This window comes from Rhinoderma darwinii, chromosome 9, assembly GCF_050947455.1.
Source record: "Rhinoderma darwinii isolate aRhiDar2 chromosome 9, aRhiDar2.hap1, whole genome shotgun sequence".
NCBI lineage: Eukaryota > Metazoa > Chordata > Amphibia > Anura > Rhinodermatidae > Rhinoderma > Rhinoderma darwinii.
This window is the reverse complement of record NC_134695.1, coordinates 1,366,652-1,510,830: the sequence shown is the minus strand read 5'-3', so window position 1 is coordinate 1,510,830 and position 144,179 is coordinate 1,366,652.

Sequence of the window (144,179 nt, the reverse complement as noted above, 5' to 3'; positions counted from 1 at the left end):
GTTACTGCCGATCGCTTAACTCTTTCAGAACCCTGGACAGTGACTATTTACTGACGTCTCCCAGCAACGCTCCCGTAATTATGGGAGCCCCATTGACATCCTCAGTCTGGCTGTAGACCTAGAAATACATAGGTCCAGCCAGAATGAAGAAATGTCATGTCAAAAAAGCAAGACGCATCCGCAGCACACATCACATGTGCATGACAGCTGCGGACTTCATTGCGGAATTTAGAATCTCCATTGAAGTCAATGGAGAAATTCCGCCATGAGTCCGCAACCAGTCCGCCACTGCTCCGCAACAGACAGAGCATGCTGCGGACACCAAATTCCGCTCCGCAGCCTATGCTCCGCAGCGGAATTTTACGCATCGTCTAAACTAACACTTCTAAATTTAAGTGGAAGTCAATGGAGAAACGGCTCCGTTGCGGAGTAACGCTGCGGAGTGTCCGCAGCGGAATTCAAGTGAAATTCCGCCACGTGTGAACCCAGCCTAACTTTTCTGTCGTTCGCCGGGTGCTGATGCAGAACCGGTGCGGCGACTAAACATATTACATGGGGGGGGGGGGTGCAGCTTAGCTGGAGAGGGAGAAGTGTCTTGCCAAAACGGGGTGAATAGAGTGTTGTATGGAAGGGTTGCGTGTTGTTGAACTTCACGGTGTGTTCGTCTCAACCAGGCTTACCATGTCTGGTTGAGACGAACATTCTCCCGATGCTGCTAGAACTACAGTATCTAGCAACGTCGGGAGCGCACACACTGCAGAGCGGCTTGATTGACATCGAGCCGCTCATGCCCCTTTTTTAGAAAAGATAACCAGCACTAGCTGAGTTATCAAGTTTAAAAAAAAGGTATTTAGGGAATTATTTTTTTTATTTTTTTCACAGCAAATGTTTTATTATTTAATTCCAGCTTAGAATTTCTAAAAAAAAATTTGACTCAACTTTGCAATAACCCTTTAAGTATACCTCCACCCTCTTATACATAGGGTTCCTCAGTGAACCCCAATCTTCAAATGGCAAAGAAGCTTTTTTTAAAATTGTTGCCACCGGGGAATCAATTCTAGGGACCCTTTCCCAAGCAGTAGACTTTTCTTCCTAAAAAGGGATACTTTATTTTAACTGGCTGTGAAATAAAAAAATCCTATCAGGTGTTTTCCATTCTCCGGAAACGAAGGCTCTTATATTTTTATGGGCAGGAAAAACCTTCAGTCTTCTGGGTCTTAGAACCTCAAACATCATATCTTGGACTGACCTAACCTCCTTAGAGTCGCCTACATCCATGGGGCCCTCACTGCTTTGACCAATAAATCTATGTTTTCTGCTGGAAAATTAGGTTTACCCAAGTGCTCTACTTCTGAAGAGGAGTTCGTATTCTGAATCCAAAAGACTCGCTTCTTCCTCTGCTCCTGACTTAACTTTATCATCACTGGAAGAAGACACTGCCATAGATTTACCGGATGAAGTACAGAGGCATTCTTTACTTAAAGCCCTAATAGTATTTTTAATTCCTTCTTGACCAAGGCTTCAATATTCTTTATGAGATAGGTCTTCATTCTCTAAAATCTTCCCCAAAGAAGCTGAACATGGGCTGTAGGGAGTTTTTCTTAGAAATCCCAAATTCTCTGTTCTTAAGCTTAGTTGATCTTTTCCCCCAGGTCCAAAGAGTCCTAGAAACAACGATACTGTAACGGCCGCGGTCGTGGTCCGACTGCCGTCCCTAACCTCCGGATGGCCGCGACCACAGACCTCTGGCTTCTTGCCAGTGTCTCCCTCCACGGAGACGCGAGCACACGCGGCCATTCTTCTCTGTAGTGTCCTCTAGGGTGTGCGCGCTCGCCTCGGCCTTAAAGGGCCAGCGCGCGAACATGCAAAGAGCTATGTAATTATCCCTAGATCACCCTGGACTATAAAAAGGGCTCCGCCCTTCCACTCCATACCTGAGCGTTGTTGTTGTCTACCCATGTTCGTATTACAAAGGGTCTCTTAGTTGTCCTGTCCCTGTATCCTGCTTCCCGTATTCTGTATCCTGTCACTGTGTTTGTTCCTGAGCCTAAACCTATAGTTGGAGTCGTGTGTGCCTCATCTGCCACATCTTGTATCATCTGCCACGTCTGGTATCATGTGCCACATCTGATGTCATCTGCCACATCTGGTGTCACCTGCCACATCTGGTGCCACCTGCCATGTCAAGCTTCATCTGTGCCACGTACCATCTGTGCCAAAGCGCCTGCTACACCTCGTGTCTGCCTGGACTCTTACAGGTACTCTTGTGCTATAAGACTTTTGCATAGACTGTTGTTTGGCCAGCTGCCACTCCGCTATGGAGGAGCGGCCTAGTGGGTCCACATACCCTAGGACCGTGACAGATATTACAGTCAAAATTAGTACGAGGAAAAATTAGGGGTAAAACTCCTCTTACCCCACCAGCAACAGCCTGTCCAGCATCTGTGCCAGTGTCATTAAGATCTGCTCACTGAGAAGCTTCCATCAATCAAAAATCTGGAAGCGGGAGAGCTGCAGGAGATCCTGGAGACACAGGTCCCATAAGACCGGCTGGGCCCCTTTTAAAGAGTGCGTGCTAGAAAGACTCCCGCCCCTTTCTGGCCTACACGACGGACGTAATTTCCCAGCAAGCCATCGAACCGCAAGTAATGCTACACCGCTGTTGGCTGCAACATTATCCTGGCTCGTTCACCAAAAGGACTAAAGCGCCGGCATATATGAAAGCCTGTATAGGTTTTCAGCCGTGCGTGAGACCTCCAGGGATGCCTCTACAAGACGCCAAGGCCACTACAATGGTATGCAGCCTCTGCCTATCCTTGGAAATGAAGCCTCCCCATCAGCCTTCTATCCACCTGTCAAACAGACAGGTGGATAGAAGAGGGGAGCCAGACTATCCTCAGCAGCTCTTAGTGGAGACTTATGCCGACAGGTCACCCATAAGCCCCTTAGATACAGGCTGGGCTCGTGTAGTCTGCCTTTTTAGAATCCTAGCCATCCCTACCACTTGTTTATAGGACAATAGAAGTATAGGAAATAGAACTGGGGAGGATGGGAGTGTTCCCTCCTTTAAATGAATCCTAGCTCCTGTTTCCTGTCCAGTAGAGGAGGCGGTATCTCCAGGGGTGCTGTCATAGGGTGATAGGGAATAATACGGCCATGTGGAGTAAAATCTGGGAAAGTTACTTCTTTCTTATCACTTCCAAATCAATTATGCATAGCTGACTGCGGAAGGTGTATAGTATTTAAAGGCTATAGACACTTTTGAGGCATTTTTGCACCTGAGGCGGCTATTCGGATCAGTCAACATGTCACAGGATATATGATTCTATATTTCTCCCTCTACAATACATGTTTTTTTTTCTCTTTGCGTATTGATGTATATAGACTGTATGCAGTTTACTGGTTTATTATTCCAGCCTGCGTCCATCAGTCCATCATAGAAGATATTTATCTTAGTTTTACAGTCTCTATATTTATTTTTTGGCAGCACATGTTATATTGCAGCACATGCCCGCTGTCTATTGGCCATTACAACTACCCTCACGGTGAAGATATTGACGTCACAGTTATATTCAGATAACTGGTATTACCTGTGTATTTATCTTTCATATCTGAGGGGTGTACTGATTTACTAGATGGTGTATATCGTATGGTGCTATATGGTGTTACTTCTTGTTCGCTGGCTTATGCCATCTTGCCTCTGTTTTTTTTTCTCTTCCCCTTTTAACAGTATAAATATTTATTGTACTTATGTAATGATGCTAGGGTATAGTTCATATGTACCATGATGTAATTTATTAATAAAGTGATTTTTCACTTTTGCTATAAGACTGTTTTGGGCATTATAGTCTTAAATTGCTTGATCGGTCATTTGTGCTGGTTTTCTGGAGGGCCCTCATATGTCAGTCTTTTGTGTGGTGTGTATATATAGGTTTTTGTATTTATAGACACTTTTGCACTGAATTTTTGTTTATTGTTCATTTGCTTCCTAAATTCTAAATTCAGCAACTTTCTAAAAAGTCTTCATTAAAAATATCCTACCATTTTGCTGCTATGAGTATAAGTGGCTGTACTGCCGCTTTTTACTCAAATCCATCAGTCCACTACTCCTGAGCTCTCCCTGCTCTCCCCCACACTTTTCTCAGTATTAGAGATATCAGCGGGGATGGGAGGAGGTTTTACAGGCAGGAAAGCGAGTGGAGAGGGAGGAAAAGATCCAAATGTTCAGGGAAGGCAGATCACACAAGCTATCAGTATCAGTGTAGAGATTGGTAAGGCAGTTTAGCAAAAATCACACAGACTAGTGTAGAGAGAAACCTGTGCTGGTACATGAGAGCTAGTGAAGGCAGCAGGATTTTGGAGTGTACAGTATTACTGGGAGTACATGTCCACTTGAGAAATGTTTGTTACGAGAAGCAGCTTGCAAACAATTTACTGTTTGTTTGTTTTTTTTTTAACTCCAGGTAGCACCTGAAAATAACATATATAAACAATGTTTTTCCATGTCAAAGGTTTCCATAGCCGAAAAGCACAATCTCAAATGTGGAACCAGCCAAAGGTTGTGCAGAACTTTACCTTTTTTTCACCAACAAGAGAGAACAAGAAATGGTCCACGCATACATTTTTTATAGTAATCTATTGCTTCTAAGCAAAATATAGAAAACAATCAGGAGGTTCTTAATACATTTTAATGTATTTTGCAAAAACTGTAAAAGCCCACTTGCCACTTTATCGTGACCTCTTTTAAGTGGGTCCCTACTCTATTAGGTGCAGTACTGCATGGCAACCAATTTTACCACAATATAACACCTGCAGGGTGAACTCTTTTACCCATCATTTGTTTGTTTTCTCTGTATTTGTGTGTTTTGTTGTATTTATAACATGAAAGGCTTTCCGGATTCGGTTACAATGCCATTTTTGTTGCTCTTCTGTTTTTGGCATAGCTGAATTTCCACGCTTCTCTTGTAGTGATATAAATTTTTATTTCCTGTCTTAGGAAGATGTTTTTTTTTATTACATTGTAAACATTATGCAGAGTAAAAGTTTTTTGTCACGTCATGTGCCAGATTTAAGTCAGAGATTAAATTTTTCCCTGCCTTCCTATTTACATCTTTTTCTTCGTGTCATGCTATAAGTTGTTTTTAACCCCTTAACGACATCCGACGTACTATTACGTCACTGTCATTAAGTACTTAACGCAACACAACGTATAGGTACATTCTACAACCAGAATGTCTCACAGGTATGGTAATTGGCTAGGTGTCACCCACTCAGTGGTATCAAAACACATCACTACAAAGTAGCGAAACTCCAAAACAACATTGAAAACCATGAGAAAAAAGGAATCATTGAGCTATAAGTACACAGAAAAATATATAATTTTATTATTACATCCAAAATTAAAGACAAAAAATATAAAAACACAACGAGGTATTAAAACTGAAAGGTCAGTAGGTGGATCAATTATCTAGACCCTACACACAAGTATAGTGTAAATACTGAATGTTGACAGTTCTATTGACTATTGGTTTGTTGTAAGAAAAAGTAAATGCTGTCTCATAACAATTGGTGCTAATACACTGAAACAGCATTTATATCATCCCACTATTAAATAGCACATGCATGTCAAGTAGAGATAAACGACATATATGAAATAATATATGGAAAGTTACGTCTAACTCCTCTTATTGCATTATCCAGGGCATAAGACAGGAGAAAAAGTGACCTGAATTGACCTAGTATGCAGGGAAAAACCAATATCCACCTGGCAAATACCAGGAGAATGAATCAATCAGAACTTACCCATGGAGGTTTTAGGGATAGAGTGGTCCACCTGGTGCCTCAATGATCCGTGATCGCCGCTATGTTGTAAGCTATCAAATTTGGAACCCTCAAACCACCTATTTTGTGCTATCGCCAACGTTTATACCTGTTATCACTGTGGAATTAGGTGTCAAATCATCAAAAGGCTCCATAGATAGTGCAAAAATAAAGGGAGAGAATGGGTACCCTTGACGTGTGCCGTTCGAAATATGGAGGAATTTGGAGAAAAAACTTGAGGTGAACACTGTAGTAGTTGGCGTGGAATATAAGGAGAGGATTGCTTTTTTACTAAAATATTTAAAGCTAAATTTATCCAAAACCGCTTCTAAAAAGTTCCAATTTACCCTGTCGAAGGCTTTTTCAGCATCCAAAGAGAGGAGCATAGTTGGGACTTCTGATACATGCGCAACTTGAACTAGATCTAAAAACCTTCTAGTGCCATCTCCCCTTAACGAAACCCACTTGATCAGGTGCTATCAGAGAGGATAAACATTCATTAAATCTGGAGTCTAATAATTTAGAATACAATTTTATATCACTATTTAATAATGAGATTGGGCAAAAATTTGTATGTGAATCAGGTGCTTTGCCCGGTTTTGGAATTGTTACTATAATTGCTTGCAATAATTCTGCAGGGGGCGCTCCGCTATCCGCAATACTCATGAGCATTTCCCTCAAGTGAGAGATTAGGATATTTGCAAAAGATCTGTAATACTCGTTAGGGAGTCTGTCAGGGCCTGGAGTTTTATTTTGTTTAGAACTAATAATACATTTTCTGAGTTCTTCTGCAGTAATAGGATCATTCAGGCGTTCTAATTGTTGTTCAGATAAAGCCGGTAATTTCATAGATGACAAAAAGGATTGGGCCACATAAAGGGAAACCGGTGGAAGTGAGGGATCATCTCTAAGATTATATAACTGACTATAGTAATCTGCGAAGGAATCTGCTATTTTTTGCAGATCTTAGATTAAAGAGCCATCTGGGGATTTAATATAGTGTATTTTAGCTTTCGCAGATTAATGCTTTACTCTGTTCGCCAATAGTTTACTGGGCCTATCTCCCAAGCATGTAAAAGTTCCATTTCATACGTTTCAGATTTTTGTCAAATTTAGACTTATTTAATGATCTTAATTTGTCTCTAATACCTTTTAATCTATCATTAAGGGCAGCTGAAATAGTCGTTTTCATTATCCATTCACATAAGGAAATGTCCATGAGAAGAGTCTATCTCCTTACATCTTTCCTTCTTGGCTCTGGCCGCCAATTGAATAAAAATACCGCTAATGTAGGCTTTATGTGCACACCCTAAAAGGTGAGAGGAGGATGCAGAAGGAGTATTAATTTCAAAGAAATACTTTAAATGCTGTGAAATAGCGAATTGGTTCTGAGAAATTTTAAAAAGTATGTATTAAGTCTCCACGGGGACCTAGGAGGAGATCATAATTGTCAGAAACGGTTATGTAAAGGATCTGCCAGACACAACTTCTGTGTCGACGCCCATAGGTAATCAGTTTGCACCTGCTTCTATGTCTGTGAGACTGACTCCATCTTCCACCACCCAGGATGGCAGGCTTAGGAGTGGGAGAGCCTATCACAGCCTGGCCAGATGGAGCTAGCTCCCACCCTCTGTCTATTTATACCTGCCTTTCCTGTTCCTCCTTTGCTTGTGATTCTTCTCTGTTTGTTTCCTGGCCCTGCTGCAGCTTCTTGAACTACTGATCCTCTGCTTGTGATTGACCTTGGCTTTTCTGACCACTCTTCTGCTCTGCGTTTTTGTACCTCGCTCTTCTCCTGGTTTTACTCGGCTCGTTCACCTCGCTTGTTGCTCACGGTGTTCCCGTGGGCAACTTCCCCATTTCCCTGGCTTCTTTGTACCCTTGTCTGTTTGTCTGTCGTGCACCTATTGAGTGTAGGGACCGTCGCCCAGTTGCACCCCGTCGCCTAGGGCGGGTCGTTGCAAGTAGGCAGGGACTGAGTGGCGGGTAGATTAGGGCTCACTTGTCTGTTTCCCTACCCCGACATTACATAATCACAAGCCATATACCTAGTCTACCCTGGTCCCTGACACTACTATGGACCCCCTTGAGACCCTGGCTCAGCAAATGCAGGGCCTCTCCCTACAGGTCCAGGCCCTGGCTCAGAGGGACCACCAGCCTGATGCTACCCTGGTAGTGCCCCTCACCTCACATCTTGAACCCCACCTCAAGTTGCCTGACCGGTTCTCAGGGGACCGGAAGACTTTTCTCCTTTCGGGAGAGTTGTAGGCTCTATTTTTGCTAAAAGCCCCACTCCTCTGGTTCTGAGAGCCAGCGGGTGGGTATAATTATGTCCCGACTCCAGGACGGGCCCCAAGAATGGGCCTTCTCCTTGGCTCCTGACGCCCCTGAACTTTCCTCCGTTGATCTTTTCTTTTCTGCTCTCGGGCTCATTTATGACGAGACTGACAAGACTGCCTTTGCCGAGAGTCAGCTGGTGACCTTACGTCAGGGTAAGAGACCTGTTGAGGAGTATTGTTCTGACTTTAGGAAGTGGTGCGTAGCTTCTCGGTGGAATGACCCTGCCTTAAGGTGCCAGTTTAGATTGGGTCTGTCGAACGCCCTGAAAGACCTGCTAGTTAGCTATCCCTCTTCTGACTCCCTAGATCAGGTTATGGCTTTAGCGGTACGACTTGACCGACGTCTCAGGGAACGACGACTTGAACGTGTTTGTGTTTTCTCCTCTGACTCCCTCATGATGCCTCCCGAGGTTCCGTTGCTTCGTTCTTCCACGGAAGACTCGGAGGTACCTATGCAACTCGGGGCTTCCGTGTCCCCCCAACAATGTAGAGAGTTCCGCAGGAAGAATGGTCTCTGCTTCTACTGTGGGGATGACAAGCATCAAGTGAACAACTGTCCTAGGCATAAGAATAAGCAGCCGGAAGAACTTCCGCGCCTAAATGACCATCGGGGAGGTCACTTGGGCGCACAGGTATTTCCCGTAAATATGAAACGTAATAAAATCTTGCTTCCCTTTCAGGTCTCTTTTGGTGGTAGGTCTGCTACCGGCAGTGCCTTCGTGGATTCAGGGTCTTCTGCTAATATTATGTCTGTGGAATTTGCTATGTCTCTAGCTATGCCATTGATTGATTTGCCTAAACCTGTCCCGGTAGTGGGTATCGACTCCACTCCTCTTGCTAATGGTTATTTTACACAGCATACCCCTGTTTTTGAACTCCTTGTGGGCTCCATGCATTTGGAGCAGTGCTCTGTACTGGTGATGCAGGGATTATCGTCCGATGTGGTTTTAGGCCTTCCCTGGTTGCAGTTGCATAATCCCACTTTTGACTGGAATACTGGGGATCTTACCAAATGGGGTAATGAATGCATGACGTCATGTTTTCCTGTTAATTCTATTTCTCTCCCTGAGAAGGTGAACACTCTACCTGAGTTTGTTCAGGACTTCGCTGATGTTTTCTCTAAAGAGGCCTCCGAAGTGTTACCACCTCATAGAGAATACGATTGCGCAATTGATTTGGTACCAGGAGCTAAGCTCCCTAAGGGTAGGATATGTAATCTCTCTTGTCCCGAACGTGAAGCCATGAGAGAGTATATCCAGGAATGCCTGGCCAAGGGTTACATTCGCCCCTCTACTTCTCCGGTAGGTGCTGGCTTCTTCTTCGTAGGGAAGAAGGATGGTGGTCTTAGGCCATGCATTGACTACCGAAACTTGAATAAGGTCACTGTAAGGAACCAGTATCCCCTTCCTTTGATTCCTGATCTCTTCAATTAGGTTCAGGGGGCCCAATGGTTCTCTAAGTTTGATCTACGGGGGGCTTATAACCTTATCCGCATCAAAGAGGGGGATGAGTGGAAGACTGCGTTTAACACGCCCGAAGGTCATTTCGAATACCTCGTCATGCCCTTTGGGTTGTGTAATGCTCCCGCGGTCTTCCAGAATTACATAAATGAGGTTTTAAGAGACTACCTGGGGGTATTTCTTGTAGTGTACCTTGATGACATACTTGTGTTTTCCAATGACTGGTCCTCCCACATTGAGCATGTCAGGAAGGTGCTCCAGGCCCTTCGGGAAAACAAACTGTTTGCTAAGACCGAAAAATGTGTGTTTGGGGTGCAGGAGATACCGTTTTTGGGTCAAATCCTCGCTCCTCATGAATTCTGCATGGACCCCGCCAAGGTCCATGCTGTAGCGGAATGGGTCCAACCTGCCTCCCTGAAGGCGTTACAGTGCTTCCTGGGGTTCGCTAATTATTACAGGAGATTTATTGTTAACTTCTCGGTCATCGCTAAGCCTCTTACGGATCTCACTCGCAAAGGTGCTGATCTCCTCCACTGTCCTCATGAGGCTGTCCAGGCTTTTGACGTCCTTAAGAAGTGCTTTATCTCGGCCCCGGTGCTGGTTCAGCCCAACCAAATGGAGCCATTTATCGTGGAGGTTGACGCGTCCGAGGTGGGAGTGGGGGCTGTCTTGTCCTAGGGTACCAGGTCCCTCACCCATCTCCGCCTCTGTGCCTACTTCTCCAGGAAGTTTTCGCCCACTATGAGTAACTATGATATTGGCAACCGCAAACTCTTAGCCATTAAATGGGCATTTGAAGAGTGGCGCCACTTCCTGGAGGGGGCTAGGCACCAGGTAACGGTCCTTACCGACCACAAGAATCTGGTTTTCCTAGAATCTGCCCAGAGGCTAAACCCGAGACAAGCTCGATGGGCGTTATTTTTTACCAGATTCAAATTTTTGGTCACCTATAGGGCTGGGTCTAAAAATATTAAGGCTGATGCACTGTCGCGTAGCTTCATGGCCAGCCCTCCTTCGGAGGAAGCTCCTGCTTGTGTTTTGCCTCCAGGTATAATCATTTCCTCTATTGATTCTGATTTAGTCTCTGAAATTGCGACTGATCAAGGTTCAGCTCCCGGGAACCTTCCGGAGAACAAGCTGTTTGTTCCCCTGCAATTCCGGCTAAGGGTACTTAGGGAAAATCATGACTCTGCACTATCTGGCCATCCAGGCATCCTGGGTACCAAGCACATCATTGCCAGAGACTATTGATGGCCTGGGTTGCTAAAAGACGTTAAGGCCTACGTCGCCGCTTGTGAAGTTTGTGCTAGGTCCAAGACTCCCAGGTCCCGACCAGCGGGCTTACTATGTTCTTTGCCCATTCCCCAGAGATCTTGGACCCATATCTCCATGGATTTCATCACCGATTTGCCTCCATCTCAAGGCAAGTCGGTGGTTTGTGTTATAGTAGACCGCTTCAGTAAGATGTGCCACTTTGTGCCCCTCAAGAAACTACCCAATGCCAAGACGTTAGCTACCTTGTTTGTCAAACACATCCTGCGTCTCCATGGGGTCCCTGTCAATATTGTTTCTGACAGAGGGGTACAATTTGTTTCATTGTTTTGGAGAGCCTTCTGTAAAAAGTTGGAGATTGATCTGTCCTTCTCCTCTGCCTTCCTTCCTGAAACTAATGGCCAAACTGAGAGGACTAATCAGTCTCTAGAACAATATTTAAGGTGTTTTATCTCTGACTGTCAATATGATTGGGTCTCATTCATTCCCCTCGCCGAATTTTCCCTTAATAACCGGGTCAGTAACTCGTCAGGGGTCTCCCCATTTTTCTGTAATTTTGGGTTTAATCCACGGTTCTCCTCCGTTTTACCTGGTAGTTCCAACAATTCCGAGGTAGATGTCGTTCATCGGGAACTGTGCACAGTCTGGGCCGAGGTTCAGAAGAACCTAGAGGCGTCCCAGAGCATACAAAAGACTCAGGCAGATAGAAGACGTTCTGTTAACCCCTTGTTTGTGGTCGGGGATCTGGTGTGGCTATCGTCAAAAAATTTGCGCCTTAAAGTCCCGTCCAAGAAGTTTGCTCCCCGGTTTATAGGGCCATACAAGGTAATTGAAGTCCCTAACCCTGTCTCCTTCCGACTGGATTTGCCCCCGTCTTTTCGAGTACACGACGTGTTTCATGCCTCCCTCCTTAAACGCTGCTGCCCGTCCTTGGCTCCATCGAGGAAACCTCCGGTCTCTGTTCTCACCCCTGAGGGGGTAGAATTCGAGGTGGCCAAAATTATGGACAGCAGGATGGTCCAAGGCTCCCTCCAGTACCTGGTTCATTGGAGGGGATACGGGCCTGAGGAGAGGACTTGGGTACCCGCCCGGGATGTTCACACTGGGGTATTGCTCAGGAGGTTCCACCTTAGTTTCCCCAATAAACCAGGTCCACCTAGAAAGGGTCCGGTGGTCCTTCATAAAAGGGGGGGGGGGGTACTGTAAAGGATCTGCCAGACACAACGTCTGTGTCGACGCCCATAGGTAATCAGTCTGCACCTGCTTCTATGTCTGTGAGACTAACTCCATCTTCCACCACCCAGGAGTGGGAGAGCCTATGACAGCCTGGCCAGACGGAGCTAGCTCCCGCCCTCTGTCTATTTATACCTGCCTTTCCTGTTCCTCCTTTGCTTGTGATTCTTCTCTGTTTGTTTCCTGGCCCTGCTGCAGCTTCTTGAACTACCGATCCTCTGCTTGTGATTGACCTTGGCTTTTCTGACCACTCTTCTGCTCTGCGTTTTTGTACCTCGCTCTTCTCCTGGTTTTACTCGGCTCGTTCACCTCGCTTGTTGCTCACGGTGTTCCCGTGGGCAACTTCCCCATTTCCTTGGCTTCTTTGTACCCTTGTCTGTTTGTCTGTCGTGCACCTATTGAGTCTAGGGACCGTCGCCCAGTTGTACCCCGTCGCCTAGGGCGGGTCGTTGCAAGTAGGCAGGGACTGAGTGGCGGGTAGATTATGGCTCACTTGTCTGTTTCCCTACCCTGACATTACAGGTTAACTCAATAGGAGCGTGATCCGACCAAGTTTTCAAACCTATATGAGATGATAATTAATTCAAAAGAATTCCTCTATCCACCAAAAACAGAGCTATTCTTGAATGTACCTGATGAGGGGAGGAACAAAAAGTATAATCCCTTTACAAAGCGCATTGATACCGCCAGATGTCATGTAGATATTCCTCTAATAGTATAAGATTTAATTCAGGAGATAGTCTATGGCCGATTGCTGAACGGTCAATTACAGAATGAGAGACTACATTAAAGTCACCTCCTATAATGAGACCTCCTTGTTGCACCTCCTTGACTTTTTTTGTTTTTTTCTGAAAAATGGGATCTGACGTGAATTGGGGGCGTACATAGAAACAATAGTTTATATAATAGCTCTGAGTTCACAGACTAATATTACACATCTACCTTTCGGATCAGATATAGTTTTAATAGCTTTAAATGCAACCGTATTTTTAATTGCTATAGCCAGGGGTGAACCTAGCCCCCCTGCTGCCTGAGTCAAACTATAAAAAGGCGCCCCCCCCCAATCTATCAGAGTTTTCTCATTACTGGCTTTACACATCAAACACGCAATATATACATTTCTTTTAAATAGGAAAACATTTGTTGTTTATTTGTAAAGTGCTGTTTAATGTATCGAAAAGATTGAAAGAACTCTTTTTACTGTATTACTTTAGTATCATAGATCAGTAACGCAGCATTAACACTGAAAATGGTTTAACATCTTCTATGCCCCCTTTTTATTACCTAATTGACTTATGATTTTTAACCGAGTTCAGTGGCCCGGCGTGGACGGCATGATGCAGTGACGTCATCGTGCCGGGCAGTTGATGTCATCAGCGTGCTCCCGATCTCTTGTAGGCCTTAGGCCTAAACCAGGCTGTGGCCTACAAGAGCAAACGGCGGAGCAGGGGTTTCTATTGTGGCAAATTAATTCTTTTTTTAAATTTTATACTGCTAACTTTTTTTTGGTAGGTTCCGCTGGACCGTTTGGACTACGTCGTAGATTCATTGGACTACTTCAATGATCTACTTTAAAAAAAAATACTTTTTTATGGCCTTAGTAATGGCAGCTGTCTGATTTACAGCGTTCAATTACTAAGGCTGGGTCTTACCATTAGCCAGTAAAAAGGATATACAGAACCGATAAAAACAAGGGGACATATCCGAAAACACAGAAAAAGTTCATACTTACAAATGGACACAGCCAGGTCAGAAACGCTGATGGAGTGAGCAGGTGCTTTAAATAATAATAGCCACTCCCACTGGTCTTGAGGGGAGTGGTGTGTGTGGTGCATGGGATGTGTAGTAAGAAATAATAAATGAATAGTGGGTGTGCAAGTGTAATACTATAAGTGAAATATAGGGGGCAGTAATGAGTGAAGTGCCTCAATAGAAATAAAAGGGATAATGGGGTGCAAGTGTGTGAAACATGGAGGGATAGTGTGTACGTCATGAGGCACAACGTGTATAGCCAGGTAGAAGCCTATTTGTGACGCCTTGATAGTTCATAGAGCAGGCTACCCTGCGTTTCTGACCTGGCTGTGTCCATTTGTAAGTATGGCCTTTTTCTGTGTTTTAGTAAAAAGGATATCACTAACCCCTACTATTACCCCGGTTCAAACTGCCGCCAGAGATACCGGGAAGAGTCGAGTACGATTCAGTACCTGGCCATCTGAAACGTTGGTTTGGCCGCAGACTGGTATTATCAGGCTGGGAAGGGCCAAAAAAGTGGTCCTTCCCACCCTGGGGATGCTAGGCTGCAGCTGCTTTATTGTATCTGGCTGGTTATGAATAATTGGGGAAACCCCTCGTAATTTTTTAAAAATAAATTGAAAAAAAAATTACGTGAGATCCCCTCCATTTTTCATAACCAGCCAGATACAATAAAGAAGCAGCAGCAGCCTAGAATCACCAGGGTGGGAAGGGCCATGGTTTTTGTCCCTTCCTAGCCTGATAGTATCAGCCTGCAGCCACCCCAGTACCCTTCACTTCAGATGGTCGGGTGCTGGATCGTACCCAGCTCTTCCCGATACTCCTGGTGGCGGTGGGTACCGGGGTAATAATAGGGGTTAGTGATAGCCTTATTACTGGCTAACACTAAGCCCCTTCTTAGTAATGGACACTTTCAATCAGACAGCAGCCATTACTAAGGCGGTAATGAAGTATTAAAAAACAGAGACATAAAGAAATTAATTTTATTGAAATGACAACTCTTCCACACAATCCACTTTAACCATTTTATTAAAAAAAAAAGAAAAAAAGCTTACATCAGCGAAGTAGTCCAACGAATCTACGACGTAGTCCAAATGGTCCAGCGGAACCTGCAAAACAAAAATTAGCAGTATGAAAAATAAAAATAAAGTTGGCTGCCCCCACAGACATATGAATAAATAGCTACCTTCGGGAACATATTAAAATAATTAGAAAAATTAGGCCCATAAAATAAAACATCAAATAAAAAAAATAAAAAATTATAACACCTTTCTTTTAAAGAGAACCTTTCACCTCCCCATACATGTACAGCTGAGTGCAGAATGTAATGGGGAGGGCCGCACAAACTCTGGGGCACTTTACATTTTTTTCCTAGCCTCCTTCTTTATTTAGATAACGGTGCTGTAATATTTGGCGCCCGATATTTAAATAACCCCCTGAACTGTCAATGGGGAGGTAATTGGCAAGGGGGCGTGTAACATCGCTGTGACACTGTGCAATCAGCTACGGACAGCGTTACAGCAAGAGCTGGAGAGAGAGCGCGTGCGCGCAGCTCCGCCACCACTAAGGAACAGAAGAAGAGTGTGAATTCTTCTTCTTCTGTTTCATGGCATCGGAGCTGTGCGCGCACGCACGCTCTCACTCTTTAGCTCTCGGCAGACAAGGACGACAAGACTGATCTCTCACCTGAGATCACAGTCTTGTACTTGCCTGCCGAGAGCTGAAGAGTGAGAGCATGTGCACACGCACATGCTCTCCTCTCTCCAGCTCTTGCTGTTGACATTGTCCGTAGCTGATTGGACAGTGTCACAGCGATGTTACACGCCCCCTTGCCAATTACCGCCCCATTGGCAGTTCATGGGGTTATTTAAATATCGGCGCCAAACATTACGGCACCGATATCTAAGTAAGGAAAGAGGGTAGGAAAAGAAAATGTAAAGTGCCCCAGAGTTTGTGCAGCCCTGACCATTACATGCTGCACTCAAATGCAAATCTGTGGGCAGGTGAAAGATTCTCTTTAAAGTGTAACAACTTTTTAAAAAACTTTTGACATGTCAGAAGTTTTGATCAGTGGGGTCCAAACACTGAGACCCCCCACTAGTCGCTAAAACGAAGCAGCAGAAGTGCTCGGGTGAGCGGTGTGCCGCTTCAATTCTGTTTGGCTTTCCTTGGAGCAGTGTACGGGCTCAATAGAAAGTCTAGGAGTCCGTACACCGCTCACTCGGCTGAAAGTTGATCATAAATGAAGCGGCACAGCGCTCACCCGAGCACTTCTGCTGCTTAGTTTTAGCGATCGGTGGGGGCCTCAGTGCTCGGTCCCCCACCGATGAAAACTTTGGACATGTCACTATGATATACAGTATAAAGATATCTATTAATGTGATTGGTGCAAGTTTTAATTACTTTTTTATTGAAAATGATTTGTACTTTTTGAGATACAGCTGCTTTGTATCCTGTATGCAGAGCAGCTGTATATAGCGCTGAGACCTGAATCCATTAGGTCGCCTATTACCGATCACATCTAAGTTATGAACTGCAGGACTCGCTGACACTGAATCAGTCAGTCCCGCTGACCTGACGGATACAGGATACAGCGCTATATACATTATATAATATATTTATTTTAATTAGCGGGGGCAGGTTTATGGGGAAGGATTAGGGCCTGTTCACATCAGCGTTGGCTTTCCGTTCCGGGGTTCCGTGGGAGGTTTCTGTCGGGTGAACCCCGCAACGGAAAGTCAAACTGAAACCAGAGCTTCCGTTTCAGTCACCATTGAAATCAATGGTGACGGAAACATTGCTAATGGTTTCCGTTCGTCACCATTCCGGCAGGTTTCAGTTTTTGTGACGGAATGAATAGCGCAGTCGACTGCGCTAATGGTGACAGAAACGGAAGCTGTGGTTTCAGTTTGACTTTCCGTTGCGGGGTTACCTCCGACGGAACCCCAGAACGGAAAGCCAACGCTGATGTGAACAGGCCCTAAGGCTTCTTTCACACTAGCATTAATATACGTTTACCTCCTCTTCCGTCAGAGGAAGAGAGGATCAATACTTTAAACAGAAAGCAACGGATCCATTAGAATTACCATTGCTTTCAATGGTAATTCTTTTGTATCAGTTGCTTTCCGTTTGTCTCCGTTCGCTAAGTTTCCGTTTTTTTAAAAAGAAACAAAAGTGAAGTCTGCAAAACTTTTATTTCCGTTCAAAAGAACGGAAACCTAGCGAACGGAGACAAACGGAAAGCAACTGATACAAAAGAATTACCATTGAAAGCAATGGTAATTCTAATGGAGCCGTTGCTTTCGGTTTGACGTATTGATCCTCTCTTCCTCTGACGGAAGAGAGGTAAACGTATATTAATGCTAGTGTGAACAAAGCCCAATACAAGTAAGATATTAATTAAAAAAAAAAAAAAAAACCCAGCTGGGCTTTGAACCAGCAACCTTCATATGTAAGGCAGACAAGCTAACCACTACACTATAGAAAGCTTCATAGTCATTGCCTGTGAAACTGTAGTAGTTGAGGGTTCATTCAATGACAGGCACTATTAGTCTCTCCTGTCTGTCTGCTGCGTGTGGGTGGTGACTGGTCAGAGACTCACAGTCAGACTGAATGCCGCAGCTGCTGCATGCAGTGTGCACTGGGAGTGACTGAGACTCACCAGTCACAGCCCTGCTTGTAGCTTTCCCACGCTAATTAAGCACAGGAAGGCTACAAAGCCTAAAGCTACAAAGCCAGGAGTATACTGCAAGGGGGGGGGGGGTCTGGGCATTTTACTGACAGCAGAGGGCTCTATAGGGGGGAATTATCCCCCCACCATAGAGCCCTGACTAGTTACTATACTGAAAGGTTAGGGGGGTCTGAGCATCTGACTGACTGCTCTAAAGGGGGGGCAGAATCTCCTGCAGTAAGTCAGACAGTCAGATGCTCAGACCCTCCCCCACCCACACTAATCCTTCCATTATAGTGATGTGAGGGCTCTATGGGGTGGATTATTCCAGCCCCATAGAGCCCTCTGCTGTCGGTAAAGTGTCCAGACTCCCCCTTGCAGTATACTCACGTCACAGGTCCCGGTCCCAGCAAGGCAGAAACTTACCTCGTGCTGCTGGTGCTGCTCGTCGCTCCTCCTGCAGGCTTGCTCCTCTCTGGCTGCATACAGCGTCAGAGAGGAGGAGGAGTGTTTCAGACGTTCGGCACATCTGCTATCTATGTGCGTCTGCATGGCCCCTCCCCCCGGTCCAGTCCATCCCGGGCTGAAAATGCCGCCCCTCCCCCGTTTGGGTAGGTGGTGCCGCCTGAGGCCGTCGGCTCACCTGGTCTCATGGCAGGTGCGGCACTGGCTATAGCAACCCCAAACTTTTTTTGTCTAGTGTGGCAGAGAAATTGTGGGGAAATCTGTAATGCCTGATTAGGGGCGCATCTTTGCTACATAGATGAGATTCCTGAATGCAAAGTATACTTAGACTTAAGAGCATCCCTCCAAAGCAACAACGTTTTAAAGGGAGAGTTTAATCCATTAGCATTAATTTAAAGAATTTTGATACCAATTTTACATTCAAAAATATTCTATCAAAGCTGTACTGAACCATATATGTACTTGATTAGAACAAAACAGTCGGTTAAAGAAAACCACATAATTTGGAATCGGTAAGGTAAGAACTGTAAAAACAATATCCTTCTTTCAGGGAAAGGACGAAGGCAGAAGTCAGTGAGACTTCCAATCCTTTAAGAAAGAAAAAGGATTTCGAAGATGGAGTAAGGCCCCATGCCCACTTCCGTGTTTTTTTCCATCAGGGTGCTAGCTGTTTTTTTGGCTGCTAGCACCCTGACCCATTCATTTCAATGGGGCCATGCACACTTCAGTTTTTTTGACAATCCCGTTGTTCCGTTCCGACAAAAGTAGAGCATGTTCTACTTTGGTCCGAGATTCCGTGACCGTGCGGCCCATACAAGTCAATGGGTCCGTCAAAAAAACTGAAGGCACACGGAAGGCATCCGTGTGCCGTCCGTGTGTGATGGAGCCGTTGCCTAGCAACGGCCGGCCGGGCAGAAGCACACGTAGAGAGAGATATTGCATTGCACTAATCGGCAACCCCTTCTCTTTATCCAGCACTGCTAGCGAGAAAAGGCTGCTGATCAGTGCTGGATAGCTAGCGATAGAAAGAAAAATAAGTTATTTCGTACCCTGGTCGTTGTCTTGGTGACGCGTCCCTCTTTTGACATCCAGTCCGACCTCCCTGGATGACGCGGCAGTCCATGTGACCGCTGCAGCCTGTGATTGGCTGCAGTGGTCACATGGGATGAAACGTCATCCCAGGAGGCCTGATCTGGAGGAAGAAGCAGGGAGATTATGGGTAGGTATAAACTTATTTTTTTCAGAGTTAGGGATTTTTAAATAAAACATTAGAAATCTATATTGTGAGTGCTGTGGATGGTACTCACTGTCAAGCGGTAGTCACTGTCCAGGGTGCTGAAAGAGTTACTGCCGATCAGTGCAGCCTCTACTCTCTATCCAGCACTGATCGTAACTCTTTCAGCAGCCTGGACAGTGACTACCGCTGGACAGTGAGTACCATGCACGACGCTCGGAAACGGAAACACGGAAGTGTACACGGAGTACACATGGGAACCACACTGATCCAATCACGGACACACGGATCCATGAAAAACGGCAGTGAAAACGGTGATGGAAGTGTGCATGAGGCCTAAGGCATAGAGTCTCGTACTGAGCTGAAGCTTTTCGATTGGATTATCAATAGTATAGGTGTATTATTAGTCCCCGACTTTGGTATGTGAGTGGCTGACTTTTTTGGACCATAGCGGGGTTTTCCGGCCTTATATAATTTCATCGAGGTGGGCTCGCAGGGCAGGACGAGGTGATACTCCAGGATTGTAGTAAATCTCTCGCTGCTTCAGGAGATAGACAGACATGTTGGCCACCATTTCTTGTGATAATTAATTTGACTGGAAAGCCCCATTTATATAGAATATTTTTTTCCCTCAGGAGTTTAATCATAGGTAGATATTCTTTCGGGCGTAGCATTGTAGCCGTGGAAAGGTCAGGATATATCAAAATGTCCGTAAAATTTTCCGGTAAATCTGGGGACCCCTTTATGAGCTCTTAGGTATTCATCCCTCACATGAAAAAAATGTATGCGAGCTTTGGTGTCTCTGGTGAGATTCGGAGCTATATGTCGTGGCTTCGGGATACAGTGAATCCTGTCAATTGTTAGGTGCAGCGTAGTTTTCTGGGGTAGAACGTGGGCCATAAGGTCTGTCAGATATTGAAGTAATAACTCTGGGGGAACTGATTCTGGAATAGCACGTATCCTCACATCATTCCTCCTAGAACAATCTTCCAAATCTAGGACTTTTTGGCCTTTGTACTTCTCTTCTAATGATGAGTTAGCATCTATAAGAGAGTTATGGGATTTCGCAAAATCCTCCATTTTATGTTCAATGTGATCAGCTCGTGTTGCAATGGATTGGATGTCAGATCGTAGTTCTCCCACAGTTTAGCGAAAAGAGTCTCTCAAGGAGCTTAAGAGCTTCCTAATAACGGCTTCTGACACTGGGTGAGAATCTGGCGCATCCTGTGGATCGTTATCCAAAGACTCTGGCTTGGACGAAGGGGTGGGAGAAAATGGCGGCACTGATATGCGTCTGTTGACATCTAGTGGTTGAGATGGAGAATTATGAAAAAATTCTGTAAGCTTAGTAGGCTTTGCGTTAGTATTCCTTTTGGATGTGTCTCCCATAATGAGATAATGAGAATGGAGCTCTTTCCTTTTTTTTTTGGTTCTCAAAAAATAGAACATCTTAAACGATTGCAATTCACCATTGAGAGTTAGTAAGGAGAAATGTTATATAGTGGAACTGTTTGAAAAAGTATGTTATGTCTCTTCACATAGGTAGTCCAGAAGCCGTTATAGGTAACATCAGTATAAGCCCAAGAATTGGATGTTTCTCTGTCAGAGAACTGCTTCCCCGGAGCAGACAAGGAGCAGCTAGTTTGCTGTGACTCACTCACTCCTTGTGCCGACAGGTGTCCGGGCGATGTGTAGAGTAGCTGTGATGCAGGCCGGAATCAGAGAGGAATGACTAATACCGGGAGCGGTCTTCGCAGAAACTTAGGCCCCGATCTCCGCTGGCAGGGCGGCAGCAGCTCGGAGAAGCAGTGGAGGCGTCCGTAAACACCTGACCACATCACTTCTCGGGATCAGCAGGTATCCAGGGACCGACACACACCAGAAAGATTGCCAGTCGATCATTTGAGGGGGTTTATTTGAGCCGTTCAGGCACTTCAGTCACTCCGAGGATCCTTTCAAGCGTCCACTCGCATGCCAGTCCAGGCCACGCCCCCTTGCTACTCATTAATTCCTAATGAAAAAACACCTGTGGGGTCAAAATGCTCACTACACTACACCCCTTAAAATGCCCTAAGGGATGAAGGGGTGTTGTTTCCAAAATTGGGGTCACTACTTGGGGGTTTGTTTAACTATTTGACCTCAGAGCCCAGCAAATATGGGCCAATGCTGTGAAAATCACCAAAATAGGCCACAAATGCGCATGGCGCTCTTTACTTCTGAGCCCTGTCATTTCTCCAGGCAAATTATAAATTCCTTGAGGGATGTAGTTTCCCAAATGGGATCACTTTTGGGATGTCTCCACTGATTTGGTCCCGCAGGGATTTCGCAAATGCGACTTGACACCCGAAAACCAAACCAGCAAAATCTGCATGCCAAGTAGTTCTCCTTCCTTTCTGAGCCCTGCCGTGTGTGCAAACAGCATTTTCCCTTACGTCCTACAGCAGCACAATAATGGGGTATTTCTGGCCCTGTGTGCTAATAGGACAGATGTAATTTTTTATTTAATCAAACTAATTAACTAGTGTCCCCTCCCTACTTAAGGAAATCTAGCCCCTCCCGCAATGTGTTTTTTTTCTGTCCTGTGGACTTAGACAAGATGGGTTTGCACTGCTTGTTTGCTTTGCAATGTGTTAGGCCCCCTGCACACGGCCATAGCCGTTATCACTGTCTGCGATTAAGGACACGGCCAGCCACCTGCGACCGTGGACAACCACCCGCATTTTTGGCCTGTGCTCCCATACTATGTATGGGAGCACGGTCTGTAAAAAGCAAAATATAGGACATGTCCTATCTTTTGCGGAGGCTTTCTACGGCCCAGACACCTTCCTGCAAATATAAATTAAATCTGTGGTCAATAGAAGTTAATTGGTCCGTAATTGTGGACCGTAATTACGGACATATTCTACAATCGTGTGCATGGTGCCTTACTGTTTTCATTTGTTATGCTAGATATCCTAGATTCCTGGGAGATGTACAAGGGGTGTTTTAACCCTATGCAATCTGAAAGCGGCTGCAGCTCCTTCCTTTCTGAGACCTGCTGTGTGTCCAAACAGCATTTTCCCTTCCCTGCAGCAGGACAATAATGTGGTATTTCTGCCCCTGTGTACTAGTAGGACAGATGGAATTTTTATTTTAATCAATTAATCAACTATTTTATTTTAATAGTCCTCTCCCTATATAAGGACATCTAGCCCCTACCACCATGTGTTTTTTTCTGTCTTGTTGACTTGGACAAGATGGGTTTACACTGCTTGTTTGCTTTACATTGTGTTAGGCCCCCTACACAAGGCCGTAGCCATAATCACTGTCGCGATTACGGGCATGGCCGGCCGCTGGCGGCTGCGGACAGCCACCCGCATTTTCGGCCCGTGCTCCTATACGAAGTATGGGAGCACGGTCCGTAAAAAGCATAAGATAGGTCAAGTCTTATCTTTTGCGGAGGTTTTCTACGGCTCAGACACCTTCCCGCAAATATATGTGAAGGTGAATAATAGAAGAGAATTGGTCCGCAATTACGGACAAATTTTACACTCGTGTGCATGGGGCCTTACTGTTTTCAATTGTTATACTGGATGTCCTATATTCCTGGGAGGTATACAAGGGGTGTTTTAACCCTATTCAGTCTGGAGATTGCTGCTGCTGCAGCCTGCTATTTATGTATTAGCTGTTTGTTGCAGTAATGCACCTTAACCTTTTCCTCCCTCTAGAAAGCCTGAGTCAGCGTCCGTTGGGACTTTCCATATGTCATGGCGGAAGCGCCCTGAGTGTTCAGTGTTTCACAGGTAAGAGTTTTCCTGAGAAAATGTGTATTTCTATGAAAAGGAAGCCTTTTCTTTTGTTTCATGTCTGCATTTAATCTGCACATAGTGCTGCAATGGCTCATTGAGCGCAGCTATCACTTGGTTTTTTACTTTCTGTGAAACCAGATGTTTTTCCTTTCTTGGTATAAATTTCTAATTAATCTATTTCTTAGATGTCTTCAGCAGGTTCTAGTGACCAGAGGTTGGAAGGAAACTCCTCAGCAGAAGCAGTCGCCTGCTGGAGATTGGGCAATATACTCAGACATATTGGAGCATGTCTGCTGTTGTCTGCTGTATGTGTGCACCACAGCTGTGGGTTTTAAAAGAAAAACAACCTCCAATTGAAAGCCCGCGATTGTCTCCCTTGTGACTTTGCTGGTGAACCATCGCTACAAGATGAGGTCAATGGCCATTGTGAGCTAAATGTGCTTCCCCTTGTTAGATCATAGAGGCTATACAGTTTAGGGCCTGGCAAGTACCTGTATGAGAGACCGGTGATTTAAGGATTGCTTAAAAATCCATGCTGAGCTGAAAGAATCAGTCTTCCTTCTATCAGGATAGTCTGAGTGTTGCCATGGGCAACGCCTCCAGTCAATTTATTATTCTCATGGAAATTGTTGAAGTCCATCCGGTCAAGTAATCAGGGGAAGCAATAGTCTCCACCTCTAGGGGCTTAAAGAGGCTCTGTCATCACATTATAAGTGCCGTATCTCCTACATAAGGAGGTCGACACTATAATGTAGATGACAGCAGTGCTTTTTATTTAATAAAACGATCTGTTTTCACCACTTTATTAGCGATTTTAGATTTATGCTAATGAGTTGCTTAATGCCTAAGTGGGCGTATTTTTACTTTAGACCAAGTGGGCGTTGGACAGAGGAGTGTAAGACACTGACCAATCAGCGTCATGCACTCCTCTCCCTTCATTTAGGCAGCGCATAGGGATCCTTTTAGATCGCTACGTGCTGTCTTATACTAACACATTAACAATACTGAAGTTTTTAAACAGTGAATAGACATTCCACGGGATGTCAATTCACAATCTCTGCACTTCGTTACTCTCTCTGTGGTGGTTACAGCAGAGGACGCGTAATCTCGTTGTAACCTGTCATTTACCGCGTAATCTCGCGAGATTACGCTTCCTCTGCTGTAACTACCACAGACAGAGTAACAAAGTGCAGAGATTTGTGAATAGACACAAGATCGCGGATATAATCAGAGGGATATTAGACGTGGATATTTGAGAGCCAAACACTCGTCACATGAGGGATTATTGGTAAGTAAACCTAAATCAAAAGAGATTTTTGATCCAAACGTTAGATTCATCACAACCTTCAATTCTCAATGGGTTGAAATCCGTAAGATTATGCAAAAACACTGGAATGTGCTTCTTACGGATCAAGATTTATCCATCTGTTTGCCCAAAAATCCATCTATCACGTGGAGGAGATCTAAAAATTTGCGCGACCTTTTGACATCTACACCGCATTCCAAATTATTATGCAAATGTTATTTTTCGCTGATTTTCCTAAATAGTCGATGCAAATGACAGTCAGTGTAATCTTCAAGCCATCAACCGTTGGAGTATAATGCAAATTTTATTGAACAAGTCTCCTAATGATAACAGATTTTTTTTTAGAAGTAAAAAACTCAAAATGCACTGTTTCACATTATTATGCACAACAGAGATCAAAACATTTTAAAGGTTGTAAAGAGAACTAAAATGGTAATTTGTTGAATTTGCAGCATCAGGAGGTCATATTTACAGAAATCAAAAGCTCTTTCAATAAAAAAAACTTAGCAGGCCAAGTTACATGTTAACATAGGACCCCTTCTTTGATATCACCTTCACAATTCTTGCATCCATTGAATTTGTGTGTATTTGGACAGTTTCTGCTTGAATATCTTTGCAGGATGTCAGATTAGCCTCCCAGAGCTTCTGTTTTGATGTGAACTGCCGCCCACCCTCATAGATATTTTGCTTGAGGATGCTCCAAAGGTTCTCAATAGGGTTGATGTCAGGGGAACATGGGGGCCACACCATGAGTTTCTCTCCTTTTATGCCCATAGCAGCCAATGACACAGAGGTATTCTTTGCAGCATGAGATGGTGCATTGTCATGCATGTAGATAATTTTGCTATGGAAGGCACGGTTCTTCTTTTTGTACCACGGAAGAAAGTTGTCAGTCATAAACTCTACGTACTTTGCAGATGTCATTTTCACACCGTCAGGGACCCTAAAGGGGCCTACCAGCTCTCTCCCCATGATTCCAGCCCAAAACATGACTCCGCCACCTCCTTGCTGACGTCGCAGCCTTGTTGGGACATGGTGGCCATTCACCAACCATCCACTACTCCATCCATCTGGACCATCCAGGGTTGCGCGGCACTCATCAGTAAACAACACGGTTTGAAAATTAGTCTTCATGTATTTCTGAGCCCACTGCAACCGTTTCTATTTGTGACCATTGTTTAGGGGTGGCAGAATAATAGCTTTATGCAACTTGCAAACCTCTGGAGGATCCTACACCTTGAGGTTCGCTGGACTCCAGAGGCACCAGCGGCTTCAAATACCTGTTTGCTGCTTTGCAATGGCATTTTAGCAGCTGCTCTCCTAATCCTATTAATTTGTCTGGCAGAAACCTTCCTCATTATGCCTTTATCTGAATAAACCCGTCTGTGCTCTGAATCAGCCTCAAATCTTTTCACAGTACGATGATCACGCTTAAGTTTTCTTGAAATATCCAATGTTTTCATACCTTGTCCAAGGTATTGCACTATTTCCCGCTTTTCGGCAGCAGAGAGATCCTTTTTTTCCCCCCATATTGCTTGAAACCTGTGGCCTGCTTAATAATGTGGAATGTCCTTCTTAAGTAATTTTCCTTTGATTGGGCACACCTGGCAAACTAATTATCACAGGTGTCTGAGATTGATTACAATGATCCAAAGAGCCCTAAGACACAATACCATCCATGAGTTTAATTGAAAAACTAATAATTACATGTTTATGACACTTAAATCCAATGTGCATAATAATTTGGAACACGGTGTAGAAATAGTGCTATTAATCCCATCCTCTATATCATTAATAAATAAGTTGAATAATAGTGGTCACAGCACTGAAACCTGTGGTACACCACTTATAACCGGGGACCATTCAGAGTAGGAATCATTTACCACAACTCTCTGGATACGATCCTTGAGCCAATTCTCAATCCAATTACAAACTATACTTTCTAAACCTATAGTCCTTAATTTACCCATTAGACGTCTATGAGGGACATTGTCAAATGCCTTTGCAAAGTCCAAAAACACTATATCCACAGCGGCCCCTCTGTCTAGGCTTCTGCTCACCTCTTCATAAAAACAAATCCGGTTGGTTTGACAGCTTCTGTCCTTAGTAAAACCGTGCTGGCGGTCACTTGTAATACTATTTATTGTCACATAATTTTGTATATAGTCCCTCAATAGCCCCTCAAACATTTTCCCCACAATGGATGTTAAGCTTACTGGTCTATAATTACCCGGGGACGACCTAGAACCCTTTTTGAAAATAGGCACCACATTTGCCCTGCGCCAGTCTCTTGGCACTATAGCAGTCACTAAAGAATCTCTGAATATTATGAAGAGGGGGACAGAAATAACTGAACTAGGCTGAACTAGCCCACTGCAACCGTTTCTGCTTGTAAGCATTGTTTAGGGGTGGCCGAATAATAGCTTTATGCACACTTGCAAACCTCTGGAGGATCCTGCACCTTGAGGTTCGTGGGACTTCAGAGGCACCAGCGGCTTCAAATACCTGTTTGCTGCTTTGCAATGGCATTTTAGCAGCTGCTCTCCTAATCCTATTAATTTGTCTGGCAGAAACCTTCCTCATTATGCCTTTATCTGAATGAACCCGTCTGTGCTCTGAATCAGCCACAAATCTTTTCACAGTACGATGATCACGCTTAAGTTTTCTTGGAATATCGAATGTTTTCATACCTTGTCCAAGGTGTTGCACTATTTCACGCTTTTCGGCAGCAGAGAGATCCTTTTTCTTTCCCTTATTGCTTGAAACCTGTGGCCTGCTTATTAATGTTGAACGTCCTTCTTAAGTAGTTCTCCTTTGATTGGGCACACCTGGCAAACTAATTATCACAGGTGTCTGAGATTGATTTCAATGATCCAAAGAGCCCTAAGACACAATACCATCCATGAGTTTAATTGAAAACCTAATAATTAAATGTTTATGACACTTAAATTCAATGTGCATAATAGTTTGGAGCAGGGTGTACATACTTACATTTACAATTATCACTATTTTCTCACTCTATATATATATATCAATATATGTATATATAGTTTTATATATACATCTCATTTTTGCTATTTATTTAATGCATATATATATATATATATATATATATATATATATATATATATATATTTTATGTATTTTGCATATTATTTATTTAATAGTATTTATTATTTATATCTTTGTATTTATTTATATGTAATAAAATGTTTTGGTATTTATATATTATTTATATACTATATAAAATAATATATTTACATTTTTTATGTTTCATATGTATTTATATATTTTGATAGATTATTTATATATATTCTTTATATTTTTTTATTCTTTTTTTTCCCATTTTATTTGATTTTCTGTATTCTAGGCACTGCATAAAACTCTGTTTATCCTTGCCTGTATATGGGATCATTGCATTGCTATTTATCCCTTAATGGAGTCTGTGCACTATTTGCATAGGCGCTCATTAGCGCATGCGCTATGGTTGAAGTATTCCGGAGTGCCTTATTTTATGTTTACGTTACTATGGTGGCGTGTGTCCATCGTCTTTTGATGAGACGCACCGCCACGACGTGGACACGTTGGCGCTTTCTGGTGATGCGGAACTCGCATCATGTACACTGAGCGCCGCCTGTATGTGCAGTCCACAGGTGTCATCAATGGAGTTTTGCCGCCAGCATCACTATATAAACCCCCTGGATTTTAACATTAGTCAGCCTCCTGACGAAGCCGGTCTTGGGCGAAACGCACGTCGAGGCGTTTTTTGCGCCATATCTCCTCACGTCCCCTGCCTTTACTATGTCTACAGGTATGTTGTTCTCATTATATTTTGGACGCTACATGCATTAACTTTTTTATATATGCGCTGTTATTTTTGCAGCGTATGTCTGCTATGCATGTGTTACATTAGGTAGGATTAATTGCACACATATAGCTATCCTGCTTATATTTGCCTTTTAGGCTTTTGCAACACTTCTTTATATTTATGGCATGTTAGGTATAGGACGTTTCTGAGATTGGTTGTCTCTTGTTTTCCTAATGTTGTCATCTATACCTGATCGTTATTTCTCTCCATGTATGATCCGCTTCATTCTATTATATTTATTACTGTGATACCATGTATTGTTATGTATTAATAAAGATGTACATTTTTTACAATATATGGCAGTGATTTATACTTATACTCTATTGGGGTGTTATGTCCCCTGCGCAAATGTGGAAACTTTTCTCTCCCTTTACCAGGGAGACAATCCCTTGGCAGTGGATGCCCTGTCCATCGCTAGGAGGTTCAGGTTGGCCTACATTTTCCCTTCGGTTTCCTTGATACCCAGGGTATTGATGAAAACCAGGCAAGACCAGGCCACGGTAAAAGCCATACCGGTCTGGCCACAAAGGACATGGTATTTACAACTCATTCAGATGAGTCGAGGGCAGTGGTGTAGCTATAGGGGTCGCAGCGGTCGCAATTGCGACCGGGCCCCGAAGCCACGGGGGCCCACGGCCCCCCACACTACATCAATAAAAAGTTACTATAGTCACTCGGGCCACGGGCCCCTGTTACTATAGTAACAGACTGTACTTACCTTCCTGGTTCCGGATCGCAGCGGAGGTCCTGACGTCAAGCGCTGTGCTTAGCGCATGACGTCACAGCGCTATGCACCGCGCACAACATCGAGAGGACAGGACCTCCGCCGCGGCTGAAGAGGAAGGTAAGATTAGTAGCCCTTACTGGCGGGGTCCGACTCCCGGGACCCGCCAATCAGCTGTTTTGAAGGGGCCACAGCACTCGTACTAGAGCTGCTTCCCCTTCATTCCGGTCACACTGTGAATCCGTGTCGGCGATTCACAGTGTGAGCGAGTAGTGAAATGAAGGGGAAGCAGCTCTCGTACGAGTGCTGCAGCCCCTTCAAAACAGCTGATTGGCGGGTCCGGGAGACGGACCCCGATACATCAGCTATTGATGGCCTATCCTGAGGATAGGCCATCAATGTTTAGGGACTGGACAACCCCTTTAAGCCTACGATGTAGCAGGCTTAGAGGGCCCATTAGACAGGATCACAGATTGTGTGATGCTGTCTGCTGGGCCCTGTATCTAAGCCAATCACATGGTAGGCTTAGATACATGGCCCATGTGTGATCCTGTCTGATGGGCCCTGTATCTAAGCCTACCACACTGTAGGCTTAGATACAGGGCCCCAGCACACAGTAATCTTATACTGTATAAGATTACTGTCTGTTGGACTCTGTATCTAAGCCTACCTTGTGGTAGGCTTAGATACGGGGTCCCACAGACAGTATCACACATGGACCCTGTATCTAAGCCTAACACATGTGTTACTAATCGTTTTTTTTGTGTGTTTTCTTACAGGTTCGGTCGTTGGACTACGTCGGATTCCAGGACTACTTCGATGACGGCTTTTTTTTTATCATCAATAAAATAGTTAATGAGAGTTGTGTGTTTTTTTTTTATTTCAATAAAATATTTTTTCTATGTCTATGTGTTTTTTTTTAAACGATATTACTACCGCCTTAGTAATGGCCGCCGGCTGATTGACAGCATCCATTGCAAAGGCGGGGCTTAGTGTTGCAGAGGCTAACACTAACCCACTTTATTACCCCGGTACCCACCACCACCAGGGGTGCAGGGAAGAGCCTGGTATGATCCAGTACTTGACCATCTGTAGTGATGGTCAGCCGCTGGGGCGGCCGCAGGCTGGTATTATCAGGAGGGGAAAGGCCAAAAACAGTGGCCCTTCCCACCCGGGTGATGCTAGGCTGCTGCTGCTTTATTGTATCTGGCTGGTTATGAAAAATGGGGGGGACCCCACGTCATTTAAAAAAAATAAAATAAAAAAATAATTGGAAAGAATGATGTGGGGTCCCCCCCAATTTTCATAACCAGCCAGATACAACACAGCAGCAGCCTAGCATTACCAGGGTGGTAGGGGCCACTGTTTTTGGCCTTCCCCAGCCTAATACTACCAGCCTGCGGCCACCCCGGTGCCTGCCCGTTACTACAGATGGTCGGGTACTGGTTCGTACCCGGCTCTTCCCGGTTTTCCTGGTGGCGGTGTGTACCGGGTTAATAATGAGGGTTAGTGTTGGCCTCTGCACCTGCTAACATTAAGCCCCGCCTTAGTAATGGAGGTTGTCAATCAGCCAGCAGCCATTACTAAGGCGGTGATAATAATGTTTAAAAAGATACAAGCACATAGAAAAAATATTTTATTGAAATAAAATTAAAAAAACCTCCGTTAACCATTTTATTGAGAATAAAAAAACGCCGTCTTTGAAGTAGTCCTCGTATCCGAAGTCCAACAACCGAACCTGTAAAAAAAACACAAACACACAAAAATAATCAGTAACACATATAGAAGCAAAATTGTTCTTACCTTTCCTGGGTCCAGCGCTGGAGCCGCAATGTCAGCGAGCTGAGTCCTGTATCTAATCCTATCATGTGTGATACTGTCTGCTGGGCCCCATATCTAATCCAATCATGTGTGATACTGTCTGCTGAGCCACTGTATCTAATCCTATCATGTGTGATACTGCCTTCTAAGCCCTGTATCTAATCCTATCATGTCTGATGCTGTCTGCTGAGCAACTGTATCTAACCCTATCATGTGTGATACTATCTGCTGGGCCCTATATCTAATCCTATCATGTGTGATACTGGCTGCTGAGCCATTGTATCTAATCCTATCATGTGTCATACTGTCTGCTGAGCCACTGTATCTAATCCTATCTATAGTTGATAGGGTCGTAGTGCTATAGATATGCTATGCTGTCTCATATACACACATACATTTTTTTGGGGGCGGACACATATGTATTGGGGCTATTTCCACTGACATTTTAAGTCCTTAGTGATGCCCCTGGCTGCTAGTGCTGCATTGTTGGGTCACTTAGGAGACCCAGCGAAGCAACTCAAAGCTGCGGACCGTCGGCCATGAGAAGTTTGGGGGGGGGGGCCCAATAAGAACTTTTGCATCGGGGCCCGTGAGCCTTTAGTTACGCCCCTGGTCGAGGGTGTTACTGGAGACTTCCCCCAGTGCATAACTAGGTGTCTCAGAGCACTCAAACTCTGCCAGGACCTGAAAAGTCTCAACCTGACAGTCTGAAGGTTGACCAGCCCCTTTTATAATCTAAAGGGCTCTCCTATGAATTTATGAAGACCTACTCAGAGTCCAGGTCTGGATCTACCAAGAAGGCTTACACAAGGGTCAAATTGATTTTTTCAGCTTCATATTCCACTCAAGGAGTGGATAGTTCCAACCCGCAGATTAACAACATCCTACACTTCCAGCAGATAGACTCAGTCCTTTTCCGAATCCTATCGACCAGAAAGGTCCAAAATTAGTCCAGGTCCGCTTTTTGGATAAGATCCTTGTCACAAAAGCTCTTGTTGAAAAGGTTCCTGAAACGGTCTGCTAGAGTGAGACCTACTATCCTCAGACCTATGGTAAAATGAGACTTTGCTTTAGCCCTAAGAGGTTTAGGTTCACCTACCTCTAAACCTCTTAAACCTCTGGAAGAGGTCACAAATAATTACCTATCCTAAAAGGTTATTTCCTCCTGGGCATAATTACTGTGGACACAAGCTGGGGAAATCCCCCGTGTAGGGGGGGGGGTGTGGTTACCCATGCGCTCCAATAGTTTACCATTGTACGCTGCGTTCTGTCTCTCCACGCATAGCTGATATAGCCGGTGCCAGTGCTGTTAATATATCAGTTGATATACTGAATTGGATGAATTTAGATATGGTCCAAGTTAAATAAAATAAAATAAATGTACACAAGGCCCCGGCACCAAATGGGTTACACCCTAGAGTTCTTAAAGAGCTTAGTTCAGTTATTTCTGTCCCCCTCTTCATAATATTCAGAGATTCTCTAGTGACTGGTATAGTGCCAAGGAACTAGCGCAGGGCAAATGTGGTGCCTATTTTCAAAAAGGGCTCTAGGTCTTCCTCGGGTAATTATAGACCAGTAAGCTTAAAGAGGCTCTGTCACCAGATTTTGCAACCCCTATCTGCTATTGCAGCAGATAGGCGCTGCAATGTAGATTACAGTAACGTTTTTATTTTTAAAAAACGAGCATTTTTGGCCAAGTTATGACCATTTTTGTAGTTATGCAAATGAGGCTTGCAAAAGTCCAAGTGGGTGTGTTTAAAAGTACAAGTCCAAGTGGGTGTGTATTATGTGCGTACATCGGGGCGTTTTTAATACTTGTACTAGCTGGGCGCTGTGAAGAGAAGTAACATCCTCTTCTCTTCAGAACGCCCAGCTTCTGACAGTGCAGACCTGTGACGTCACTCACAGGTCCTGCATCGTGACGGCCACATCGGCACCAGAGGCTACAGCTGATTCTGCAGCAGCATCAGCGTTTGCAGGTAAGATCGACTTACCTGCAAACGCTGATGCTGCTGCAGAATCAGCTGTAGCCTCTGGTGCCGATGTGGCCGTCACGATGCAGGACCTGTGAGTGACGTCACAGATCTGCACTGTCACAAGCTGGGCGTTCTGAAGAGAAGAGGATGTTACTTCTCATCAGAGCGCCCAGCTAGTGAAAGTATTAAAAACGCCCCGATGTACGCACATAATACACACCCACTTGGACTTGTACTTTTAAACACACCCACTTGGACTTTTGCAAGCCTCATTTGCATAACTACAAAAATGGTCATAACTTGGCCAAAAATGCTCGTTTTTTTAAAATAAAAACGTTACTGTAATCTACATTGCAGCGCCTATCTGCTGCAATAGCAGATAGGGGTTGCAAAATCTGGTGACAGAGCCTCTTTAACATCCATCATGGGGATAATGTTTGAGGGACTAGATACCGGATTATGTGACAAAAAATAGTATTACAAGTGACAGCCAGCATGGTTTTACTAAGGACAGAAGTTGTCAAACAAACCTAATTTGTTTTTATGAAGACGTGAGAAGAAGCCTAGATAGAGGGGCCGCTGTGGATATAGTGTTTTTGGACTTTGCAAAGGCATTTGACACTGTCCCTCATAGACGTCTAATTAGTAAATTAAGGACTATAGATTTAGAAAGTATAGTTTGTAATTGGATTGAGAATTGGCTCAAGGACCATATCCAGAGAGTTGTGGTCAATGATTCCTACTCTGAATGGTCCCCGGTTATATGTGGTGTACCCCAGGGGTCCATGCTGGGACCACTATTATTCAACATATTTATTAATGATATAGAGGATGGGATTAATAGCACTATTTCTATTTTTGCAGATGACACCAAGCTATGTAATATAGTTCAGTTTATGAAAGATGCTCGTGAATTGCAAGCGGATTTAACCCCTTCCCGCTCCTGGACGTACTATTAGGTCATGGCAGCTGTATCGTTCGCGCTCCATGACCTAATAGTACGTCTCGGGAGTAACGGCCGTTTCGGCCGTCCTCCCGACACATACAGGAGCTGTGACAGCTGCTGTCTCGTACAGCAGCTGTCACAGCTCGAACAGCGGCGACCGATCGCTGTGTCCCCGCTGATTAACCCCTTAAAAGCCGCGTTCTATAGAGATCGCGGCTTTTTAGGGGTTAAGCTGCCATCGCCGGCCTGCTACACGATAGCGGCTGGCGATGGTGACTATGGCAACCGAACACCAAACAATGGCGTCCGGCTATGCCATAGACGGAAGCCTAGTGGGTCCTGACAAAGTCAGGACCCACTATGCTTGCTGTCAGTGAGTAGCTGACAGTGATAATACACTGCACTACGCATGTAGTGCAGTGTATTAGAATAGCGATCAGGGCCTCCTGCCCTCAAGTCCCCTAGTGGGACAAAGTAATAAAGTAAAATAAAAAGTTACAAAAAAATGTGTAAAAATAAGAAAATAAAAGTTTTAAAAGTATTAAAAGTAAAAATCCCCCTTTTTACCTTATCAGTCATTTATTATGAATAAAAATATATAAACAAACAAATAAACTATACATAATTGGCATTGCCGCGTCCGTAACGGCCTGAACTACAAAATTATTTTGTTATTTATCCCGCACGGTGAACGCCGTAAAAGAAAATAATAATAAACCGTCCCAGAATCACAATTGTTTGGTCACTTCACCTCCAAAAAAATGGAATAAAAAGAGATCAAAATGTCGCATGTACCTAAAAATGGTACTGATCGAAACTAAAGTTCGTTACGCAAAAAATAAATCCTTGCACGGCTTTATTGATTGAAAAATAAAAAAGTTCTGGCGCTTAGACTAAGGTAACACAAAAAGAGAACGATTTTTTACAAAACTTATTTTATTGTGCAAACGCCGTAAGACATAAAAAAAAACTATAAACATAGGGTATCGCCGTAATCGTATCGCCCCACAGAATAAAGTGAATATGTCATTTATAGCGCACGGTGAATGCTGTAAAAAAAATAGAATAAAGAAACAATAGTAGAATTGCTGTTTTTTAGTCACCACGCCACCTAAAAATAGAATTAAAACAGATCAAAAAGCTGCATGCATCCCAAGAAAACTACAATGAATTCCTCAAGGGGTCTAGTTTCCAAATTGGGGTCACTTTTGGGGGGTTTCCAATGTTTTGGCACCACAAGACCTCTTCAAACCGGACATGGTGCCTAATAAAAAAAGAGGCCTCAAAATCCACTATGCGCTCCTTTGCTTCGGAGGCCGGTGCTTCAGTCCATTACCGCACTAGGGCCACATGTGGGATATTTCTCAAAACTGCAGAATCTGGGCAATACGTATTAAGTTGCGTTTCTCTGATAAATCCTTTTGTGTTATAAAAAAAATGGTATAAAGAGGATTTTCTGACAAAAAAAAATAATGTAAATTTCACCTCTACTTGGCTCTAAATTTCTGTGAAACACCTAAAGGGTTCATAAACTTTCTAAATGCTATTGTGAATACTTTGAGGGGTCAAGTTTCTAAAATGGGGTGTTTGATAGGGGTTTCTAATATATGGGCCCCTCAAAGCAACTTCAGAACTGAACTGTAACCTAAAAAAATAAATAAATTAGGCAATACTTCTCTTCTTACATTATACAGATAATAAACCGTGCCCACCCCGAGATGACCCCAGTTTTGACCGTTTGTATAAACGGAGACCCCTATTAGACCGTTTCAGTGGCCGGTTTTCCCAAGCATACACCCCCGAGAAGTGTATTTCTATTGATGAGTCCCTGGTACATTTTAAAGGGAGGGTTCAATTCCGCGAGTACCTGCCGGGTAAGAGGGCAAGGTATGTCGTGAAGATGTATAAGCTGTGCGAGAGTGCATCAGGGTAAACCTACAGATTTAGGATATATGAAGGAAAGGCCACCCCCAAACCAGACTGCATCCTGGACTACAATAGGTACATGGGAGGGATGGACTTGTCAGATCAAGTCCTGAAGCCCTACAGCGCCATGCGGTGTGGTATAAGAAGTTGGCCGTGCACATCATACCGGTGGCTTTGTACAATGCGTACGTGCTACATCGATGTGCAGGCCAGAGGGGAACTTTCCTGGAATTTCAAGAGGTGGTTATCAAGAACCTAATATTTAGGGACCAAGAAGGGGGGGGCACCCAGTACTTCTGGAAGCGGGGCCACACGCATCGTACCAGGGTGGCAACACTTTCCAGGAGAATTTCCCCAAACTGGCAAGAAGGGAAAAAGTCAAAAGAGACGCAAAGTCTGCTATAAGAGGGCGATAAGGGATGACACAATATATCAATGTGACACGTGTGCCGAATAACCAGAGCTCTGTTTGAAAGAGTGTTTTAAAATTTATCATACATCCCTTGGTTTATAATTTACCCCAATTTTACTTACCCTGATGCACTCCGCACATCTTATCCCCCCTTGTCTTTCCCCTCTGGGCCCTGCTGTGTGCCCAGGCAGCTGATAACAGCCACATGTAGGGTATTGCCATACCCGGGAGAACCCACATTACAGTTTATGGGGTGTAGGTCTCCGGTCAAAATGTTCACTACACCTCTAGATGAATGCCTTAAGGGTGTAGTTTTTAAAACGGGGTCACTTCTTGCGGGTTTCAACTGTACTGGTACCTCAGGGGCTTCTGCATACATGACTTCGCACCAGAATTGCTCCAGTAGGCCAAATGGTGGTCCTTTCATTCTGAGCCCTCCCATGGGCCCAAACCACAGTTTATCACCACAAATGGGGTATTGCGGCACTCAGAACAAATTGCGCAACAGAATGGGGTATTTTGTTTCTTGTGAAAATAAGAAATTTTCCGCCAAAACTACATATTATTTGAAAAAAAATAATTTTGTTTTAATTCCCAGCCCAATTCAAATAAGTTCTGTGAAAAAACTATGGGGTCAAAATGGTCACAACACCCATAAATGAATTCCTTGAGGGGTGTAGTTTCCAAAATGAGGTCACTTCTGGTGAGTTTCCATTGCTTTGATACCTTTGAGGCTCTGCAAATGCGGCATGGCACCCGAAAACCAATCCAGCAAAATCTGGACTCCAACAAACACATAGCGCTCCTTTCCTTCTGAGCCCTCCCATGGGCCCAAACGGCAGTTTATCACCACAAATGGGGTATTGCCACACTAAGGACAAATTGGGCAACAAAATGGGGTATTTTGTTCCCTGTGAAAATAAGAAATTTTGATCACAAATGACATTTTATTGGAAAAAATGACATTTTTTTCATTTCACAGCCCAATTCAAATACGTTCTGTCAAAAAACTGTGCGTTCAAAATGGTAACAACAACCATAAATGAATTCCTTGAGGGGTGTAGTTTCCAAAATGGGGTCACTATTGGGGGATTCCTACTGTTTTGGCACCTCAACACCTCTTCAAACCTGGCATGCTGCCTAAAATATACTCTAATTAAAAAGAGGCCTCAAAATGCACTAAGTGCTTCTTTGCTTCTAGGGCTTGTGTTTTATTCCACGAGCGCAGTAGAGCCACATGTGGGACATTTCTAAAAACTGCAAAATCTGGACAATACATATTTAGTAGTGTTTCTCTGGTAAAACCTTCTGTGTTACAGAAAAAAAAAATTGAATAAAATTGAAATTCAGCAAGAAAAATGAATTTGCAAATTTCACCTCCACTTTGCTTTAATTCCTGTGAAATGCCTGAAGTGTTAAAAAACTTTCTAAATGCTGTTATGAATACTTTAAGGGTCTAGTTTTTAAAATGGGGTGTTTTATCAGGGTTTCTAATACATATTCTTAAAAATATGAGAGATTGCTGTTTATGTTCTAAGCCTTGTAACGTCCAAGAAAAATAAAAGAATGTTCAAAAAACAATGCCAATCTAAAGTAGACATATGGGAAATGTGAACTAGTAACTATTTTGGGTGGTATAACCGTCTGTTTTACAAGCAGATGCATTTAAATTCTGAAATGCTATTTTTTCAAAATTTTCTCTAAATTTTGCAATTTTTCACCATTAAACACTGAATATATTGACCAAATTTTACCACGAACATGAAGCCCAATGTGTCACGAGAAAACAATCTCAGAATCGCTTGGATAGGTGTAATGATAGGGGTAGGGAAACGGACAAGTGAGCCCTAATCTACCCGCCACTCTGACCCTGCCTACTTGCAACGACCCGCCCTAGGCGACGGGGTACAACTGGGCGGCTGTCCCTACGCTCAGTAAGTGCACGAGACAAACAGACAAGGGTACACAAATCTAAGGGAAATGGGGCAGTTGCCCACGGCAACACCGTGAGCAACAAGAGAGGTGAACGAGCCGAGTCAATCCAGGAGTGTACGAGGTACCAAACGCAGAGCAGGAGAGTAGTCAGTAAGCCGGGGTCAATATGGAGCAGGATCAAATAGTCAGAAGCTGTAGCTGGGCCAGGAAACCACACGAGAAGAATCACAAGCAAAGGAGGAACAGGAAAGGCAGGTATAAATAGACAAAGGGCGGGAGCTTAGCTGAGTCTGGCCAGGCTGCGATAGGCTCTCCCACTCCTAAGCCTGCCAGCCTGAGTGGTAGAAGCTGGAGTCAGTCTCAGAGACATAGACTCAGGTGAAGACTGATTACCTATGGGCGTTAACCCCGAAGCTGTGCCTGGCAGATCCTTTACAATAGGTTTAAGCATTCCGACGTTATTACCACATAAAGTGAAATATGTCAGATTTGAAAAATGGGCTCTGAGCCTTAAGGCCAAAACTAGGCTGCGTCCTTAAGGGGTTAAACAAACTAAGTGTTTGGGCATCCAGTTGGCAAATTAAGTTTAATGTAGATAAATGTGAAGTTATGCATATGGGTACCAACAACCTGCATGCATCATATGTCCTAGCGGGAGCTACACTGGGGGATTCACTTGTTGAAAAGGATCTGGGTGTACTTGTAAATCATAAACTAAATAACAGCATGCAATGTCAATCAGCTGCTTCAAAGGCCAGCAAGATATTGTCGTGTATTAAAAGAGGCATGGACATGCGGGACAGTGATGTAATATTACCACTTTACAAAGCATTAGTGAGGCCTCATCTAGAATATGAAGTTCAGTTCTGGGCTCCAGTTCATAGAAAGGATGCCCTGGAGTTGTAAAAAATACAAAGAAGAGCAACGAAGATAATAAGGGGCATGGAGAATCTAAGTTATGAGGAAAGATTAAAAGAATTAAACATATTTAGGCTTGAAAAAAGACGACTAAGGGGGGACATGATTAACTTATATAAATAAATGAATGGCACATACAAAAGATATGGTCAAATCCTGTTCCATGTAGAACCCCCTCAAAAAACAAGGGGGCACTCCCTCCGTCTGGAGAAAAAAAGGTTCAACCTGCAGAGGCGACAAGCCTTCTTTACTGTGAGAACTGTGAATCTATGGAATAGTCTACCGCAGGAGCTGGTCACAGCAGGGACAGTAGATGGCTTTAAAAAATGCTTAGATAATTTCCTAGAACAAAAAAATATTAGCTCCTATGTGTAGAAATTGTTGCACTCCCTTTTCCCATCCTTTGGTTGAACTTGATGGACATGTGTCTTTTTTCAACCGTACTAACTATGTAACTATGTAACGGTCCACCAAAAACTGTGAGTCACTGTCTCAGTTCCTTTCATGCAATTTACTGGGCTCCTGTGCAACTGCACGGTTTGCACATGTGGTGGGTCCGCCCCTAACCATAACATCTGTCAAGAGAATAGGGGAGCTTTAAGCCTTGTCATTAGTGGATCCATACATCAGATTCCTCACATGGTCTTGCTAAAGCTACTGTCAAACTTCACTCCAAAGTTCACTTATTTGTAACCTGAAATCAGGCAAACTCCCTTCCAGTGTTCTGGCATGTCTTTTCCTCTCAAGAGGAACATAATCTCTATTCCTAGATCTGTGCTGTTGTCTTGAGGTCTATTTGGCTTGGAGTAAGAGATTAGGAAGGTTGAGAATTTGTTTCCTGAAAGAAACCAAGATTTAAAATCCACCAAACCCACCCTTGGTAGATGAAGTGTAGGGGCCAGTAGACTGGCTTACATTGTTAGAGCTCTGATTTACCTCATTTTTCTAGAACCTACTCTACTAGAGCAGTGTCCACTTCTTCGGCTGAATAGAGTCTGATCCCGCTGGATCAGATTTTCTGTGCAGCTTGGAGCTCGAACTTAATATTTATCAACCATTATAGGCTGAATTTTTGGTTTTCCGAGGAGACGGCTCTTGAGCGGTCAATTTTGAGTTCCACCAATCAAGAGGGCCCTCCCTATGGGGTTACTGCTTGTTAAATGCCCATTATTGTGCTGCTGTAGGACGTAAGGGAATTGTAGATTTCTAATGTTAATCTGTTTTCCCTTAGTCCTAACAGCAACACAAGCTTCCCGACTACTTTATTATAAACACATGGTGAGAGGGGCTAGATGTTCTTATGTAGGGAGGAGACTCTAGTTAATTAGTTTGATTACATTAAAAATTCCATCTGTCCTACTCAGTGGCGGATTAAGAAGACCATGGGCCCTGGGCTGTTACCCAAACTTGGGCCCCCCTTCTCCACCGCCACCCTGCCTCGCCGTAACTATTGCTAACACTACCTTTTTGCACAAGCATTAACAAATGGGTGTTACGATTCCCTTTTCACAGGGCTGTGTCCCTACATACTGACAGTATCACACTGTGCAGGGACACAGCGCCAACCCCCCATGTAGACAGCGCCACACACACCCCCCCCTGTAGATAGAGCCACACACACAACCCCCTGTAGATAGAGCTACACACACACACAACCCCCTGTAGAGAGCGTCACACAGCCCCCTATAGATAGCATCACACAGCACTCCCCCTTATATATAGTGCCACACAGCGCTCCCCCCCTTGTATATAGTGCTACACAGCATCGCTACACTGCAGCCCTGGGATGACATTTTATCCCATATGGCTGCTGCAGCCTGTGATTGGCCTGTGTTTGGCTGCAGCGGTCACATGGGGTGAAACGTCATCCCAGGAGGCCGGACTGGAGGAAGAAACAGAATTCTGGGCAAGTATAAGAGTTTTATTTTTTCTAAATTGCGTTTTTACATAACATCTGCTATCTGTTACAGGTTTTACCTCCCCATTGAATTAAATGGGGAAAACCCGAAACAAATGAGCAGCGTTTACGCAAATACAATTGACAAGCTGCGGAATAAAAAAAACGCACCGCAGGTCAATTTCTGAGCTTTTTTTCCCCACTTACCATTTACGCAGCGTGTGATGAGAATTGTTCACATCTAATCTACTCTGCTGCTACTGTATTAGGGCTTGTCCACACTTAACGGAATTGCTGCGTATTTTCCGCCCGGAAAATACGCAAAATACAGTAGTGGCAAAGTGAGTGAGATTTACCAAATCTCATCCTGACGCTGCGTAAAATTTCTGACCAGACATTTTGTCCTGCGGTGCGTATTTATCGTACTGCAGCATGTCAATTCCTGCTGCGGAAAGTGGACAGAATTGATACGTTTTTTCAGAGGAGACATCACCATCTCCAAACGTTGAGAAAAACGCAGCAAAATACGCACGTTTCTGCGGAATTGCTGCAGAAATATATATATATACACATATAAAGTACACACACGAGTATGCACATTATACACAAAGTACAGACATGAGTATGCACATTATACACATAAAGTACACACGAGTATGCACATTATACACATATAAAGTACACACATGAGTATGCACATTATACACGTATAAAGTACATACACAAGTATGCACATTATACACATATAAAGTACACACACGAGTATGCACATTATACACATAAAGTACAGACACGAGTATGCACATTATACACATATAAAGTACACATTGTAAACACACATGCACTTACCTTTTATGTAGGATATTTGTGAGTCTTCACTGCAGCTCTTCTCCTGCTCACAGCCCGACACAGAGCCCACCGACAGTCTCCCCTCTCCCATGTCCCGACAGCTAGCAGCAGGAGGAGAGATGTTTAGAGCAGGGAAGGGGGGCTGGAGGGGGTGCTTCTAAAGCAGCAGAGACCACGGCTGCTAAGTAAGAGCGAAGCTCCCCTCGTCTCATGACAGGTGCGGTCCTGGCACCGGGGCTCCCTGCTAGCAACTGCCCTAATGATAATCCGCCACTGGTCCTACTAGCACACAAGGGCAGAAATACCCCATTATTGTGCTGCTGTTAGCACTAAGAAAACAGATTAACATTAGAAATCTACACTTGATGACCACATATGGGGTATTGCCGTAATTGGGAGAAGTTGCTTTTCAAATATTGGGGTGCTTTTTCTCCTTATTCCTTATGAAAATTGAAAATGTCCACGTTTTATCAGAAAAAATTTAAGTTTGAATTTCACGGCATAGTTTCACTAAATTCAGCAAAAATCCTATGGGGTCAAAATGGTCACTATACCCCTTGATAAATTCCTTCAGGGGTGTAATTTCCTAAATGGGGTGACTTTTGGGGGGCTTCACTGATTTGGCCCCGCAGGGGCTTTGCAAATGTGACCTGGCATTTGATCTCCAAAAGCCAAATAGCGCTCCTTCTTTTGTAAGCCCCGCCGTGTGTCCAAACAGCAGTTTATTACCACATATGGGGTATTGCCGTGCTCAGAAGAGTTTTCTTTACAAATGTTTTCCCCTTTATCTATTGTGAATGTGGAAAAATGTAAGCTAAAACGACATTTTATTAGAAAAAAAATGTAGATTTAATTTTCACGGCCTAATTCCACTAAATTCAGCAACAAATCTGTGGGATCAAAATGCTTACGATAGCTCTCAATAATCCATGAGAGCAGGGGTCACTTTTGGGTTTCCAATGTTTTGGTCCCTCAGGGGCTTTGCAAATGCGACAGGGCACCCGAAAACCATTCCAGCAAAACTTGAGCTTCAAAAGCCAAGTGGTTCTCCTTCACTTCTGACCCAGGCCGTCGGTCCAAACAGATGTTTATTACTACTTATGGGGTATTGCCGTAATCGTGAGACATTGCTTTTTAAATGCTGGGTTGCTTTTTCTCCTTTGTGATGGGTGTAGTTTGCTACATGGTGTCTTTTTGGGGGTGTTTCCACTGTTTTGGCCCCTCAAGACCACAAGACCTCTTCAAACCTGACATGGTGCCTAAAATATAGTGCTTGTTTGCATCTGAGGCCACTGCTTCAGTCCATTAGCATACTAGGGCCATTTATGGGATATTTCTAAAAACTGCAAGATCTGGGCAGTAAATATTGGGTTGTGTTTCTCTGGTAAAACCTTGGATTAAGACAGATATTCCAGAGGCGTAGCTAGGTTCTCCAGCACCCGGGGCAAAGATTCAGTTTGGCGCCCACCCCAACCTCTTTCCCGACATCTCCTTCCCCCTCGCCGTGTTTGTTTTCTCTACCAATCGACGTGTCATTTCTTTTTATGTAACGTGAGCATAAAAATATTTGTACATTTCACAAGCAATATGGTTCTATACACAACACCAGAACCAAGCTCAGTACATATATACAGCCCCAGAAGCAAGCTCACTATATATATACAACACCAGCAGAAATACAGCTCAATTTAGTGCAACCCCTGTTGTATAGGTGTGTACGGCATAAAACTACAGCTCCCAGCATGGCCCGAACAATGATAAGGATATGCTGGGAGATGCCGTTTCACAAAAAATAAATCCTTTCATAATCATATCACCCATCATCTCGCTGCAGATCATACAGTGACTACATTACTGATTAGAGGCAGAATAAACATTTACATTAAGTGACTCACCGGTGACGTCTCAGATTCTAGTTCTTTTTCTCCATCTGGTCCAGACCTCCATGATGACTTCTCCCGGTCACAGCCCATTTCTGCAGTTTGCCACTCAGATGTCTTCAGCTGCTCACTTTACCAACATTTCTGCACCTATAAATAAATATAAAGTTATCATTATACCACACACTACACCCCTAAATATAATAGCGCTATACACTGCACCTCTAATTATAATAGCACCATACACCATGTCACACACACACACACACACACACACACACACACACACACACACACATACACACACACTGTGCCCCCTCTAGATAGTGCCTGCCATAAAGCCCCCTGTAGATAGTGCCTGCTATAGAGCCCCCTGTAGATAGTGCCTGCCATAGAGCCCCTGTAGATAGTGCCCCCATATAGACCACCCCTGTATATAGTGTCCCACAAATAACTCCCCCTATAGTGCTCTACAGATAGCCCACCCCTGTATCTAGCCCCCTGTAGATATAGCCCACCCCTGTATATAGAGCTCTACAGATAGCCCAACCATGTATGTAGCCCCCTGTAGATATAGCCCACCCCTGTATATAGTGCTCCACATATAGTCCACCCCTGTATATAGTGTTTCACAGATAGCCCACCCCTGTATATAGCCCCCCTTGTACATATAGTCCACCCCTGTATATAGTGCTCCACAAGATAGTCCACCCCTGTATATAGTGCTCCACAGATAGCCCACCCCTGTATACACTATATACAAGGGTGGGCTATCTGTGGAGCACTATATACAGGGGTGGACTATATGTACAAGGGGGCTATATACAGGGGTGGGCTTTCTGTGGAGCACTATGGGGGGAGCTATTTGTGGGATACTATATACTATATCTACAGGGGGACTATATTCAGGGGTGGGCTATATCTAAAGGGGGACTATATCTACAGGGGGACTATATCTACAGGGGAACTATATACAGGGGTGGACTATATACAGGGGTTGGCTATATCTACAGGGGGACCATATCTACAGGGCTGGGATATACACAGGGAGGCTATATCTACAGGGGTGGGCTATATACAGGGGGGCTATATCTACAGAGGGGGGCTATATACAGGGGGAATATATCTACAGGGGGGCTATATCTACAGGGGTTGGCTATATCTACAGGGGTGGGCTATATCTACAGGGGTGGGCTATAGCTACAGGGGTGGGCTATATCTACAGGGCTGGGCTATATCTACAGTGGTGGGCTATATCTACAGGGCTGGGCTATATCTACAGGGCTGGGCTATATAGAGGGCGACTATATCTACAGGGGGAGCTATATACTGGGGTGGGCTATCTATGGAGCACCATATACAGGGGTGGGCTATATCTACAGGGGGCTATATACTATACGTCCGGCAGCCATGGAGACCTGCTCTCTTCAGCGCAGGTCTCCAGGGGGTTGAACACAGCGTCTATGAAAGGCGCTGATTGGCTGGGCAGGATGACTTTCCCTGTCAGTCAGTCAGCGCCTTTCATCGACGGAAGCTTCACTGGTACAAAAGGTACCAGTTGCTTCATTCGTGGAAAGGCGCTGAATGGCCGGGCACGGAACGTGCCCGGTCATTCATTGCTTCTAATTATACCTGTGTCCTTGCGACACAGGTACAATTATAGTGCAGGAGGAGGTGGCGCTGGCGCCCCCCTCTGAACTGCGCCCGGGGCACATGCCCCGCCTGCCCCCCCTAGCTACGCCCCTGGATAGTCTGCAAAAAAAATGTAATTTGTAAATTTCACCTTTCCTGTGAAACGCATAAAGTGTTAAGAAACTTTCTAAATGCTGTTTTGAATACTTTGAGGGGTTCAGTTTTTAAAATGGCGTAATTTATGGGAGGTTTCTAATATATAGGGCCCTCAAAGCCACTTCAGACCTGAACAGGTCCATAAAAAAAAGTATTTTCAAAATTTCTTGAAAATTTTCTTGAAAATGTTAGAAATTGCTGCTAAAGTCTTAAGCCTTGTATGTCCTAGAAAAATAAAAGGACATTCAAAAAACGATGCCAACATAATGTAGACATATGGGATATGTGAACTAGTAACTATTTTGTGTGGTATTACCATCTGTCTTACAAGCAGATACATTTACATTTATACAAATGCTAATATTTGCAACAATTTTGGTGTTTTTCACAAATAAACACTGAATGTATCAACCAAATTTTACCACAAACTTAAAGTGCAATATGTCACAAGGAAAGAATCTTAGAATCACTTGAAAAAATAAAAGCATTCTAAAATTATTACCACATAAAGTGACACATGTCAGATTTGAAAAACAGGCTGTGTCCTTATTGCAAATGTACATATTTGGCTTACTTTCAGTGATTGTGAAAAAATTACAGGTTTGTAGCTAATCATAGAAAGACACATAATTTTCCACATATTACATACTGTACAATATGTAGTGTTTGCTGTGACACCTGTTTTTGTGCACACGTTTAAAACAATTTAATTTAAAGAGGAGAAATGGTGCCCGAGGGAACCCATTGAATTTAATAGGTACTGTCATGGTCTTCGTGATTTTACCAGAAATAAGTTCTAAGAAAAGTCTCCAAAATTATTTAGTTGGGAATACAGGTCCACTTTTAACCCATTCTCATTGGTACCAAGTAAACTTATCTTCAATCTTTTTTCATGGTATGTTTTTTAATTTCCCCTTCGGCATCACTAAATTAAAGTGTAGTTAAACGTTTGACAAACTTCTGACATGTCATAGTGATGTGTCAAAAGTTTGGATTGGTGGGGTCCGAGCACTGGGACCCCCACCAATCGCTAAAACGAAGCAGCTGAAGTGCTCGTCTTGGTTGATTGTTAATTGTTAATTGTTGATTCTGTGGCAAAGCCTTGACCACTCTCTTTGGGCACCTTAGTGAAGTGATATCTCATGAGTAACAATAATGTGGTTTCTATAACGTATCTATAGCATTCTTTCTTGTAATTCTTGTCCTAATTCCAAAATGTAATGTCATTGGTGGCACTTGTTGCACTGAGTGAGAAACACAAGATTGCTTGAATGGCTGCAAAAAGATCCTGTGATATTTAGACCGGGTTCCCATGGGTCGGATACGCTGTGTAAAAATTGGAACAACATTGTGGTGCAGTCTTTCAAACGGCCTAAGTGTTCTACTTGTTGACTGATGTGGCTGCAGAATGTGCATAGTTTACTAAACTAAAATGTGAATGTAGGGGGGAGATATCATCCTCTGCATTGGAACATTGATGATTGTTAATCACCTTGCTTATATTTTAAAGCTGGATAGTATGTGGTTACTATGACTAAGCACAATTTTTTTGTGTTTAGGATTTTTATTTATATATTTATTTATTTATTATTATTTTTTTTTTTTATTCCAGCTTCTCCCTTTGGGCTTTTCAGCATATTAACCAGGACAGATGGTTCTGGTGTTCTAACCTTTATTTTTGCACTGCAGTCCCTAAATAGACCAGTAGAGGTCATGCACTGCCTGCCCTCTGTATTGGCAGCAGTTAGATTACAGTTAACTATTAGACCAGGGCTACACAGACTTTTTGTAGCAAGGCTTTTTTATGGAGTATTTAGAATAAGATCAAGCAGTTTTCATATTACTCTTAGGAAGAACACATAGCTGCTAGTTTATTAAATTAGTCCAATTGCTAGCGACTGTCTTGACTTGATTGACTGATTGTGAAGAGATTTTCAAGCTACTCAATGAATTCCTATGGACAACGATTTCTTAGCTATTTTTTTGTTGCCCTAACCTAAGTACTTATAACTGTATTATACTAGTGCCTTAGTAATGGTGGCTGTCTGACAGCGTCCATTACTAAGGCGGGGCTTAGTGTTAGCTGGTGCAGAGGCTAACAATAACCCCCTCATTATTGCCTCGGTACCCACCGCCACCAGGGATGCCAGGAAGAGCCAGGTACGAACCAGTACCTGACCATCTGAAGTGATGGTCGGGGACAGGACCGGCCGCAGGCAGGTATTATTAGGTTTGGAAAGCCCAAAAACCATGGGCCTTCCCACCAGGGGCGTAACTATAGGCTCATGGGCCCCGATGCAAAAATTCTTACTGGGCCCCCCCCCCGCAAATTTCTCATGGCCGACGGTCCGCAGCTTTCAGCTGCATCGCTGGGTCTCCTAAGTGACCCAACAATGTAGCACCAGCAGCAGGGGGCGTCACTAAGGCTGGGTTCACACACCCTATTTACGGACGTAATTCGGGCGTTTTAGCATTGAATTACGTCCGAAAATGCGGCTCAAAAGCGTTGGCAAACATCTGCCCATTCATTTGAATGGGTCTTACGATGTTCTGTGCTGACGTAAAAAAGACGCTCGCGTCAAAGAAGTGCCTGTCACTTCTTCAGGCATGAATGGAGCCGTTTTCCATGGACTCCATAGAAAAACAGCTCCAATTACGTCCGTAATGGACGCAGCGAAAGACGCCTGCACATGCCATTACGGCTGAAATTACGGTGCTGTTTTCTCCATAATTTCAGCCGTAACTGACGCTGCCGTGTGAACATACCCTCAGGGCTTAAAATGTCAGGGAAATAGCCCCAATACATATGTGTCCGCCCAAAAAAAATGTGTATAGGAGACAGCATATATATCTATAGCACTACGACCCTATAAACTATGGATAGGATTAGATAAATTGGCTCAGCAGACAGTATCACACATGATCGTTTTAGATACAGTAGCTCAGAAGGCAGTATCACACATGATAGGATTAGATACAGTGGCCCAGCAGGCAGTATCACACATGATAGGATTAGATACAGTGGCTCAGCAGACAGTACCACACATGATAGGATTAGATACAGTGGCTCAGCAGACAGTACCACACATGATAGGATTAGATACAGTGGCTCAGAAGGCAGTATCACACATGATAGGATTAGATACAGTGGCTCAGCAGACAGTATCACACATGATCGGATTAGATATAGGGCCCAGCAGACAGTATCACACAAGATACGATTAGATACAGGGCCCAGCAGACAGTATCACACATGATTGGATTAGATACACAGCCCAGCAGACAGTATCACACATGATTGGATTAGATACAGGGCCCAACTCGCTGACATTGCGTCTCCAGCGCTGGACCCAGGATAGGTAAGAATAATAATTTTGCTTCTTTATGTGTTACTGATTATTTTTGTGTGTTTGTATTTTTTTACAGGTTCGGTTGTTGGACTTCGGATTCGAGGACTTCAATGACGGCGTTTTTTTTATTCTCAATAAAATGGTTAATGAGGGTTGTGTTTTTTTATTTCAATAAAATATTTTTTCTATGTGCTTGTATCATTTTAAACTTTATTATCACCGCCTTAGTAATGGCCGCTGGCTGATTGACAACCTCCATTACTAAGACGGGGCTTAATGTTAGCCGGTGCAGAGGCTACACTAACCCCCATTATTACCCCGGTACCCACCGCCACTGAGGCGTACTGGGAAGAGCAGGGTACGAACCAGTACCCGACCATCTGTAGTGACGGCAGGCACCGGGGTGGCCGCAGGCTGGTAGTATTAGGCTGGGGAAGGCCAAAAACAGTGGCCCTTCCCACCCTTGTAATGCTGCCTGCTGCTGCTGTGTTGTATCTGGCTGGTTATGAAAATTGGGGGGGACCCCACATCGTTCTTTCCAAATTTTTTTTTTTTTTTTTTTAAATGACGTGGGGTCCCCCCCATTTTTCATAACCAGCCAGATACAATAAAGCAGCAGCAGCCTAGCATCACCAGGGTAGGAAGGGCCACTGTTTTTGGCCTTTCCCCTCCTGATAATACCAGCCTGCGGCCACCCCAGTGGCCGACCATCACTACAGATGGTCAGGTACTGGATGGTACCCGGCTCTTCCCAGCACCCCTGGTGGCGGTGGGTACCGGGGTAATAAAGGGGGTTAGTGTTAGCCTCTGCACCTGCTAACACTTAGCAATGGATGCTGTCAGTCAGCCGGCGGCCATTACTAAGGCGGTAGTAATATAGTTTAAAAAAAAAAACAAAGACATAGAAAAAATATTTTATTGAAATAAAAAAAAAAAACCCACACAGCCCTCATTAACCATTTTATTGATAATAAAAAAAAAGCTGTCATCGAAGTAGTCCTGGAATCCGCCGTAGTCCAACGACCGAACCTGTAAGAAAACACACAAAAAATGATTAGTAACACGTGTGTTAGGCTTAGATACAGGGCCCATGTGTGATACTGTCTGTGGGACCCTGTATCTAAGCCTACCACAACGTAGGCTTAGATACAGGGTCCAGCAGACAGTAATCTTATACTGTATAAGATTACTGTGTGCTGGGGCCCTGTATCTAAACCTACAGTGTGGGAGGCTTATATACAGGGCCCATCAGACAGTATCACACATGGGCCATGTATCTAAGCCTACCATGTGATTGGCTTAGATACAGGGCCCATCAGACAGGATCACGCATGGGCCATGTATCTAAGCCTACCATGTGATTGGCTTAGATACAGGGCCCAGCAGACAGGATCACGCATGGGCCATGTATCTAAGCCTACCATGTGATTGGCTTAGATACAGGGCCCAGCAGACAGGATCACACAATCTGTGATCCTGTCTCATGGGCCCCCTAAGCCTGCTACATCGTAGGCTTAGGGGTTGTACAGTCCCTAAACAATAGCTGATGTGTCTCTCGGGACCCGCAAATCAGCTGTTTTGAAGGGCTGTTTTGAAGCTGTTTTGAAGCACTCGTACGAGAGCTGCTTCCCCTTCATTTCACTACTCGCCCACACTGTGAATCGCCGACACAGATTCACAGTGTGACAGGAATGAAGGGGAGCAGCTCTTGTACGAGTGCTGCGGCCCCTTCAAAACAGCTGATTGGCGGGTCCCGGGAGTCGGACCCCGCCAGTCAGGGCTAACCTTACCTTCCTCTTCGGCCGCGGCGGGAGTTCTGTCGTCTCGATGCTGTGCGCGGCACATAGCGCTGTGACGTCATGCACTGCGCACAGCGCTTGACGTCAGGACCTCCGCTATTATCCGGAACCAGGAAGGTAAGTAAAGTATGTTACTATAGTAACAGGGGCCCGCGGCCCGAGTTACTATAGTAACTTTTTATTGATGTGGTGCGGGGGGCTGTGGGCCTCCCTGGCTTCGGGGCCCGGTCGCAATTGCGACCGCTGCGACCCCTATAGCTATGCCAGTGCTTCCCACCCTGGTAATGCTAGGCTGCTGCTGCTATGTTGTATCTGACTGGTTAGGAGAAATGTGGGGGACCCCACGTTGTTTTTTTAAAATAAATAATGGAAAAACAACTTGGGGTTCCCCGATATTTCATAACCAGCTAGATACAATAAAGCAGCTGCAGTCTAGCATTACTAGGGTGGGAAGGGCCATTGTTTTTGGGCTTTCCCAGGCTAATACTACCAGCCTGCATCCGCCCCAGTACCCAACCATCACTTCAGATCGTCGGTTACTGGATTGTACCCGGCTCTTAGCACCCCTGGTGGCGGTGGGTACCACGTTAATAATGGGGGGGGAGGTTAGTGTTAGCCTCTTCACCGGCTAACACTAAGCCCCACCTTAGTAATGGACGCTGTCTTTCAGACAGCTGCCATTACTAGGGCAGTAGAAATGAAGTTAAAAAAAAACACCTACACAGAAAAAATATTTTATAGAAATAAAAGCCCCCACACAACCCTAGTTAACCATTTTATTGAAAATAAAAACTCTGTCATCAAAGTAGTCCTCGAATCCGACGTAGTTCAACAACCGAACCTGTAAAAAAACACACCAACAAAAACCATTAGTAACACTAATAACTAAAAAAGCAAAATGATTATTATAGTTAGGGGGGATTCACACGAGCGTGTATTCGGTCCGTGCGGGCCGCGTGGTTTTCACGCGGCACGCATGGACCAATACAAGTCTATGGGGCAGTACAAACAGTCCGTGCTTTTTGCGCAGCGTTTGTCTGCTGCGCAAAAAGTGCGATAGGTTCAATAACTCTGCGTATTTCGCGCATCACGCACCCATTGAAGTCAATGGGTGCGTGAAAACCACGCAGGTTGCACGGAAGCACTTCCGTGCGAACCGACTGAAACAGCGCACCAGCTGTCAAAAGGATGAATGTAAACAGAAAAGCACCACGTGCTTTTCTGTTTCCGAACATCCAAACGGAGTGTCTTTGCGATGAGCGAAGCCGGACAAGCGAACCGAACTTCACCGGGTTCGGCCGAACTCGTTTTGGCCGAATCCGGCAAAAAAATTATCGGTACGCGACGTCAGGAGATAGTCACTGTCCATGGTGCTGAAAGAGTTAAACTGTTTCAGCACCATGGACAGTGACTTCCGATCCCAATATACATGAACCCGTAGAAAAAAAAACGAAGTTCTGACTTACCCATAACTCCCGGCTTCTTCCTCCAGTCTGACCTCCCGGGATGACAATTTAGTCCAAGTGACAGCTCCAGCCAATCACAGGCCAAGCACAGGCCAAGCACAGGCTGCAGCGGTCACATGGACTGGCGCGTCATCCAGGGAGGTGGGGCCCGATGTCGAGAGGCGCGTCACCAAGGACGCGTCACCAAGGCAACGGCCAGGAAGTTCTCGGTAAGTACGAAATTTTTCTTTTTTTTTCAACAGGTTTTTCGATATTGTGTTTGGCATTCACTGTCGAGGGTGCTGAAAGAGTTAGCTCTTTCAGCACCTTGGACAGTGACGGGCGTCGACTAGCCTCATCTCTATGATGGCGGCTGCGCGAAAATCACGCAGCCGCGCATCATACACGGATGACACACGCAGCTGTCAAATGGTTTTTGCGCGCGCAAAACGCTGCGTTGTTTGCGCGCGCAAAAACGCAACGTCCGTCTGTATCTGCCCTTACCTTGCTGGGTCCGTGACAGTAAACTAAGCAGTGACAGCTGTAAGCTGTTATTGGTTAGTTTACATCACATGGTACCAGGTTACCTCCGTTCATTGGCCTACTTTTAAAAGTAGGACGATGTACTGAGGTAACCGGCAGGGCGTTTTTTGCTCCAGTTGGGAAGGTGGGCCGCTGCAGGAGTTTTGTTTTTTTTTTCTAAAAAATAATAAACTAACCTGATCAATAATAGGGGAAATTGGCCCCAGTGTTCACGTGGGTGGCAGGGGTGGGAATGTTAATAGCACTGAATATCTCTTTTAGGGTATGTCCGCAACGGATTTCATTGTGAAAAATCTGCAGCGTAATACAGTAGCAGTAGAGGGGATGATATTTGAACAAATCTCATACACACGCGGTGTAATTAAACCCACGAAAAACCAGTCATAAATTGACATGCGGTGCATTTTTTTTAATCCGCAGCATGTCAATTTATGTAGTGGAATCGCTGGTTTTCTGTTGCAGGGTTTTCCCTATTGAAATCAATGGGGAGGTAAAACCCACAACAATTAGCACAGGTTTCAATTTTTGTGGCGGAAAAGCTGCGATATAGGGGGCATCATCACTAAAAGTGCCTAAGGCAACTCTAAATACAGCCCTGGTCGTACGGTTACGACAAATTGATAGCACAGGCTCAGAAACTGATTCCGCACCCTCACCAGCGGTGCTATAACGGCAGTAACCAGGGCTAACTACACTCTCCGCCATTAACACCTTAGATGCCGTGGTCAAGACCAAAAGTGGTTTGTGGCCAATTAGGGGGTTCCCGGGGGTGCCGATGGCTGCTATAGCAATTGGAGGCCTAACAATAACCTCCTGGTCTGCCAAGCACAGAAGCCTATCAGACCCTGCCGGAGGCAGCGCTTACTAGGCTTGCTACATAGGTTGTGCATAGGTAGGGCAATGTATTAGAGTAAGGTCGGGTTTACACGAGCGTGTGCCTTCTGCGCACACAAAAAACGCGGCATTTTGCATGCGCAAAAGGCACTTAACAGCTCCGTGTGGCCTCCGCATATGATGCGCGGCTGCATTCTTTTTGCGCAGCCGCCATCATTATGACACTCCGTTTGGATGTTTGTAAACAGAAAAGCACGTGGTTCTTTTCTGTTTTCATTCATCCTTTTCACTGCTGTTGCGCGAATCACGCTTGTCCCACGGAAGTGCTTCCGTGTGACATGCGTGGTTTTCACGCACCCATTGACTTCAATGGGTGCGTGATGCGTGAACAGTGCACAAATATGGAACAGGTCGTGAGATTTTCGCAGCGGACTCACGCTGCGTGAAAATCACGCACCTGTCTGCACGGCCCCATAGACTATTATAGGTCTGTGCGACGCGCGTGAAAATCACGCGCGCTGCATGGACGTATAACACGCTCGTGTAAATGAGCCCTTAGAATCAGACAGTTGGACCTTCAAGTCCCCTAGTGGTACTAAAAGAATTATAATTTAAAATTAAAAGTTTAAAAAATGTTACAAAAATTTTAAAAAGTTTCAAACAACAAAATCAAAAATTACCTTTTTTCCCCTCAAGTCCTAATTATTGGTAAAAAAATATAAAATTATATATAATTAGAATCGCCACGTTCATAACGACCTGAACTATAAAAATATTATGGTATTTATCCCGTGTGGTCAACGGCGTAAAAAAACAAACTAAAAAACAATGCCAAAATTGCTGTTTTTTGGTCACCTTGCCTTCCAAAAATAATAAGTCGCATGTATCCAAAAAGTATTACCAATAAAAATTACAGCTCGCCCCGCAAAAAACAGGCCATACAGGTCCATCAACGAAAAAAATGTAAAGTTATAATTCCCAGAACATGGCGACACAAAAAATAGATTCATTGTACAAAATTTTTTTTATTGTGCAAAAAGTTGTAAAACATATAAATTTGGTATCACCGGAATCATACTGATCTGCAGAATAAAATTAACACGTCATTTATAACGCACGGTGAACACTGTATAAAAAAACCCCTAAGACTATGTTCACACACTTACTAAAAACGTCTGAAAGTACGGAGCTGTTTTCAAGACAAAACAGATTTTCAGCCGTTTTTTTAGCAACTCGCATTTTTCGCACCGGTTTTTACGGACGTTTTTGGAGCTGTTTTTCTATAGAGTCAATGAAAAACGGCTCCAAGAACGGCTCAAGAAGTGACATGCACTTCTTTTTCGCGGGTGTTTTTTTACACGATCGTTTTGAAAAATGGCCGCGTAAAAAACATGCTGTCGGAACAGAACATCGTATTTCCTATTAAAATCAATGGGAAGATGTTTGGAGGCGTTCTGCTTCCGAGTTTTCAGCTGTTTTTCGGGACCGAAAAACCGCCGAAAATAGCCTGTGTGAATATACCCTAAAAGACTATGCCAGAATTTCTGGTTTCTAGTCACCATTTTGGTCACCTTGCTGCCCAAAATGGTGCTAATTTTTTTAAATTATAATAAAAAAAGCTACAGCTCGTCCTGCAACAAAACAAGCCCCCTCACGCCTCCGTAGATAGAAAAGCAAAAAAGTTATGGCTCTCAAAATATGATGACCCAGAAACATGTCTTTCGAAAAAAAATAAAAATGTATAAGGGCCTGTTCACATCAGCGTTGGCTTTCCCTCAACAGAAAGCCAACGCTGATGTGAACAGGCCCTAAGACTACATTCACACGACAGTGAAAAAATGCCAATTAAAAACTTATCAACTGTCAGTTTTTCTTTGCTATTTTGCATCAGTGTCTCTAAATTTTCATCCATTTTCAGTCCGTCTATCCGTTTTTAATGGCCGTTTGTCATCCGTTTGCCATCCGTTATTCATGGCCGTTAAAAAAAAAGGATGGATTTCATTTGTCAGTTTTTTTTTGTCCCAACCCCCTGAAGACACCACAGTGCCCATGTAGATAGTGCTGCAATGTCTCTGTAGATAGTGCCACAGTGCCCACTGTAGATAATGCCCACATAGGGCCAGTGCCCACATAGTGCCATAGTGCCCACAGTGGATAGTGCCACAGTGCCCACATAGTGCCACAGGGCCCACTATAGATAGTGCCACAGTACCCACATGGTACCACAGTGCCTACTATCATGCCCATGGCCACGGGCCGTCAGGTTCACTCACCTCCTGACGCCCGCAGCCATGGAACCGTGAGCACTGGTCCCCATCTCCTCCTCAGGAGACGCCAGCACTCACTTCCGGTTCTCCCGGCTGGATCCTGAAATTTATACTAAATTAGTCCATGAGCACCCTGGACTATAAGAAGGGCCCAGCCCTTTCCTGCAATGCCTGAGCATTGTTGTCATACCCAAAGTTTTTCTAAACAAATGGTCTCCTAGTGTCTCCCAGTTCCCAGTGTTCCCCGTTCCTGTACCTGTATCTTGTATCCCGAACTGGTCATGCTGTGCTGTATACCACGCCTGTCCTGCTACACCACGCCTTACATCTGCCTGCTGCCTAGTCCCAGCTGAGCCTGTCTCGCTACTGTCCAAGCTGCCACAGGTACACTATACGAACTATAGACTGTGACCTGCGTCCTGTTGGCCAGCTGCATACCGCCAAGGCGGTACAGCCCAGCGGGTCCACGTACCCAACGTGACACCCACATATAAAGTGACATAGTGCCCACATATAAAGTGCCAGTGCCCACATTGTGACACAGTGCCCATTGTAGATAGTGCCACAGAGCCCACATAGTACCACAGTGCCCACATATAAAGTGACATAGTGCCCATAAAGTGCTAGTGCCCACATAGTACCACAGTGCCCATGTAGATAGCGCCACAATGTCCCCTGTAGATAGTGCCACAGTGCCCATGTAGACAGCGCCAGTGTCCCCTGTAGATAGTGCCACACCCCCCACATAGCACCACCCCTCTGTGGATAGAACACCACCTGTAGATAGCACGCACGATTTAGATCGCACCTCCTTGTGGATCGCACCCCCCCTTGTAGATACCACTCCCTCCCCTGTAGATAGCGCCACTGTAGCTCACTGTAGGAGCGGAATCCCTCTGGCCGGGGATTCCGCCCATAGAGGAGCCCCTGACGTCTCTGTCCATATATGGACAGTGGCATCAGGAGAGCGGAATTCCCTGCCAGAGCGGGCCGGGGATTCCGCTCCAGGAGTAATCCCTTGACGTCACCATCCATATATGGATAGTGACGAGGGGGCTTCTCCATGAGCGGAATCCCCCGCCAGAGCGGGCTAGGGATTCAACTCCAGGAGTAACCCCTTGACGTCACTGTCCATATATGGATAGTGACACCGGGCGCTTCTCCAGGAGCAGAATCCCCCGCCAGAGTGGGCTGGGGATTCTGCTTCAGGAGTAACCTCTTGATGTCACTGTACATATATGGATAGTGACACTGGGGGCTTCTCCATGAGCGAAATCCCCTGCCAGAGCAGGGTCTGGCCGCCGGGGATTCCGCTCCTACAGGGACCAGCAGTGGCATGAAATGGTGCTATCTACAAGACTGGAGTCAATGGCCAGAGATCTTGCGATGCTCTTGCCGGGGATTTCATTGTTGAAAGCCCTGACTCCACCATACTTATATGGACAGTAGTGTCAAGGGCTGCCCTGATCTCAGCGCTCAAAGTACCGTTGTGTGCGGGTAGTCCTCGGCCAGGATCAGTTTTTACCGGCCGTTACAAGTATTGTTTCCAGAAAAACGGCCATGTAAAAACTGAACCATTGACTTCTTTGGGAGCCGTATGGCCATGAAAACGCTCAAAAATAGGATATTTTGACGGACAATATTCATGGGCCGTTAAAAAAACGTCCATGTGAATATACCCAGAGAACTTCAGTGTTCTGAAAACGGTCATGTAACAGTCGTAAAAAAAAAAAGTTATAAAATATATAAAAACTAAAAAACTAAGAGGAATTGCTATATTTTATCACTTTTCCTACCAAAAAAATTACTAAAAAGGGATCTAAAAGTCGCATGTACCCCAAAATGGTACCAATACAAAACAGTTCGTCCTGCAAAAAATATAAAAAAATAAAAAAAAAGTTATGGCTCCCATAAGTCAGGAAAGAAAAAAATATGCAAATGTGCAGGTGAAAGTGGATTTTTTTTTCTCTTTCATTTCAAAAGGTGATTATCAAGGAACCAGGAAGGGGAGGGCCCAAACATATCTGTTGGAAGCGAGGGTGCCCGTATTATATCAGGCAGGGGCGTAGCTAGTGGGGGGCAGGCGGGCGCAACTTAGAGGGAGGCGCCAGCGCCACCCACAACTGCACTATAATTGTACTTGCGTATATAGGACACAGGTACAATTAGAAGCAATGAATGGCCGGGTACATTCCATGCCCGGCCATTCAGCGCCTTTCTACGGGTAGAGCGGCGCGATACTTTGCGCCGCTTGTGTCGTTGAAAGGCGCTGATTGACAGGGAAAGTCGGACGGCGTGGGAACAGGATTAAGGTGAGTGTGAATAGTTTGTTATTATATTGTAATAAAAAAGTATGTGGCATTATCTACAGGGGGGGGGGGGGGGCTTTATCTATCGGTGGGGCTTTAGCTACAAAGGGAACTTTATCTACGGGGGGGGGGATTTTTCTACGGGATGGGGGGCTTTATATACCAGGGGGGCTTTTTCTACTGGAGGCTATATGCTGGGGTGGGTTATATGTGGAGCTCTATATACAGGGGTGGGCTATATCTACAGGGGGCTATATACAGGGGTGGGCTATATGTGGAGCACTATATACAGGGGTGGGCTATATCTACAGGGGGATATATAAAGGGTTGGGCTATATGTTGGACACTATATACAGGGGTGGGCTATATCTACTGGGGGGCTATATACAGGGGTGGGCTATCTGTGGAGCACTATAGGGGGACTATATGTGGGCACTATCTACAGGGAGCTCTATGGAGGGCACTATCTACAGGGGGCTTTATGGCAGGCACTATCTACAGGGGGCGGTGTGTGTGTGTGTGTGGGACAGTGTATGGTGCTATTATAATTAGAGGTGCAGTGTATGGCGCTATTATATTTAGGGGTGTAGTGTGTGGTATAATGAGTACTTTATCTTTGTTTATAGGTGTAGAAATGTTTGAACAGTGAGAAGCTGAAGACATCTGAGCGGCAAACTGCAGAAATGGGCTGTGACCGGGAGAAGTCATCACAGAGGTCTGGACCGGATGGAGAAAAAGAACGAGAATCTGAGACGTCACCGGTGGGTCACTTAATGTAAATGTTTATTCTGCCTCTAATCAGTACTGTAGTCACTGTATGATCTGCAGCGAAATGATGGGTGGTATGATTATGATATGATTTTTTTTTTTGTGAAACAGCAACTCCCAGCATATCTTTACCATTGTTCGGGCCATGCTGAGAGCTGGAAACAATTTAGTGCAAACCTACACGGCACTAAATTAAGCTGTATTTGGGCTGGTGCTGTATATATGTACTGACTTTGGTTCTGGGGCTGTATTTATGTACTGAGCTTGGTTCTGGGGCTGTATTTATGTACTGAGCTTGGTTCTGGGGCTGTATTTATGTACTGAGCTTTGTTCTACTACTGTATATATGTAATGAGCTGGGTTCTGGTGCTGTATATATGTAATGAGCTTGGCTCTGGGGCTGTATATATGTACTAAGCTTGGTTCTGGTGTTGTACATATGTGGTTCTGGGGCTGTATATATGTACTGAGCTTGGTTCTGGTGTTGTATATATGTAATGAGCTTTGTTCTGGGGCTGTATTTATGTACTGAGCACTATTCTGGTGTTGTGTATAGAACTATATTGTTTGTTAAATGTACCAACGTTTTTATGCTCGAGTTACATAAAAAGAAATGTGGAAAAGAAATGACACGTCGGGAAAGATGTTGGGGGGGGGGGGGGTGCCAAACTGAATCTTTGCCCCGGGTGCTGGAGAACCTAGCTACGCCTCTGTATCAGGCCAACACATTCCCAGCAAAAATCCCCAAAACTGCAAAGGTGCAGAGTGTGTACCAAAACGGGGTTAAGAATGGACACATTTATCAGTGCAACACTGGCCTGTGCATAAAGGATTGCTTCAAAGTGTAACAAACATCATTTTTTTTTAAAAATTTTACCACATTATTATGCCACCTTTTTATGCCCTGATGTACTATGCCCAGTTTACATGTACCCCCACATTATAAACTGAAATACCAGTAAAACAGAAACAAAACTACTACCAGGCAAAATCTGTGCTCCAAAAGCCAAATGGGGCTCCCTGCCTTTTGAGCCCTACACCATGCCAAAACATCAGTTTACTTCCACATATATGGCATTGCTGAGGCGTAGCAAGGTTATCCAGCACCTGGGGCAAAGATTCAGTTTGGCGCCCTCCAACCTCTTACCCGACATGTTTGTTTTCCCTAACAATCAATGAGGTGTAATTTTTCTCCACATTCTTTTATGTAACTCGAGCATAAAGCCATTTGTACATTTTACAAACAATATAGCTCCATATACAGCATTAGAACAAAGCTCATTACATATATACAACACAAGAACCAAGCTAATTACATATATACAGCAACAGAACAAAGCTCAGTACATATGTCACAAAGGGTCTGTGAACCCACTGGGCCGTACCGCCTTGGCGGTAAGGCAGCTGGCCAACAGGGTGCAGGACAATGTCTATAGTTCATATAGGGTACCTCGGACAGTAGCAAGGCAGGCTCGGCTTGGACTAGGCAGCAGGTAGACGTCAGGCGGGGTGAAACAGGTCAGACGTGGAACAGCACGACATGACTTTGGCACAACACAGTGCTAGACCAGGGTGGTATGGAAATACAAGGAACAGGAACTGGAACAGGTAGAGGAACAGGAACTGGAACAGGTACAGGAACACACCAGGAGGCCATCACATAGACAAACTATAGGGAACATCAACAATGCTCAGGCATAGAAGCAGGGGACCGGACCCCTCTTATAGTCCAGCGTACTCACGGGTCAAGGGTCATCAGAATGTCCGGTACCATACGGGATCTGGCTGAGGTGAGTGGACGCGAGTGCTGGTGTCTCCTGAGGAGGAGGCTGGGGCCATCACTTGCCGACACGTGGCTGCGGCTCTCAGGCGGAGGTTGGAGCTGACGGCCCGCAGCCACGGACATTATAGTATCCCCCCTCTTCCTAGGACCAGAGCGAGAGAGAAACTTCTTCAGAAGAGTAGGAGCATTGAGATTCTCCTCTGGCTCCCAGGACCTCTCTTCAGGGCCAAACCCCCTCCAATCTACCAAATAAAAGGTCTTTCCTCTCACTCTCTTGGTGTCCAAGATCTCCTTGATCTCAAAGCTGTCCGAAGGGCCGCTGGAGGCAACCGCAGAGCTGGGAGTCTTCCAATAGCGGTTCAGGATCACTGGTTTCAGGAGGGAGACATGGAAGGAGTTGGGAATCCTGAGTGTGGGAGGCTGCCGAAGCTTGTAGGCAACAGGGTTGATCTGCTGCAGGACCTCGAATGGTCCGAGGAACCTGGGGGCAAATTTACATGACGGCACCCTCAGTCGGATATTCCTGGATGACAGCCAGATCTTAGTGCCAGGGAGAAACCGAGGAGGCTCACTTCTCCATGTGTCAGCCTTCCGTTTCATGCGGTCCACTGCCATTAGGATGGAGGATGGAGTCTGCTGCCAGATCTGCAAAAAGTCTCTAAACGTGGAATCAGCTGCAGGTACCTCGGAAGTATCAGGCACCAGGAGAGGAATTTGTGGGTGCTGGCCGTAGACAATGCAGAACGGTGTATTCCTAGTAGACTCGCTGGTGTGATTATTGTAGGAGAACTCCGTCCACGGAAGCAGCTGCACCCAGTCATCATGCTGCTTGGAGATGAAGTGGCATAGGTAGTTCTGCAAAATCTAGTTGATCCTCTCGACCTGGCCAATAGACTGAGGAAGTTAAGCTGAGGAAAAGTCCAACTTCACTCCAAGAAGTCCGCAGAAGGCTCTCGAGAACCTCGAGGTAAACTGAACCCGCGCGATCAGACACAATATGCTGTGGCAAGCCGTGCAGGTGGAAGATGTGTTGGATAAATATCTTGGCCAACTGAGGAGCAGAAGGAAGACCGGTTAGAGGAACGAAGTGGGCCATCTTCGAAAATCGGTCCACCACCACCCAGACAAAACTGCAACCAGCAGAGAGAGGCATATCCGTGATAAAGTCCATAGCTATATGCTGCCTGGGAGAATTGGGCACAGGCAATGGCTGGAGCAGACCAGCAGTTCTGGAGTGGGTGGCCATGTTGGCTGCACATACAGCACAGGAAGAAACGAAGTCCACAATATCCTTGGGCAGTGTGGGCCACCAGAAATGATGAGCAATCAAGTCCCGGGTCTTACGTAACTCCGTGTGACCTGCCAGTCTAGAAGAGTGTCCCCAGTGGAGGATTCTTCCACGATCAGCCAGGTGCACAAAAGTCCTCCCTGGAGTAATGTCCCCAACTTGCAGGTGTTTGACCGAGACAATGCAAGAGGGATCAATAATGTTCTGTGGACTCTCTATGGTGTCTTCTGTCTCGAAAGACCTGGACAAGGCATCGGCCCTCACATTCTTGTCGTCCGGGCGATAATGAAGCTCAAACTGGAACATTGCAAAGAGCAGTGACCACCTGGACTGACGAGGGTTCAGCCGTTGGGCCGTCTGGAGGTAGGTCAGATTCTTGTGGTCCGTAAAAATCAAGATCGGATGAGCTGCGCCCTCTAGTAGATGTCTCCACTCCTCCAGAGCCAATTTGATGGCCAGTAACTCCCGAACCCCAATCTAGTAGTTGCGTTCTGCGGAAGAGAAGAGCTTGGAAAAGTATCCACATACCCTTGACTTGACCTTGGGATCTCTCTGGAACAGGAGTGCACCAGCAACGACAGAGGACGCGTCCACCTCCAACGAGAACTGCAGGGAGACATCCGGATGATGGAGGATAGAGGCTGACATGAAGGCACTCTTCAGGCTATTGAGTGCAGACTCTGCCTCGGGAGTCCACACCTTGGCATTCATACCCTTCTTAGTGAGGTTAGAGATGGGAGAAATCAGTGAGAAGTTCGGAATAAACTGCCTGTAAAAATTAGCAAATCCCAAAAAGCGCTGTATGGCCCTCAAGCCTTGAGGGCGGGGCCACTCCAGGACAGACTTTACCTTTTCAGGATCCATCTCGAGACCTCGATTTGAGGCGATGTAGCCCAGGAAGGGTAGAGCATCCTTGTCAAACAAGCACTTCTCCAACTTGGCGTACAGACGATGCTCCCTTGACCATAGCAATACCTGACGGACATGTCTCTGGTGCGTCATAGGATCTGGAGGAAAAATCAAGATGTCATCAAGGTAGACTACAACACAAACATAGGGGAGGTCACGGAAAATATCATTCACAAACTCCTGGAAGACTGCGGGAGCATTACACAGGCCGAAGGGCATTATTAGATACTCATAGTATCCATCACGGGTGTTAAATGCAGTCTTCCATTCATCACCCTGACGAATCCGGACTAGGTTGTAAGCCCCACGCAGGTCTAGTTTAGAAAAAAAATTTGCACCACGTATACGATCAAACAGTCCAGAGATCAGTGGCAACGGATATTTATTCTTCACCGTGATCTAGTTTAGACCACGATCAGGGCCGCCATCAGGGGGTATTAGGGGTACTGACGTGAGGGGCCCGGCCAAACCTAATTGAAAGGGGGGCCTGGCAACTGCCGCGACTTGCCTTTGGTAGAAAAAAACAGGCCCCTGAAATGGGGCCCGTTTTTTTCACCAAAAGACTGTCGTGAGCTGCGGGCCCCCCCTCTCGTCATGGGGGCCGTCAAACCGCCCGCGCGCGACCAGTCACGCACAGCCGCAAACTACCGGATTTGTTGAAATCTCATCCACTCTGCTGCGACTGTAATACGCTGCGGATTTTCCGCAATAAAATGTGTTGCATAAAATCCACAGTGTTCATGCCTAGTGTGTTCCTACACTAAGGCCAGATTTACACAAGCGTGTGCTTTTTGCGTGCGCAAAAAACGTGGCGTTTTACGCATGCAAAAGGTCAATAACAGCTCCCTGTGGCAGTAACGTATGATGCGTGGCTGCGTGATTTTCACGCAGCCGCCATCATTATGACACTCTGTTTGTATGTTTGTAGCACGTGGTGCTTTTCTGTTTTCATTCATAGTTTTTACTGCTGCGGAAGTGCTTCCGTGTGCTGCGCGTGATTTTCACGCACCCATTGACTTCAATGGGTGCGTGATGCGCGAACAATGCACAAATATCGGACATGTCGTGAGTTTTACCCAGCGGACACACGCTGCGTGAAATTCACGGACAGTCTGCACGGCCCCATAGAGTAACATAGGTCCGTACAAGGCGCGTGAAAATCACGCGCGTTGCACGGATGTGTTACACTTTCGTCTGAATAAGACCTAACAATAAGGCCCAGTTCACTGAGATTTTGGGCCTTGATATGGACTCGGACACTGCGTCAGAATCAGCACCAAACAACTTCCAAAACCGCCTCACATTGATTTAATCTGAATTCAATGGGAGCCAGTCGCTGAAAAAAGAAAAAGCAGCATGTCCTTTCTTGCCGTTGTTCCGCCTCTGACCTCCCATCGAAATCAATGGGAGGCAGAAAATACATTTTTCGCGGCGTTTTTTGTCTGCTGTCCTCAATCGCCGCGGGCAAAAAACGCAGCAAAAAAACGCGGCAAGATAGTGTGAGCAGGTTAAAATCTGCTTCAAAATTCGGTGCGCGGTTCCAGGCAGTCGCGGGTGCGCGCGCGAGCAGTCACGGATGCGTGCGGTCGCGGGTGCGCGGTCAAGCGCTCGCGAGTGCGCGGGTGTTTGCGGGTGCGCGCGATCGGTCACGCTGTGTTTGACGGCCCCCATGACGAGAGGGGGGGCCCGCAGCTCACGACATTCTTTTGGTGAAAAAAATGTGCCCCATTGCAGGGGCGTGTTTTTTTTCTAACAAAGGCAAGTCGAGGCAGTTGCCGGGCCCCCCTTTCAATTAGGTTTGGCCGGGCCCCTCACATCAGTACCCCTAATACCCCCCTTATGGCGGCCCTGGGTAGCATGATATAGTGCTGGACGGAGTACCGTTAACAGGCGGTGCCACGGTAGGGGGGCCCAGAAAATTTAGCTGTATGGGGCCCTGAAATTCCTGATGGCGGCCCTGACCACGGTAGTCGATGCAAGGACGAAGAGAGCCATCTTTCTTTTTGACAAAGAAGAACCCGGCTCCTGCCGGGGAGGAAGACTTTCGTATGAAGCCCCTTTCCAAGTTCTCTTTCACATAGGCGGACATGGACAGAGTCTTTGGCAAGGAGAGAGGATATACCCTACCACGGGGAAGGGATGCACAAGGAATCAGTTCAATAGGGCAGTCATACGCCCGATGTGGGGGCAATGTCTCCGCCTCACTCTTGCTGAAGACATCTGAAAATGCAGCATAATGACTCGGCAATCCTGCCAAAGACCGAGGCAGCAAAGGCTGATCCGAACAAATCCGCACCAGTAAACGACCTTGACACTTAGGGCCCCACTGGAGAACCTCTCCAGAATTCCAGTCCAGAACTGGGGCATGCAGTCGGAGCCAAGGCAGGCCCAGCAACACAGGGTTAACAGCTTTGGACAGGACAAAGAAAGACAGAAGTTCAGAGTGAAGGGCTCCCACTTGGAGACTCAGCGGCTTGGTCACAGCTATAACTGGGTCTGGCAGAGGTAGTCCATTCACTGAGGAAACTGTCAACGGCCTCTCCAGAGGGGTGGTGGGCAATTGCAGAAGGTCCCCCAGATCTCTGCGTATGAAATTAGCAGCGGATCCAGAGTCCAGATACGCAGAGACCTGATGCGTTCTCTCACCGGACACTATGGTCACAGGTATGGACAATTTAGATGGAAGTCCATCTTTACCCAAGGTTGTCACCACTAGCAACCATAGGTTTTGGGATCTTTGGGGGCACAGGCGCACAAGATGGCCATCGAGACCGCAATAAAGACAGATGTGCGTCTGCGTTGTCTCTCCTGGGTAGATAACTTATACTGATCCATTATTACCGACGCCTTAGGAGGATCGACATCTGAGCACAGCAGGGGTTGCTGCAAAGTAGGGGCCAGAGTAGGAAGGGCTCCCTCCCGTCGAACCTCTTGTAGGTATTCACGGATCCGTATATCAATCCGGGCATATAGAAGGGTGAGGTCATCCAGGGTAGACGGCAGATCCTGGGCGGCAAGTTCGTCCTTAATTCTAGAAGATAGTCCATGCCAGAATGCAGCCACCATAGCCTCATTGTTCCATAACAGCTCTCCCGCCAGGGTGCGGAAGAGGATGGCATACTCACTCACGGAGGTGTCTCCTTGGCGCAGGTTAATCAAAGAGGCCGTTGCAGAATAGACCCTTCCAGGCTCCTCAAACACCAATGGAAAAGTTGGGAGGAAGGCTGGGAAGTCACAGGTCTCTGGTCCTTGTCTCTCCCAGATGGGATTCGCCCATGCAAGAGCCTTGCCAGTGAGGATAAAGATGATAAAAGTGACCCTGGCGCCATCAGACGAAAATGTCCTAGCATACAGACAGAAGTGGATCTGGCATTGATTAAGAAAACCACGACAGGTACTTGCTTCTCTATCATAGCGGTCAGGAAGTGGCAAAGAAACACGTGAGTCAATACTGCCAAGAGGTGTAGTCTGAGGATCAACATTGCCAGGAGGTGTAGTAGAAGGAATGAGGGCTTGTGCCACCTGCCGACGTGCAAGAATGTTCAACGCCTGGAGGAGTTGGTCCTGTCGAGACCGGAGGTTCAGCATATCCACTCGCATCTCCTGTGACGTCGTCATAGTCTTGAATCGAACAGCGGGGTCCATGGCCTGAGCGTACTGTCATGAAGGGTCTGTGGACCCACTGGGCCGTACCGCCTTGGCGGTAAGGCAGCTGGCCAACAGGGTGCAGGGCAATGTCTATAGTCGTATAGGGTACCTGTGGCAGCTTAGACAGTAGCAAGGCAGGCTCGGCTTGGACTAGGCAGCAGGTAGACGTCAGGTGAGGTGAAGCAGGTCAGACGTGGAACAGCCCGACACGACTTTGGCACAACACAGTGCTAGACCAGGGTGGTATGGAAATGCAAGGAACAGGAACAGGTACAGGAACAAACTAGGAGGCCATCACATAGACAAACTATAGGAAACAACAACAACTCTCCGGCATAGAAGCAGGGGACCCCTCTTATAGTCCAGCGTACTCACGGGTCAAGGGTCATCAGAATGTCCGGTGCGGCTGCCCCTTTAACAGCGGGCACGAGCGTCTGTTATCCCTACGGGATCCAGCTGAGGTGAGTGGACGCGAGCACTGGCGTCTGCTGACTCGTGGCTGCGGCTGTCGGGGAGGTTGGAGCTGACGGCCCGCAGCCACAGACATTACAACATATCTAAAATACTAGAACCAAGCTCAGTACATATATACAGCTCCAGAAACAAGATCAGTACATATATTTCAGCACCAGAACCAAGCTCAGTACATATATACAGTGCCAGAACAAAGCTCAGTACATATACACAACACCAGAACCAAGCTCAGTACATAAATAGAAAACCAGCATGAATACTACTCAATTTAGTGCAACCCCTGCAGTATAAGTTTGCACTAAATTGTATACAGCTCCCAGCATAGCCCAAACAATGATAAGGATATGCTGGGAGTTGCTGTTTCACAAAAAAACATGTCCAACATATAGCCACCCCTGTAGGTAGTGCCCACATATAGCCACCCCTGTAGATAGCGCTCCACATGTATCCCCCAAGTATATAGTGCCCCACATATAGCCCCCTGTAGATAGTGCTCCACATATAGTCCATCCCTGTTGATAGTGCCCTACATATATCTCCCCCTATAAATAGTGCTCCACATGTAGCCCACCCCTGTATATAGTGCCTCACATATAGCTCCCCGTATAGTGCACCATATATAGCCTACCCATGTATATAGCCCCCCGGTAGATATACCTACCCCTGCATATAGTGTCCAACATATAGCCAACCCCTGTAGATAGTGCCCTACATATATCTCACCCTATAAATAGTGCTGCACATATAGCCCATCCCTGTATATAATGCCTCACATATAGCTCCCCATATAGTGCTCCACATATAGCCCACTCCTGTGTATAGCCCCCCTGTTAATAGAGCCGACCTCTGTTTATAGCCCCCCCTGTAGATAGAGAAGTTCTCCATATATAACCCCCCTGAAGATAGAGCCTGCCCCCTGTAGATAGAGCTTCCCCTGTATATAATGTCACTTCCATTTTTATTAGGATAAAAAAAAAAACAACTTTACATACTCACCTTAATCCCGTTCCCACGCCATCCGGTGTCAATTCAGACCTGCTTTCTTCTAACATCCTCACGCCGCTTGCGTTGTTGAAAGGCGCTGACTTACAGGGCAAGTCATTCTGCCCTGCCAATCAGCGCCTTTCATAGACACAAGCGTCCTGGCCGTTCATCGCCTACAGTGCAGGAGGGGGTGGCGGCGGTTGGTTTCAGTGGCTCCACCACCCCTTCAGAGAGATATCAGGCCACCGTCATGGACGGTGCGCTCCTGGTGCCCCCCCAACTTCCCTCTTAGTTGCGCCCGCGGCACATACCGCCTACCCCCTCCCTAGCTACACCCCTGGGCATCACCATACCCAGGAGAATCCACTTAACAATTTTTTGGGTGTGTGTCTCCAGTGGAACATACTGGGCACAACATAGTTGCCACTAAAATGGCATACCTATGGAAAAATGTCAATTTTTACTTTGCACCATCCGCAGCACATTCATTTTTGGACAACACCTGTGGGGTCAAAATGTTCACCACAGCCCTTGATAAATGCCTTGAGGGGTGTAGTTTAAAAAAAAAATGGGGTCACTTCTCAGGCTTTTCTTTTATTATTTCACATCAGAGTATCTGCAATTGTAAATCGCTAAATTAGGACTCCATTTCACATGGTACTCTTTCACTCCTGAGCCCTGTTGTATGTCCAGGCAAAAGATTAGGGCCATATGTAGGGTGTTTCTAAAACCGTGAAAAACAGCATAATAATTAGAGAGCTGTCTTTTCATGGTGGCACAAGCTGGGCACCACATATTGGACACTGAAATGGCATATCTATGGAAAAACTGCGATTTTCACTCTGCAACATCCACTGCACAGTAATTTCTGGAAAATGCCAGTGCAGTCAACATGCTCACTACACCCCTAGATGTAGTTTCCAAAATGAGGTCAGTTCTGGGGGTTCCGCTGTACTGATACCTCAGGAGCCTTGCAAATGCGACATGGCGCCCAGAAACCAATCCAGCAAAATCCCTTCTGAGCCCTGCCGTGTGTCCAAACAGCAGTTTATGACCACATATGGGGTATCGTATTGCCATACTCAGAAGAAATTGCTTTATAAATGTTGGGGTGCTTTTTCGGCTTTATATATGTGAAAATGAAAAATTGTTAGCTTTAACTACATCTTATTAGAAAAAAATGTCATTCCTAATTTTTATGTCCCTATTCGAAAAATTCAGCAAAAAAAACTGTGGGGTCAAACTGCTCACTATCTTCACTGGCCAATTCTAATAAAATCTCTGAAACCCCTGTAGGGTCAAAATGCTCACTACAACCCTAGATGAATTCCTCAAGGGTTGTAGTTTCCCAAATGGAGTTACTTCTCAGGTGTTTCCACTGTACTGGTACCTTAGGGGCTTTGTAAAAGCAACATGCTGCTGAGAAACCAATCCAGCAAAACCTGCGCTCCAAAAGCCAAATGGCGCTCCTTCCCTTCTGAGCCCTGCCATGTGCCCAAACAGCAGTTTATGACCACATAAGCGGCATTTTCGTACTCAGAAGAAATTGCTTTACAAATGTTTTTTGTTTTTTTTCTCTCCTTTATTTCTTGTGGAAATTAAAATTTTTAAGCAAAAATTACTTCTTATTGGGAAAAACTTAATTTTTCATTTTAACGGCCCAATTCTAATAAAATCTATGACACACCTGTATGGTCCAAATGTTCACTACACCCCTAAATTAATTCTTTGTATGGTCTAGTTTTGAAAAGGTTTTTTTTGGGGGTGTTTCTCTTGTTTTGTCACCTTCAAAGCTCAAAAGGTGCCTAAAATATAATCTCATACAGAGGCACCAAAATCCACTTGGCGCTCCTTTGCTTCTGAGGCCTGTGTTTGAGTCCAGTAGCACACTAGTGCCACATGTCGATATTTTTAAAAACTGCAGAATCTGGGTTAGGACTCCCTGCCTCTCCCCGGAAATACTGCTCCGTACTGTAATCATGTTTTCAGTACGGGACAGTATTTCCGCGGGGAGGCAGGGACTCCTAGCATCATACAAAACTATGATGCTAGAAACTTCGGCTCCCTGAACTGTGTTTTGGTCCGGAAAATGTGGCCGACATATGGTCCGTATGTCACGGACCAAACACGGTCGTGTGCATGAGGCTTAAATGTATCGACCAAATTTTACTACTAACAAAGAACAATGTGGCACAAGAAAAAAAATCTCAGTTTTGCTTAGGTAAGTAGGAGCATCACAACATTATAACCACATAAAGTGAGACATGTCAGATTTAAAAAATGAGGCTCTGTCACGAAGGTCAAAAGTGGCTGCAGCCGGAAGGGGTTACAGGGTTGTGGAAAATGTCAATGCAGTATAAGCAACTAACAGTAATAGCAACAAGTTACAATGTGATAATCAGCAAAGTCTCTTTTGAGCAAAAGTTGTCAAATGTGCCACTCAAACTCGTGTGAAGAGGCACAAAGAAACAGACCAGACTGAGGACCAAAATGGCAGAGGACAGCCAAAAATTGTGCAATAGTTAATATACATGATGTCCATTTTAAATTTGAAGAAGCCAGCACTACTATGGTCTCTGAATTCCTAGAAACCACTGTGTAAGAATGCGGGAGGGACACCAAACCTTTACCAGTTCAGGACCGGGCTATTTTGCGCCTTCAGGACCAGACACCGCTGCTGCTGTCTCTATTCCTACACACAGCGTTTATTGAGCGCTGTGTAAAAGTCATCAGAGAAGACAGAAACAGCGAAAGCTGCTTCTATCCTCTCCTCAGGGTCCCCGGCAGTCACTGACAGCCGGAGACCCAACATTCAGCTGCCTGATAGCGCGGGCAGCAAGTTAAAACCCGTGCCATAAAAAGTTTATGGCTCGGGTTTTAAGGACCCTGACCGCTGGCCGTAAAAATACAGCCAGTGGTCGGGAACCAGTTAAAGTATCAGAGGCGTAGCTAGTGGATGAGGGGGCAGGAATGGTGGCGGCAACCCCGGGCCCACATACCTGGTGGGGCCCACATGGGGCGTTACTGTGACACCACTGAGTGGACCTCATCCGGGTCGTATGGGAGTAAAGGGTGCTTGCCCCAGATCCCTACAGGATGCCAAATAAGGCAAGGTCACTGCCGCATGTCGCATAGAAGGTCCAGATACAGGGCAGCGCCAGGACATTGAATGTGATACCACACGTCTAGCGCTGGGACCTTGTGTTTTGTGTTGTGCAGATGCACTGACACCTGCCTGCTGCCATTCCTGAGCAAGCTCTGCACTGGTGTTGAACTGATCCTGTAGTTGAATCCTCTTTAAAGGAACAGTGTCATCACAATTTTTTTTTTCATATGTTAAAGATGTTAGTGCTTTATTAAAAACGTTTATATTTATTTGTGTGTTTGTGTTTTACTTTTTCTTATTTTTACACTTTTTATTCCCTATGGGGGCTGCCATTTTTTGTTCCATTTCTGTATGTGTCGATTAACGACACATACAGACATGGAATACGGCAGCCACAGTCCCATAGGGACTGCGAACGGCTCCCGTCCCATCCACTTCTGTGTAAGCCGTCTGTGTGGGAACTGCGCATGCGCCGCTCCCACACAGTCCAATTTGAAATTGGCGCCGTCCGGCGCCATTTTCCTGTGGACCGGAAGTCGCGGCCGGACTGTAAGATTACTACTTCCGGTCGCGGCTTCCGGACTTGGACCAGCGGCAGCAGACGGAGCGGACGGGCCGGAGGGAGCCGCGGCGGCAGGAGCAGGTAAGAGATTTCAATGTATGTTCGTGTTTGTGTACGTTTACTACTGTATGTAAACCTACTACACTGTGTGTTAGCTCAAAAAATGGCGACACACAGTGTAGGAGGTTAGACCGTTCAAACCCCTCGTTTATCTCGGCACTAGCCAGGATAAAGGAGGGGGGGATGCTGAGAGCTCACTAGAGCGAGGGCTTTTTACCCAATTATGCAATGCTGCAATTTTGGGAATAGCTCCATCTAGTGACCAGCAATGGGAAATATTATAAATTAGAATCTAATTTATAATATTTCCTGACTCGTGAAAAAAATAAAAAAAATTTGAACAATGTTTAATCACCTACACACTAAATGTTTAATTAAAAAAACAAAAACATGTTTTTCTGGCAACACATTCCCTTTAAGAGGCGGTCCTGGCAATTGCTGGACTTTCTTGGGCACCCTGAAGCCTTCGGGTATGTGCACACACACTAATTACGTCCGTATTACCGGACCGAACACACTGCAGGGAGCCGGGCTCCTAGCATCATACTTATGTACGATGCTAGGCAGGGGCGTAGCTAAAGGCTCATGGGCCCCGATGCAAAAATTCTTATTGGGCCCCCCCCCCCGCAAACTTCTCATGGCGGACGGTCCGCAGCCTTCAGCTGCATCGCTGGGTCACCTAAGTGACCCAACGATGCAGCACTAGCAGCCGGGGGCGTCACTAAGGACTTAAAATGTCAAGGGAAATAGCCCCAATACATATGTGTCCGCCCAAAAAAATATGTGTGTATAGGAGACAGCATAGCATATCTATAGCACTACGACCCTATAAACTAAGGATAGGATTAGATACACAGGTCAGCAGACAGTATTACACATGATAGGATTAGATACAGTGGCTGAGAAGACAGTATCACACATGATACGATTAGATACAGGGCCCAGCAGACAGTATCACACATGATAGGATTAGATACAGTGGCTGAGAAGACAGTATCACACATGATAGGATTAGATACACAGCTCAGCAGACAGTATCACACATGATAGGATTAGATACAGTGGCTCAGCAGACAGTATCACACATGATAGGATTAGATACAGGGCCCAGCAGACAGTATCACACATGATAGGATTAGATACAGTGGCTGAGCAGACAGTATCACACATGATAGGATTAGATACATTGGCTCTGCAGACAGTATCACACATGATAGGATTAAATACAGGGCCCAGCAGACAGTATCACACATGATAGGATTAGATACAGTGGCTGAGCAGACAGTATCACACATGATAGGATTAGATACAGTGGCTGAGCAGACAGTATCACACATGATAGGATTAGATACATTGGCTCAGCAGACAGTATTACACATGATAGGATTAGATACAGTAGCTCAGCAGAGAGTATCACACATGATAGGATTAGATACAGTGGCTGAGCAGACAGTATCACACATGATAGGATTAGAGTTATAGTTCCCCATGCAGGGGAAGGGCATAACAGACAGTAGTTTCTTTGCAAAGTACTGGGGACACACTTTTTTCTTATAAGCTGCTGCAGTGCTGCCTGGCTCTTACCTTTGAGTCTGACTATGTCTCTGCTCAGCTCTGTGAGCCATGATGTAGCCGACACTCTGTCCCCCGAGGATGAATGTGGGCGGGTGGCTGGACATACCTCCTTATGCAGAGCAGGTACAAGATGTAATATGATAGGGCCGGGAGAGGGGGAGTGGAAGTGGTAAAGGTCAGTCGACGACTCATGAGGCACCTCCTGCTGCTAGGACCACGACAATTCCCCCCTATGCAGTACACAGTCTACATGCAGGCCGCTGTAGTACACAGTCTAGTGCAGCCCAGCCAATCAGTATGACCCACACTAATTGGCTGGACTGCAGCAGGCTGCGTAGTATAGCGTCCAGCAAGTGGGCTGTGCGCTGCTCAGGAAGGGGAAATGTGTCACACTACAGAGCAGGGCCCGCCGCTGGGGATAAAGAGGTGGGCGGGCAGCAGCAGCACACTACATACACCGGCATCTGGCATTTGCCAGATAGGCTGCCCGGCCCTGCAGTCAGCGTTAGTGTGGCGAGGGGGGCCTACGGGCCCCCCTGGCTTACGGGCCCGGTCGCAACTGCGACCGCTGCGACTCCTATAGCTACGCCACTGATGCTAGGAGTCCCTGCCTTGCTGCAGGACAACTGTCCCGTACTGAAAACATGATTACAGTACGGGACAGTTGTCCTGCAGCGAGGCAGGGACTCCTAGCATCGTACATAAGTATGATGCTAGGAGCCCGGCTCCCTGCAGTGTGTTCGGTCCGGTACTTGCGGCCGAAATACGTCAGTCAATTACGGACGTAATTAGTGTGTGTGCACATACCCTTCTTTACAGCAATTGAACCTCTCTTCTTGAAGTTCTTGATGATCCGATAAATGGTTGATTTAGGGGCAATCTTACAAGCAGCAATGTCCTTGCCTGTAAAGCCCTTTTGATGCAAAGCAATGATGACTGCACATGCTTTCAAGCACCATCCCCCTTTTAAAGCAACCACTCTGCTCTTATAATTCAATCAGGATGACAGAGTGATATCAGCTGCCTTGTCCTCATTAACACTTTCTCTTGAGCTAACGAGAAGATCACTGAAATGATGTTAACAGGTCATTTTGTCGCAGGGCTGAAATGCAGTGGAAATAGGATTTTTGTGATTAAGTTAATTTTCATGGCATGGAATGACTATGCAATTAATTGCAATTCATCTGAACACGCTTCATAACAATCTAGAGTTAATGCAAATTACTACTAGAAAAACTGAAGCCGCAAACTTTGTGAAAACCAAAATTTGTGTCAGTCTTAAAACTTTTAACCAGAACTGTATATTACCTTTATAATTTACTTAGTGTTAACATTTTGTTGTTTTTATCTATGCAAATTCTGTGTGAAGTTACTGCCACTAGGCATCAATGTACTCTGCTGTCCATCTCCTATTGTCAAGCAAAATCCAAAGCATGGGAGACGGACTGCAGGACATGGAAGTGTCCCTCTTCAAAGCCTGCCCATAGAAGTCTATGGAGAGGGGAGGGGGAAGCAAAAGGAGGAAGCGGAGAGGAGAGACACAGGCTGCTGCCCATATAAGTCTATGGAGAGGGGAGCAGAGTGAGTGAAACAAACACACACACACACACACACACACACACACACACACACACACACACACACACACACACACACACACACACACACAGCAGCAGCTGCAAGGAACCCTTTCCTTTATTGATGTCTGAAACGTCTTTCTTCCACACGCAATGAAGGTCCCCTGGTCCTCTTTAAGCTCCTTGGAAAAGACTAATTATGTACTAGTTCTTTGTATTGACCACACATATACATCTTAATAAGATTATATCTAAGGTGTCTTTTTTCCAAGCTGAACAAACCTAATTTTACCCTTTCACCTATGGCAGCACCCCTGGAGAGACATTCCATTCGCTGGACAGTAAGCCTGATGATATAAAAAGACGCTAGTCCAGCATTGAAACCAGAGATAGGGAAGGGCTACTATTCCCCTCTTTTTCTAGTAAAGAAACTGGAAGGCAGGGTATAATAAACCTAAAACAGCTGAACTCCTTCCAAATTTACAAAAGATTTTGGATGGAGAGTATCCCCGCTACTGTAAATCCCCTCTTCAGGAATTGTATGATGGCATCAGTAGATCTGGAGGATGCTTATTACCATGTCTCAGTCTGCATTACTCACCAAAAATATCTGAGGGTGGCAGTAGTTTTGAACAACTCCCTAATCAACCTCCAATACAGGGCCCTCTTGTTTGGCATCTATCAGGCTCAGAGAGTCTTTACCAAACATAGCAGAAATTACCTCATATATACGAGCGAAGGACATTCTTATCATTCCCTACCTAGATGACTTTTTAATAGTGGCAGACACAGCTCAGACTTTGAGACTCCATCTACAGTCACTACAATCGACTTTAATAGATCTGGAATGGAATATAAGCGTAAATATGTCGAATTTAACACCGTCCAACAGAGGCATTTTTTTTTGGAATCCTTTTAGAATCATCCAAACAAATGTCTTTTCTCCCTCAGGGAAAGATCCAGCCTTTGATAGAGAGGGACTCGAACCTCTTTTTGGATCACTTAACTTCTTTCAGAAGGACTATGTCCATCTTGGGTCTTCTACCCTCCTGTATCCTGGCCATAATGTCAGCACAGCACAGGTCCAGACCTCTACAGAAGGACATATTGGAGAAGTGGGACAAGTGCAAATTCTCCCTACACCTTTCCTCTGTAGCCAGACTATGTCTCAGGTGGTGGATGAAGGTAGAAAATCTCAAGAAGTGTGTTTTATGGGAAATGTCTCCAACCCTGAACATTACAACAAATGCCAGTACTTGGGGGTGGGGAGCCCATGGCAAATCCTTCTGCCTTCATGGCTGTGGGATCCTCAAACCTCCAGGGAGTTGGAGGCAATACTTCAGGTTATAAAAGGCACCATTGCTATACTTTCAGGAAAGAGGGTAAAAATTCTTTCAGACAACACGACTACAGTGGCGTACATAAATTATCAAGGGAGGTACAAGATCAGGACTTCTGATGAATTTAGCCACAGAATTTTTTCCCTAGCCGAACTGCATCTATTGTCGCTTGAAAACAAACAGAGAGAAGCAAGGAGTCATATACTATTTGGATTTAAATGCCAACAGGCATAGGAAAATATATTACACTACCGTTCAAAAGTTTAGGGTCACTTAGAAATTTCCTTATTTTTGAAAGAAAAGCACAGTTTTTTTCAATGAAGATAACATTAAATTAATCAGAAATACACTCTATACATTGTTAATGTGCTAAATGACTATTCTAGCTGCAAACGTCTGGTTTTTAATGCAATATCTACATAGGTGTATAGAGGCCCATTTCCAGCAACCATCACTCCAATGTTCTAATGGTATATTGTGTTTGCTAACTGTGTTATAAGGCTAATGGATGATTTAGAAAACACTTGAAAACCCTTGTGCAATTATGTTAGCACCGCTGTAAACAGTTTTGCTGTTTAGAGGAGCTATAAAACTGACCTTCCTTTGAGCTAGTTGAGAATCTGGAGCATTACATGTGTGGGTTCGATTAAACTCTCAAAATGGCTAGAAAAAGAGAGCTTTCATGTGAAACTCGACAGTCTATTCTTGTTCTTAGAAATGAAGGCTATTCCATGCGAGAAATTGCCAAGAAACTCAAGATTTCCTACAACGGTGTGTACTACTCCCTTCAGAGGACAGCACACGCAGGTTCTAACCAGAGTAGAAAGAGAAGTGGGAGGCCCCGCTGCACAACTGAGTACATTAGAGCCTCTAGTTTGAGAAATAGACGCCTCACAAGTCCTCAACTGGCAGCTTCATTAAATAGTACCCGCAAAACGCCAGTGTCAACGCCTACAGTGAAGAGGCGACTCCGGGATGCTGGCCTTCAGGGCAGAGTGGCAAAGAAAAAGCCATATCTGAGACTGGCTAATAAAAGGAAAAGATTAATATGGGCAAAAGCACACAGACATTGGACAGAGGAAGATTGGAAAAAAGTGTTATGGACAGACGAATCAAAGTTTGAGGTGTTTGGATCACACAGAAGAACATTTGTGAGACGCAGAACAACTGAAAAGATGCTGGAAGAGTGCCCGACGCCATCTGTCAAGCATGGTGGAGGTAATGTGACGGTCTGGGGTTGCTTTGGTGCTGGTAAAGTGGGAGATTTGTACAAGGTAAAAGGGATTTTGAATAAGGAAGGCTATCACTCCATTTTGCAACGCCATGCCATACCCTGTGGACAGCGCTTGATTGGAGCCAATTTCATCCTACAACAGGACAATGACCCAAAGCACACCTCCAAATTATGCAAGAACTATTTAGGGAAGAAGCAGGCAGCTGGTATTCTACCTGTAATGGAGTGGCCAGCACAGTCACCAGATCTCAACCCCATAGAGCTGTTGTGGAAGCAGCTTGACCGTATGGTACGCAAGAAGTGCCCATCAAGCCAATCCAACTTGTGGGAGGGGCTTCTGGAAGCATGGGGTGAAATTTCTCCCGATTACCTCAGCAAATTAACAGCTAGAATGACAAAGGTCTGCAATGCTGTAATTGCTGCAAATGGAGCATTCTTTGACAAAAGCAAAGTTTGAAGGAGAAAATTATTATTTCAAATAAAAATCATTATTTCTAACCTTGTCAATTTGGTGGCATTTAATGGGGTCATAAAATCTACCAGTTAACACAAAAAAAACACCCCCACCCCCTTGGGGATGATGGGGTGGGCGGAGGCAGCAAAATCTTAAATGGCACGGGGAGTCGAGTAGGGGGCACATTTGCATTATCCAAAATGAACCACGTGGGTAAAATCCTAAATGTGTGTGGGCGCGTGTGCGTGCGTGTGTGAGCTTGGGAATGTCACATCAAGGTGACATCTACCTCGAGTCGTTCAAAAGTTATGAGGGTGTTCTGGAACTTTTTGGTGGGCACTGTATATATATATATATATATATATACATATATATATATATATATATATATATATATATATATATATATATTTATATATATATATATACATACAGTGAAGGAAATAAGTATTTGATCCCTTGCTGATTTTGTAAGTTTGCCCACTGTCAAAGACATGAACAGTCTAGAATTACCAGTGAGAGATAGATTATATTTAAAAAAAAACAGAAAATCACATTGTCAAAATTCTATATATTTATTTGCATTGTGCACAGAGAAATAAGTATTTGATCCCTTTGGCAAACAAGACTTAATACTTGGTGGCAAAACCCTTGTTGGCACGCACAGCAGTCAGACGTTTTTTTGTAGTTGATGATGAGGTTTGAACACATGTTAGATGGAATTTTGGCCCACTTCTCTTTGCAGATCATCTGTAAATCATTAAAATTTCGAGGCTGTCGCTTGGCAACTCGGATCTTCAGCTCCCTCCATAAGTTTTCGATGGGATTAAGGTCTGGAAACTAGCTTGGCCACTCCATGACCTTAATGTGCTTCTTTTTGAGCCACTCCTTTGTTGTCATGGCTGTATGTTTCGGGTCATTGTCGTGCTGGAAGACCCAGTGGAGGGAAGGAGGTTGTCACTCAGGATTTGACGGTACATGGCTCCATCCATTCTCCCATTGATGCGGTGAAGTAGTCCTGTGCCCTTAGCAGAGAAACACCCCCAAAACATAATGTTTCCACCTCCATGCTTGACAGTGGTGACGGTGTTCATTGGGTCATAGGCAGCATTTCTCTTCATCCAAACACTGCGAGTTGAGTTAATGCCAAAGAGCTCAATTTTAGTCTCATCTGACCACAGCACCTTCTCCCAATCACTCTCAGAATCATCCAGATGTTCATTTGCAAACTTCAGACGGGCCTGTACATGTGCCTTCTTGAGCAGGGGGACCTTGCGGGCACTGCAGGATTTTAATCCATTGCGGCGTAATGTGTTACCAATGGTTTTCTTGGTGACTGTGGTCCCAGCTGCCTTGAGATCATTAACAAGTTCCCCCCGTGTAGTTTTCGACTGAGCTCTCACCTTCCTCAGGATCAAGGATACCCCACGAGGTGAGATTTTGCATGGAGCCCCAGATCGATGTCGATTGACAGTCATTTTGTATGTCTTCCATTTTCTTACTATTGCACCAACAGTTGTCTCCTTCTCACCCAGCATCTTACTTATGGTTTTGTAGCCCATTCCAGCCTTGTGCAGGTCTATGATCTTGTCCCTGACATTCTTAGAAAGCTCTTTGGTCTTGCCCATGTTGTAGAGGTTAGAGTCAGACTGATTCATTGAGTCTGTGGACAGGAGTCTTTTATACAGGTGACCATGTAAGACAGCTGTCTTTAATGCAGGCACCAAGTTGATTTGGAGCGTGTAACTGGTCTGGAGGAGGCTGAACTCTTAATGGTCAAATACTTATTTCTCTGTGCACAATGCAAATAAATATATATAATTTTGACAATGTGATCTTCTGTTTTTTTTTTTTTTTATATATAATCTATCTCTCACTGCTAAAATTAACCTAGCCTAAAAATTCTAGACTGTTCATGTCTTTGACAGTGGGCAAACTTACAAAATCAGCAAGGGATCAAATACTTATTTCCTTCACTGTATATATATATATATATATATATATATATATATATATATATATATATATATTTTTACACTCTTCTTTGTGTGCAGTGTATAGAGCACATGATAGCAATTAGGCTCCACCAACTGGTTTAGGGAAAACTGAGAATAAGGGTATGTGCACACACACTAATTACGTCCGTAATTGACGGACGTATTTCGGCTGCAAGTACCGGACCGAACACAGTGCAGGGAGCCGGGCTCCTAGCATCATAGTTTTGTACGATGCTAGGAGTCCCTGCCTCTCTGCAGGACAACTGTCCCGTACTGTAATCATGTTTTCAGTACGGGACAGTAGTTCCACGGAGAGGCAGGGACTCCTAGCATCGTACATAAGTATGATGCTAGGAGCCCGGCTCCCTGCACTGTGTTCGGTCCACTACTTGCGGCCGAAATACGTCCGTCAAATACGGACGTAATTAGTGTGTGTGCACATACCCTAAGAGACAGGGCCTGCAGTGACACTGGAGCAATCATAGCTGTGATGCAGGAACACAGGTATATGACAGCTATGCTGAAACAGCTGCAATTTGAGTGGCTGGAAAAGGGAAAATCTAGCCAAGTCCAATGCAGGTGTAAAGTGGCATTGCTTAAGTTATATACTAAAAAGTTTTTGTTTTAATTAACCCCTTGACGATATTTGTCATATGTACAGAGGATGTTGCAGGAGGGGATATGTAGCGGGCTGTCTAGCTGAGCCCCTTTATACACAGCGACTGTCAGATGTATATTAAAGACAGTTTAACTACTTAGATGTCACAGTCAATAGCGACCATAGCGTCTAACTGGTTAGACAGAGGGGGAGGGCCCTCTGTTACCTCAAAGCTCCTTTCTTGGTAAAGCGAGCGCGGAGTGCCGATGGGTTGTCATAAAGGCCCCTAATGAAGGCCCCCGATCTGCCATCTTATTACTCCTATTTCTAGACTTAATAGGATAATGCTAAAACAGAAATTCACTGCAAAACAGAAATATTGCAGTGTATTGTACAAATGATTGCATGTTCAAGTCAAGCAGTGGGGAGAAATGGATGTATCATATATATATATTTCTGAAAAAATATTAAGGCGGGAATTTATTAACCTTTTTGTGCGCCTTTTTGAAAAGTTGAGTTTACGTTGAAAAGTTAGATTTTTGAGCATTCTGCGCTGCCTTCGCCACTTTCTGAATAGGGGCATGGCTTACAAAAAGGGCGAGGCCACTGCAGCTCGACAAATTTATTATAATTAACCCAAGAAAACTGGCGGAAATTATAGCGAACCTATGGGAGCTGGCGTAGATTTTACCCTGAGGGGCGGAGCAAGGTAGAGTTCCACGCCAGGCCATAATAATATATTTATACGCACATACAATAAATATATATTTATATATATTTATATATATATTACGGCTCCCCTCTGAAGGGACCCAGGGGTGAGAAGCAAAGAGGAGCGGTCAGGTGAGTATATATATATTTTTTAATTTTATGTCCGATGGAGGGGATTATGGATAGTGAACGCCCACGATCAGGCGCCTCTCAATAAATCTGTCACATCTTGCTCCAGCATAGCAGAAAGCTAAGACTAGCATATGAAATGCCAGTCTTAGAAAATCTGACCCTAAGGGTATGTTCACACGGCTTATTTTGGGGGCTGAACGCCTCCAAACAGCTGCCCATTGATTTCAATGGGAATAACGGCCCGTAAAAAAGAAGTGCATGTCACTCCTTGAGACGTTCTTGGAGCCGTTTTTCATTGCCTCAATAGAAAAACAGCTTCAAAATTGTTAGTAAAAAAACGTACAAAAAAAACCCGCTTAATGCAGAAAAAACGGATGAAAATCAGAGGCTGTTTTCCCTTGAAAACAGCTCCGTATTTTACAGCCGTTTTTAGTCTTGCATGTGAACATACCCTAAGGGTATGTGCACACACAAAATAAAAAACGTCTGAAAATACGGAGCTGTTTTCAAGGGAAAACAGCTCGTGAGTTTCAGACATTTTTTATTCAAAGTCGCGTTTTTCACTGCGTTTTTAGAGTCTATGAAAAACGGCTCCAAAAACGGCTGAAGAAGTGACATGCACTACTTTTTCGCGGCCATTTTTTTACACGGCCGTTTTGAAAAACGGCCGCGTAAAAAATGCCCCGTCAGAACAGAATGCCCCTTTTCCCATTGAAATCAATGGGCAGAAGTTTGGAGGCGTTCTGCTTCTGATTTTTCAGCCGTTTTTCGCGACGTTTACGGTTAACAGTTAAAAAAAAACAAAAAAAACTCCCTTTTCCCATTTTTATGTAAAATAATGTAAGCTATAAAAAAATACAACAATTGGCATCACCACGAATGTCATAAAAAAAAAGTAAAATGTCAAGTTTCTTTTTTCTTGGTCACCTCGCTTCCCCAAAAATATTGATTTACACGAATGTGTAATACTCAACGCGCGTGCTTTTCACGCGCGTCGCACGCACCTATGCTAGTCTATGGGACAGTGCAGACTGTCAGTGATTTTTGCGCAGTGTGAGTCCGCTGCATAAAACTCATGACAGGTTCTATATTTCTGCGTTTTTCGCGCATCACGCACCCATTGAAGTCAATGGGTGCGTGAAAATCACGCGCACCACACGGAGGCACCTCCGTGGGACGTGCGTGATTCGCGCAACAGCAGGCAAACTATGATTGCAAACAGAAAAGCACCACGTGCTTTTCTGTTTACAAACATACAAACAGAGTGTCATAATGATGGCGGCTGCACGAAAAGCATGCAGCCGCGCACCATATGATCATGACACACAGATCTGTTAAGTGCCTTTTACGCACGCAAAACACCGCATTTTTTGCGTGCGCAAAATGCACACGCTCGTGTAAATCCGCCCTAAAATTGATCAAAAAGTCATATATACCCGGAAATGCTCTACAGCGAACAGGAGTAGGCTGTAATACTGTAAACCGCCACCTTAAGTGCCGTATTTTTCTGACCATAAGACACCGTTTTTAGCCCCATAAAAATGGGCTTAAATTTGACTGCGTCTTATGGAGCGAACCTTCTTTAACCCCTTCCCGCCACAGCCCTTTTTCAGATTTTCATTTTCGTTTTTTCCTCCCCATCTTCCAAAAGCCATAACTTTTTTATTTTTCCGTTGATATAGTCCTATGAGGGTTTGATATTTGCGGGACAAGTTGTAGTTTGTCGTAGCACCATTTATTACATATAATGTACTAGGAAATGGAAAAAAACCTATTTGTGGTGTAGAAAAACAGTGATTCATCCATCGTTTTTTGCAAATTAACTGTGCATTTAAAACTTCAATTTAACTTTATTCTGTGGGTCAATCCGATTACGGCGATACTAAATATATATAGTTTTTTCTATATTTAAATACTTTTAGGCTGAATTCACACGAGCATTTTTGGTCCGTAAAGGACGGAACATATTTCGGCCGCAAGTCCTGGACCGAACACACTGCAGGGAGCCGGGCTCCTAGCGTCATAGTTATGTATGACGCTAGGAGTCCCTGCCTCTCCGTGGAACTACTGTCCTGTAATGAAAACATGATTACAGTACAGGACAGTTGTCCCGCAGCGAGGCAGGGACTCCTAGCGTTGTACATAACTATGATGCTAGGAGCCCGGCTCCCTGCAGTGTGTTCGGTCCGAGACTTGCTGCAGAAATAAGTTTCATCCTTTACGGACCGAACTTGGTCATGTGAATCAAGCCTTACAAGTAAAAACCTTTTATTTTGTGTCGCCAAATTCCGAGAGCCATAACTTTTTTATTTTTCCGTCAATTAAGTGGTATGATGGCTTATTTTTTGCAGGATAAACTGTAGTTTTTATACCATTTTGGGGTACATGCAATGTTTTGATCACTTTTTATTTCATTTTTGTGGGAGATGAGGTGACCAAAAAATAGAGATTCTGGCATTTACAATTTAATTTTTTTTACAGCGTTCACCGTGCGGGTTAAATAATGATATATAGTAATAGTTCAGACCTTTACTGACGCGTTACCAATTATGTTTATTTTTTTACTATGCTGTAGAGGAAAAATAGGAAAAGAGACCCCCACCAATTGTTAAAACAAACTGGCAGAAGTGCTCGTGTGAGCGCTCAGCCGCTTAGTTTCTGTTTGGATTTTTCCAGAAAGTCGATGTAGCAGAGTACAGGCTCATAGACTTTCTATTGAGCCCGTATTCCGATACATTGATTTATGGAAAAAGCTGAAACAGAAACTTAGCGGCTGAGCGCTCACATGAGCACTTCTGCTGCTTCGTTTTAGCAATTGGTGGGGGTCTCAGTGCTCGGTCCCCCACCAATCAAAACTTCTGACATGTCACTATGACATGTCAGAAGTTTGTTGAACATTTAGTTACCCTTTAATGGTTGTCTGAGGAATGTTATGCCATGCTGAATGCACTTAGGCATGCAAATCATCAAGATTGGCTGGCAGCTTCCTTTGCAATTGCTGACCAATGTGACCCAGATGTGCTCGATGGGAGACAAGTCCGGAGATGCTGCATACCATGGTAGCATGTTTAGGCCACGCAGGCTGCTCACAGTAGTACCAGTAACATGCAGCCTGGCATTGTCCTGTTGAAAAATGACTCCTGGGAAACTTTGGAGATATGGCCGTACCACTGGTTCCACGACCGAATCAATGAAACACCAATCTGGTAGTTTACTTGAAATGAAGACTAGAGGGGTTCAGCTACCATACATTATGCCACCCAACACCATAATCCCGGGAGTAGGACCGGTGTGACATTCACTTGAGAAGGCCTCTGTCCATGTGGTCTCCAGACCAATCTCCGGCTATCATTGCATCCGAGACAAAAGCGGGACTCATTGCTGAAGAGGATAGACCTCCATTCCAGTCTCCATTGCCATCTTGCTGTGCACCATGACAGCCTTTGAGAGCGGTGGCACGTGGTCAATGGAACACCTCAGCGCACCTCTTGCTGTCATTCGTGTTTGCTGTTGTTCTCCCAATGTAACATTGAACAGTGCTGACACTTCGGCCCAAGAGCGTAGCGATTTATCAGAATGATAAACCAAGGTCTCTCAGTTCAAGGGTTCTGTCCCTCTCAGTTTGCGACAAGTGGCGAAAACTGGCATGTCGATGAACAGGAGGCATCGCACAATCATCCCACACCACTTGAACTGATTTTTGAGGATTCATGTGGTTCAAAATCTTTACTTTCAATCTGGTTTTATGACCCTCCCACAGATTGGAGCTAGGTGCTTGAAAATGTAATCATTTGCAGATCTTAGCTACACCTGCTACTTCCTAGATTTGCATAACCTTACGGCTTACCTTTCTTGGTGTTGCAATTTCAATGTTGAGGAGTATATATCGTTTTTTTTTAATGTTTTGCTACTTTTACAAGGAAAAAACTGATTGTTAAAAAGAAAATTTGAGTTTTGTCGCATATTCTGAGAGCCATAAAAAAAAATGTCGGTCGATTGAGTGGTATGAGAGCTTATTTTTTGCGGGGCAAGCTGTAGTTTCTATTGGTGCCATTTTGGGGTAATAAGAGTTTTCGACCACTTTTATTCCATTTCTTGTGGGAGATGAAGTGCCCAAAAAAAAGCTCCCAGGCTGCCATGCCAACCATCGGAACCCCGCAATCACATCGCGGAGAGGAAGGGCGAGGGCGTTACAATGTCACAGGGCGCCAACTCCCTGTGTCTAACCTGCAGTCGCTATTGACCACGCCATGTAAGGGATTAAACTAGGGGAATCTTGCTCGAGCGGAATCCCACTTGTAACATTGAAGTGTCAGCTATAAAATAAAGCCGGCACGCTCGTTCTCTGGAGCGGGCACAGGCCTTGAGCACGCTCCATACTCCTCTATCCGAAGTGCGCCATATATACAGTTAGGTCCAGAATTATTTGGACAGTGACACAATCTTCATGATTTGAGCTCTGCATTGGATTTGAAATGAAACAACTGTGTCACGTAGGGTTCACGGACCCACAGGGCCGTAACGCCTTGGTGGTATGGCAGCTGGCCAACAGGGTGCAGGTCAGAGTCTATAGTTCATATAGGGTACCTGTGGCATCTCGGACAGTAGCAAGGCAGGTTTGGCTGGGACTAGGCAGCAGGTAGACGTCAGGCGTGGAGTAACAGGACAGGCGTGGTATACAGCACAGCACGGCAACAGCTCAATACGGAACTAGATCAGGATACAGGTTACAGGATACAGGATACAGGTTCCACTGGGAGCAGGAAACACTAGGGGAACATTTGCAAGACAAACTTAGAATACGACAACAACGCTCAGGCGTGGGAGGAAGGGGCTGAGACCTTCTTATAGCCCAGTGTGCTCTGGGAGCAATCAGCTAAATCTCCCACATGCATGCGCTCTGGCTTCTTGAGTCTGGACTGAGCTCACGAGCGCACCCTGGTGGTCACGGTGGAACAGGACGGCCATATGTGCAGACATCTGTGGAGAGAAGGGCGTCGACTGGATGGAAGGAGTTTGTGGTCGGCGACCACAGACATTACAGTATCCCCCTATTGCGCCCCCTCCTCTTGGGACCAGAACGAGAGAGAAACCTCTTAATAAGGGTAGGAGCGTTGAGATTCTCTTGTGGCTCCCAGGACCTCTCTTCTAGACCAAACCCCTTCCAATCTACTAAATAAAAGGTTCTACCTCTTACTTTTTTAATGTCCAGGATCTCCTTAACCTCAAAGGTGTCTGAAGGACCGCCGAAGGCAACGGCAGGGCTAGGAGTCTTGGTAAAGCGGTTCAGAACCACCAGTTTCAGGAGAGAAACATGGAAGGAGTTGGGGATCTTGAGGGTAGGAGGCAGCCGAAGCTTGTAGGTGACAGAGTTGATCTTCTGTATGATCACGAAGGGTCCGAGGAACCTTGGAGCGAATTTGTACGACGGTACCCTCAGTTGAATATTTCTGGAGGACAGCCAGACCTTCGTGCCAGGAAGAAACTGAGGAGGTTCTCTTCTCCTTGTGTCTGCCTTCCGTTTCATATGGTCGACCGCCAGCAGGATGGAGGATCGAGTCTGCAGCCAGATGTGTAGAAAGTCCCTAAAAGCCGTGTCAGCAGCTGGTACCTTGGACGTATTAGGCACCGGGAGATGAATTCGTGGGTGTTGGCCGTAGACAATGAAGAACGGTGTCTTCTGTGTGGACTCGCTGGTGTGATTGTTGTATGAGAATTCAGCCCACGGAAGCAACTGCACCCTGTCATCATGCTGCTTGGAGATGAAGTAGTGTAAGTAGTTCTCCAAGATCTGATTGATCCTCTCGACCTGACCATTGGACTGAGGATGGTAGGTCAAGGAAAAGTCCATCTTTACACCTAGAAGTCAGCAGAGAGCTCTCCAGAACTTCGAGTTGAACTGAACCCCCCCCCCCCCCCCGATCAGACACACTATGCTGCGGTAAGCCGTGCAGGCGGAAGATGTGTTGGCTGAACAGCTTGGCCAGTAGAGGAGCAGAAGGAAGACCGGTCGGAGGAACGAAGTGGGCCATCTTCGAAAATCGATCCGCCACCAACCAGACAGCACTGCATCCAGCAGAGAGAGGCAGGTCAGTAATAAAGTCCATAGCTATAGGCTTCCAGGGAGCATCGGGGGCAGGCAATGGCTGGAGCAGGCCAGCAGGTCTGGAGTGAGCGACCTTGTTAGCTGCACACACTGAGCAGGAGGAAATAAAGTCCAAAATGTCCTTGGGCAGCGTGGGCCACCAGTATTGACGGGCAATCAGATCTCGGGTCTTACGGGTCCCTGCGTGACCTGCCAGTCTAGAGGAGTGTCCCCAATGGAGGATTCTCCCTAGGTCAGCCAGGCGCACAAAAGTCCTCCCTGGAGGAATGTCCCCAACTTGCAGGGGATTGACAGAGACAATGCAAGATGGATCAATAATGTTCTGTGGCATCTCCATGGTGTCCTCTGTCTCAAAAGACCTGGACAAGGCATCGGCCCTCACATTCTTGTCGGCCGGATGATATTGGAGCTCAAACTGGAACCTGGTAAAGAACAGCGACCACCTGGCCTGATGTAGATTCAGCCGTTGGGCCGTCTGGAGAAAGGTTAGGTTCTTGTGGTCCGTAAAAATCAGGATGGGATGAGCTGCGCCCTCTAGTAGATGTCTCCACTCCCCCAGGGCCAACTTGATGGCCAGTTACTCCTGATCCCCAATCGAGTAGTTGCGTTCTGCAGAAGAGAAGAGCTTAGAGAAATATCCACATACCATAGACTTGCCCTTGGAACCTCTCTGGAACAGGAGTGCACCAGCCCCGACAGAGTATGCGTCCACCTTCAGCGAGAACTGTAGAGAAGTGTCAGGATGATGGAGGATAGAAGCTGACATGAAGGCACTCTTCAGGCTATTGAATGCAGACTCTGCCTCAGGAGTCCACACCTTGGTGTTCATGCCCTTCTTAGTGAGGTCCGAGATAGGAGAAGTCAGTGAGGAGAAGTTTGGAATAAACTTTCTGTAAAAATTGGCGAATCCCAGAAAGCGCTGTATGGCCCTCAAGCCTTGAGGGCATGGCCATTCCAGAACGGACTTTACCTTTTCAGGATCCATCTTGAAACCTCTATTCGAGACAATGTAGCCGAGGAAAGGCAAAGCATCCTTTTCAAACACGCACTTCTCCAACTTAGCGTACAGATGATTCTCGCTTAACCGCCGCAAAACTTGACGGACATGTCTCTGATGAGTCACAAGATCTGGAGAAAAAATCAAGATGTCATCAAGATAGACCACAACACAAACATAGAGGAGGTCACGGAAAATGTCATTAACAAACTCCTGGAAGACCGCATGAGCTTTACACAGGCCGAAGGGCATTACTAGATATTCATAGTGTCTGTCATGGGTGTTAAATGCAGTCTTCTAATCGTCCCCCTGGAAAAACCAAATTAGGTTGCAAGCCCCACACAGGTCTAGTTTGGAAAAAAATCTTGGCTCCTCGTATGCGATCAAACAGTTCAGAAATCAATGGCAACGGATATCTATTTTTTACCGTGATCTGGTTGAGACCCCTGTAGTTGATGCAAGGACGCAGAGAACCATCCTTTTTCTTAATGAAGAAGAACCCGGCTCCTGCCGGGAAGGAAGACTTCCGTATGAAGCCCCTCTCAAAGTTCTCCTTAACATAGGCGGACATGGACAGAGTCTCTGGCAAGGAGAGAGGATATATCCTACCATGGGGAAGGGATAGACCAGGGATAAGCTCGAGAGGACAGTCATACGCCCGGTGTGGGGGCAGTATTTCCACCTCCCTTTTGCTGAAGACGTCCGAAAATTCAGCATAATGACCAGGCAATCCTGCCAATGATCGAGGCAGAGAAGGCTGGACCAAACGAATTTGCACCAGACATTGGCTGTGACACTCGGGGCCCCACTGGAGCACCTCTCTAGAGTTCCAGTCCAGGACTGAGGCATGTAGTCAGAGCCAAGGCAGACCCAGCAGCACAGGGTTAACGGCCTTAGATATGATATAGAAAGGTAGAAGTTCGAAATGGAGAGCCCCTACTTGGAGCCTCAGCGCCTTGGTCACAGCAATAACTGGGTCTGGCTGAGGTAGTCCATTTACTGATGCAACCCTCAACGGTCTCTCCATAGGGGTAGTAGGTAATTGGAGGTCCACCAGGTCTCTACAAATGAAATTAGCAGCGGATCCAGAGTCCAGATACGCAGAGACCTGATGCGTTTTCTCGTCGGACACTATGGACAATTTAGACGGGAGTCCTTCTTTACCCAAGGTTGTCTCTCCTACCATCCCTAGGCTTTGGGGCTTTTGGGGACACAGACGAACAAGATGACATGCGAGGTCGCAATAAAGACAGAGTCCCGAAGTGCATCTACGTTGTCTCTCCTGGGTAGATAGCTGACATTGGTCCATCCTCACAGACTCCTGAGGAGGATCGGTATCTGAGGACGGCAGGGGTTGCTGCATGGTAGGGCCCAGACTAGGAAGGCCTCCCTCCCGACGAACCTCTTGGAGCCGTTCTCGGAGCATTCTAACAATCCGGGCAGCCAGGAGGATGAGGTCATCCAGGGTAGACGGCAGGTCTCTTGCGGCAAGTTCGTCTTTAATCTTAGGAGACAGTCCATGCCAGAATGTAGCCACCAGGGCCTCATTGTTCCACAACAGTTCTCCCGCGAGGGTGCGGAAGTGGATGGTGTACTCGCCAAGAGAGATGTCTCCTTGGCGTAGGTTCAGCAAGGAAGCCGCAGCAGGGGAGACTTGTCCAGGCTCCTCAAACACCATGCGAAATGTCCGGAGGAACCCCTGGAAGTCACGGGTCTCTCCCAGATAGGGTTCACCCATGCAAGGGCCTTGCCAGTAAGAAGACAGATAATGAAAGCGACTATTGCGCCCTCAGACGAAAATGCCCTAGAATTCAGGCTGAAGTAGATCTAGCACTGATTCAAAAATCCACGACAGGTACTTGCGTCTCCATCATAGCAGTCAGGAAGTGGCATAGAAAAACGAGGATCAACACTGCCAGGAGGTGTAGTCTTAGGAACTGTACCGTCAGGAGGTGTAGTAGGAGGAACCTCAGCTCGTGCCTCCTGCCGACGTCCGAGAATGTTCAAGGCCTGGAGGACTTGGTCCTGTCAAGACCAGAGGTCTAGCATATCCGCCCGCATCTCTTGTGACGTCGTCATGGTCTTGGATCGATCAGCGGGGTCCATAGCCTGAGCGTACTGTCACGTAGGGTTCGTGGACCCACAGGGCCGTACTGCCTTGGTGGTATGGCAACTGGCCAACAAGGCGCAGGTTAGAGTCTATAGTCCATATAGGGTGTGGCAGTCCGGACAATAGCAAGGCAGGCTTGGCTGGGACTAGGCAGCAGGTAGATGTCAGGTGTGGAGTAGCAGGACAGGCGTGGAATATAGCACAGCACGGCAACAGCTCAACACGGCACTAGATCAGGATACAGGAACAGGGAACACTAGGAGCAGGAAACACTAGGGGACCATTTGCAAGACAAACTTAGGATACGACAACAACGCTCAGGCATGGGAGGAAGGGGCTGAGACCTTCTTATGGCCCAGTGTGCTCTGGGAGCAATCAGCTAAATCTCCCACATGCGTGTGCTCCGGCTTCTTGAGTCTGGACTGAGCTCGCGAGTGCACCCTGGTGGTCACTGTGGAATAGGGCGGCCGTATGTGCAGACATCTGTGGAGAGAAGGGCATCGACTGGATGGAAGCAGTTTGTGGTCAGCGACCACAGACGTTACAAACTGAGATGCAATTGAAGTGTAGACTTTCAGGTTTAATTCAAGGGGTTGAACAAAAATATGCTGTGAAACGTTTAGGGTTTACAACCATTTTTTTACACAACATCCTCATTTCAGGGGCTCAAAAGTAATTGGACAAATTAGCATTACCATGAATAAAATGTTTTTTTAAATACTATGTAGAGAATCCTTTGCAGGCAATGACTGCCTGAAATCTGGAACACATGGACATCACCAAACGCTGGGTTTCCTCCTTTGTGATGCTTTGCCAGGCCTTTACTGCAGCTGTCTTCAGTTGTTGCTTGTTTGTGGGTCTTTTTGCCTCAAGTATTGTCTTAACCCCTTCCCTCTTTATCCACTTTTGACCTTCCTGACCAAGCCTCATTTTTCAAATCTGACATGTTTCACTTTATGTGGTAATAACTCCAGAATGCTTTTACCTATCCAAGCGATTCTGAGATTGTTTTCTCGTGACACATTGGACTTTATGTTACTGGCAAAATTTGCTCGATATGTTCAGTATTTAATTGTGAAAAAAACCAAAATTTAGCGAAAAATTTCAAAAATTAGCATTTTTCTCAACTTAAATGTATTTGCTTGTAAGACAGGCAGTTATAACACACAAAATTGTTGCTAATTAACATCCCCCATATGTCTATATTAGAATGGCATTGTTTTTTGAACATCCTTTTATTTTTCTAGGACGTTACAAGGCTTTGAACTTTAGCAGCAATTTCTGACATTTTCAAGAAAATTTCAAAAGGCTATTTTTACAGGGGCCAGTACAGATGTGAAGTGGCTTTGAGGTCCTTATATATTAGAAACCCCCAAAAAGTCACCCCATTTTAAAAACTTCACCCCTCAAAGTATTCAAAACAGCATTTAGAAAGTTTCTTAACCCTTTAGACTTTTCACAGGAATTAAAGAAATGTAGAGGTGAAATTGACAAATTTCATATTTTTTTGCAGAAATTTATTTTTAATCCAATTTTCTTTATAACACAAAAAGTTTTACAAGGGAAATGCAACTCAATATTTATTGCCAGGTTCTGCAGTTTTAGGAAATATCCTACATGTGGCCATAGCGTGCTACTGGACTGAAGCACCGGCCTCAAAAGCAAAGGAGCACCTAGTGGATTTTGGGGCCTTATTTTTATTACAATATATTTTAGGCACCATGTCAGGTTTGAAGGGCTCTTGCGGTGCCAACACAGTGGAAATCCCCCAAAAGTGACCCCATTTGGGAAACTACACACCTCAAGGAAATTATCTAGGGATATAGTGAGCATTTTGACCGCACAGGTTTTTTACAGAAATTATTGGAATTAGGCCGTGAAAATTAATATCTATATTTTTTCAAAGAAAATGTAGGTTTAGCAGTTATTTTCTCATTTCCACAAGGACTAAAGGAGAAAAAGCAGCACCAAATTTGTAAAGCAATTTCTCCTGAGTAAAACAATACCCCACATGTGGTAATAAACAGCTGTTTGGACACACGGCAGGGCTTAGAAGGGATGGAGCACCATTTGGCTTTTGGAGTTCACATTTAGCAGGAATGGTTTGCGGAGGCCATGTCACATTTACAAAGCCCCTGAGGGGACAAAACAGTGAAAACCCCCCACAAGTGACCCCATTTTGGAAACTACACCCATTGAGGAAATTATCTAGGGGTATAGTGAGCATTTTGACCGCACCAGTTTTTTACAGAAATTATTGGAATTAGGCCGTGAAAATTAATATCTACATTTTTTCAAAGAAAATGTAGGTTTAGCATTTTTTTTCATTATTTCCACAAGGACTGAAGGAGAAAAAGCACCGCAAAATTTGTAAAGTAATTTCTCCTGAGTAAAACAATACCCCACATGTGGTCATAAACTGCTGTTTGGACACACGGCAGGGCTTAGAATTGAAAGAGCGCTATTTGGCTTTTGGAGATCACATTTAGCAGGAATGGTTTGCGGAGGCCATGTCACATTTGGAAAGCCCCTGAGGGGACATAACAATGAAAATTCCCAAAAAGTGATTCCATTTAGGAAACTACAACCCTTGAGGAATTCATCTAGGGGTGTAGTAAGAATTTAGACCCCATAGAATTTATTAGAATTGGGCAGTGAAAATAAAAACAATCCTTTTTCTTCAATAAAACGTAGCTTTAGCGCAAAATTTTTCATTTTCTCAACAAATAAAGAAAAAAAAAGAACCCAACATTTGTAAAGCAATTTCTCCCGAGTACGGCAATACCCCATATGTGGTCAGTAACTGATATTTGGGCATACAGCCCACAGATTTTGCTGGATTGGTTTCTGGGTGCCTGTGGGACCAAAACAGTGGAAACCCTCCAGAAGTGACCCCATTTTGGAAACTACACCCCTCAATGCATTTACCTAGGGGCGTAGTGAGCATGTTAACCCCGCAGGTGTTTAGTAGAAATTGGTGTGCACTCCATCAGGGGCGTAACTAGGAAAGACTGGGCCCCATAGCAAACTTTTGACTGGGGCCCTCCCTCCCGTGGGTGTCACACAACCCCCCCCTGTTAGATAGTGCCTTTTTTACAGCCCCCCCTGTAGATAACGCCATATAGTCCCCCCTGTAGATAACGCCATACAGCCCCCCCTGTAGACTGTATGGCGTTATCTACAGGGGGGACTGTGTGGCGTTATCTACAGAGGGGGACTGTGTGGCGTTATCTACAGGGGGGACTGTGTGGCGTTATCTACAGGGGGGACTGTGTGGCGTTATCTACAGGGGGGACTGTGTGGCGTTATCTACAGGGGGGACTGTGTGGTGTTATCTACAGGGGGACTGTGTGGCGTTATCTACAGGGGGGACTGTGTGGCGTTATCTACAGGGGGACTGTGTGGCGTTATCTACAGGGGGACTGTGTGGCGTTATCTACAGGGGGGCTGTGTGGCATTATCTACAGGGGGGACTGTGTGGCGTTATCTACAGGGGGGACTGTGTGGCGTTATCTACAGAGGGGACTGTGTGGTGTTATGTACAGGGGGACTGTGTGGCGTTATCTACAGGGGGGACTGTGTGGCGTTATCTACAGGGGACTGTGTGGCGTTATCTACAGGGGGGACTGTGTGGCGTTATCTACAGGGGGGCTGTGTGGCATTATCTACAGGGGGGACTGTGTGCCGTTCTCTACAGGAGGGACTGTGTGGCGTTATCTACAGCTGGGGGCTGTGTGGCGTTATCTACAGGGGGGACTGTGTGGCGTTATCTATAGGGGGGGCTGTGTGGCGTTATCTACAGGGGGGACTGTGTGGCGTTATCTATAGGGGGGACTGTGTGGCATTATCTACAGGGGGGACTGTGTGGCGTTATCTACAGGGGGGACTGTGTGGCGTTATCTACAGGGGGGCTGTGTGGCGTTATCTACGGGGGGACTGTGTGGCGTTATCTACAGGGGGGACTGTGTGGCGTTATCTACAGGGGGGACTGTGTGGCGTTATCTACAGGGGGGACTGTGTGGCGTTATCTACAGGGGGTCTGTGTGGCGTAATCTCAAAGGGGGCTGTGTGGTGTTATCTACAGGGGGGACTGTGTGGCGTTATCTACAGGGGAACTGTGTGGCATTATCTAAAGGGGGGACTGTGTGGCGTTATCTACAGGGGGACTGTGTGGCGTTATCTACAGGGGGGACTGTGTGGCGTTATCTACAGGGGGGCTGTGTGGCGTTATCTACAAGGGGGGCTGTGTGGCGTTATCTACAGGGGGACTGTGTGGCGTTATCTACAGGGGGGACTGTGTGGCGTAATCTCAAAGGGGGCTGTGTGGCGTTATCTACAGGGGGGACTGTGTGGCGTTATCTACAGGGGGGACTGTGTGGCGTTATCTACAGGAGGGACTGTGTGGCGTTATCTACATGGGGGACTGTGTGGCTTTATCTACAGGGGGGACTGTGTGGCGTTATCTACAGGGGGCACTGTGTGGCGTTATCTACAGGGGGGACTGTGTGGCGTTATCTACAGGGGGGACTGTGTGGCGTTATCTACAGGGGGGGACTGTGTGGCGTTATCTACAGGGGGGACTGTATGGTGTTATCTACAGGGGGACTGTATGGCATTATCTACAGGGGGACTGTATGGCATTATCTACAGGGGGACTGTATGGCATTATCTACAGAGGGGGCTGTATGGCGCTAACGCCATACAGTCCCCACTGTAGAGAACGCCATACAGCCACCCCCTGTAGAGAACGCCATACAGCCCCCCCTGTAGGGAACGTTATACAGCGCCCCCCCGTAGGGAACGCCATACAGCGCCCCCCTGTAGGGAACGCCATACAGCGCCCCCTGTAGGGAACGGCATACAGTGCCTCCCCCTGCAGGGAACGCCATACAGCGCCCCCTGTAGGGAACGCCATACAGCGCCTCCCCTGCAGGGAACGCCATACAGCGCCTCCCCCTGCAGGGAACGCCATACAGCGCCTCCCCCTGCAGGGAACGCCATACAGCGCCCCCCCCTGCAGGGAACGCCATACAGCGCCCCCCCCTGCAGGGAACGCCATACAGCACCCCCCCTGCAGGGAACGCTATACAGCGCCCCCCCTGCAGGGAATGCCATACAGTGCCTCCCCTGCTGGGAACGCCATACAGCCCCCCCCTGCAGGGAACGCCATACAGCCCCCCCCCCCAAAAAAAATGCGACCTATAGTGTGCCTACAAATAACATGCATCCCCTATCCACAGGATAGGGGATACATGTGTGATCGCTGGCAGCGATAGGGAGAACGGGGGACTGAAAGTCCCCTGAAGTTCTCCATCACTAACCTCTGACTTCCGGCGTCTGTGTCGGCAGCTCAATAAAAATGAAAGGAGCGCTGGTCACGCATGCGCACAAGCGCGACCGGCGCTCCATTCATTTCTACGGAGCTGCCGACACAGACCCCGGATGTTTGTGATGGAGAACTTCAGGGGACTTTCAGTCCCCCGTTCTCCTTATCGCTGCCAGCGATCACACATGTATCCCCTATCCTGTGGATAGGGGATACATGTCTTTTGTTTAATGGCAGAGCGGGGAGATACCTCCCTGCTCTGCCGTAGTGTTCAGTGGCGTCCCGCTGTAGCAGCCATAGCGGCTTCTAGCGGAGCATGCGGCCATGGTGGGGGCCCGTGCCGGCGGGCAACACGGGCCCCCTCATGCCGCGGCCCCGTAGCAGTCGCTACGGCTGCTACGGCGGTAGTTACGCCACTGCACTCCATGTTGCAGAGTGAAAATGGGATTTTTTCCATAGATATGCCAATATGTGGTGTCCGGCTTGTGCCACCATAACAAGACAGCCCTCTAATTATTATGCGGTGTTTCCCGGTTTTAGAAACACCCTACATGTGGCCCTAATCTTTTGCCTGGACATACGACAGGGCTCAGGAGTGAGAGACTACCATGTGAAATTGAGGCCTAATTTGACGATTTACAAAGTATTGGTTAACAAGTGCAGAGGCTCTGATGTGAAATAATAAAAAGAAACCCCTGAGAAGTGACCCCATTTGGAAACTGCACCCCTCAAGGCATTTATTAAGGGGTGTAGTGAGCATTTTCACCCCACAGGTCTTTTCCATAAATGAATGCGCTGCGGATGGTTCAAATTAAAAATTTATATTTTTCCCTAGATATGCCAATTCAGTGGCAAATATGTCATGCCTAGCTTATGCCACTGGAGACACACACCCCAAAAATTGTTAAAAGGGTTCTCCCGGGTATGGCGATGCCATATATGTGGAAGGAAACTGCTGTTTGGGCACGCTGTAGGGTTCAGAGCGGAGGGAGGGCCATTTGGCTTTTGGAGAGTGGATTTTGCTTGGTAGCAGATTTATTTGAGTATTGCTGGTGTTTCCGTTTATAATGTGGGGGCACATGTAAGCTGGGCAGAGTACATCAGGGGCATAGTCAGGTGATATAATAATGGGGTAAAAAAACAATAAAATACTCCATAGATGTGTGTTACGCTGTGAAGAATCCTTTCTGCACAGGCCGGTGTCACACTGATATATGGCGTCCTTTCTTATGCCCCTTTTGGTCCACACTCCGCACCTTTGCAGTTTGGGAAATTTTGCTGGGAAAGTGTTGTCCTGGTATAATACGGGCACCGGCGCTTCCAGCGGACATGTTTGGGCCCTCCCATTCCTGGTTCCCTAATTTTTGGTCCTTGATAAATCGCCTCTTCAAACAATGGCATATTTTTTATTTCCTGACTTATTGGAGCCATAACTAATTTTATTTTTTCATAGACGTATGAGGGCTTTTTTTTTGCGGGACTAGCTGTAGTTATTATTGGTACTATTTTGGGGTACATGCGACTTTTTGATCACCTTTTACCTTATTTTTTGGGAGGCCAGGTAAACAAAAAAACGCAATTCTGGCATAGTTTTATTTAGTGTTTTTATACAGCGTTCACCAAGCGTTATAAATTACATGTTACATTTATTCTGCGGGTCAGTACGATTCCGGTGATACCATTTTATAGGACTTTTTATGTTTTTTAACTTTTTGCACAATAAAACTACTTTTGTAAAAATAATGTATTTTTTCTGTCGCCAAGTTGTGAGAACCATAACTTTTACATTTTTTTGTTGACGCAGCTGTTTGAGGGCTTGTTTTTTGCGAGACGAGCTATAGTTTTTATAGGTACCATTTTTGAATACGTGAGTCTTTTTGATCACTTTTTATTCCAATATTTATAGGTCAAAGTGACCAAAAAACAGAAACTGTGGTATCGTTTTTTACGTTTTTTTTTTAATGCGGTTCACCGCGTGCAATAAATAATATAATATTTTGGTACCTCAGGTCGTTACGGTCGTGGTGATACCAAATACGTATGGTTTATTATTTTTTTTAAATAATAAAAGGACTTGATAAAACGCAATCCCCCTTTTACACTTATTTTATTACTTGCAACCTTTATTGTTTTCCGTAATGGCAGAGCAGGAGACCATTGTGTCTCCTGTTGCCATAGCAGCAGTCGCCAGTCCCGATTGGCTGTCAGGACTGACGATCTGCTAGTAACCGCTATGATGCAGCAATCGCTTTCGATTGCTGCATCGAAGGGGTTAATGGCAGGGATTGGAGCTATCTCCGGTTCCTGCCGTTACAGGTGGATGTCAGCTGTAACATACAGCTGACTTCCACCGCTGATGACGCCGGATCAGAAACCGATCAGGCTCCGCCGCCGGGTGGTTCTTGACCGGTTTCCATGCTAGGCAGACCGGGAGGCCAGTATTAGGCCTCCGGTTGCCATTGCAGCCACCGGAACCCCGGCAATTTCATTGCTGGGGTTCCGATGAGCTGCAAACACCTTAAGTGCAGCGATCGCGTTTGACGGCTGCACTTAAGGGGTTAATGGCGGGGATCGAAGCTTATTTTGGTTCCCGCTGTTACAGTCGGATGTCAGCTGTAAGATACAGCTGAGATCCGACGATGATGGCACCGGCTCAGCTTCTGAGCCGGTGCCAAACATTTGGCGTATGGGTACGGCAAAATGCGGGAAGTCAATGCTTTCCATGGCGTACCCATACGGCAATTGACGGGAAGGGGTTAAGCAAGTGAAATGCATGCTCGATCGGATTGAGATTTGGTGATTGACTTGGCCATTGCAGAATATTTAACTTCCTCTTAAAAAAAACTCCTAGGTTTCTTTCGCAATATCTTTTGGGTCATTGTCCATCTGTACTGTGAACTGGGCGGCTTCTTTAGATGTTGTTTGGCAAAGTCTAATCTGGCCTTTCTATTTTTGAAGATGATTAATGGTTTGCACCTTGTGGTGAACCCTCTGTATTTGCACTCATGAAGTCTTCTCTTGATGGTAGACTTAGATACTGATACACTTACTTCCAGGAGAGTGTTCTTCACTTGGGTAGATGTTGTGAAGAGGATTTTTTTCTTTTTGGAAAGGATTCTGCGATCATCCACCACTGTTGTCTTCCGTGGACGTCAATGCCTTTTTTTGGAGTTCACGAGATCACCAGCGCACTCTTTTATGTCAAGAATGTACCAAACTGTTGATTTGGCCACTCCTAACATTTGTGCTATCTCTCTGATGGATTTCTTCATCTTTTTCAGCCTAACGATGGTCTGTTGCACTTGCATTGAGAGCTCCTTTGACCTCATATTGTGGGTTCACAGCAGCATCTTTCAAATGCAAATGCCACACCTGGAATCAACTCCAGACCTTTTACCTGCTTAATTGATAATGGATTAACAAGGGAATAGCCCATGCAGCCAATTAAAGAGATAATTGTACAATTACCTTTGGTCCCTTGAAAAAGAGACAGCTACATATTAAAGAGCTGTAATTCCTAAACCCTTCCTCAAATGTGAATACCCTCAAATTAAAGCTGAGAGTCTGCACTTTAAGCCCATATTGAATATATAACTGTATATTCAATGTGTTTTGGTAAACAGCTAAAATGGCAAAACTTGTGTCACTGTCCAAATAATTCTGGACCTAACTGTATATGGCGGATGTTGGAAAGGTGTTAATATATTGAAATAAATAAAAACACAGTGGATGAGATTTATCAAAAGAAGTGTAAAGGACAATTGAAGTAGTTGCCCACATCAACCAATCAGATTTAATTTTCCAATGGACTTCTGGAAAATGAGAGATGGAATCTGATTGGGCAACTATTAGACTTTTCCTATACACTAATTTTTTTTTATAAATTCCCGTACTATGCAATATTCTCCACCTAGTGGTGGCTGCAGATAGCCAGAATTGTATCAAATATTTCTGTCTATATAGGGAATTTGGAGCTTAGTATCAGGAAAAAAAAACGGAGCTCTGAAGATATATTTATTAATGAATCAACACAATGGTGTACCTGAAAAAGACATGAAGATTAAAGATGGTACATTCTTACACCACTCAAAACCTGAAAATGAAGACATAACTGTAGTTAAAGAAAATCCCATTCCTTCTGCCTACCTCAATGTCACTTCAGTGCTGACTACACATAGCTAAAAGTGATGCTAACAAATGTATTTCCTGTTTATAGTTGCCAACATTTGACATTTATTTCCAGATACACTTAGGGTGTGGCGTCTTTGGTGGGTGTGTCTTATGGGTGTGTGGTTTATTTGATGGGTGTGGATTATCTGGCGGGTGTGGCTAGTGGGGGGGGGTGGCTTTCCAGAATTGTAGATAGTGCCACATGGCCCTCCTATAGATAGTACCACATGGCCTCTGTAGCTAGTGCCACATGGCCCCTGTAGCTAGTGCCACATGGCCCATGTAGATAGAGCCACTTGGCCCCCTGTAGATAATGCCACAGTGCCCTCTGTAGATAGTCACACATCCCCTTTTTAGATAGTGCCACACAGCCCCCTGTAGATAGTGGCACACAGCCCCCTTGTAGGTAGTGCCACACAGTCCCCCTGTAGATGATGCCACACAACCCTCCTGTAGATAATGCCACACAGCCCCCCTGTAGATGATGCTACACAGCCCCCTGTAGATGATGCCACACCCCCCTGTAGATAGTGCCACACACCTCCCTATAGATAGTGCCACATACTCCCCCTGTAAATATCGCCTCCCAGTAGATAGAGCCATTTTGGCTCCCGCTAGGAAGTGAATCCCCAGCCAGAGCATTGCCTAACTCTGGTCGGGGATTCCGCTGCAGGAAGTGCTCCTGATGTCACTCTCCATATATGGACAGTGACTTAGTCAGTGTCTCTATCTATGACCGGAATCCCAGGCCAGCACGTCGGCAATGCTCTGGCCGGTTATTCCGCTACAGGAGGTGCCCCTGACGTCACTACCCTTATATGCATTCAAAAGCAGAAGGTATGGGCAGCACAACAGAACAAGAGAAGCCTCCAGTGCCCAAATGGGTGCCAGACTCCATGGAACCAACTTGTAGATCCCACAATGTCCAAACGAAAAGTAGAAAAGAGAGGCGGCACTCCAAGCAGACAAACATCTGCTTGGAGTGCCGCCTCTTTTTTCTACTTTTTGACTGCCCTTATATGGACAGTGAAGTCAGGAGCTCCGTCTAAGAGCGGAATCCCCAGCCAGGGCATTGGCAACACTTTGTCCGGGAATTCCAGTGCTCCGGGACGAGCCCCTGACTTTACTGTCCATATATGGACAGTGACATCGTCAGTAGCTCCCTCTATGAGCGGAACCCTGGTCAGCGCATCGGCAATGCTCTGGCCGGGGATTGTGCTACAGGTGGTGCCCCTGGCGTCACTGCCTTTATATGGATAGTGTAGTCAGGAGCTCCATCTTTGAGCGGAATCACCGGTCAGGGCGTCGGCAATGCTCTGGCCGGGGAATCCGCTGTAGGAGGTGCTACTGACGTCACTGCCCCTATAAAATAACAGTGAAATCTGCTTTGACCGGGGATTCCGATGTTCCAGGAGGAGCCCCTGACTTCACTGTCCATATATGGACAGTGATGTCGTCAGTGGCTCCCTGTTTGAGCGGAATCCCAGGCCAGCTTGTCGGAAATGCCCTGACAAGGGACTCCACTGCAGGAGTTGCCCCTGATGTCACTGCCCTTATAAGGATAGTGAAGTCAGGGGCTCCGTCTATGAGCAGAATCACCGACCAGGGCGTCGGCAACGCTTTGGCCAGGGATTCCGCTCCAGGAGGTGTGAATGGCAGAGCAGGAAGCAGATAGTTTCCTGCTCTGCCATAGTATTTAATTGTATCTGCGTCCCGAGGTTGCAGATACGATTGAATGTAGCTGTTACCGGGACAAGTCCCGGTACAGTAATTTACCAGGACTGTCTCTGTAAATTCGGGACAGTCCCGGCAAATTCGGGACTGTTGGCAAGTATGCATGTATGATGCAAAAGTAAGCTACCGAAATATTGTGTGAGATGTCATTACTGTAGAAAAAGACATGCACCGCACATCCACTATATACACATTGATCTGTAGCTGCTAAGCAAGATTTATAAACATGAACATGAGGTTCTTAACATTTTGATCAAATAGTATAAACCCACTTGCTCATAAGTGGGTTTTACTGCCACCGTGACACCCAGTGGCGGATTAAGTAGACCATAGGCCCTGGGCTGTTAATTAAACTTGGGCCCCCCATCTCCACCGCTACGCTGTAAATATTGTTAACATTACCTTTTTGTGCAAGCATTAACAAATGGGTGTTACGATTCCCATTGTCAACGGGCTGTGTTCCTACATACTGAAAGCATGTACACATCCTCCTGAGAAGAGGAATGGTAACACGCATTTGTCTATCAGTCCTGGACTTGAAAAATACTTTTTGTGAAATACAAGGATTTCCTATAATAAACATGTCAAGAGAGGTGACAAATTCTCTATAAATCATGTGTCACAGGTGACGACTTCTCCTATTCTAGTAGTTTTTTCTCCTCTTTTCTTCTCTATCTGGTTCAGACTTCATGACAACTTCTCCTGGCCATGACCTATTTCTGCAGAATTTGCCACTCAGATGTCTCCTCACTTTTAAAACATTCTCACACCTATAAACGAAGATAAAATTACTGTGGTGCCACACACTGTGCTCCTAAATATAACAGCACCATACACTGCGCCCTTGTGTCCAACACTGTAAAGTAAAGCACCACATACACCGTGCCCTCTGTACATAGTGCCACACAGCCGCCCTGTAGATAGCGTCACACAGACCCCCTGTAAATAGTGCACACACCCGCTGTAGATAGCGCCACACACAGACCACTGTAGATTGCGCCACACACAGCCCCCCTATATATAGTGCCACACAGCCCCTTATATATAGTGCCACACAGCCACTCTTGTATATAGTGCCACACAGCCCCCCTCCCTTGTATATAGTGCCACACAGCTCCCCCCTTGTATATAGAGCCACACTGTCCCCTCCCTTTTATATAGTGCCACACAGCTCCCCCCTTGTAGATAGTGCCCCACAGCCCCCTTTGTATTTAGTGCCACAAACCCCCCCCTTGTAGATAGTGCCACACAGCCCATCCCTTGTATATAGTGCCATACAGCCCCTTTCCTTTTATATAGTGCCACACATCTCCCCCCTTGTATACACAGCAGTGTGCACAGTATACACAGTGTTACACAGCAATCCCCCCCCTGTATATTGCCACATAGCCCCCCGGAAATAATAAATATTGTACTTACGTTGCCCTGTTCCCACGATGGACGGAGCGCTGTACATCCTCCAGGTGGGACGCTTGCGTAGACCAGCATAATGCAGTGACATCATCACGCCAGCCTGCGCAGGGAGTCTTTTCAGCGCCTTATAGGCTGCAGGCCCAATGTGGCCTGCAGCCTTTAGTATTAATTTGTATCTGCGTCCTGAGGACGTAGATACAAGTGAATGTGGCTGTTGCTAGCACCAGGGCCGCTCCGGTGCTGGTGTCGCAACCGGGCATGAGGGGGCCCGAGCCGGCGGCCCCTGGGAGCCTTCGAACCCGGGCGGCCACCCCGAATAGCCCTTATGAGGATCCGCCATTGGTGACACCGCACCAACAGAGGGAGCAACCCAGAGGCCCAACATACCTGCTGTCAGGTCGAACCACACCACTTTGGCTCTGTCACACGTCCAGTGGCGGATTAGGTGTACCATGGGCCCTGGGCTGTTGACACAACTTGGGGCCGCCTCCTTCCCCCTCACACGCAATTCAACGCCCCCACCTGCTGACACTGTACCCTTCAGTGCCACTGACCTGACGGATACAGGTTTTAGCACTAGATACAGCTGCTCTGTATTCAGGATATAAGGGTATGTTCCCACGACAGCGCAAAATACATCTGAAATTCAGGAGCTGTTTTCGCCTGTACTCACGTTTTTCGCGGCGTCTTTAACGGACGTAATTGGAGCTGTTTTTCATTGGAGTCAATGAAAAACGGCTCCAAAAACGTCCCAAGAAGTGACCTGCACTTCTTTGACGCAGGTGTATTTTTACGCGCCGTCTTTTGACAGTGACGCGTAAAATTACACCTCGTCTGAAGAGAACATCGTAAAACCCATAGCAAGCAATGGGCAGATGTTTGTAGGCGTAATGGAGCCATCATTTCAGGCGTAATTTGAGGCGTAAAATGCCTGAATTACATCTGAAAATAGGTCGTGTGAACATACCCTAAAGCAGCTGTATCTCAAAAAGTAAAAATCATTTTTAATAAAAAGTATTTAGAAAGTTGCATCAAACACACTGATACACTGTTTTATTAAAGAGATAATAATAATAACAATAATAATAATAATAATAATAATAAAAAATTAACACCTCTCTTTAACCCCTTAATGACCAGCCTATTTTAAACCTTAATGACCAAGCCATTTTTTACGTTTTTCCATCGTCGCATTCCAAGAGCTATAACCTTTTTATTTTTGCATCGACATAGCTGTATAAGGTCTTGTTTTTTGCGGGACAAGTTGTATTTTTTAATAGCACCATTTTGGCGGACATATTATTTATTGATTAACTTTTATTAACTTTTTTTGGGGGGGGAATAGAAAAAAACCTGAAATTTTGCGTCTTGATATAAATAACACAATAACTTTATTCAGCGGGTTGTTACGATTGCAACGATACCAAATTTGTATAGTTTTTGTATGTTTTACTACTTTTACACAGTAAAAACGCTTTTTTTTCAAAATTATTTGTTTTTGTGTCTCCATATTTGAAGAGCCGTAACGTTTTTATTTTTTCGCCGATGCGGTTGTGTGAGGGCTTTTTTTCAGGATTCACAGTAAACAGCAATTTTTCCATAGTTTTTTATTACATTTTTTACGGCGTTCACCGTGCGGGTTAAATAATGTAATAGATTTATAGTCGGGGTCGTTACGGACGCGGCGATACCAAATATGTGTAACTTTTTTTACTTTACTTTGTCTTTTTAATAGTAAAGCATTTTGTAAGGGGAAAAGCTGGGTTTTTCATTTTTTTTCAAATTTTTTTTAAAATTAACTTTATTAAACTTTTTTTTTACTTTTTTACTAGTCCCACTAGGGGACTTTAATATGCGATTCTCCGATCGCTATTATAATACACTGCAATACTTTTATTGCAGTGTATTACTGCCTGTCCGTTTAAAACGGCCAGGCATCTGCTAGGTCATGCCTCCGGCATGATCTAGCAGGCATTCGCTCCAGGCAGACCTGGGGGCCTTTATTAGGCCCCCGGCTGCCATTAGAGACACAGACACTAGGCGATCGTATCGCCGGGTGTCGGTGGGAGAGAGAGGGAGCTCCCTCCCTCTCTCCAAAACCACTCAGATGCGGTGCACGCTATTGTGCACCGCATCGGAGGGGTTAAACGGGTGAGATCGATACTAATATCGATCTCACCCGGCAGAGCATGGACGCCCACAGCCCTCAGCTGCCAGAGATTTGACGTTCCCTGCTCTGTTTACTTTATCCTGATGCAGTGCCGTAAAAAGGCATATGCATCAGAATAAAGCCCGTTAGTGGCCGCCGTTAAAAGGCGTATTGGCGGTCTCTAACGGGTTAAAGTGTTACCAAACTTTTAACATGTCATAGTGATATGTCAGAACTTTTAATTGGTGGGCGGTTCGAGCACTGAGACCCCCACCGAGCGCTAAAGTGAAGCAACAGATTGAATGCTGCGCCGAAGCGTTTCTGATCGGCATACCTCGGAGTGGTGTACGTCCGTACACCGCTTGCTCGGCTTTCTGAGAAAAGCAGATCAGAAACGAAGCGGCACAGAAGTCACCTGAGTGCTTCTGCCACTTTGTTTTACCGTGGGGGGTCTCAGTGCTCGGACCCTCACTGATCAAAACTTCTGACATTTCGCTATGACATGTCAGAAGTTTTTTAGAAGTTTAGTTACACTTTAAAGGGGTTTTCCCGTGAGGGAAATTTATGACATATCCTGTAGATCCTGTCAGATAGATGCAAGTGACACCTCTGTGAACTGCACCTATCTCTAGAACCGGGTCCCCTAAACCTTGTTCTACCTCTTTCTGTTATCGCTGCCTCTCGGCCACTTCCTGACCATGGACTTTCCATGATTCGCATAGTAGTGAATGGCAGTTACGGAAGCAGCGTAGCATTCGAGCTGCGCTGTTTCCGTAACTACCATTCAGTTCTATGGGACTTACGGAAACAGTGTAGCTCAGCGTGCTACGTTGTTTTCGTAACTCCCGACCATGAAGTCAGAAAGTGGCCGGGAGGCAGCGAGAGCAGAAAGAGGTAGAACGAGGTTTGGGGGGCCCCGTTCTAGAGATAGGTGTGGGCCCCAGAGGTGGAACCCGCTTCTATCTGACATTTATGACATATCCTGTGGATATGTCATAAATGCCCCTTGTGGGAAAACCCCTTTAAGTCAATCACCCCTCCCCTTGTAGTAAAATAACCAAGTATGAATGTTTTTTTTTTCTAGTGCTGATTTCGACAGCGGATATCCCACCCAAAAAACTGCACCACAATGTGGTGTGGTTTTTCGGACAGAATGTGCTGCGGGTTCTAGGTCAGATACACTGCGTAGTTTTACGCAGCGTATCCAAACCGTTGGAACTCGGCCTAAGGGTAAATTCACGCGATTGATTTGTTGCAGAAATTTCTGCGACTGAAAATCCGTTCCAATCGTCTGAATGAAACTTTCAGAAATCCATGCACCTGCTGCAGAAACAACTCCATTCAGATGAATGGAATTAATTTGCAGAAATTTCTTGAGTTGCAGAAATTGAGTTGCCGAAATTTCTTTAAAAAAATTCTGCCGCGTATGACTGCACCCTTAAAAACAACTCACCAAGTACAATAGACATGTGCAACCTGAAAAATAAACCCCCAGTATTCTGACCCCACAGACAAAGTTGCAAAAATAAAGCGATGGTTTAGTTTTGTAAATAGAAAGAGAAGGTAATAGAGAGTCTATGAGCCCATACACCTATTGCTCGGCTTTCCGAGAAAAGCTCATCAGAAACTAAGTGGCTCAGCACTCACGTTAGCGCTTCTGTCGCTTCATTTTAGCGATCGGTGTGATCACTATGACATGTCAGAAGTTTTTTGAAAGTTTAGTTACCCTTTAACGACATATCTAATATTCGGATTGGGCTGCAGATTTACAGTGAAATCCACAAGCAGATTTTTGGTGGAATTTTCCATCCCGTGTGGACATACCCTTGGATTATACATGTCCATAATATGGATTTGTGTTGTATAGGTTAGTAATATTGAGCACATAGCCTGCTTTGGGTGCATACTGTACCACAGTGTGCCTCAGTTCATGCAGAGGCACGCAGAGAATTTTTTTTCCATACCTTTCCATAAGAAACCTGTGAGAAAAAAATTATGGAATACAGCATTGCAATGAATACTGTGCTTCATCGACCCATAGGGACTCTTTGTGCTGCCATACAGGGTCCATACAAACGGCCTTGTGTATGATCCCTTTGGATGGTTCCAGATGGCGGTATAATAAAGGGGTTCTCAATTAACAGCCTATTCCTGGAACCCCATCAATTAGGAAGGAGCTGTGATGCTTGCTGGAGCGCTGGGACCCCACATTGTTTATCGAGGCAAAGCAACATACATACAAGTGTAGCAGTGCTTAGGTGAACGGGGCACCTGGATAAACTTTCTGCTAAAAGGTGGGGGTCCGTCTCACAACCACAAAACCTGACAACCATAAAGCCGGCCTAAGGCCTTATCCACACTGACCTATGTAATTCAATGGGGCCATTTACACGGTCGTTGTTTCAACGGAGCGTGTGAAGGGTCCGTGAAAAAATAGGACAAGTCCTATTTGTTTGCGCTTCACGTATCCCTCCATAGACTCTAGTCTATGGGGGATGCGTGATAATGCGTCCCGCTTGGTACAGCACAGATGCACTTCGTACGTGAAAAACTGTCTTTTTTCATGTCCTAGGTTTGCAACGCTCGTGTGAATCTAGCCTTAGAGAGAGTATAAGGCTGCGTTCTCACGTCGTGGTCAAAATGTGTTTTTTTGCTGTGAAACACAGAGTTTTCTGTCCACTGTTACATATCACCAGTTATTCCAAAGAATTATTCCAGTCATCTGTGTCTATTGCACGCCGGAAAACCAAACAAACAACATAATATGTGCTGATCGGCATCTAGTTATATTCAGGCAATTTATACCCCTGAGGAACCCTCCCCTATGCTATAGGGGCGCAGAAACGCGTTGGAAATCTTGCCTATCTGTGGCAAACAGGCCAACTAATATTTGTTAGCACCTGTATGGAGTTTTGTAGCGATATGTGAATTGTGACCAGTTTGTCTCAGACAATTTCAATCTAGTGTACTTCGGCCTTACATATCTCTCATACTCCATTGTGCATTCACGATCTGTGTTGCCAACGCCTCTACCCAGATCCTTGCCATTTAGTGCCCTACTTTTTACAATTTTGTCCAAAAAATTATTTTAAACATTTAGACAGGCAGTGAAATTTATCACCAGTTATTCACACAGATCACAACCTTACAGGCATGGTAACAATAAATTGAATTGATAAATTATGCATTTGTTACACAGCACCAAATTAATAATTTTGCACGCTAGTAATACAGTAGTTAGTAGTCCTCAGAGATGACAAAAGTTGTATATATGAGTCTTCATATTGTCTCCATTTTTATTAAGCCCTCTCCAGGGCCTTAGTTACACATACAAACACACACTCAAACATGCAAAGATCCGTTAGCAAACACTCAGTCCCTTGTCCCGTGTGAAAACTCTGTTTCCTTTCACCACCTCCTACCTTGTATTTGCAAAGCGAATCAAGAAGCTGACCAATGCTAATGATTAAAGGCTATGTACCCCTTTGACATAGTTTTTTTTTTTGTTTTGTTTTTAATTAAATTGTGTATCTGTGTGATTGGTGCAACTTCCTAAATAGATTTTATTAAAAATTATTTTTACTTTTTGAGATACAGCTGCTTTGCATACTATATACAGAGTAGCTGTATCTTGCACTGAATCCTGTATCCGTCAGGTCTGCAGGACCGACGGGTTCAGTGACAGAGGGTCCTGCGTGTCTCTGAGGATACACTCATAATCGATCACATCTAAATTATGAACTTATATGTGATCGATAGCAGATCGATCCTGTGTGTCAGAGACGTGCAGAATCCGCTGACACTGAACTCGTCAGTCTCGCAGACCTGACTTATACAGGATTCAGTGCAAGATACAGCTGCTCTGTACACAGTATACAAAGCAGCTGTATCTCAAAAAGTTACAAATATTTTTAATAAAATGTATTTAGGAAGTTGCAACAATCTCACTAATGCACAATTATATATACACTACCGTTCAAAAGTTTGGGGTCACCCAGACAATTTCGTGTTTTCCATGAAAACTCACACTTACATTTATCAAATGAGTTGCAAAATGACTAGAAAATATAGTCAAGACATTGACAAGGTTAGAAATAATGATTTTTATTTGAAATAATAATTTTCTCCTTCAAACTTTGCTTTCGTCAAAGAATGCTCCATTTGCAGCAATTACAGCATTGCCGACCTTTGGCATTCTAGCTGTTAATTTGCTGAGGTAATCGGGAGAAATTTCACCCCATGCTTCTAGAAGCCCCTCCCACAAGTTGGATTGGCTTGATGGGCACTTCTTGCGTACCATACGGTCAAGCTGCTCCCACAACAGCTCTATGGGGTTGAGAGCTGGTGACTGCGCTGGCCACTCCATTACAGATAGAATACCAGCTGCCTGCTTCTTCCCTAAATAGTTCTTGCATAATTTGGAGGTGTGCTTTGGGTCATTGTCCTGTTGTAGGATGAAATTGGCTCCAATCAAGCGCTGTCCACAGGGTATTGCAAAATGGAGTGATAGCCTTCCTTATTCAAAATCCCTTTTACCTTGTACAAATCTCCCACTTTAGCAGCACCAAAGCAACCCCAGACCATCAGATTACCTCCACCATGCTTGACAGATGGCGTCAGGCACTCTTCCTGCATCTTTTCAGTTGTTCTGCGTCTCACAAATGTTCTTCTGTGTGATCCAAACACCTCAAACTTCAATTCGTCTGTCCATAACACTTTTTTCCAATCTTCCTCTGTCCAATGTCTGTGTGCTTTTGCCCATATTAATCTTTTCCTTTTATTAGCCAGTCTCAGATATGGCTTTTTCTTTGCCACTCTGCCCTGAAGGCCAGCATCCCGGAGTCGCCTCTTCACTGTAGACGTTGACACTGACGTTTTGCGGGTACTATTTAATGAAGCTGCCAGTTGAGGACCTGTGAGGCGTCTATTTCTCAAACTAGAGACTCTAATGTACTTGTCTTGTTGTTCAGTTGTGCAGCGGGGCCTCCCACTTCTCTTTCTACTCTGGTTAGAGCCTGTGTGTGCTGTCCTCTGAAGGGAGTAGTACACACCGTTGTAGGAAATCTTGAGTTTCTTGGCAATTTCTCGCATGGAATAGCCTTCATTTCTAAGAACAAGAATAGACTGTCGAGTTTCACATGAAAGCTCTCTTTTTCTAGCCATTTTGAGAGTTTAATCGAACCCACAAATGTAATGCTCCAGATTCTCAACTAGCTCAAAGGAAGGTCAGTTTTATAGCTTCTCTAAACAGCAAAACTGTTTACAGCGGTGCTAACATAATTGCACAAGGGTTTTCAATTGTTTTCTAATCATCCATTAGCCTTCTGACACAGTTAGCAAACACAATGTACCATTAGAACACTGGAGTGATGGTTGCTGGAAATGGGCCTCTATACACCTATGTAGATATTGCATTAAAAACCAGACGTTTGCAGCTAGAATAGTCATTTAGCACATTAACAATGTATAGAGTGTATTTCTGATTAATTTAATGTTATCTTCATTGAAAAAAACTGTGCTTTTCTTTCAAAAATAAGGGAATTTCTAAGTGACCCTAAACTTTTGAACGGTAGTGTGTGTATATATATATATATATATATATATATATATATATATATATATATATATATATATATATGTAAAAACAATGTCGATGGTGTACATAGCCTTTAAGTCAGGGGTGGGGAACGTTCAGGAAAAAAATATATCCAATAACCCAAGAAATGGGGAACGTTCAGCTCACAGGCCGTATAAGGCCGGATTCACACAAGCGTGTTCAGTCCGTGATATACGGTCCGCAGGTCGGCCGCATTTCCCGAACTGAGCACACTGCAGGGAGCTGGGCTCCTAGCATCATCGTTATCTATGACGCTAGGAGTCTCTGCCTCTCCGCGGAACTACTGTCCCGTACTGAAAACATGTTTTCAGTACGTGACGGTTTTCCCGCAGCGAGGCAGCGACTTCTAGCATCATAGATAACTATGACGATAAGAGCCCAGCTCCCTGCAGTGTGCTCAGTCCGGGAAATGCGGCCGACCTGCGGACCGTATATCACGGACTGAATACGCTCGTGTGAATCCGGCTTAAGGCCCACAAGATCATTTGGTCTGGCCCGACCTCACTCAGACTGCGCTGCCGCCGCATCATTCGCTACTTGGCTCCATCCTCCCTACTTACTCACATTTAGGAGCAGTAGGAGTGTGGACGAAGCCAAGTATGTCTGAGTAAGGTTGGTGCGTGCCGGCCCTAGAGTGGACCAGTCCGGTCACCTGACCTGTGTCACCTAACCTCACAGGTTCACTCCCATGACAGCACACACTGAGCTCACTGACCGCCACTGCCGCCATGTCGTTCTCTGCTTGGCTCCGTCCGCCCTACTCACTCACATTTAGGAGCCAAGTATGGCGGCGGTCTGAGTGAGGCCGGTGCGTGCTGGCCCGGGAGTGGAACAGTCCAGTCACCTGAGCTGAGTCACCTGACGTAAGGTCAGGTGACTCAGGTCAGGTGACTGGACTGGTCCACTCCCGGGCCGGCACTCACTGATTTTCTCACTCAGCTACACTGTTTCTGTAAGTTCCATAGAACAGAATGGTAGTTACGGAAACAGCTTAACTCGCATGCTACGCTGCTTCTGTAACTCCCATTCACTACTATGGGAGTTACGGAAAGGGCGTAGCTCAGCGAGCTACGCTGTTTTCTTCTTTGTGGTCGAAAATCAGCCGGAACACAGAGAGGTAGAACGGGGTTTAGGGGACCCCGTTCTAGAGATAGGTGCGGGTCTCAGAGGTGGGCCCGCATTTATCTGACATTATGACACATCTAATGGATATGTCATTAATGTCCCTGATGGAAAAACCCCTTTAAGTAAGTAAGTCAGGACAACTAACTGCTGCGAGTTCTTTTCAAAACTTACCATTGCAAAGAGTCGACTGCACTCGAGACTGACCGACGCAGTAGCAACATCATCAATACCGGCGAACATCTTCCGCCTCACCAATGAGAAGCAGTTCCAGCCATCACATGACTTGCCTAAGTAGAGTCGTGTGTTATTGAACATTTTACCTATCCTTTCTTTTCCATCCCTTCCTCTAAGAAAAAGACACGTGACAACCGAGGTTGGATGTGAAATAGCCACAGCAGCCGTTTATTAATTTACATTGTTTATAAAATGCAATTTTGATCCGAAACATTCGGATAACTAATTAGGAATCCAACCAGAGAATACCTCCTATAATTCACATGACCCAACATGGGTCAGAATCATAAATAACAATTAACATTACCCTAATCAGAGCAGGGGAAGTCCTTGAAGCCATTTTTTATATATGTTTGTTACCTCGAGTTAGCCATCTGCAACCACCACCAACAATTTACCTCCAGCCGTAAACCAGCTCGGAGGCACCGCTCACCTCTGCAGATGGCTCCAACCACCAGAAGACCACTTCAAAGGGATAACACCCTATGAAGTCTTCAAACAATGTACCTTTTTTGGGGGACGCATACCCCCGATGCGACCCCCCACCATTTCGTACTGACCAACCTCAAGGACTCCCCCCGCCAGCCGCTATGACACCTGGACCTGCTCAAAAAATGAAAAACAACAAGTTACATAAGCATACAACAAACAGAAACAATCATAGACAAACACACACATAGAACAAAACAAAGGACACAACTCCAATAAAAAAGGGGGCGGGAGGGTGGGAGCTTGATTACTTGCTTGCTCTTCCTCCCGCTGCTTCCGGCTCACTGCCGAAAACAGCGGGAAGACTGGTAACGTCCCCTAACTCCTCCCTTCCCCTCTTCCAACTCCCCCTTCTACTCCCTCCTTCTCTCAGCTCTTAACCCTTTCCCTCCTATGTCCGTGATGGAGGCTTCCCTTAACTAAATGTTTGAGCAAATATAGCAGCCAAATTTTTAAGTTGATAATTTTGTATAGCCCGCGAATGATGTTATAAATATCTAAATCGCCCTTGGCAGAAAAAAGGTTCCCCACCCCTGCTTTGGGTTGACAGCTGTGACACTTCAAGCAAATTGTTTGTTTCTATGAATTTACTGCAGTGCCCCCTCTGGTGGAAATAATTATATTACTTTGGAACTTGTGGAATAAGAAATAATGTAAGCGATTTATAAAATAAATAAAAATCCTTCAAAACAATTTTTTGGTAGAGGTTGAAGGGTATGTCCACCTAATTTATATAGGTAAAATCTAGATAAAAAGTTGTTCAACTTTGAAAATGCATTACTTTTTTTTTTTTAATGATGGCGTTACAGCCTATATTACACATTGAGTCCAGAGCAGTAGTCATAGTTCTGCTGGTTCCTTACAGAACCAGTTATATCACAATGATATCCCACCATGGGGATAATAAACACAGTACTGTCATAATACAGAGATAATGAAGAAGTGATGTCACAGCACAGGGATGATGACCAAAGTGAAGTAAGAGCCACAGTGATGTCACAGTACATGGATACGAAACACTGTAAAGAAAGGTTATTACACACAGTAATGTGATGTCACAGAACATTGGTAATGTCAAAGAACAGGGATAATAAGCATAGTGATGTCTCCACTAAACGCTAGTATCATAGTGATTTTAAAACACAGAGATAATGAACATAAGTATTCCCTAGAAACGTAACATAAAGTTCCTGGGCCCCAATACAATATTGGTAACAGGGTCCACCAACTATCACAAGCTATGTTTAATAGTAGTGTCCTTTTATGTGGTAGAGAGGATGTTGGGCCACTTATAGGGGCATGCATCCCCTATACCTATGCCCCTGGCTGGTTGTCATTGGAAACAGTCATCAAGCTTGTCTTAAAATGAAGCTTGGCTTTATTGATGCTCCTTGCAGACATTGAACCTCATTGATCAAATCTGTAAAACTGGCCTTATTGCCGATAGAAACCAATCTGGACTCTGTTTACATAGTTACATAGTTACATAGTTAGTACGGCTGAAAAGGGAAGGGAACAATTTCTACACATAGGAGCTAATACTTTTTTGTTCTAGGAAATTATCTAAGCCTTTTTTAAAGCCATCTACTGTCCCTGCTGTGACCAGCTCCTCCGGTAGACTGTTCCATAGATTCACAGTTCTCACAGTAAAGAAAGCTTGTCGCCTCTGCAGATTGAACCTTTTTTTCTCCAGACGGAGGGAGTGCCCCCATGTTTTTTGAGGGGGTTTTACATGGAACAGAATTTCACCATATATTTTGTATGTGCCATTAATATATTTATATAAATTAATCATGTCCCCCCTTAGTCGTCTTTTTTCTAGGCTGAATAGGTTTAATTCTTTTAATCTTTCCTCATAACTTAGATTCTACATGCCCCTTATTAGCTTCGTTGCTCTTCTTTGTATTTTTTCCAACTCCAGGGCATCCTTTCTATGAACTGGAGCCCAGAACTGAGCAGCATATTCTAGATGAGGCCTCATTAATGCTTTGTAAAGTGGCAATATTACATCCCTGTCCCGCGAGTCCATGCCTCTTTTAATACACGACAATACCCTGCTGGCCTTTGATGCAGCTGATTGACACTGCATGCTGTTATTTAGTTTATGATTTACAAGTACATCCAGATCCTTCTCAACAAGTGAATCCCCCAGTGTAGCTCCCCCTAGGACATATGATGTATGCAGGTTGTTGGTACCCTGATGCATAACTTTACATTTATCTACATTAAACTTAATTTGCCAACTGGATGCCCAAACACTTAGTTTGTTTAAATCCGATTTGCAATTCACAAACACCTTCCATAGACTGAACTATATTACATAGCTTGGTGTCATCTGCAAAAATAGAAATAGTACTATTAATCCCATCCTCTATATTATTAATAAATAAGTTGAATAATAATGGTCCCAGCACTGAACCCAGGGGTGAAACCACTTATAACCGGGGACCATTCAGAGTAAGAATCATTGACCACAGCTCTCTGGATACGGTCCTTGAGTCAATTCTCAATCCAATTACAAACTATATTTTCTAAACCTATAGTCCTTAATTTACCCATTAGACGTCTATGAGGGACAGTGTCAAATGCCTTTGCAAAGTCCAAAAACACTATATCCACAGCGGCCCTCTGTCTAGGCTGCTGCTCACCTCTTCATAAAAACAGATCAGGTTGGTTTGACAACTTCTGTCCTTAGTAAAACCGTGCTGGCTATCACTTATAATACTATTTTTTTTGTCACATAAACCCGTATATAGTCCCTCAATAGCCCCTCAAACATTTTCCCCACGATGGATGTTAAGGTTACTGGTCTATAATTACCCGGGGAAGACCTAGAGCCCTTTTTGAAAATAGGCACTACATTTTCCATGCACCAGTCCCTTGGCACTATACCAGTCACTAGGGAATCTCTGAATATTATGAAGACGGGTACAGAAATAACTGAACTAAGCTCTTTAAGAACTCTAGGGTGTAACCCATCTGGTCCAGGGGCCTTGTGCACATTTATTTTATTTAATTTAGCTTGGACCATATCTACATTCATCCAATTCAGTATATCAACTGATATACAGTATTAACAGCACTGGCAGAGGCTACATCAGCTGATCTTTCTTCTGTTGTATATACAGAGCTAAAGAACCCATTTAGTAACTCTGCCTTCTCTTGATCCCCTGTGACCAACTCCCCATTACCACTATCTAGGGGTCCTACATGTTCAGACATTGGCTTTTTTGCATTTATATACTTGAAGAATTTTTTGGGATTTGTTTTACTATGCTTGGCCACCTGCCTTTCATTTTGTAGTTTTGCTAATTTTATTACATTTTTACAGGTTTTATTAAGCTCTTTATATTTTACAAAGGCTACAGCTGTACCCTCAGATTTTTATTTTTTAAATGCCGTTTTTTTGTCATGTATTGTCTTTTTTACAGAAGGTGTAAGCCATATGGTATTTAATTTTAGTAATTTATACTTGTTACCTATAGGAATAAATTTTGCACTATAATTACCCAAAGTAGATTTGAAAAATCTCCCATTTATAATTTGTCCCATTATTTGACATTAGCTCTTCCCAGTCTATATCCTGAATTGCATCCCTCATCCTGGGGAAATTGGCTCTCTTAAAATTGTTTATTTTCTACGTTGACCTCCCTCCTCAGCCCTAGTTTAAATACTCCGCCACCCCAGCTAGAATTCTCTCCCCCAGCACAGCGGACCCCCATCCATTTAGGTGCAAATCATCTGCAGAATACAGTTTGTACCGCAATGAAAAGTTAGCCCTGTGCTCTAGGAACCCAAAGCCTTCTTCTCTACACCAAGACTTAAAGAGACTGTCACCACATTATAAGTGTCCTATCTCCTACATAAGGAGATGGGCGCTATAATGTAGGTGACAGTAATGCTTTATATTTAAAAAAATGATCTATTTTTACAACGTTAGGAGCGATTTTGGTTTATGCTAATGAGTTTCTTAAAGGAACAGTGTCATCACAAATAATTTTTTTATATGTTAAAGATGTTAGTGCTTTAATAAAAACGTTTATATTCATTTGTGTGTTTGTGTTTTACTGTCTCTTATTTTTACACTTTTTCTTCCCTATGGGGGCTGCCATTTTTTGTTCCATTTCTGTGTGTGTCGATTAACGACACACACAGACATGGAGTACGGCAGCCACAGTCCCATAGGGACTGTGAACGGCTCCCGTCCCATTCACGTCCGTGTACGGCGTCTGTGTGGGAACTGCGCATGCGCCGCTCCCACACAGTCCTATTCGAAATTGGCGCCGCCCGGCGCCATTTTCCTGTGGACCGGAAGTCGCGGCAGGACAGTAATATTACTACTTCCGGTCGCGGCTTCCGGACTTGTGCACATGGAACAGCGGCAGCAAAGGGAGCGGACGGGCCGGAGGGAGCCGCGGCGGCAGGAGCAGGTAAGAGATTTCAATGTATGTTAGTGTTTGTGTGTGTTTACTACTGTATGTAAACCTACTACACTGTGGGTTACCTCAAAAAATGGCGACACACAGTGTAGGAGGTTAAACCTTTCAAACCCCTCGTTTATCCCGGCACTAGCCAGGATAAAGGAGGGGGGGATGCTGAGAGCTCACTAGAGCGAGAGCTTTTAACCCAATGTTGCAATGCTGCAATTTTGGGAACTAGCTCCATCTAGTGACCAAAAATGGGTAGTATTATAAATTAGAAAAAATTTATAATATTTCCTGACTCGCGAAAAAAAAAAAAAAAATTTGAACAATGTTTAATCACCCACACACTAAATGTTTAAATTTTAAAAAAAAAACATGTTTTTCGGGCGACACCATGCCTTTAATGCCCAAGTGGGCGTATTTTTACTTTCGACAAAGTGGGCGTTGTACAGAGGAGTGTATGACGCTGACCAATCGGCATCATGCACTCCTCTCCATTCATTTAGACAGCAGAATCGCGCTCTTACTAGAACATGATCTGCAGCCACATACACAGCGATTCTGCTTGATTAACGTTAATCCAGTGTCCTGATAATGAATACACATGACCATCCAGCCTGGACGTCATGTGTATTCAGAATCCTGACACTTCTGAATCTTTTCTGTGAGATTCCAGCAACGGAGACGAAATCTCGCGAGATTACGGAGGTAAACGAGATTTTGTTTCCCTTGCTGTAAATCTCACAGAAAATGTGTATTCATTATCAGGACACTGGATTAACGTTAATCAAGCAGAATCGCTGTGTATGTGGCTGCAGATCATGTTCTAGTAAGAACGCGATTCTGCTGTCTAAATGAATGGAGAGGAGTGCATGATGCCGATTGGTCAGCGTCATACACTCCTCTGTACAACGCCCACTTGGTCGAAAGTAAAATTACGCCCACTTGGGCATTAAGAAACTCATTAGCATAAACCAAAATCGCTCCTAACGTTGTGAAAATAGATCGTTTTTTTTAAATAAAAAGCATTACTGTCACCTACATTATAGCGCCCATCTTCTTATGTAGGAGATAGGACACTTATAATGTGGTGACAGAGCCTCTTTAAGCCATGCATTTAACTCCCTGAGCTCCCGCTGTCTTTCCTGTGATGCGCATGGCACAGGCAGTATTCCTGAGAATACTACCTTGGAGGTCCTTCCCTTCAGCTTGTAGCCTAGTTCTTTAAAATTATTCTTAAGGCTCCTCCACCTAACATTTATTCTGTCGTCGGTACCTATGTGGACCACAACAGCTGGATTATCACCAGCTCCTCCCAGCAATTTGTCCACCCGTTCCACCACATGCCGAACCCTGGCACCAGGGAGACGGCAAACCATTCGGTTGAGGCGGTCTTGCCGACAACTTATTCTATCCGTCTTCCTGATTATAGAATCCCCTACAACTATCAATTGTCTTGACTTACCTGCATTACCATCCCACCAACTACTAGCTGGGCTGTTCTCCCGGCTGTTAGGGAGATTAGTATCCACTAGGGCTGCGATTTCTGAGACCAAAACCCTCGCATCATCACCCAACTTGGCAATTTTGCTTGGAATATCAGACCCCATTCTACTGCCCCTAACTACATTAACCCCTTAGTGACCAGCCCATTTTAGGCCCTAATGACCAAGCTATTTTATTCGTTTTTCTATAGTCGCATTCAAAGAGCTATAACTTTTTTATTTTTTCGTCTACATAGCTGTATGAGGACTTGTTTTTTGCGGGATTAGTTGTACTTTTTAATAGCACCATTTTTGGGTACATATAATGTTTTTATTAACTTTTATTAACTTTTTTGGGGGGGATTATAAAAAAAAACTGAAATTCCACCATTGTTCTATGCGTTTTTAAATTGACGCCGTTCACTATGCGACGTAAATAACATGTTACCTTTATTCTATGGGTCGGTACGATTACGGCGATACCACATATGTAGAGTTTTTTTTATGTTTTATGACTTTTGCACAATAAAAACACTTTTGAACTAAAATTATTTGTTTTTGCATCGTCGCTTTCCAAGAGCCGTAACTTTTTTATTTTTCCATCAATGTAGTGATTTTTTGGGCTTGTTTCTGCAGGACGAGACGTAGTTTTGATTGGTACTATTTTGGGGTGTATGGGGCTTATTGATTCTTTTTTATTATGACTTTTTTGGGGGGCAATGGAAAAAAATTGCTATTTCGCCATTGTTTTTTGCGTTTTTTTTACGGTGTTCACCTTGCGGTTTAAATTACATATTAACCTTATTAATGGAGTCATTACGGTCGCGGCGATACCATATATGTGTACTTTTATTTATTTTTTACACTTTTACTAAATAAAAACATTTTTTATTTAAAAAAATAGATTTATTTTTTTACTGTAATTTTTATTAATCTTTATTTCCCATTTATTATTTATTTCATTAGTCCCACTAGGGGAATTTACTGTGCGATCTTCAGATCGCTGCTATAATGCTCTGGTATACTTCGTATACCAGAGCATTATTGCCTGTCAGTGTAAATCTAACAGGCAATCTGTTAGGACGTGCCTCCGGCGCGTCCTAACAGGCATATGTCCAGGGCAGACCTGGGGGCTTTTATCAAGCCCCCGGCTGCCATGACAACCCATCGGAGACCCGCGATTGCATTTGCGGGCCGCCGATGGGTGACAGAGGGAGCTCACTCCCTCTGTAAACAAAGTTAAATGCCGCGGTCGTTATTGACGGCGGCATTTAACGGGTTAAATGGCCGCGATCGAAGTAAACTTCGATCGCGGGCGTTGGAGCAGGAGCTCAGCTGTCATCAGACAGCTGAGCCCCGGCTCCAGCCTGCACGGGAAAAGGCCCGAACGTGAAAAGGCGTATTGTTGGTCACTAAGGGGTTAACCCAGCTACTTGCCTGATCCTGCTCACCCATGTCTTCACCCTCCAGTTCTACCCCACTAACTGCATGCTCCGTGAGCAGCAAGCTCCACTCAAGATTGTCTATCTTCCTCAGTGTTGCATTCTGCTCCTCCAGATCTCTAATGCGAGCGTCCAGGTGACCAACATGCTCACATCTGCCACAGAGGTATTCACCCTGGAACTCAGGCTCCAGTCGTGCATACATATGGCAAACTGTGCACTAAAGAAAACCTCCAATCCTGCTTTCCATTATCCCAGTTAACAAAAAGAAAAACAGTGAACAGTTGTTAAAGTAAAAGAAGAGTACTTACAGGCGCTGTAACTCCTCTTTTTAACTCCGGTTTTGTAACTCCACTTGATATACAAACCACTTGTTTAGCAAGCCCACCAGAGCAGGCTCTCCAGAGTCCTGAGGGCAAATTTATACCACCTGGGACCAGTTAACCCCTCACCCTAGTCAACCCCTCCCCCTGTTTACTGTTTGTTAAACTGCTCTGGAAAAATGAAATCTGTGCTGCAATTGGTTACTATGGGCAACACGACCAGTCTTACTATTAGACAATATTGATACTAGTATAGAAAACCCGTTACTCAGATATGCTAGCAAAAGGAATGATAATAAGTATTTGTAAAAAATATTATAAAAGTGTATTTTAAAACAGGGTCTGCGTGTTGGGCGTCTTGCATTCGTTATGCATCCATTCCAGGCCGTGTTTCCGTTTTTAACGGCCGATTTTGACATGCTTTACATCAGTTTTTTTCCCTGTCCGTTTTTGATGGATGAATTTAATTTGTAAATTTTCTGCCACACACTTCCCTCTGTAGATAATGCCACACACTGCCCTCTGTAGATAATGCCACACACTGCCCTCTGTAGATAATGCCACACACTGCCCTTTGTAGATAATGCCACACAGTGCCCTCTGTAGATACTGCCTCAGCCCCCCTGTAGGTAATGCCACAAAGCCCTCCTTGTAGGTAGTGCCACACAGACCCCCTTGTAGGTAATGCCACACAGCCCCCTGTAGGTAGTGCTACACAGCACCCTTGTACATAGCCACACCCCATAGATGGCAGCCCCCCATAGATGGCACCATCCCTACCTTCCTGAAGGGGACCGCTCCAGGAGAAGTCCCTGACGTCACTGTCCATATATGGAAAGTGAAGTCAGGGACTTCTCCTTTAGCAGAATCACCGGCCACAACGCCGGGGATTCCGCTTCAGAAGTCCCTGATGTCACTGTCCATATATCGACAGTGAAGTCAGGGACTGCTCCTGGAGCGGAATTACTGGCCACAGCGCTGGGGATTCCGCTTCAGGAGTAGGGGACCGCTCCAGGAGAAGTCACTGTCCATATATGGACAGTGAAGTTAGGGACTTCTCCTGGAGCGGAATCCCCGGCCACATCTTCGGCTAAAGCTGTGGCCGGGGATTAGGGATTCAGCTCCTACAGGGAGCAACAAAATAGCCTCGTCCTCCTCCTGCTCACATGCACTTCGCACTGTGTGGAGTAGAAGAGAGCGAGCGAGCGGCAGAATGCACGGCTGTCACTCGGATCACATCCGAGTGACAGCCGTGCTTTACACAGCCCCATAGACTATAGGGCATGTTCCATTTTTTCAAAAATCCAAAAATCGGCCGTGTGAATAGTTCCTTTTGGGGTCTATTGTTTCTACTGCGGCCATCTCACGGACGAGATTATGGCTCACAGGCTGAATAAGACTGGGAGGCACTGACTGTAGGTCAGGTCCCCTTATGGATTTCCCAAAAGGCAGTTCTCTGAGTGGTTAGATTTGATTGGTCAAATAGAAGTCACATGTGGGGGAGGTCTTAGTGGTTTAATAAAACCAAGTTACTTCCTCTACTTAAGCCTCTTTTCCTGCTCCTGCTAAGGAAAAGTAATCTATACGCTAGTCAGTAGCTCCAAAGGTGTCCACCCTGTAATTGATAATGGCGGACCAAGTGTTAATGGCCTTATTGATGGACAAGTTGGTGAAGGAAGGCTCTGCATGGCTTACCCCACTCCTGCTAGGTGGGTCTGAATAAATGGCTAGCTCTGTCTCAGAGGCTGTATCCAGCGACGTGCAGCCTAAGGAGGTACCGTCCGCCTGCTTGCCTGAGCCCCTCCCCTATTCAGCCTCGTAAATGGGGCCGAGAGCCATTTTGCATGATGGCTGCCCGGCTCCGTGCTAGCTCTTACGAGCACTGTGTGGGCAAAGCTCTCCCTTCCCGCGGCCCGCGCTATCGACGCTTGGCGGACGGCGCTGTGTCGGCTTCCCCTCCCCCAGTACAATCCTGGCCTCCGCAGAGTGCAATTAGCCAGTATACTCCTCCACACACATCAGGAACGGCTGCTAACACGCAGCAGAATCAGAATCAGCACAGGAGGCTGGGAGTAAGCAGCCTGCTCCTAAACCACCAGGCAGGCTTGTTAGATGGTTTGGCAGGAAGGCTCCCACCGCGGGTAGAGCGGTTGCATCAATACCATCTCCTACAGGGCATAGTGCCATTCCTCCTAGCACAGCAGTAATTAATAATACCATAGGGGAAAGTGAGGACGATTTCTTTGATTGTGTCCCTGGTACCCCCCTAAATGTGAACACAGAGCCTTTAATTATGCCGCATTGTACTGAATGTAGCGGAACCCGCAGAGGTGGGTCACATAGCCGACGGAGGGATACTTATTCAGAATCTGGATCTGATAGATCAATTAGATGTCACCGGGTTAGATACAGCTCCTGCAGGCGATCCAGCACGACGGATCGGCAAGACAGACATAGACAACGCTGGCGTAGCAAAGGTGATGGTTGACACTTCCGAAGCTCTAATAGGAGCCGGTCGGTGTATCGTGCTTCTTCTTCCTCCACTGAGGATTCACATGACAGACGCAGCAGGTGGTCATATGGGAGAAAGAGACGTGGACGGAGAAGCAGATCGGTTGGCCGAGAAAGAACAGAAGTTACTCCCCCGGCGTCAACAGCTGCGGTCGTTCCTCCGCTGCCTACTGCACCGTCTCCCGTTGCTCAGCCTTCATCACACCAGAGTGGTGAGTTATCATTCATAAAAGCATGGAATAAAAATGCTAGTGGCGGGGAAAAAATGTATGGTATGTTAAAAAATGTTCTTGAAAAAATGGGTGGGATTGAGATCCCGGTGACTATGCCAGGGGTGGTTTCCCCGTAGCCTGAGCAGGCGATGAATAATACTGGAATGTTGCCCAGGGATATGTATTTTTGTGGGGTCGCACCCCTGGGTACGCACATCGCTAACGAAGTGTGGGAGAAGATAATCAAGTGTGAGTTTGTGGATGTTTGGTCCCTGGTATCCTCTCAGCAACTAACTGTGGATAAAGAAAGAAAATGTTAAAAAACTGACGATAAGAAGCCCATAAGAAGTGGCAAAAACTTTTGGTAATTGGCTTCAGGCCTTTGCTGTTATGGCTAGTATAATTAGCCAGAATAAACCAGAAAAAGCTTTTGAGTTATTCACTTATATTGACACAATTTATTCTGCTTACAAATTGCATGGGGGAACAACGTGGTGGAGGTAGGACAAGGAAATTAGACGTCGCCTGGCGATTCGCCCCGACATCGGCTGGTCCTCTAAGGCCACGGATGTTTGGATTCAGCTGATGCTGACACAAAGACCTCAGAGTTCCTTTCTACCTTCCACCGCCGCGTCCTCCCTGGCCGCGACAGCAGGTCGTAGACTTGGAGCATGTTGGCTCTTCAATGAAGGGCACTGCCGTTTTTTCTCGTTAAATGTAAATTTAAACATGAATGCTCCATCTGTGGAGGATCCCACTCAGCGTTACGGTGTTTCAAGAGAGGTAAGAACCCCGCAAGACCGGCTACTGCAGGTAAGCCAGAGTACACCAGTGAGCGTCCAAAGGATGCTCCCTTGGTTAGACAATTACCCCAGGAGACAGAAGGCAGAAACACTAATTGACGGTTTTACACACGGTTTTTATATACCTCATTATTTTCAACCAGCTTCCACATGCTCTGTTAATTTAAAGTCTGTGTTATCCCAGCCAGAGATTCCACAAGAAAAGATTGATAAGGAAGTTAGTTTGGGTCGCATGGCCGGCCCTTTCATCAAACCTCCTTTGCCAAACCTTAGACTATCCCCTTCGGGGACCATCCCCAAAAAAGAACCCGGAAAATTCAGACTCATACATCATCTGTCATTCCCTCATGGTGACTCAGTCAATGATGGAATATCTAAGAAGGAGGCGGCAGTGTCATACATTTCATTTGATAGAGCGATGCAACAAGTTTCCAAAACTGGTCCATGTTCCTTGTTGACGAAATCCGACATAGAATCAGCTTTCCACCTCCTTTCTGTCCATCCTGATTGTTTTCACCTTCTGGGATGCCATTTGAACTGATTATATTAAGTCCACATGTGTTTGCCTATGGGTTGCTCCATCTCATGCCGCTACTTCGAAATGTTTAGTTCCTTTTTGGAATGGGTGGTTAAGACTGAGACGGGCAACACATCGGTAATTCACTACCTTGATGATTTTTTTGTTTATCGGCCAACAGGATTCTACAGTATGTCAATATACTTTAAAGTCATTTAAATTTTTATTTTTATTTTTTTTAAATATCCTTTTTATTGTCAGTTTTCACATTTTCTTACAAACATTTCACGTAAAAGTTACATCATGAGTGCGCAGCACTCAACTGTCATGGAATTAACTTTGAATTAAATTCAACACAACATATAAACCTATAAACATATAAACATGGCATAATTGTCGATCTTCAAATGGACCGAAAGCATGACTTCCCCCAACCCCGACATGACCTAGGTCATCAATAAGTTTCTACTCATCCTTTATCCCCCAGCTGGTTCAAAGTTGCAACCCCCCTAAAGTGCCTGCCAAGAGCTGTGTGCAGTACCACTTTGTGTGCTGGAAAGGCTTAACAATTTCCGCTATTTCGGCTGCTGTACTTTGCGATTCTATGAATAATTGCCACTTATCAAATAGCTTCTTGGTTCCCGTTTCCTTCCGCCTTTCCACCTCCACCCTCTCAAGAACCAATAACTGTTTCAGCTGTGACACAATCAATTCTAACCCCGGCGTATCTGTCTCTAACCATTTACTCAGGAGGCATCTCAAGGCTACCAGTAAAATCGTGTGCACCAGCACGGGAGGTGATCTCACTCCTCGAGCACTCTCTTCCTCCGGCGGCCGCGCCTGATGGAATAGTAGCGCTTGAGGCGTCATTGGGAGATTCGTTTTCCAATGTTCCTCAATATATTTCTGTACCATCCCCCAAAATCGTTTCGTATGCACACACCCCCACACTCCATGCCACAAATTCGTCAGTGGTGTATTGCACTTGGGACAACTTGTAATGCGGTCAGGGAAAGATTGTGAAGGCAAAATATTAAAGCCATATATAGCTGCATGCATCAACTTAAAATAGGTTTCCCTCCAGCTCTCATTTATAACACTCTTCCGTACCATCACCCAACCCCCTAGTATGGTCTCTCCTATACCTGGGTCCTGAGTCCACCGTTCCCAGATTTTAAAACTAATCCTTAATTGCGGACGAACAAAACCATCTCTCAATGCTCTATACATCCCTGAAATGGTCGCCCGCCCAGTTGTTGGACCTATGACCTCATCCAAAGTGTGCGAGGTAGCTTCCTTACTCAAATCCCTGAGCCTGGAGGTGCAAAATGTTCGTACCTAGAGTACTTGCAAAAAATTGACCCTACCTTCTATGGGTCTGAGTTTAGTGGTGATTTCCTCCCCAGTTAACCACCTCTTTTCCTCTGTGTGCATAAGATCCCCTGCGTTGCCAATGCCTACCCTCCCCCATGAGGCAATTCCGTCCCCCTTGTCCATTCCCGGTAAAAATTCCGGGTGTTCGCTCAACGGCATATATTTCGATACCAGGTGAGGTAACCCAAACTGCTTACGTACCACTTTTCAAGCTAGGACTGTATCTCTCAATGCAATGGAGGTTTTGAGACGGCACGGAAGAGAAGCAACTCTACAATGTAACAAAGCTTTCAGGTTCCAGGGCGAGGCATATTTACCTTTTTTAATGTTCGGTTTCCCTTTGGCTGAGGATAAAACAGAAGGCCCTACATTGTGTTTATCCTTTTTAGGTATAAAAATCAAGACGAGTAAAATTATAGATTATGCGAGGCTATTGGCAATTGCCTCTTGTCAAGGAAAATTATGTTACACGACTTACAATTGGGTTAGTTGGCTTTCACCTGCCGTATATTTGCTATGGGCAGGGTATTCTCAAGAAGATTAGCCATGGCCACAGCGGGTGTTAAAAAGCTGCACCACTTCATAAGACTGCCAAGGATATTAAAAGAGGATTTGAGAATGTGGCAATCTTTCCTTATTTCCTATGAAGGCATATCTTGTTTTCGGGAACCCGAATTGGGCAATGTGGATTTGCAATTATACACTGACGCAGCAGGAGCTCATGGGTATGTTGCCATTTTTTATTCTAATTGGTCGGTCGGCCAGTGGTCTTCGGATTGGAATGATAAGGGTTTAACTAAAAATGTCACGTTACTCGAATTGTTCCCCATAGTAGTGGCGGTGGAGCTTTGGGGTAAAAAGATGGAGCATAAACGCATTATTTTTGGTCAGACAATGAAAGTACAGTAGTCTCTATCAATAAGTTAACATCCAGTTCACTTTCAGTTTTGGTCTTTCTGAGGACGTTTGGTTTTAAAATGTTTATCATTTAATGTGATTTTCAGAGCATGTCATGTTCCTGGTATATTCAATGATGTTGCTGATGCTCTGTCTCGCTTTCAATGGCTTAGTTTCAGGGCCTTACATCCTCGGACAGATAAGGAAGGTTACCCTTGCCCTCCTTTTCTGTGGGACCTGCCAGTGCACAGTTAAAATGTAACTATTCTGCAAAATTCAGTAGCATTGTCGATGTGGGTTTGTCATGGCGTTCGTAGATCTTCTGTTTGGGTGATGGTCATTCTTACATTTATTGGGCAGCCCAGAGGGCCTCGTATCACCCCGGAGGGTTGAATCTAGGTTTCATACAAGCGGATGTATACTGGAGGGGTATAAGAACTTTAACCCGTTAGTGACCGCCAATACGCCTTTTCACGGCGGCCACTAACGGGCTTTATTCTGATGCATAGGCCTTTTCACGGCACTGCATCAGAATAAAATTGCGGCGCCGTGAAAAGAGATAGCTCCCTGCTCTCAGCTACCGGAGGTAGCTGAGGGCTTGGAGAACAGTCTGGGGACCGTTGTTTGCGACCGCCGTTACAATTAACGCAGCGGTGGAAAATTAACATTTTTATCTCCTCTCACCATGAATGTTTGGTGAGAGGAGATAAAAAACTAACCTGAAGGGCCTCCGATGCCCGCGATCGTGCCCCCCTTCTCTTCTCCTCCCGCAGCTGCCGGGAAGAGAAAAAAAATGGCGCCCGCGCATGCGCACACAATCTAATTAAGATTGCGGCGCCGTGCAGTGGGATAGCTCCCTGCCCTCAGCTACCAGAGGTAGCTAAGGGCTTGGAGCACAGTCTGGGGACCGTTGTTTGCGGTCCCCAAACCGGCGATCGCCGTTACAATTAGTGCAGCAGTGAAATCTAACTTTTTATCTCCTCTCACCATGAATGTTTGGTGAGAGGAGATAAAAAAACCACTTGTTAGGCCCCCGATCGTGCCCCCCCTCCACCTTAACCCCAAACGCCGGGAAAAAAAAATAAAAAATGGCGCACGCATGCGCTGTCAGTGAAAGGCAGCTATTCTGCCTGTACATAGAAACTGATCAGGGACCGTTATAATTGGTCCCTGATCATATGGTCACTGTGATATACCTATCACAGTGGCCATAGTCCCATATTTTCAAAATACAGCACAAGATTTGTGCTCTTTCCCTCCCTCCTCTCACTGTAGTTGATCTGTGAGAGGAGAGAGAGAGATACTATACAAATCTTGTGCTGTATTATACTGTAAAATACACCACATACTTACTCGCCAGTGTTCCGATATTATCCGAATATTGTCCATAATTACCCCAGATTACCCGTAATCACCCCAGATTACCGTAATCACCCCAGATTACCCGTAATTACCCCAGATTACCTGTAATTACCCCAGATTACCAGTAATTACCCCAGATTACCAGTAATCACCCCAGATTACACGTAATCACCCCCGTTTTTTTGTTTGTCTTCTAAAAAAAACTAAAAAAAACAATTATTAGTGTGGTGAACATGAACCGCAGAAGCCGCAGAATGTTCTCTGCAGAGCAGGCATACGCCATGCTGTGCTCTAGCGGTTCCGGCAGTGATACGGACACTGCGTCAGAAGCAGAACTTGGCTCAGAAAGCGACACAAGTTCTGCTTCTGCGACTGGACCCCCCAGCCCTATGGTGGTGGACGCAGAGGTCAGCAGTGAAGCGTCAGGAGACGGGCCTAGTACTGCAGTCCCTTCCGCAATTTGGGATCCTGCAATTGCTTTCTCCCCCCAAGTTTTGCCATTTACAGCGACTCCAGGCATCAACGCAGATGTCTCAAATTTTAGTCCCTATAATTTTTTTCATTTGTTTATAGGCGATCAGGTCCTGGAACTAATCGTCCAGCAGACGAATTTATACGCCTTAATACCTTAAGGGGTGTAGTTTGCAAAATGGGGTCACTTGTGGGGGTTTCCACCATTCTGACACCTATGAGCCTCTGAAAACCTGGCTTGGTGCAGGAAAACCAAATGTACTTCAAAATGTATAAAATTATTACTAAACTTGTAAGTCTTCTAAATTGCTAAAAAAAAAATTTTTTTTTTTCAAAAGTGCTGCCAAAATAGAGTAAAGAGATGGAAATATATATTTAATAAAAAAAATTGTACAGTATGTATGTACATATGTGACATATTTCAGTTAATATGTGACAGTTAAAAATTTGGAAAAATTATAATTTTTACAAAATTTCTTCAATTTTTCTATTTTTTAATTAATTTCCGCAAATCGTATCAGTCTACTTTTACCACTAAAATAAAGTACAACATGTGACGAAAAAACAATGTCAGAATTACTTGGATATTCAAAACTTTCGCTGACTTATTCTCTGATAAAGTCACACATACCAGATTTAACAAATCTGGCTTGGTCATTAAGGCCCAAACAGGCCCGGTCATTAAGGGGTTAAAATGGTTGCAAGTGCTCCCAGAGGTCGTGGCAGTCAGCAAATTGGCGCAATCACCAACGGTCTTAGTTATTTATGCAGGTGGAAATTACCTTTGTTCCACCAGGGTAGCTGAGTTGATTTCTATATACCTGGGTTGGTTTCTATATACCTCATTCTTTTCAACCAGCTTCCACATTTTCTGCTAATTTAAATCCCAGCCAGAGATTGCACAAGAATAGATTGATAAGGAAGTTAGTTTGGGTCGCATGGCCGGCCCTTTCATCGGATATCCTTTGCCAAACCTTAGAATATCCCCTTCGGTGAACATCCCCAAAAAAGAACCTGGAAAATTCAGACTCAGTCAATGATGGAATATCTAAGGAGGAGGCGGCGGTGTCATACATTTCATTTCATAAAGCGATGTAACTAGTTTCCAAAGTTGGTCCATGTTCCTTGTTGGCGAAATCCGAGATGGAATCAGCTTTCCACCTCCTTCCTGTCCATCCTGATTGTTTTCACCTTCTGGGATGTCATTTGAATGGATTATATTACGTCGACATGTGTTTGCCTATGGGTTGCTCCATCTCATGCCACTACTTCGAAATGTTTAGTTCCTTTTTGGAAAGGGTGGTTAGGTCTGAGACGGGCAACCCATCGGTAATTCACTTCCTCGACGATTTTTTGTTTATCGGCAAAATGAAATGTAGCTGAGTTGATTTCGCTCATCCGTTCTGATTTTGACCGTTTTGCCGCGTTCTTTACAGACCTAGTAGTTGTATGGTCTGAAGTGGCTCCACGTGTTTTATGGAAGGGTGCTAGGAACTATGCACCTCTAGAAAGAACCCGCCGTTGTCATGTCCGTCAGGTTCACTCTCCCCCTGACGGCCGCAGCCATGTGACTGCGAGCGCTGGCTCCAGTCTCCTCCTCAGGAGACCCCAGCGTTCACTTCTACTCACCTGGGCCGGATCCCGTAGGGTGCGCGCGCACCTGACTTTAATGTTTTAATCAGCCCATTAGTGCCCTGGACTATAAAAGGGGTCCAGCCCCTTGCTTCTACGCTTCCCGTGCTATCCTGTTCTAGTGTAGTGCTGTGCTATAGTCGTGCTGTGCTGTATTTACGCCTGTCCTGCTGCTCCACACCTGACGTCTACCCGCTGCCTAGTCCCAGCCGAGCCTGCCTTGCTACTGTCCGAGCTGCCACAGGTACTTTATACGAACTGCGGAACATACTATCCCTGATTCAGGTATAATCCCTATATGATTAAATCCACATAGATTGATATATATTGCCCTTAATAAAGATGGTGGTACACAGCACATTTACCGGAAAATGACTGCGCGGCTGAAACAGCCTCTTTAGCTGCTGTGATTATGTTTGACACCACAATGTTGTACTTTGTCATGGCAACCATAGAACACGAGGACGGCCTTACCCAATAGACAGCTAGGATGTGGGCATGCGCCATTCGGCGTGTGAAACGCAGAGATTCTAGTAATTAGCACATGAGTCATTCAGTCCAGGAGGTTTCATTCAACTTAGTTTGGTGAGTGTCAGCTGTTTATATGTTTCATTATTTAATCACTATTGACACCTAATTTACAGAATATACGTGTTTACATCTATATGGTGGATATTACACGTTTAAACTTTTTAACATTACATGTCCAAATTGGACTCTTAACCCCTTAAGGACGCAGCCTAGTTTTGGCCTTAAGGCTCAGAGCCCATTTTTCAAATCTGACATATTTCACTTTATGTGGTAATAACGTCGGAATGCTTAAACCTACCAAAGCTATTCTGAGACTGTTTTCTCATAACACATTGGGCTTCATGTTCGTGGTAAAATTTGGTCGATATATTCAGTGTTTATTGGTGAAAAATTTCAAAATGTAGAGAAAATTTGGAAAAAATAGAATTTTTCATAATTTAAATGCATCTGCTTGTAAAACAGACGGTTATACCACCCAAAATAGTTACTAGTTCACATTTCCCATATATCTACTTTAGATTGGCATCGTTTTTTGAACATTCTTTTATTTTTCTTGGACGTTACAAGGCTTAGAACATAAACAGCAATTTCTCATATTTTTAAGAAAATTTTAAAAGCCTTTTTTTTAAGGTACCTCTTGAGTTCTGAAGTGGCTTTGTGGGGCTTATGTATTAAAACCCTGATAAAACACCCCATTTTAAAAACTAGACCCCTCAAAGTATTCAAAACAGCATTTAGAAAGTTTTTTAACCCTTCAGGCATTTCACAGGAATTAAAGCAAAGTGGAGGTGAAATTTGCAAATTTCCTTTTTCTTGCTGAATTTAAATTTTATTCATTTTTTTTTCTGTAACACAGAAGGTTTTACCAGAGAAACACTACTAAATATGTATTGTCCAGATTCTGCAGTTTTTAGAAATGTCCCATATGTGGCCCTACTGCGCTCGTGGACTAAAACACAAGCCATAGAAGCAAAGAAGCACCTAGTGCATTTTGAGTAATCTTTTTTATTAGAATATATTTTAGGCAGCATGCCAGGTTTGAAGAGGTGTTGAGGTGCCAAAACAGTAGGAATCCCCCAATAGTGACCCCATTTTGGAAACTACACCCCTCAAGGAATTCATTTATGGTTGTTGTTACCATTTTGACCGCACAGTTTTTTCACAGCACGTATTTGAATTGGGCTGTGAAATGAAAAAAATGTCATTTTTTCCAATAAAATGTCATTTGTGATCAAAATTTCTTATTTTCACAAGGAACAAAATACCCCATTTTGTTGCCCAATTTGTCCTGAGTGCAGCAATACCCCATTTGTGGCAATAAACTGCCGTTTGGGCCCATGGGAGGCCTCAGAAGGGAAGGAGCGCTGTGTGTTCTTTGGAGTACAGATTTTGCTGGTTTGGTTTTCGGGTGCCATGTCGCATTTGCAGAGCCCCAGAGGTATCAAAGCAATGGAAAGCCACCAGAAGTGACCCCATTTTGGAAACTACACCCCTCAAGGAATTAATTTATGGGTAATGTGACCATTTAGACCCCATAGTTTCTTCACAGAACTCATTTGAATAGGGCTGGGAATTTAAAAAATATATATTTTTTCCAATAATATGAAATTTTAGCTCAAAAATTCTTATTTTCACAAGAAATAAAATACTCAATTTTCTTGACCAATTTGTTCTGAGTGCGGCAATACCCCATTTGTGGTGATAAACTGCCGTTTGGGCCCATGGGAGGGCTCAGAAGGAAAGGAGCGCTGTGTGTTCTTTGGAGTCCAGATTTTGCTGGATTGGTTTTCGGGTGCCATGTCACATTTGCAGAGCCCCAGAGGTATCAAAGCAATAGAAACCAACCACAAATGACCCCATTTTGTAAACTACACCCCTCAAGGAATTCATTTATGGGTGTTGTGACCATTTTGACCCCATAGTTTTTTCACATAACTTATTTGAATTGGGCTTGGAATGAAAACAAAATTATTTTTTTCAAATAATATGTAGTTTTGGCTGAAAATTTCTTATTTTCACAAGAAATAAAATACCCCATTCTGTTGCGCAATTTGTTATGAGTGCCGCAATACCCCATTTGTTGTGATAAACTGCCGTTTGGGCAAATGGGAGGGCTCAGAAGGAAAGGACCACCATTTGGCCTAATGGGGATTTTCTAGTGCGAAGTCATGTATGCAGAAGCCCCTGAGGTACCAGTACAGTTGAACCCGCAAGAAGTGACCCCGTTTTAAAAACTACACCCTTAAGGCATTCATCTAGAGGTGTAGTGAGCATTTTGACCGGAGACCTACACCCCATAAACTGTAATGTGGGTTCTCCCGGGTATGGCAATACCCTCCATGTGGCTGTTATCAGCTGCCTGGGCACACAGCAGGGCTCAGAGGGGAAAGACGAGGGGGGATAAGCTGTGCGGAGTGCATCAGGGTAAGTAAAATTGGTGTAAATTATAAACCAAGGGATGTATGATCAATTTTAAAACACTCTTTCATACAGAGCTCTGGTTATTCGGGACACGTGTCACATTGATATATTGTGTCATCCCTTATCGCCCTCTTATAGCAGACTTTGCACCTCTTTTGACTTTTTCCCTTCTTGCCAGTTTGGGGAACTTCTCCTGGAAAGTGTTGCCGCCCTGGTACGATGCGTGTGGCCCCGCTTCCAGAAGTACTGGGTGCCCCCCCTTCTTGGTCCCTAAAGATTAGGTTCTTGAATATCACCTCTTGAAATTCCAGGAAAGTTCCCGTCTGGCCTGCACATCGACGTAGCACGTACACATTGTACAAAGCCATCTGTATGATGTGCCCGGCCAGCTTCTTATACCTCACCGCATGGCGCTGTAGGGCTTCAGGATTTGATCTGACAAGTCCATCCCTCCCATGTACCTATTGTAGTCCAGGATGCAGTCTGGTTTGGGGGTGGCCTTTCCTTCATATATCCTAAACCTGTAGGTATACCCTGATGCACTCTCGCAGCTTATACATCTTCACGCCATACCTTGCCCTCTTACCCGGCAGGTACTCGCGGAATTGAACCCTCCCTTTAAAATGTACCAGGGACTCATCAATAGAAATACACTTCTCGGGGGTGTATGCTTGGGAAAACCGGGCACTTGAACCGTCTAATAGGGGTCTCCGTTTATACAAACGGTCAAAACTGGGGTCATCTTGGGGTGGGCACGGCTCATTATCAGTATAATGTAAGAAGCGAAGTATTGCCTCATTTATTTATTTTTTTAGGTTCCAGTTCAGTTCTGAAGTTGCTTTGAGGGGCCCATATATTAGAAACCCCTATCAAATACCCCATTTTAGAAACTAGACCCCTCAAAGTATTCACAACAGCATTTAGAAAGTTTATGAACCCTTTAGGTGTTTCACAGAAATTTAGAGCAAAGTAGAGGTGAAATTTACATTTTGTTTTTTGTCAGAAACTCCTCTTTATACCATTTTTTTTATAACATAAAAGGATTTATCAGAGAAATGCAACTTAATACGTATTGCCCAGATTCTGCAGTTTTGAGAAATATCCCACATGTGGCCCTCGGGCCGTAATGGACTGAAGCACCGACCTCCGAAGCAAAGGAGCACCTAGAGGATTTTGAGGCCTCTTTTTTATTAGGCACCATGTCCGGTTTGAAGAGGTCTTGTGGTGCCAAAACATTTTTGATCAGTTTTTATTCTATTTTTATTACTTTTTGATCAGTTTTTATTCTATTTTTAGGTGGCGTGGTGACTAAAAAACAGCAATTCTACTATTGGTTTTTTATTCTTTTTTTGTTACAGCGTTCACCGTGCGCTATAAATAACATATTCACTTTATTCTGCGGGGCGATACGATTACGGCGATACCATATGTTTATAGTTTTTTTTTATGTCTTATGGCGTTTGCACAATAAAATACGTTTTGTAAACAATCATTCACTTTTTGTGTTGCCTTATTCTAAGCGCCAGAACGTTTTTATTTTTCAATCAATAAAGCCGTGCGAGGACTTATTTTTTGCGTAACGAACTGTAGTTTCGATCAGTACCATTTTCGGTACATGCGACTTTTTGATCTCTTTTTATTCCATTTTTTGGGAGGTGAAGTGACCAAACAATTGTGATTGTGGTACGGTTTATTATTATTTTCTTTTACGGCGTTCACCGTGCGGGATAAATAACGAAATAATTTTGTAGTTCAGGCCGTTACGGACGCGGCGATACCAATTATGTATAGTTTATTTGTTTGTTTATATATTTTTATTAATAATAAATGACTGATAAGGGAAAAAGGGGGATTTTTACTTTTAATACTTTTAAAACTTTTATTTTCTTATTTTTACACATCTTTTTTAAACTTTTTTTTTACTTTATTACTTTGTCCCACTAGGGGACTTGAGGGCAGGAGGCCCTGATCGCTATTCTAATACACTGCACTACATGCGTAGTGCAGTGTATTAGAACTGTCAGCTACTCACTGACAGCAAGCATAGTGGGTCCTGACGTTGTCAGGACCCACTAGGCTTCCGTCTATGGCATAGCTGGACGCCATTGTTTGGTGTCCGGTTGCCATAGTCACCATCGCCGGCCGCTATCGCGTAGCAGGCCGGCGATGGCAGCTTAACCCCTAAAAAGCCGCGCTCTCTATAGAACGCAGCTTTTAAGGGGTTAATCAGCGGGGACACAGCAATCGGTCCCCGCTGTAGGAGCTGTGACAGCTGCTGAACAAGACAGCAGCTGTCACAGCTCCCATATGTGTCGGGAGGACAGCCGAAACGGCCGTTACTCCCGAGACGTACTATTAGGTCATGGAGCGCGAACGATACAGCTGCCATGACCTAATAGTACGTCCAGGAGCGGGAAGGGGTTAAATCACATGTTTTTTGTATGTGGTCACACTGTTACACTGTGCGATTTTTATAGGTTTTGTATAAATTGCTATTAATTATAACCCTTGTTTATTGAACTATGTTCTCTGTATTTATACCTGTGTGTTATTATCACTATTTGCTTGAAAATGCTTCCATTGAGGAAGTGAAACGTTGCATTTGTTGGGTGAATAAACGTCACTTTTTTCCTTGAGTGCTGCTTCCATACTCTTATCTTCTTGTTATACACCATATGGGGAGAAGTCACTCCTACCATCCGAAGCTTAGCACCGACCATTCATTTGGTATTTTGCACTAGTTCTGCTCCTACCTGCCTTACAATTTTACACACATAGATACATATATAGACATTTAGACACACAAATACACGCACACAAAGATGCACATACATACATACATACTGGAACTTATACACACACAAACACAGAGACACACAAATAGAGGCACAAACAGCAGACAGACTGAGCACTCACATCTCCTTCCTCACAGGCTTCTTGCAGGTCGGGCTGTGAGCGGAGCTAACTGTGCCTCGGACACCACGTGCATGCCAAATATATATATGATGATATGAGGCCCATTGAACCAGCAAGAAATGATGGGGGATTTAAACTCTGAAGCCTACAGAATTGTTAACGCCGCTCTGGACTATAATAGGTTAAAACTCAGGGTCAGCACAAGATAAGTAAAAGATAAGTAAAAAAAATTTTATCTACAGAGTTTCTCAACTTTCAATGAGAATTTATTCTATATGTAAACAGTAAAATGGTGATCATATGTTTCAAAGAATAATTTTTCTCATCTGGGCAGTCCCTTTCTTAATGCTGCCCCACTGGTGATCAGATTTTATGGATGGGGGAAGCTACTAAAATTTGGCAACCAAGTAATAAATGGTGACACTGAGTACCAGAGGCGTAGCTAGGTTCTCCAGCACCCGGAGCAAAGATTCATTTTGGCGCCCCTTCCAACCTCTTTCCCGACATCTCCTTCCCCCTCGCCATGTTTGTTTTCTCTACCAATCAATGACGTGTCATTTCTTTTCCACATTTTTTTTATGTAACTCAAACATAAAAACATTTGTACATTTTACAAGCAATATAGTTCTATACACAACACCAGAACCAAGCTCATTACATATATACAGCACCAGAACCAAGCTCAGTACATAAATACAACACCAGCAGAAATACCGCTCAATTTAGTGCAACCCCTGCCATATAGGTTTGCACTAATTTGTTTCCAGCACCCAGGATGGCCCGAACAATGGTAAGGATATGCTGGGAGATGCTGTTTCACAAAAAAGAAATCATATCATAATCATACCACCCATCATCTTGCTGCAGATCATACAGTGACTACATTACTGATTATAGGCAGAATAAACATTTACATTAACCCCTTAAGGACGCAGCCTAGTTTTGGCCTTAAGGCTCAGAGCCCATTTTTCAAATCTGACATATTTCACTTTATGTGGTAATAACGTCGGAATGCTTAAACCTACCCAAGCGATTCTGAGATTGTTTTCTCGTGACACATTGGGCTTCTTGTTCGTGGTAAAATTTGGTCGATATATTCAGTGTTTATTGGTGAAAAATTGCAAAATTTTGAGAAAATTTTGAAAAAATTGCATTTTTCAGAATTTAAATGCATCTGCTTGTAAAACAGACGGTTATACCACCCAAAATAGTTACTAGTTCACATTTCCCATATGTCTACTTTAGATTGGCATCGTTTTTTGAACATTCTTTTATTTTTCTTGGACGTTACAAGGCTTAGAACATAAACAGCAATTTCTCATATTTTTAAGAAAATGTCAAAAGCCTTTTTTTTAAGGTACCTCTTGAGTTCTGAAGTGGCTTTGTGGGGCCTATGTATTAGAAACCCTGATAAAACACCCCATTTTAAAATCTAGACCCCTCAAAGTATTCAAAACAGCAGTTATAAAGTTTTCTAACCCTTCAGGCATTTCACAGGAATTAAAGCAAAGTGGAGGTGAAATTTGCAAATTTCATTTTTCTTGCTGAATTTAAATTTTATTCATTTTTTTTTCTGTAACACAGAAGGTTTTACCAGAGAAACACTACTAAATATGTATTGTCCAGATTCTGCCGTTTTTAGAAATGTCCCACATGTGGCCCTACTGCGCTCGTGGACTAAAACACAAGCCCTAGAAGCAAAGAAGCACCTAGTGCATTTTGAGTCCTCTTTTTTATTAGAATATATTTTAGGCAGCATGCCAGGTTTGAAGAGGTGTTGAGGTGTCAAAACAGTAGGAATCCCCCAATAGTGACCCCATTTTGGAAACTACACCCCTCAAGGAATTCATTTAGGGTTGATGTTACCATTTTGACAGCACAGTTTTTTCACAGCACGTATTTGAATTGGGCTCTGAAATGAAAAAAATGACATTTTTTCCAATAAAATGTCATTTGTGATCAAAATTTCTTATTTTCACAGGGAACAAAATACCCCATTTTGTTGCCCAATTTGTCCTTAGTGTGGCAATACCCCATTTGTGGTGATAAACTGCCGTTTGGGCCCATGGGAGGGCTCAGAAGGAAAGGAGCGCTATATGTTTGTTGGAGTCCAGATTTTGTTGGATTGGTTTTCGGGTGCCATGTCGCATTTGCAGAGCCTCAGAGGTATCAAAGCAATGCAAACCCACCAAAAGTGACCCCATTTTGGAAACTACACCCCTCAAGGAATTCATTTATGGTTGTTGTTAGCATTTTGACTACACAGTTTTTTCACAGCACCTATTTCAATTGGGCTGTGACATTAGAAAAATGACATTTTTTCCAATAAGATGTAATTTTTTACCAAAATTTCTTATTTTCACAGGGAACAAAATACTCAATTTCGTTGCCCAATTTCTCCTGAGTGCATCAATACCCCATTTGTGGCAATAAACTGCCGTTTGGGCCCATGGGAGGCCTCAGAAGGGAAGGAGCGCTGTGTGTTCTTTGGAGTACAGATTTTGCTGGTTTGGTTTTCGTGTGCCATGTCGCATTTGCAGAGCCCTAGAGGTATCAAAGCAATGGAAACCCACCAGAAGTGACCCCATTTTGGAAACTACACCCCTCAAGGAATTCATTTATGGGTAATGTGACCATTTAGACCCCATAGTTTCTTCACAGGACTTATTTGAATTGGGCTGGGAATTTAAAAAAAATATATTTTTTCCAATAATATGTCATTTTAGCTCAAAAATTCTTATTTTCACAAGAAATAAAATACTCCATTTTGTTGCCCAATTTGTCCTGATTGCGGCAATACCCTATTTGTGGTGATAAACTGCCGTTTGGGCCCATGGGAGGTCTCAGAAGGGAAGGAGCGCTGTGTGTTCTTTGGAGTGCAGATTTTGCTGGATTGGTTTTCGGGTGCCATGTCACATTTGCAGAGCCCCAGAGATATCAAAGCAATGGAAACCCACCAGAAGTGACCCCATTTTGGAAACTACACCCCTCAAGGAATTCATTTATGGGTAATGTGACCATTTAGACCCCATAGTTTCTTCACAGGACTTATTTGAATTGGGCTGGGAATTTAAAAAAAATATATTTTTTCCAATAATATGTCATTTTAGCTCAAAAATTCTTATTTTCACAAGAAATAAAATACTCCATTTTGTTGCCCAATTTGTCCTGATTGCGGCAATACCCCATTTGTGGTGATAAACTGCCGTTTGGGCCCATGGGAGGTCTCAGAAGGGAAGGAGCGCTGTGTGTTCTTTGGAGTGCAGATTTTGCTGGATTGGTTTTCGGGTGCCATGTCACATTTGCAGAGCCCCAGAGATATCAAAGCAATGGAAACCCACCAGAAGTGACCCCATTTTGGAAACTACACCCCTCAAGGAATTCATTTATGGGTAATGTGACCATTTAGACCCCATAGTTTCCTCACAGAACTTATTTGAATTGGGCTGGGAATTAAAAAAATATATATTTTTTCCAATAATATGTCGTTTTAGCTCAAAAATTCTTATTTTCACAAGAAATAAAATACTCCATTTTGTTGCCCAATTTGTCCTGAGTGCGGAAATACCCCATTTGTGGTGATAAACTGCTGTTTGGGCCCATGGGAGGGCTCAGAAGGAAAGGAGCGCTGTGTGTTCTTTGGAGTACAGATTTTGCTGGATTGGTTTTCGGGTGCCATGTCGCATTTGCAGAGCCCCAGAGGTATCAAAGCAATAGAAACCCACCACAAATGACCCCATTTTGGAAACTACACCCCTCAAGGAATTCATTTATGGGTGTTGTGACCATTTTGACCCCATAGTTTTTTCACAGAACTTATTTGAATTGGGCTGGGAATGAAAACAAAATTATTTTTGTCAAATAATATGTAGTTTTGGCTGAAAATTTCTTATTTTCACAAGAAACAAAATATCCCATTCTGTTGCGCAATTTGTTCTGAGTGCCGCAATACCCCATTTGTTGTGATAAACTGCCGTTTGGGCCCATGGGAGGGCTCAGAAGGAAAGGACCACCATTTGGCCTACTCGGGATTTTCTAGTGCGAAGTCATGTAAGCAGAAGCCCCTGAGGTACCAGTACAGTTGAAACCCGCAAGAAGTGACCCCGTTTTAAAAACTACACCCTTAAGGCATTCATCTAGAGGTGTAGTGAGCATTTTGATCGGAGACCTACACCCCATAAACTGTAATGTGGGTTCTCCCGGGTAGGGCAATACCCTACAAGTGGCTGTTATCAGCTGCCTGGACACACAGCAGGGCCCAGAGGGGAAAGACGAGGGGGGATAAGCTGTGCGGAGTGCATCAGGGTAAGTAAAATTGGAGTAAATTATAAACCAAGGGATGTATGATCAATTTTAAAACACTTTCATACAGAGCTCCGGTTATTCGGGACACGTGTCACATTGATATATTGTGTCCTCCCTTATCGCCCTCTTATAGCAGACTTTGCACCTCTTTTGACTTTTTCCCTTCTTGCCAGTTTGGGGAACTTCTCCTGGAAAGTGTTGCCCTGGTACGATGCGTGTGGGCTCGCTTCCAGAAGCACTGGGTGCCCCCCCTTCTTGGTCCCTAAAGATTAGGTTCTTGATAATCACCTCTTGAAATTCCAGGAAAGTTCCCGTCTAGCCTGCACATCGACGTAGCATGTACGCATTGTACAATGCCATCTGTATGATGTGCCCGGCCAGCTTCTTATACCACACCACATGGCGCTGTAGGGCTTCAGGGCTTGATCTTACAAGTCCATCCCTCCCATGTACCTATTGTAGTCCAGGATGCAGTCTGGTTTGGGGGTGGCCTTTCCTTCATATATCCTAAACCTGTAGGTATACCCTGATGCACTCTCACAGCTTATACATCTTCACGCCATACCTTGCCCTCTTACCCGGCAGGTACTCGCGGAATTGAACCCTCCCTTTAAAATGTACCAGGGACTCATCAATAGAAATACACTTCTCGGGGGTGTATGCTTGGGAAAACCGGGCACTGGAACGGTCTAATAGGGGTCTCCGTTTATACAAACGGTCAAAACTGGGGTCATCTTGGGGTGGGCACTGCTCATTATCAGTATAATGTAAGAAGCGAAGTATTGCCTCATTTATTTATTTTTTTAGGTTCCAGTTCAGTTCTGAAGTTGCTTTGAGGGGCCCATATATTAGAAACCCCTATCAAATACCCCATTTTAGAAACTAGACCCCTCAAAGTATTCACAACAGCATGTAGAAAGTTTATGAACCCTTTAGGTGTTTCACAAAAATTTAGAGCAAAGTAGAGGTGAAATTTACATTTTTTTTTTGTCAGAAAATCCTCTTTATACCATTTTTTTTATAACACAAAAGGATTTATCAGAGAAACGCAACTTAATACGTATTGCGCAGATTCTGCAGTTTTGAGAAATATCCCACATGTGGCCCTAGAGCGGTAATGGACTGAAGCAAAGGAGAACCTGGTGGATTTTGAGGCCTCTTTTTTATTAGGCACCATGTCCAGTTTGAAGAGGTCTTGTGGTGCCAAAACATTGGAAACCCCCCAAAAGTGACCCCAATTTGGAAACTAGACCCCTTGAGGAATCCATTGTAGTTTTCTTGGGGTGCATGCGGCTTTTTGATCAGTTTTTATTCTATTTTTAGCTGGCGTGGTGACTAAAAAACAGCAATTGTACTATTGTTTTTTTTTTGTTTTTTTTTTACAGCGTTCACCGTGCGCTATAAATGACATATTCACTTTATTCTGCGGGGCGATACGATTACGGCGATACCCTATGTTTATAGTTTTTTTTTATGTCTTATGACGTTTGCACAATAAAATACGTTTTGTAAACAATCATTCACTTTTTGTGTTACCTTATTCTAAGAGCCAGAACGTTTTTATTTTTCAATCAATAAAGCCGTGCGAGGACTTATTTTTTCGTAACGAACTGTAGTTTCGATCAGTACCATTTTTAGGTACATGCGACTTTTTGATCTCTTTTTATTCCATTTTTTGGGAGGTGAAGTGACCAAAGAATTTTGATTGTGGTTCGGTTTATTATTATTTTATTTTACGGCGTTCACCGTGCGGGATAAATAATGAAATAATTTTGTAGTTCAGGCCGTTACGGACGCGGTGATACCAATTATGTATAGTTTATTTGTTTGTTTATATATTTTTATTAATAATAAAGGACTGATAAGGGAAAAGGGGGGATTTTTACTTTTATTACTTTTAAATCTTTTATTTTCTTATTTTTACACATCTTTTTTTAACTTTTTTTTAACTTTATTACTTTGTCCCACTAGGGGACATGAGGGCAGGAGGCTCTGATCGCTATTCTAATACACTGCACTACATGCATAGTGCAGTGTATTAGAACTGTCAGCTACTCACTGACAGCAAGCATAGTGGGTCCTGACGTTGTCAGGACCCACTAGGCTTCCGTCTATGGCATAGCCGGACGCCATTGTTTGGTGTCCGGTTGCCATAGTCACCATCGCCGGCCGCTATCGCGTAGCAGGCCGGCGATGGCAGCTTAACCCCTAAAAAGCCGCGATCTCTATAGAACGCGGCTTTTAAGGGGTTAATCAGCGGGGACACAGCGATCGGTCCCCGCTGTAGGAGCTGTGACAGCTGCTGAACAAGACAGCAGCGTCACAGCTCCTGTATGTGTCGGGAGGACGGCCAAAACGGCTGTTACTCCCGAGACGTACTATTATGGCATGGAGCGCGAACGATACAGCTGCCATGACGTAATAGTACGTCAAGGAGTGGGAAGGGGTTAAGTGACTCACCGGTGACGTCTCAGATTCTAGTTCTTTTTCTCCATCCGGTCCAGACCTCTATGATGACTTCTCCTGGTCACAGCCCATTTCTGCAGTTTGCCACTCAGATGTCTTCAGCTTCTCACTTTTCCAACATTTCTACACCTATAAACAAAGATAAAGTTCTCATTATACCACACACTACGCCCCTAAATATAATAGCGTACCATACACCATACACTGTGTCCCACACACACACACACACACACACACACACAAACACCGTGCCCCCTGTAGATAGTGCCTGCCAAAGAGCCCCCTGTAGATAGTGCCCCCCATAGAGCCCCCTGTAGATAGTGCCCCCATATAGCCCACCCCTGTATATAGTGTCCCACAAATAGCTCCCCTATAGTGCTGCACAGATAGCCCACCCCTGTATATAGCTCCCCTGTAGATAAAGCCCACCCCAGTATATAGTGCTCCACAGAGAGAGCCCACCCCTGTATGTAGTGTTCCACAGATAGCCCACCCCTGTATATAGTGCTCCACAGATAGCCCATCCCTGTATATAGCCCCCTGTAGATATAGCCCACCCCTGTATATAGTGCTCCATAGATAGCCCACCCCTGTATATAGCCCTTCTGTAGATATAGTCCACTCCTGTATACAGTGCTCCACATATAGTCCACCCCTGTATATAGTACTCCACAGATAGCCGACCCCTGTATATAGCCCCCCTCTAGATATAGCCCACCCCTGTATATAGCCCCCCTGTAGATATAGCCCACCCCTGTATATAGTGCTCCATAGATAGTCCACCCCAGTATATAGCCCCCCTGTAGATAGAGCCCCCCTGTAAATAAAGCCCCCCATAGATAAAGCCCCCATAGATAAAGCCCCCCTGTAGATAAAGCCCCCCGTAGATAAAGGCCCCCTGTAGATAAAGACCCCCGTAGATAAAGCCCCTCCTGTAGATAAAGCCACCCCCGTAGATAAAGCCACACACTTTTTTATTACAATAAAATAACAAACTATTTAAACTCACCTTAATCCCATCCGGCAGTAATGGAGACCTGCTCTCTTCTGCGCAGGTCTCCTGGCGTTGAACGAAGCTATGAAAGGTGCTTATTGGCTGGGCAGAATGACTTTCCCTGTCATTCAGCGCCTTTCAATGACACAAGCGGCGCTTCACTCGTAGAAAGGCGCTGAATGGCCGGAAATGGAACGTACCCGGCCATTCATTGCTTCTAATTGTACCTGTGTCCTATAGACGCAGGTACAATTATAGTGCAGGAGGGGGTGGCACTGACGCCCCCCTCTAAGTTGCGCCCGGGGCACATGCCCCGCCTGCCCACCCCTAGCTATGCCCCTGCTGAGTACTACAGAGCGGGAGGTGCTCTTTACAGTGGTGGGGGACCCCCCTCTATGACATTTATATGCCTAGGTCATATGAAAAGGTGCACTCCTTTAACTGTCTATACTCAAAACATTACATGTTTTCTTCAATGTGACCTTAAAAGTCAAGCAACAGTAAGGCTGGGTTCACACGACCTATTTTCAGGCGTAAACGAGGCGTATTATGCCTCGATTTACGCCTGAAAATGCGGCTATAATACGTCGGCAAACAT